Consider the following 103,387-nt stretch of genomic DNA (forward strand, 5'->3'; position numbering starts at 1 on the left):
GTGACTGAGCACACTTGGCTGCTTCTATGACAGGGGAAGCAGTCAGGCTAGGGAACGGCCCACAGGGGCCCAGAGTGTCGTAAAGGTCCATTCATTAATCCAGTTCAGAGACCACAGCGTCCCAAATTAGGGGCGTTGGTGATAAGAAGAGGAAGAAAAGGTGCCATACAGCCAAGGAACAGCCACCACCTGAATGCCGGGGCTGCACAGGACCACGCTTGGACGCTAGACATAGGGAGACTCTGGGACACCGGTGAAAGTTCCAAGAATTTCTATTTTCTTTGCTCTCCATCCAGTTTAAAATGCCTTTAGGTGACATCAGTCAGCAAGTCACTGAGTGCCTAAATACACAGAAGAAAAGGAAGAACCTCAGAGAGAAAGAAACCCAGCCCAGGGACAGTGAAGTGAGCCAAGGACCTGGTGGGCACTGGCCTAACCCTCCAAGCACCTCTTTCCTGGAGAAACCAGTAATGACCACTGCTAAGTAAGAGGCCGGCTTCCGGTCCCCCTTCTGACTGGCGCCTCTCTTAATCATTTATTCCTTCTCTTATGTAGGATTGGGACATTTTACTTGAAGATCCCTGTACATCAATCATCTCAAGAAATGCAGTATCTTTTCTTCTTTCCATGTACTGCCTTTAATATTTTATTCAATCGATTTTCCCCCCTACCGATCTCCTTTTAAGAAACAGCAAGGCATCTGGGCGTGAACACAGACAAAATCGGCGTGCCTCTTCCAAGCCAGCCGCCATCACTGCTTTCCTTTCCCAACCGCATCCCTTTTCGTTCCCACGGCAACCAGTGGGCCCGCCCACATGTGGACTCAGGACCCCGGAGGCCGCAGCCCTGCCCCACCCCCACGATCCACGCTCGCGGCCAGCGGCCCAGGCTCCGCGAGAGGAAGGCGGCCCGGTTGCCAAGGAAACGGGAAGACGCCAAGCAGCCGCCCCCACCGTCTGCGCCCCGAGAAAGGCCGGTGGCCGCGGCGGGCAGCTGCCTCCGGGAGGAGAAGGAAGAGGGGCAGCAAGTGGGAGGGAAGACGTGAGGCGTGGGGGAGGAAGAGGAGCCCAGGACCGGCCCCACGCACGATTGATGGGCGGTTCCTCTGCTGTGGGCCTGCCCACCCGCTCCGCCCCGCGGCCCCTTTAGCCCCTGGCAAGGGGCGAAAGTGCTGATCCCTAAGGTAACGGGCCACGTCCCGGCTTTTCCAGGACTGAGGGTCAACTTAACCTTTTAAACTTAAAAGATTCTAGAGGGAAATCAGGCCTGGAGCTTGGTGGCCAGTCTCTCTCTTCCTCCGGCTGACCCCAGATCCAGTTCGTTTCTGCCTCAAAGAAATAGATTTAAGGGGAGTCTGGTCAATTTTTGCGCATTGACCCTCGCACAGCTGTGTACCTTCTCCGCACATGCCGTTGGTCTTCAAGTCCAGGAAACAGCTTTTGAGTGTGAAAAGATGGTATTACTAATGCTAGAAGCCAATGGCTTGTCAAACTTGTGGTGGTCTTTCCCGTTTCCCATGACAACCTCTCCTCTGGGCTTAGTGGTCAGTATTTGTTAGCCAGGCCTCTCGCGCCCCCCACCTGCATTTCCTAACTTAAATTGGAAGAGGCAGAGCCTCCCCACCCTGCCTCAGGCCCTCAGCCTCTGAAGTATAAAATGGGCCTCGTCACTAAACTATACTCAACACAAGTTTGTAAAGTGAGATTTTTAAAAAATTTCTATAAGTTTTTTTTCCTCAAGCTAAAATGGAAATCATGGAATCCTTGTCATTGCAAATTAATTCATCGTGGAAAGGTTGAATTAAAGGTTTCTCAAATCCTTCTTCCAAGCACCCAATCTCAGAAAAGGAGGAATTTATAACCCTGACTGTCAGGCAGAAACACAGCTACTTAAAATTTTGTTTCAAATGAAGCTTCATTCTAAAGAGGTTAAATTTACATTTTGCTTATTTGCCAAAACCAAGGCAGTATCGTTTTAGCGAGACTTCACAGAGAGAGCAGAGCGAGAAAAATGGTAAGTTTAGCTTAAAGCATTCCTTTCAGATCATGGTTTTTCGTGGTTTTGTGGGGTTTTTTTGTTTTTGTTTATTTTTGTTTTGTTTTGGACAGTTATGGACATAGGAAAGAAGACAGCGCGTGCACATGCAGGTAGTCTGCATTTGTGTGTGCACATGTTTGGTATCTTTAGCGGATGGAAAGAAACGCAGTCTGCCATTGAGTCCTGTTCTTCTCAGTCAGCATACCTCACTCACCCTGAATTCCCTGGAAATTTTCAACAGAGAGGAATTCATATGTCACAGAGTTCTTAGAATATTCCTCATGGAAATTTCACAGATGTGTAGAATTTTGAGGCCTGGCAGAAGCACTCACTTCCTCTCCTCCTCTCACACCTCCTCATCCTCGCCCTCTCCCTCTCCCGAACATGGCTTCTCACACTGATTTCTAAAGCAAACCTGGTCCAGTGCTTTGTCACTAGAGGCTCCCAACAGACGTGTGCATGACCATGTGTGAATTTCAGAGCGGGAAGCGGTCCAAAGGTGAGAACGGAGGACAATGCGGGCTGCTATTTTAGAATCGGGCCTTGCCCACACTTTATTGTCCACCCCCACACAGCACCCCTGCAACTGCTTATATCTGCTGGGGGCGGGGGAGCCCTTGGTCAAATGGCTCTCTGGTTGAGTAAGCCTATTCTCTCTGTGGATTTATTCCCATACAGTTATTTCTGTTTCCTGTCCACTCTGGTCAGTTTGTCAAACTTGCAGTGCAGACTAAAATCCAAGTTCGTGTGGAGACTGTTTTCCTAAGCTGAAATAACCTCCTGGCTCCTTGGTCAGACACCAAGGAAACAGATTGTTCGATCTCATAAGGTCTTGATATATTTAAATAAGGAACTACACATGGCACTTTGGTGCTTGAGATTTTTATTTTACAGTCAAATGTAGGGTGACAGGGAGCTTATGGTGGGTGGGGAGGGTCTCCTTCAGGCAAAGTCCTTTGTTTTGAAGGCGATTGTGAAGTCAGTGAGCACCTAGAAAGTTTTGCAGTGGCGTTGGTTCCTACCCCTTCAAGCCGGGTAATTTCAGGCCTCCTGACTAAGACCCTTCCTTCCGTTATACCACCCTGAAGCCATGCTAGAGCAATGGGCTTCGCTGTACACCTACAATGTTTCATCCCGCCGGGCTGTAGGCTGTGCGCTTTTGTGGCCATCAACATAATCTGGTTATGAATTCTGGTGTTCCTTGCCTGATTAATATTCAGACAGGCTTCTTTCTCTTCCCAACAGGAGCAGCGGAGGTCCATCTTTCTGTTTTTAACCCCACCGTTTTCTGAAAAGGGGGGAACAGACATCATTCTATGCAGGTACAAACTTATATGAAAAGTTAAAAGTGATACTTTTAAATATGGCCCATTAATGTCTGTTGAAATGCACACACTAACACACACACACACAATCTTTATGCTGACTTCCCTCAGGTATTTGTTACAGTCATAGAAAATTAACACAGTTGCGGGTAAATATATGAAGAAAGAAAAAACAGGTAATGAGGGTAGAGCCCTATGCCTGTGAAGTGCATGATGGGAAAATGCTCACCCAACCATCCTGGGCCAAGTGATAGCAATGCCCTGAGCAGTCAAGAGTGTGGTGTGTGAGGTGGTGGAAGGGTTCCATGGAGCTGGATCAAGTTGATCCTACAGGACAAAAGTTGGCGTGTCAACCTGACTCTTATCACAAGGAAAATTAGGGAATAGCTTAAGAGGGGAGAAGCACGATCCTGGTTAGGGGTTTTACCAGCTATAGAACTATATATTGTAGCTTCAGATCCTAACTTGCCAAAGACCCACCGTCTACCTTGAGAGAAAACAGTCCTCCCAGGGACTAGGAAGTTCCCCCAAGCTGCTCAAGGGTAGACAGAAAACCTTGCAAGATTTTATAACTCCTAGACCAGACACTGGGTCACTGTGAGTCAGGGACAAGCTGACTGTTAGTATCTACACACACGAGTAAAGCAGAGGATGGAAGAAAGCCACGGGGCGCACACACCTGAGGGCTTGGTTGGTGCCACCAACCCCCCCCCCCCCGTGCTGTTTCTGAGAAGCTGAGAACATGCCGTAATCACTGAGAGTATATGCAGCAATCTATGAAAGAGCTTCGGTCAACGATCTGTTGATGAGATCTGGCAGTCTCAGTCTGGCACGAACAGTGCCATTTTATAACTTTGTGAGCTATAATATTGTGGTCATAAATTAGACCGTATCAACCAAGTCTAATGTATTGAAGTCAAGACACGTTTACACAGCTAACACAGTGGAACGGCAGCCCTGTTGGTCCTGTTCCTGCCCTTGCTAAGGGTATTCACCGCCTCCTCCTGGAGACTTCCCTTCACCATCTGGACCGGCCATCCACTGGGCTTCCCTCCTGCCTCTGAAATCCTTTCCTGAGCTCCTCTCCAACTGCCTCTTCCTTACATTTTATTTGTTAATGGGCTTGTCCCATGTTCATTTTCTCTGTTCAGTACCCATTTTTGCTACAACTTCAGTTGTTAACAATATGGCAGCAGTGGCCAAATCTTTACCTGTCCAATCAGCTCAGAGCCTTGCAGATCTCTGTAATGATCTGTCCTGTCCATTTAAGAGACAAGCCACACACACACACACACACACACACACACACACACACACACACACCTCCTCTGAGGCAAACTGATCTTCAGCTTCCAGCCTGAGTCTTTTCCTTTTCCATCTCCCTCTCAAAGAGGCAGTTTCTGCCTCTCCCCACTTCTCCCCTTTCCCCCTTCTGTCTCTCCCTTCTCTCTCTCTCTCTCTCTCTCTCTCTCTCTCTCTCTCTCTCTCTCTCTCTCTGACTCTCTGCTTTTCTTCCCTTATTCCTTTCCCCTCCATAACCCACTAAATAAATATCCAACCTCACTCTGTGTGGTATGCCTATCTGTCTGTCTCTCACCAGCCACATGGTTCCCTGTCCAGGACCAGCCAGCCGCCTTTGGAGACCTGTGAGGTGGTCCCTTGGTGTGTCTGTCGGTCTGTCTTTCCTTGTGGCCTGCTGCAGCCACTCAGGGGAACTGTGCAGTCCCTGCCTGGGCCTGACTGTTCTTGGGACCTGCTGTTCGCTGCTTGCTGCCACATGGTTTGCTGCCTGCTGCCACATGGCCCACTGCTGCCGCTTGGGGGCCTGCAGCGTTTCTGCCGCTGCAGCCGTCGGGATCCGCAGCAATTTTGCTGTTACCATTACAGTCTCCATTTGAGTATGAGACAAGAATGGTGTCTGAAGTGCCTACAGCTCTGCACTTCAATCTCCACGTTCTTGTCTCAAAAGCTGCCCTTCCTGATTCCAGGAAGACAAAGGTCAAGGACCGGCCTCGACAAAATCACCTCTTGCCAGGGTAGGGGCATGGGAACTGAAGAAATATAAGTAAAGAATATGAAGATGCATAAAAATAATAAGACAGAAAACTGGGAGGGTATTCCAGTGATTTCTGAAATCACTTGTGTTTGTTTTTCCACAGCTTTTATACCCAATGTAAAGGAGAGGGGGGAAGTAACAAAAGACTTTATTAACATGACACAAAGGTTAAATAACACAATTGCTTCGTCACTCTGAGACCTCAAATCGTTAGCATTCTGTTGTCTAGGTAGCAAAGGTGCTCTAGGACAGGTGTGTTGAAGACTGCCCTTCCCCAGGTGACCTCATAGTTACAAAGGAAGGAGCAGAAGTACATTTACATATCCTGACCATCTGTCAGGTGGCATGGAGCTGTCTTAATATCAAAAGAACCAAGCAATCACATCCTGAGAGGGACATGCAACTATGCTTGTCAATCTCCAAACTCTCTGACCAGCAGACAAGGTGGAAATGGGCCTGCATTTTTCGGCCCCACAGCAAAGCGTTAGATTCAAGGTGTACTGTGAAGGAGCCTTAGTTGGGGTTATGCCTCCATGAGATCCTGCTGTAAGGCATTTTCTCAGTGATCAATGTGGGGAGGGCCCAGCCCATTGTAGGTGGTGCTGTCCTTGGGCTGGTGGTCCCAGGTTCTATAAAAAGGCAGGCTGAGCAAGCCTTGAGAAGCAAGCCAGTAAGCAGCATCCCTCCATGGCCTCTGTAGCAGCTCCTGCCTCCCAGATCCTGCCCTATTTGACTTCCTGTCCTGACTTCCTTCAGTGGTTAACAGCAATGTGGAAGTATAAGACAAATAAACCCTTTCCTCCCCAACTTGCTTTATGGTCCTGATGTTTTGTAGCAATAGAAACCCTAACTAAGAAATTGGTACCAACATAGTGGGGTTTTGCTGGGACAGACCTGACCATGGTTTTGGTAGAATTGTGGAAGGACTTTGGAGCTTCAGGGTTAGAAGAGCCATTGAGTGTTAAGAGCTCTGTGGGATGTTCTGTGGGATCTTGGAAGATAAGAATATTGAGAGCAATACAGAGGACGGAGGCATGGCTTATGAAGTTTCAGAAGGAAGATAAAGACTCTTATCGGGGTCATTTATTATTTAAGATTCCGTGATTCTGGTGAGCTTGGGCTGAAGAATCAGCTGTCATTAGCAAGATCCCAGAACTGCTGAAGTGGCATTTGGCTTTACTGGGACACTTGATGATGGTCAGCTGGAGCTAAGAAATTAGCAGTGATTAAGAAGAAACCAGCAGCTTGGTGGCAGTGGCTCACGCCTTTAACCCCAGCACTCAGGAAGCAGAGGCAGGTGGGTCTCTGTGAGTTCGAGGCCAGCCTGGTCTACAGAGTGAGTTCCAGGACAGCTAAAACTATACAGAGAAACTCTGTCTTGAAAAATGAGAGAGAGAGAGAGAGAGACAGAGAGAGAGACAGAGAGACAGAGAGAGACAGAGAGACAGAGACAGAGAGAGACAGAGACAGAGAGACAGAGAGACAGAGAGGAGAGAGCGCAGCATCACTGAGGTGAAATCTTCTGGAAAGTGTTTCCTCAGAGCACAAAGAAGCTGTCTTCCAGAGGCCGCCACCCTTTCTGGCTGCTGGCCTTGGCAATGTGTAGGCATCACCCAGGTGACTCTTTGAAGGCATGAAGGGGTCATGGAGAGCAGCTGAGGTTTGGCGCCGAAGAGGTCAGGAGAGGCCATTCATGAAAGTCAACCTCAGTGGCAGTTGAAGGCCCAGGACTGAAGGGGTCATGCAGAGGAGCAGAGGCTTGGCACGATGACGAGAACTTATGAGAGGCCGTTGGTGAAGAGGGCTGCCCAGTCACAGCAGAAGACCCCAGTGTTTTGGAGATGTCAGCACCATGGGGCAACCACAAAGAACAGCAGCCGCAGTGGAGTGGATTCAGCCGGAGCCTAGGAAGACGCAGCTGGAGAAGTGACCCGGGCCCTTGGAGGGGTCCAGAAGACCGTGAATAGAATCCAGACCCTGGACTGCTGGAATTTTGTTTTGCTTTGGATTGATTATGACTGTGCCCTGATTTTTTTTCCCTCTTGAAGTAAGAAAGTATTTTACTAGAGCCCACCGCTGAGAGACTTTGATTTTTGAAAGATTTTGGATTTTTAAAAAGATTGACTATTTTAAAAGGACTGAAATTTTAATGTATCTGAATTTGTAAGGACTGTGGGACTTTTAAAGTTATTTTTGTTGTTAATGTGAGATCTTGCGCATGAATAAGAAAGGAAGGGTTGTGGCTTGTTAGCGCTGTGTTTGTGTGTTAAGATAAGGAGTCCCTTGTGTTGACTGGCTTTGTGTGTCAACTTGACACAGCAGAGAAGGCGGAGCCCCAGCAGAGAAATGCTTTAAGGTTCCACTGTAATGCTTTTTCTCCCAGTGCGGGGGAAGGCCCAGCCCTGAGCTGCTGGTCCTGGCTGAAGAAGCCATTCAGCAGCACCCCTCCTGCTTCCAGGACCCTGCCCTGTTGGAGTTTCAGTCCGGACATCCTTTGGTGATGAACAGCACTTGTGGAAGTGTGATCTGAATAAACCCTTTCCTCCCCAACTTTGCTTTATGGTCATGGTGTTTTGTTCCAGCAATGGAAATTTTAAGATAGGAGGTCGCTGAGGAAAACCTCGGTTGTGTCTTGGCTGTGTGTCTCCTGATGGTCAAAATCCCTCCTTTTTTGTTAAGATCACCCCTGAGCTGTGGTTAGGTCATTGTCCTGTATCAGAAACTACGTGGTCTGCCTTGCAGCACTTGTGACTATGACGTGAGTTAATCTAGGTGGATGCTCAGAGGGGCACCTGGCCCTCCCACGGGCTGCTCCCTGGGAGCTACGACCCTCCCCACCCCCACTGTCCTTCTTTTCTGCCTCCTCTTCCTCCTCCCCACACATTTGCTACCCAAGCCTTGTTACCGTCTCATCTCCTAGCCCATCGGTGGTCACAACTCCGCGTAATACCCCACCCCATCCTCCAAACTACAACTTTAGGAGCGTTTTAAACACACAAATGTGCTGCGCGGCAGTGGCGCACGCCTTTAATCCCAGCACTGGGGAGGCAGAGACAGGCGGATCTCTGTGAGTTCGAGGCCAGCCTGGTCTACAAGAGCTAGTTCCAGGACAGGCTCCAAAACTACAGAGAAACCCTGTCTTGAAAAACAAAAACAAACAAACAAACACAAATGTAAAAGATTGGGAGATGGCCCAGTCAGTGAAATGCTGCTGTAGTGAGCATGAGGACTTGAGTTCTGGACCGACACCCTCCCCCATTCATCCACTTAACAGCTGGGTAAGCAGAGACAGGAGGGTCCCTGAGACTTTCTGGCCAGCTATTCTTGCAAAATCAGTGAGCTCTCGGCTCAGTGAGAGACCCTATCTCAAGAAAACAAAGCGAGGAGTGATTGAGGAGAAATAATAACTGACGTCCAACTCCGACTTGCACACGCGCACTCACGTACACCATGAAACACTTATTCCCTGGCTTAGAACCTATTATTAGCTCATGTGACTTCTCATTCTGACCTGCAAGGCCCCACAGAAGCCCTCACTGTTCCTCATTCTCCTTCATGCCCTGAGGCACCCGCTGCCCTCTGCCAACTCTTGCCTAACTCATGATTTACCAAGCCCAGTGTTGCAGGCCGATCTTTCCAGTCACTCTGCTCTTCCACGGTGCCATTCCCTCAAGGAGCCCAGACCCGGCTCTGTGCTGGCAGTTCCAGCTGAACTGTGTAGCGATGGTTCTCCACCCTAGGCCGTCGGCAGCACAAAGCAGAGACCGTGTCTGCCTGCCTGGCTGCTGTACCCAGCGGCTGGCAATGTCTGGCTTGGATTAAGGACAATGGTCACATCCGTGAATTTAAGCAACCCAGGACTTAACAGTTTGGTCACCGCATATCTGGGTTCTTGTTTACTCCTCGGTCATGTGGTGGAACTGCTACCCAGTCAGGTGTCTGTCAACCTAACTCCCTGTGAGTAACCAGGGTGGAATCTCTGAAGCCCGCTGATGAACGTGCCTGCATTATTTATGGCTGGAACAGAAAAGCCTATAAGAACTTTGACACAAGTACAAAAAAAGAAACGTTTGTACCTTTCAAACAGTGGGGAAATAGGTTAATAAACGAACACATGTAATTCTACTCAAATAAACCCAAATGTGGTGGCCCGCAGCAACATCTGTCACGGTATGTTTCCTTCTCTGTCTTACCTAGATCGGGAACTAAGAACCATGTTGCATGAAGCAAGGGACAGGCAGAAGTTTGTCAGTGACGTTCAGTATCTGCGGGACATGCAGCACAAGGTGGACTCTGAATATCAGGTAATTGCGGAAAGCAAGGATTGTCTTTTGGGGGGAATAGAATTTTCAGGCTGGGGCTGGAGAGATGGCTCAGAGGTTAAGAGCATTGCCTACTCTTCCAAAGGTCCTGAGTTCAATTCCCAGCAACCACATGATGGCTCACAACCATCTGTAATGAGGTCTGGTGCCCTCTTCTGGCCTGCAAGCATACACAAAGACAGAACATTGTATACATAATAAACAAATAAATATTTTTAAAAAAAAAGAATTTTCAGGCTGCATCGGTGTAAGCCTACCCTGAACGTGCCACTCACTGGCTGACCGTGAAAAGTCACTCATCTTTCTCAATTGTATAAAATGGTTGGTGCTGGGGGCTGGAGAGATGGCTCAGTGTTTAAAAGCACTGTTCTTCCAAAGGTCCTGAGTTCAATTCCCAGCAGCCACATGGTTCGCAACCATCTATAGTAGGACTCGATGTCCTTTTCTGTCCATGCAGATAGCACACTCGTATACATACATAAATTTTTTTAAAAAAAGAGAAAAAATGGTTGGTTCTAATTTCACAATTCTGTCGCAGAAGTGAAATGAGCATTTTATCCCAGTGGTGGTCCCGACTTTGTGTTTTACACCACTCCGTCCTCTGTGCTGCAATGTTAGGGGGCTTTTAAAAAACCCAAATGTTGGGGCTGGGAAGTGGCTCAGGCAGTGAAATGTTGCTGAATAAACATAAGGACTTGAGTTTAAAACTCCTGCAGCCACACAAAAGGCTAAGCATGGCCGTGTGCATCTGTAACCCAGTGCTCTGCTCGGCAGAGATGGGATCACTGGGGTCTGCTGGCCACCAGCCTAGCTCCAGATTGAGAGACCCTGTCTCAAAGGAGTAAGGTAAAGAACCCAGCATCTTCCACTGGCCCACATGTGTGTTGGATGTGTGCATCTGTGCACACATGTACCCTACACACACTCATGCCTCCACACACGTATCTAATGCAGTGTTTGGCCCACAGCCCTTGAGCTGAGAAGCAAAAAGACCTTGAGGGGTTAACTGAGTTGCCCTATAGCATGCCCTTCTGTTGTCATGGGCACCAGAAAAAGGGTGGTTAGCCACTCTACAACAAGCAAATTTCTGGTCTCCGTGGCTACAGTGTTTGCAAGCAAAAACAAAAGTGATGGGGTGCCTGAGGGGTCATGATGCAATTACCTGGGGCTGGCATGGGACAGACTTGCTGGACTCGGTTGTGGGATTCGTAGAACCTTTAGGATCTGTCCTCACCTCCCCCCGTGAGAAGCTGCCCTCGCCAATCAAGGAGACACATCCTCAGCCTCCATGGAGCTTGGAAAACAGTCCCTCCCTAAGGAAAACACAGTTCAGCTATCAGGTTCTTCTCTTTCTTAGCAATTTCAGATAGAACTGAGCCTTGTGAGTCACCAAGGAAACCAGACCCAGCTCAGTAGTCTGGCTTCACCTGAACGGTGACACTCTGCTCTGGGGTTGGGAAGGATCGGCAGTTTCTTCCCACAGTCCGCACCCAGGAGGACTGCAAAGGGGGAAGATTTGCAGCAATTGGGGATGGGTTACTCAGGGAATCATTTGCTTTTCAAAAAGATGCCTCCTCCACCTGGCTGGCATGTGGAAACACTTGTTTAATGCTGTTTCTCCAGTGAGTGCGGAAGGCGATTGTCTTGATATCAGTGGTCCCTGGTGAAGGAAATGCCACAACCATGTGTCCTGGAGCCGTTGCATTTGTCTAAGATCACTTAAGCTTTCAGCATTGCCAGTTTTGTTTCATTTGGTTTGATTTGGTCATTCAACCGATATTTGATCCACTCCATGCCTGCTTTGTGCTGAACAAGGGCCCTGTTCTTCTGGCCTTTTAACTCTAGGTTTAGGAAATAGAAAATGTGCACACAGTATAAAGTTATTTCGGTTACTGCTCCAGTGTGGCTCTAGAATGTTCCCTCATAAGCCTATGTGCTAGAGGCTGGGCTCCCTATGGGGCTCTGTGGAGAAGGTAGAACCTTTAAGGGGCAGGGCCTACCAAAAGGACAGAACCTTGAAGGGGCAGGTTCTAGTGAAAAGTCTTAGGTGTTTGGAGGTGTGCTGGCTGAGGGAACTAGGGAAATCCAGCCCCTACCTCCCTCTGACTTGTTGGCCTCTGTGAGCTGAATGGCTGCTGCCGCCATGATGTCCTCTAGCAAGAGTGCCATTTCATCAGAGCATCTGTCACGATCAAACCTGCAAGGCAGGGAACCAAAACAAACCCTCCGGGTCTTTAAGCTGGCTTACCTCAAGGAAAACTGACGAGGACAGCTGCTGATCAATATAGGAAAAAGACGACAAAAAAACCAGAACAAAACAAACAAAAAAAATCCCAGCATAATAAGGGGCGGGGCATCACGCTCTGGAGAGTCAAGCGAAGTGTCTGACCTGAGGAGGTGGAAGAGTTCCGTAGAACCGGATCAGGCTGGCTCTTACAGGAGAAAGCAGGACACGTCATCCACATGAATCTCGTCACAGTGAGAATCACTGGATAGTTTTGGAGGAAAGAGACATGATCTGGTTTAGTTTGGGTTTTTTTTTTCTTTTTTAAATCACTTTGGCTTCTGTGAGGGGAAAGGGCTGGAAAAGACGAGAAAAAAAGCAAAATATTTTGAAAGTATAATTGGTGTTTAGCAAAGACGATATGGTGAATTGGATCAAGTTCATAGGCATGGAGGTGGCAAAAAGTGGTCCAGCTCAGGAGCTGGAAGCAGAGCAGGTGATGGACGGAGTTGTGCGTCAGTGGATGGACAAGAGTGACTCCCGTCAAGGCATTTCCTGTCCATCAACCCTTCTGGTTATAATCTTGACTGAAAACTTTCCAGTTTTTACATCTGATCCTACATGTCCATTTTCCTTTCAAACAAAAAACCCAAGCAGGAGAACCTTCTCAGCCTCCTTCCCGGCCATCCAGTTTCAGAGGGCAAGGTGTCCACTGTCCTGCTAGTGACCAGCGGAGGCCTTGGCTCATCCAGCCTCTGCCGTCATGGGACTCAGCTGTCTGTGTTTTGATACCTTCTCTTCTCGCTCTCTCTTTCTCTATTTTATTTACTTGTGTATGTATCTTTTATATATTTTTTTATTGGCTTATCTATGTATCGTGTTGGAGACAGGATCCAAGGCCTGCTGCGTGAGAAGCAAGCCCTCCACCAACTGATTTGCACCCTCAGCCCCATCTTCTGTCCCTAGCAGCTCCAGTCTACAGCTACGCTGAGGTTCACATCCTAAGAAGCCAGGCGCAAAGCCTTGCTGCTCTGGCAGCACCCGGCTTCCTCCTGTCTGTCTCAGACTGCTCCAGCCTGTCTCGTTGTCTCCACTTCCTTGTCAGCTGTGTGTTTGTTTGTAAATGCGCACTTCTTCTTAACCACTGCTGAGGTTGGTGACCCAATTCAGTGACACCTTCTGAGTCTTTGTTTCCCGAGGCTGCTTCTCTCTCATGTCACGGTCTCCTGACATAGTGTCTCCCTCGTGTTAATCTCCGGTTTTCTTTCCTACTCCCTCCTCTTCTGATATACAGTCCCAGGGTCCCAGCCTCAGCCCCCTTCCACTTCTGATGCACAAGGCCCTCACCACTTGTTGGCTCTTCCTGTTCTTAACCCCTACTTCATACAGCTGGCTTGTCCCCAGAGTCTCACAGAATGCCAGAGCCTTGGGTGCATCCGCACAGGTGTCACTAATCCAACATGTCCATCCCTCACCACCCCTCCTCCCCTCAAACCCTTCCCTGACTCCTTAATCTCTCCCCCATAAAGTTTCGGCTGGCAGACTTTGCCAAGCTCACCTAAGGGCACCTGAGCCTCTGCCACCCTTTATCCTATGACCACCACCATGGTTCCAAATACCATAACTTTCACCCGAGACTACCACGATATCCTTTAATGTTTAGCTGGCCTCCTTGTCATGGCTGACTTTGTCACCTTCCTGACTTTTGTCATATTCTAGCCTGTGCCATGGGAATGCTTAAAGACCTTCAGTAGCTTCCCCCGCAAAGGCAGGCTCCAGACCCAGGGACCTAAGCAAGACCAACCTTAGCAGGAACTGCTACTTAACCCTAACCCCCACCCGCCCCACCTTGCTTTTACTGCCTTCTCTCTACAGAGATCGTAAAGATCACAGTTTTAATTTAGAACTAAAGGGAATCTCTGACTCACATAGTATCTGGGTTCGCGTTTTGTTTGTTTTTAAGAAATTACTGGGTGGCAGTTTACATAGCATGAAATTCAACCTGTTTTACGTGTGCTGTCGATGATCTGTAGTAGATTTGCTGCTTTAGGACGCTTCCCTCTGGCTGGAGACTGCACACAGTTCTCATTTGCGTCGCTTCCTCTCCCTAGCCTCTTACTGTCGTGAGCCTCCTGGCCCAGGCTGAACCCCACACTGTAGTGCCTGAAAGCCAGTGCTATCTACGCTAACCACCAACTTGTCAGACGTAGTCCAGCTAGTGTGTGACTGTTCCTAGAACCAACTGCATCATTACTGGCCTTTTTCAAAGCCATTCATCAATGGGGTCACACGAAATAACATGGTTGCCTTTAAGATATAGATTGCTGTAAACAGGGAAACATAGACAGAAGGTAGCAACTCCAAAGGAACAGCAGTAACTTTTCCTTTTAGACAAGGTCTCACGATGTAACCATGGCTAGCCTGGAACTAACTATGTAGAGTAGGCTAGCCTCAAACTCATAGTGATTGACCTACCTCTGTCTACTGAGTTCTGGGCTAAAGGTGTATGCCGCCACGCCCAGCCCTGCAATGTTTTTTTTTTTAATGATATTATTTCACCTGTCCTTTGCCTTATTCCAGAAAGACTTTAAAGTTGGGGCTTAAAAATCACTTGCAGCTGGGCATGGAGGTATACCTCAATCATTCCAGCTCTTGAGAAGCAGAGGAAGGAGAACCATGAGTTCAAGGTTTCCCTGGGCTGATCAAAAGACTATGTCTTAGAAAAGAATCAATTCCATGGCTTGAGTGACCGGTGATTAACTTGGTGCCATCCAGCCAAAGTGTGCTGAGATCATTTACTGAGGGGAGTTGTTGTGCTGGGTAAGTACCGATACCTTAATGTGTTGTGTCCAACCTGTCCCATGTGGCTGAGTTTAGCTATAGATGCAATCCAATACAAATCCACAAGCTTATTCAAATACTATGAGATTGTTTTGTGGCTTGACGGCACGGTTGTCGCGTGTGGACTTTGCAGTGACAGCTTGTTACGTTGTCAGAAGGCTGGCTGTGCCTGCTGTGGGGCTGGCCCATTGCACCCTGTGGGAATCCAAGCGTTCGCTCTCCCTGCAGCCTTCTGCTCGGGACACCTGGGACTTCCCATTGCAGGGCATTGGAATGGTGTAAGACGTAATCACTACACGCAGCTCCCAAATCACACACTCTTGCCACACATTCCTTCCCACGCTTGGCTTGCCTTTAATGAACTGGCTCAAATTGAAGCCCTTAGGAACCTCCTAATTTTTTTTCTAGACTTAGGTTATTCCTGCTCTGTCCTAAAATACTCTAAAGGTTGGTATGCAGCAAATGCAGCCTTTACAGGTCTGTGGGTTAGCTCTAAGAGAAGGCTAACCCCACCCTCATTGTTTGCTTCTACTCTTTTCGGTGCCTGGGTGGGGCTCTTGTAAGAAAAAAGAGGAAGTAAACATCTATTTGGCATATTACCTGCTATTTCAGAATCGGGTAAGTAGGATATAATTATATTCTATCTTAGACCTTGGCTCTGTTCCTTCCAGGGTGTTCATATTTCTCCTCTCTCTGTCCCTCTCCATATTTCCCTCCGTCTCTCCCTCACCTCTTACTTCCCTCCCCAAATGTATTTATGTAACCGGAGGCAGAATTTAGCCTTAGCCATTAATGCCCACCGGAAGGCTAGAAGGGAAGATTACACTTGGCATTTCAGAACAATTTTCTACAATCTCTCAAATGTGTTCAAATTGGTTTCATTTCATGTCACTTGCTCATCTCAGTTCTTTCAAGTGCAGATCAAACAACGAACCATGGCGATATAAATGTGTTGAAGGCCATGCTGGTGGCTTCTATACCATGTGGCAGTGGGCAGGAGGGAGAGAGAGATGCAGGTTGCACGGCTCTAATCCGAAATCCCAAATCTCAAATACTCAAGGCTGTGAAGGTCCCTGAGCACCAATATACTGCCACACCAGGGAAACGTCTCGTGCACAAAATTATTTCAAACATTACATGAAATACCCTCAAAGTATGGGCTTAAGGTCCATGGATTTTGTATTTAGACTTGAGACTCATCTACCAGAGATCTCCTTGTGAGATTTATGCAAATACCTTAATATCTGAAAAAACCCAAATCCAAAACACATCTGGTCCCAAAGCATTTCAATAGAGGATTCTCAGCTGTCATTCAGCTCCTCTTCCCATGGGAGCCTGGGAGAGAGTCTTGTTTATTTATTCGTTTGTTGTGCAGTGCTGGACATTGAACCTGGGTCCTTGCCCAGGACAGGCGTACACACAGCTATATCCCCAGACTCCTCCTATATTCACCACCTTATAAGTTACCCTGGTTACGCTTGAACTCACTCCGTAGCCCCGAAAGACTTTGAGATGACCATTCTCCTGCCTCAGCCTCTCAGGTAGCCGAGGTTACCAGTACCATGAGGCCCAGTTTTGAGGCACGTGCTTCTCTAGAATTCTCAGGCAATGAGGGAACTATTGTGCCAATCTTTTAAAGTGAACTTTAATAATGTCATCAGTGATCACGAAAACCCCCAACTCTGAGTTGGGCGCATTAGACCCAAGTAAGAACAACAGCAGAGGTGTAGGCAGTGCCAGCTCCTCCCTCCGGGTGCCGACCGCAACCGTACAGGTGCCATTGTTAATTGAGATGTAAAGACAGGGATACAGTTCAGTCTGTAGAATGGTTGCCTAGTCTTCTAGTTTGCTTTCTACCGCTCTGCTAAACACCATGGCCAGAAGCACCTAGGGGAGGAATGGGTTTGTTTCTGTTCACAGCTTTCATAGTCCATCACAGGAACCGAAGCAGAAGCCACAGAAGAATACTGCTTACGAGATCACTTTCCATGGCTTGCTTAGTCTTTTTTATACCCTTCAGGATCACCTGCCCGGGGGCAGCAATACCAACGATGGGCAGAATCCTCCCACAGCAACCCTTAGTCAAGAAAATGCCCCCATAGACCTGCCCAGAAGTCAATCTCATGAAAGCAATTCCTTAACTTGAGGTTCCCTCTTGACTCTTGTTTGGGTCCAACTGAAAAGAAAAAAATGAACCAGCACAGGTAGGCTGCATGAAACCCTGGGTTCAGTCCTCAACACCGCATAAAACCAGGTGTGGTAGCAGCACCTGTAACATCAGCACTCAGGCAGTAGAGGCAGAAGTTGTCAAGATCAAAGCCAGCCTGGGCTCCATGAGACCTTGTGTCAAAAGCAAAAACAAAAAAAGGTAGACTAGTCATGTCCATATTTGTGTGTTGCGGGCTGTCTCTACACGGTGTGAAGATGCATTGCTGTGACTGCTATAATAAGCTGAATGGCCAATTGCTAGGCAGAGATAGAGGTGGGAAAGAGAAAGGAAGGGGAAGAGGAATCTAGATGCGCAGGAAATGCCAGGAGACAAAGAGGAGCCAGAAGGTGTAAGATGGAAGAGAGGTAACGTCAGGTGATGGAACGTAGATTAATATAAATGGGTTCATTTAAGTTGTAAGAGCTAGGGGGACAAGCTTTCATAATTAATAAGTCTCTGTGTCATTATTTGGGAGCTTGTAGTACAGAGAAAAACTTGTTGCATTTGTTTTTGGTTTTTTTAATTTGGGCTATTTTATGATAGTTGTTTTTATAGCATAACTGGAAACTGCTCATATGCAAAACGGCTTCTTAGGTCGTAAGGGAGCCAGGATGATGACAGATAATAGAGAATCGCTGAGCCTAACTATGGGCTCGGACAGCTGTAATGTTAAAGACAGAGTGGGGTACAGTGTACCCCAGAATGCCAGAGCACAGAAGGCGGTTGTCAGCTGACTGGCTGAGTTCCGTGGGTTGAGAGACAAGACTTCTCTGTCAGGAGATGAGTGTGCCTCAGACCCACACAGGAGGACTCTCTTATTCGTGACCAAGATCACAGTCACATGCTCGCTTCAGCAAAAGCTGAGTTTGGAAACAAGTAAACCAGTAAGTGGGATGGAAAACAAGAGCTCGCTGGTGGTGATGGCGGTGAGGCGAAGGGGACATTGAGCCCTCGCTGCAGGCCAGTCACAGCTAAGAAGACCCTGAGAGAATCCCCTGCTCTCCTAGCAACCCCGTCGACACGGGAACTTATCTCTCCCACAGCTGAGGGATGGGGCAATCAATGGAGTCAGCCTTCCCTAGGTCTCTGCTAGAAAGTGGCAGAGCTGGGGCTGGGTTTGTTTACCAGGATTGAGTTACAGTGAGTCACAAAACCCACGCCACCCCCCACGCGCAGATTCTGTGATTTGCTCCCACAGTGGAAGTTTCTACACGGAAGCAGCCCGAGTGCATGTGGTGGGGGAACAGAGCCGCCACCAAAAGGGGAAGAGAAGGAGGACACAGAAGTCACCTGATGCTGCCCTCTGACGGGCTGACCACAGACCAGTTAATCCTGGTCTGGATTAACAGGCGGGGCACAAGGGGACTAACTGAGAAGCCCAGAAGGACAGGCAATTGTCCTTCTCCAGCCAGCTGGTCACTTTAGGATCTCCACCACAGAAACAGTACCATCAAGGACCAGACTAACAAATATTCGTATTCACCCAGAGAAAGACAATGCATGCCGGGGTGGGGATGCCAGGTTTTGGCTCCTCTAGGACTGGACTCCTGGTAGTTGTGTTTGTGTTCCTTCACAGCAAAGCTGCGAGTCTTAGAGGATTGGTGTTTGATTTCCACAGAAAGATTGCTCGGCCGTCTCAGGCTGAAAATCATTAAGTATCTGCCCTGCCGTGGCTTATCTTCCTCTCACTAATCTGAGAGAAAAGAGCCAAAGAAAAATAATGTCCTCAACATCGCAAAAAACAAACCTATCTGTCCTCTCCTTTTGATAAAGAAATATTTAAAAGCTGGGCGGTGGTGACACATGCCTTTAATACCAGCACTCAGTAGGCTGAGGCAGTTGGATCTTTGTGAGTTCGAGACCAGCCTGGTCTACAAAGTGAGTTCCAGAAACAGTCAGAGCTGTTACACAGAGAAACTCTATCTCAAAAAACAAAACAGAGAGAGAGAGAGAGAAGAAGAAGAAGAAGAAGAAGAAGAAGAAGAAGAAGAAGAAGAAGAAGAAGAAGAAGAAGAAGAAGAAGAAGGGAGAAAGAGAGAAAGGAGGGAGGATAAAGAAAGAAAAAGAAAAGAAACATTATTTAAGTCATAGTCATATGTATTCTTGAAGAGAATTTCAAATAAATAAAAACACCCAGCCTACAAGAATTCTGTTCAAAATCTGTCTTGGTCTGGCCTGTGTTTGCTCTGCTGGCTCTTCCGCTTTCTGACCAGCAGCAATGACCTGAATACCGGTTAGGGGAGGGCACCACTTACAACTGTAGCTGTAGGAGACAGACTTCCTTGCCTCGGTCCCCACACAGCGGGTGGTCTGATGTGAAGTCATGGTGGGAAGAGTGCACCCAGACAAACAGCTCGGGGCGTGGTTGACTCAGCTGGTAAAGTCTCTTGCTCTCAGGATTGGCAATCAGAGTTTGAGCCCTCTGACCCACACAGCGGAGGGAGAGAACTGACTTGTCCAAGTTGCCCTGTGCCCTCCACATGTGTGTCATGGTACCTCCTCTACATACATTCACTATTTTAATGTTTTGGGGGTCTGGAGAGATGCCTGAGAGATTAAGAGCACTGGTTACTCTTCTAGAGGTCCTGAGTTCAATTCCTGGCAACCACACTGTGGCTCACAACCATCTATAATGAGATCTGGTACCCTCTTCTGGTATGCAAATACCATGCAGGCAGAACACTGTATACATGATAAATAAATAAATCTTTAAAAATATGTATTTTAATGCTTTTTTAAAAGCAGCTCATATTTATTCAAGATCCCTGGCTTGTTTTTGTTGTTGTTGTTGATCTCTTTTGATTAGGTACTGTTTATTATTCTTTGGCACGTGCGCGCTCTCTCTCTCTCTCTCTCTCTCTCTCACTCTCTCTCTTTCTCTCTCTCTCTCTCTCTCTCTCTCATGTGTGTGTGTGTCTGTGTGTCTGTGTGTCTGTGTGTGTGCGCGTGCACACACATGCTTTCCGAGGTCGGAAGAGGTCACAGGATCCCCTGGAGCAGGAGTCTTAGCAGCGCTGAGCCACCCAGCGCAGGTGCTGGGAACTCTTCCAGAGCCTCACAAGGGCAGCAAGCACACTTAAGCCAGAGCCAGCTCTCCAGTCCCCTTTTTGGGTTTTCTTGCTTACATTATGTAACATACGGATCCTGGCAGCACTTCCCAGTGTCCATTTCAGTGATTTATTGTGACAGAGTTGTTCAAAATAAAAGACGGCCCAGGGGACAGCAGGGAAAACGAGAACACTTTTTCTGGAGTGTTCTTACTTTCCAAGCCTGGTGGGGTGAGACCTCACCTGTCTCCGGGAGTCCAGAAGTCCACGGGCTGCAGGAGACCAGCTGTGGAGCTGGGGTGGGGGTGAGGGGGCTTGTCACCTGCAGGGCGATTAACTCTTCCCAGATGGTTCCTGCAGCACCTGTTCCCCCCTCCCCCCACACACACACAGTCAGGCCATTTCTATTCCTAACCTTGTAGCCCAACCTCCCAGGCTTCCCCCCAGGATTCAGGAAATTCTGAATCCTGCCACATTAAAAAATGAAATGCTTTCGCTAATGGAAGTGGAGAGGGAACACGAAGGAAATCTTTCCCTGCTCAACCCAGCCAGGGAGTGGAGAAATGGCAAGTCTACTTAATAACAACCGTGTTGTCTTTACACCAGACTTCTGAATGATTTGACCCTGGTAGGTCGCAGGCCAGTGAGTGAACTTGAAATGTTCCAAGTGCTTTTGCTGTTGTGTGTGTGTGGGGAGGGGGGGTGGTATTTAAAATATCAGCTGAAATCCCTGGTGTCCTTAGGTTGCTTCAGTACTAGTGAAGGGGGAAAGAGTGTGGCACTAGATTTTATTTTAATTTTGCTAAGAAAATGGTGGTGGGGGACTAGTTATTTTATTTTTGTTACATTGCATTTAGGGACTGATATTTTCTGAAGCAAAAAATATGATTCAAGCCAGACTCAGATACAGCGTGTTTCCTTTCATCTGCAAGATTTAAATTAAAGTGCACACATACAAGACCTGCACAGTGACCATACCAGTTGGCATGGTAACATGCGCATCACGAGACTTTACCCCTAGATGAAGAGTTACAATCAGCGGCTGCTGAGGGAGGGAGAACCCACTTTCTCCACCAATGAACTCCCCGATATGTTATCCAATCCCAACTGGTCTGCCCTGAACACAAGCAGCGCTAAATGTTCTCTCTCTCTCTCTCTCTCTCTCTCTCTCTCTCTCTCTCTCCTCATATTCATTAATTTGAGAAGGGGTGGGAGGACTTGGAGTGAGGAGGAAGCCGATATTTATACAGTACTGAGTATGAAGTTCTCAAAAATTATAAAAATATTTGTATATTTTACTAAACTATTTAAAATTGTGTGTGTGTGTGTGAAGGGAATGACAAAAGAAGAGTAACGAAGTAAATATGAGCAACGTACAATGCTCCTCATGTACGAAAATGTCATGATGGAATCCAGTCCTTTGTGTGCCAACTTTAAAACTGATAAGGAAAACAGTGCAATTCAATGCTAGAAAATGAAAAAGGTGAGAAGTGGTTTTTACTCTTCAAGTTCTCACTGGCCAACTGGGAAAATGAGCTGTAAAACAAACCCAATTATAGTGGAATCGGGGAAATAGACAGCTCAAACCACGTGCGTTAGCGTCGTGTTCACGCATACATAGCAGTCCCGTCTTTATCCGCAGGGGATGTCCTCCAAGACCACACCTCCCAGTAGTTTCAAATGTCAACTTGTCACAACCTAAACCCACCTGAGAAGGGACCTCAGCTGAGGAAGCACCTACACCAGCTGGTGGGCACGGCTACGGAGATTGCCCTGGTTATTTATGGAGGAAGGAAGGGCCTCATTAAGTCTGGATGGTATCGGTGCAGGGGCTGGGCCCTGTGTGAGAGAGGAAAGCAGGCTAAGCAGAAGCAGGCAGCAGGCAGGCAGGCCCTAATTCTCCCTGCTCTTGACTGGCTATGATCTAACTGCTTGAGTTCCTCCTGGGATTTTCCCTTTCTAATGGACTGGAACCTAGAATTGTAAGCAGAATAAACCCTTGCCCCTCCCATTAGACTCAGTAAAGGATTAGCACCGCTGCCTAATTGTGAGAACAGTTCTGAGGATGCACAGTCACAGCTGCCAGCATCACGGCTCTTGCCCTTGGGGGCCGGCAGTGAATAACGTGAGGATTGTTTCAGCAACAGTGTTTTGATAATGCCACAGCAGGGCTGATAAATGGACGGCTACAAAGTGAGTAATCGGAGTGCACCATGCAGAGTGTATGTATGCCGGACAAAGAGATAATTCATGTCCAGGGCAGGAGAGAGTGGGACGAAGTAAGATTTTATCACAGTATTCAGAATGGTGCAAGATTCAGAACTTATGCATTATTTATTCCTGGAATCTTCCATTTCATGTTTGTGCACCAAAGATGACTATGGGCAACTGTTGACGCTGCAGATGGAGACAGGCGGCAGTCTGCTGCTTCATTATCAATTAATTCAGCCCCGAGAGGAGTAGGTAGACAGGGAAAGAGGAGGTGTCACCCTGGCTGGATCTCAGTGACCAGCAGCCTGAGCTGCTGGGAACATGGGGAGGCTATTCCAAGCAGAGGGAATAGCATGTGGCAGACATGTAGCATGACCCAGGAGTTGGTCAACCCAAGAGGTGGTAAAAGGGGTGCCACAGAGGGGAATAAGACTGGAAGAAGCTGATAGGACATTTTGGGTACAGCCTTCCTAAAAAGGCAACTCTTCTAAGGTGCTGGAGAGATGGCCTGGTAGTCACAAACACTTGCTGCTTAGCCATGAGCACCAGATTCAACTTCCCCAGCCACATAGGGTGGCTCACTAAAGCCTGTGGCTCCAGCTCCAGCGGACCTGATGGTGTCTTCTGACCTCTCGGGCACCTGCACATACGTGTGTTCTCACACTCAGCACTCACACGGATATGGGCACACAGACAGGGCACAGTTTAACAAGAAGGAAAGCACTGCTCTTCCTAAAGTATTCCATGGTGTGCTTAGAGTTTGTGTTTATCAAAGCTGCGCTCGATGGCTTTGATCCTCACGTTTTGGGAAAAGGGAGAAGAGAGTGACACCTGGTCTCTGAACCCGGTGACAGCTATTGCATGAACAGCTGGAGACGAATATCATTTTCCTTGTGCCTCTCAAGTTGGTATTAAGCCTGAATTTGCCAAAACTAGTCACAGACCCAAGAGAATGCAACCATTTTCTCATCTCTCTTGTGTGTTCTCTAGGCTTGTTTGAAACGACAAGAATACAAAAAAGACCCAAATGAGAAGAAGCAGGATCAGCTATGGGGGAAAGACACGAGTGACAGATCCCGGTTTTCAAGCGGGTCATCGTCCAAGCAGGTATGGAGAATTCAAGTCTTTTGCCTCTGTGTGTGTGTGTGTGCGCGCGCGCACGCGCACATGCATGAATGTGTTAGGAAAAAGTCAACTCCAAAAGGAAAGTGTTGGTACTCTCGGCTGCTAAAGTGCTTCTTCCACAAACATGATAACCTGAGGTCTATTTCCAGAACCTGCATTTAAGGGTGGGGAGTCAAGTATGGCGGAGTGCACTTGGGATCCCATAGCTGGGGAGATGAAAAGAAAATTCCTGAAGCTCACTAGCCGGATAGCCTGCCAGAACTGAGAAAACCCCAAGCCAGTGGGAGACCCTGTCTCAAAAGAAAAAAAGAAAAAGAAAGAAAAAACCTGGGTTGTGATGCCCAAGGTACAACACCTCTGTTGTCTGGACAACTGATCACCACATGCATGCACACATACATGAACACATACATGCACAAAAATGGATAAAATGGAAGTCTGTTACGAATTCTAAAGGGCAAGGCAAGAGAGTCTTGAGCCAGGTGTTCCTGTTTTGAATGCTACCTGTCACTCTTAGCCATGGCCTTGCTTGTTGGGCTTCACTCTTGTCCCCTGGTGGTGAAGGACCTGATGTTTATAGTCCGTAAGACACGCATTGATGCTAGAGTTGGAGGCACTGGGCCTCCATGTTTGTGGCTTCTGATCTAATCCTCGGCACCGTTGTCTCTGGCTTTAATTTAAAGGCAAGAATAGAGTTAACTACAGTGACAACAACAGATACAGTAGCTGGCAATTGTTTAAATATTTTTGTGTAACTTGATAACAAATAGTTAAGAACAATATAGTATTATAACAATATGATATATGATAGTGTTCAAACTAGCCGTTATTTGAGTATTTGTACCACTGCGAACATTGCATTCAGTTCTCTATGTGTATTAACTCATTTCATTCTCATAGTTACGTATATGTCTATTATCTATCTATTGTTTTTGAGACAGGGTCTGATGTGTCTCAGGCTAGCCTCAAGCTGGCTATGTAGCCAAGGCTGGCCTTGAACTCCCAATCATCCTGCCTTTACCTCACAAATGCTAGGATTGTAGGAATATGCCACCATACTTGGCTTGATATGTACATATTAAGATATATAAACAGGCCAGGTGGTAGTGGCACATACCTTTAATCCCAGCACTCAGGAGGCAGAGGCAGGCAGATCTCTTTTTGAGGCCAGCCTGGTCTACAAAGTGAGTTCCTGGACAGTCAGGACTGTTTCACAGAGAAACCCCGTCCCAAAAAAACAAACAAACAAACAAAATATAAATAGGGCATGGTGGCATATGCCCATAATCCCAGAATTTAAGAAGCAAGAGGATCTGGAGTTTGAGGCCAGGTTGAGCTAACAGCACCTCAACCCCACCCCAGTTCCCTTTCTATTGATGTGATAACACCATGAGCAAAGGCAGCTTGGGAAGGAAAGGGTTTATTTCATCTTCCAGCCCATCATGAAGGGAAGTCAGGGCAATAACTAAAGCAGAGACCATGGTAGGACGCTGCTGAGTGCCTTGTTCTCTGCATAGCTCATTCAGTTTGCTTTTTCCTTCTTTTTATACCATCCAGGACCACCTGCCTGGGGGTGGCACACCCACAGTTGTCTGGGCGTCCACCCATCTCTCATTAATTAAGAAATGCTTCCCCTCCCCCAGACTTACCTACAGACCCATCGATGGAGGCATTTTCTCAATTTAAGTTCCCTCTTGCCAGATGACTCTGGCTTGTATTATCAAGATGACAAAACACTAACTGGTATTCTCTATGAGCCCAAGAGAGTACACACATGCACACATATGTGCACATACGTATGCGTGCGTGTGCGTGCGCATGTGTGTGCATGCACACACACACACACACACACACACACACACACACACACACACACACACACCTTGGCCACATTACAGATGGCAACTTGCTTCAAGTAGCCCTGAGGAACCTTAGCTATAATTTCACAGGCATTTGCAGTGGAGTGGGTTTTCCATCTCAGGCGTGCTGACCCCAGAGCAGAGCTCCGGACTGCTGAGCTCTTTCTCCATGTTTCATGCTTGAGGTCTTCTCTGTCTGAGAATTTCGCTTATTCTGTGTAAGAGCTAACAACCACAGACTGCATCCAGCCCTGGCTGTTAGCAAGGCGAATTGATTTAAGGTGAGTAAAATGCCCCTTATGAATTCCTATTTAATATTTTATGCCTGAAACAGACTCCAGAGGAGGGACTGTCTCTTCCCTATCAGTAGCATGGATCTCTGAGACAGATCTTGGATACCTGATATCAATCAAGCTCTTGATTTCTTCTTTAATCTACGATGTTCACACAGTGGTTATTTAATGTTCAAAGGACACCTTAAAAACATCAGTGATTGATGTTTATGGACGTAGCTGCTTCCCTGGGAGAGATGTATGGTCCCTATTAAGGGATATAAAAGCACACGATAAACTATCCCACCTAGAGGCTGAAGGTGAAAAGGAACCCCCTCACCACGTTGGCAGCTGCCAGAATGCTTCGCCTGGGTCTCTTCCTGCTGGTCAAGGGCTACATGTAAGGCCTGCTGCTGCTGACACCAAGGGAATGAGGTCAATCCAAAAATTAAAACTGCTTTGGCTAGAACAGCTTATTTTTAGCATTAAAATAAATGCTGTCATTTTTATGCTCAGAATAAAAAAAATCAAGGACAGATAACAAAAAAAAATGTGATACAATTTTAAGTCAGACAGCGGCATGTAGCAATTCCTAGACTGGGATTCCCGAACAAATGGACACCTGGTCCCGCTGTACTCATGACGAGGCTAACACTCCAGGTCACAGCCATGCTTTCACAGCAGGGGTCACACACCCCTCGGGAACACTCGGGACCTGCCTGTGGCTCCTCTCCGCCGGCACTGCAGGACAAGATGCTGTCGCATTCCTATAGCTTTTCCTTCCAAACAAGGACACGGCTGTCCAAATGATTGGATGAAACAACTTCTGTGATCATAGATTACTTAGACCTGATTTTCTAATTCAATTTTGTATTTACTTGTACCCAACACAAAGTAATAATGGCTCTTGCATAAGACTGACCATTTCTATCAGAAGACAAAACCCGGAGGCCAGGAGTCATGGCACATGCCTTTAAAACAAGTGAATCTCTGACCTGGAAGCTTGCTTGGTCTACAGAGCAAGTTCCAGGCCAGCCAAGGGTACATGGTGAGACCTGTGTCAAGAAAAAGGAGGAGGGAGAGGAGCAGCAGGTAGAAGACGGCAAGAACAGGAATTTTCATGCTGCACTGGGCCACCATGCCTGTGAAACAATCCTTGCAAATCAACTTTAATTCTCCAAATGCTATCCTGAAGGCTTGAGACGTACTTGTACAGTATCTCCAAGGTTCCACTTTGTGTGCACTTCTGCTTCACCCTCATCATTTGAGGCACTGGGGATGCTGGGATGTTTGGCTCTGGACACAAAAGCAGAGGAAGATGGTGATGAGACATGGTAGTACTGAATGCACAGTGTGTGTGGTTGCATGTCTGCCCTGCTGGGCCCAATGCTTGAGCTTGGGACAAACAGGAGAGAGAGAGAGAGAGAGAGAGAGAGAGAGAGAGAGAGAGAGAGAGAGAGAGAGAGAGAGAGAAGAAAGGATGGAAAGAAGGAAGGAAGGAAGGAAGGAAGGAAGGAAGGAAGGAAGGAAGGAAGGAAAGAAACCCAAGGTTCCTTAGGAGACTCAAAAAAAGGTGCAAGAAAAATTTTAAGCCTTGGGATTATGCATTAGTTTGGATAGCCCCCTCCCAAGTTTGAGCTTTCCCCAGATTTCTACAGCAGTCCGGTTGTTTATGCCTTGGCCTGCCCCACAGTATCTCCAATCCCTGAGGGAATGCATGACTTATCAAATAAACCTCCTTCTAAGGGTGCATAATACCAGGGGGTGCTGGACCTATTCTCCCAGAGACTCTAAGAAGAAGAAAGTTGGCATCTCCCAAAGGAGAACCAGGTCAGACTGATCCAATTTCCAGAGTGTATTAAATGTCACACCAGGCAAAAACATCCTTGGTCAATCAGAAAAGGGCTGGAAAAAGATAGACCAGAGTGACACTGTAAACCAGACAACCCCTTCAGGGTGGGGGGGAGGTGTACCCCATCATTTCCTTCCCAGAAATTGCTGGGACCTAGGACTCTGGGTAACATTTTGCATCTGATTTGTGAAGGCAGATCTGTCCTCTGATTGGGTGGCTAGTGTGAAAGTCAATTGCTGAATTCATGGAAATTTCCCCAGTGTTCTGTCATTCTTTGAAGCACGCCATGACCAAATTTTGACACTTGTGTTGCAATTTTCATCACTTGTTCATTTCTTAACCCCGACTCCAATTGTCACAATTCTGATGAGCTTGGAACAAACCATCAAGTATTAGCTCCAGTGTCAAAGCTATCATTTCCAGACACCTACCTAAGGGTGGGCAGATCTCCTCCCAACACACAGTTAACCCAGCTACTGCTCCTCAGCACGCTCTCTCTGTAGCCAGAGGCTTTCCTAGGGCTGCACAGTTGTGTTCAAGTCCAGAAGAAAGCACTCTGTCAAGCCCATTACTGAGATGTTCTTTAGTATGGTACATCTCAGTCTGTGGCTTGCCATCATAGAAAACATAACCGAAGACCACTCTGACCCTTGTCACCTTGTGAGTTTAGACAGTGTTTCAGTTCTCCAAGGGAACACTTACTATGTTATGCTTATTTTGCAAGATCATCGTGAGGATGAGGGAACTTAAGTGATGTGCTAACATTAAATCATGTCTACAAACGGCCTTGTTAGTCAATTCTACCACAAGCAATGCCCCAACAGGCATCAGTGAAGAAACAGGTTCTGTGGCTTCTCGGCTACATCTCTAAAAGCCAACCTAATGTAGCCACTTATCACAAACCATCCTAGAGGGTTGAGAACAGCGTGCTGAACCTCCATCCGATTAGAATTTGCCAGGGAAATAGATGGTAGTTCTACATATTCAATCAGAAGTTGGGTAATTAGTTGGGTGGTGGTGGCGCATGCCTTTAATCCCAGCACTCTGGAGGCAGAGGCAGGCGGATCTCTGTGAGTTTGAGACCAGCCTGGTCTACAGAGCTAGTTCCAGGGCAGCCAGGGCTGTATTTACATAGAGAAACCCTGTCTTTAAAAACAAACACAAAACAACAGAAAAGCTGAATAGTGATAAAGCAGTGTCCATGGAAAAAGATGTTTGCGTTTATCTCCCCTAGTCCGTCACCACCACTGGGATTCACAGGGGCACTGTCTTAGGGTTTCCATTGCTGTGAACAGACACCGTGACCATGGCAGCTCTCATAAAGGAAAACATTTAATGGGGTGGCTTACAGTTCAGAGATTTAGTCCATTTATCCTCATGGTGGGACATGGCAGTGTGCAGGCAGATATGGTGCTGGAGAGGTGGCTGAGAGTTCTGCACCTTGTGCAGGCAACAGGAAGTGACCTGAGACACTGGGTGACACCTTGAGGAGAGGAGACCTCAAAGCCCACCCTCCCAATGGCACACTTCCTCCACCAAAGTCACACGTACTCCAACAAGGCCATTTCTCCCAATACTGTCATTCTCTATGAGTTTATGGGGCCAATTACATTAAAACTGCCACAGACACCAAGATATTTTATCCTCTCTAAACTTAACAGCGAATAGACATGACCTGATTTCCCCATAAAAGATGAAATAATTGATTAGCCTAGGATGAGGGGAGGGGGCAGAGCAGGGGGAGGCGGCAAGCTGTATGAAGAGATTCAACATGAGCCTTCCTCATCTTCTGGATCCTGGATCCTTGCTGGAAGGGTCATTGTTCCAAAAGTACTAAGCTCAGGGACTGAAGACAAGCAGTCTCTGTGTATCCTGCAAGAAGTAGGAAGATGGAGAGGCTGGAGAGAGGGCTCCATGGTTAAGTGTTGTTCCGGAGGACCAGAGTTCTGATCCCAGCACCTCCATTGGGTAGCTCACAACCACCTAGAATTCTAACTCCCGGGTCTGTGGGTGCCTGTATGTTTATGGTTTACACACACACACATGCATACACACACATGCATGCATACATACACACACACATAAAAATAAATGAAAAAATAAGGAAGAAAGATAGGATTCAGCTCAGCTTTTGAGAGCATCCTTTGCTTAGCTGAGAGTAATGGACTTGTCGTCCTTCAACTCTCGGCAGCTGAGCAACTAAATATTTAGATTTCAGGTCACAAAGACCCAAAATTATACTGAGAAACGGGGTCGGCAGTTTACCTGATACCAAGAAGCAGCTGGCCGTGGCCCGGGCCTGCTCACTGTGATGTTTGCTTCAGTGAGGTCACCCAAACCTCCCAGCAAGCAAAGTGAGCCTCGGAAAGAAGGCTGTTACCCAACATAAACACTGTAATCGTTTTGTCCATGAGAATTCACACAGACTCAGGAGTTTCAAAAACAAAGCCTCCTCAAGTAACCTGCAGTGTCTTAAACAAAACAAAACAAAAAAAGGCCTGTATTGAGGCTGGCTCGGTGCCAGCTGGGCAAGCGTTCAGATCAGTGCTCGGACCTCAAGCACCCAAGGAAAAGCCAGGCATGATGGTACAGGTCTGTGGGGGAGGGTGGCTCACCTTCGCTCCCTAGCCAGCCAGTCTAGCTAATGGGTGACTGAGAGACCCTGTCTCCATACATAGGGTGGATGGGCCTGGCATGATGGCACACACCTTCAATCCCTGCACTTAGGTCTCTGTGAGTTCCATGCCAGCCTGGTCTATATAGGTGGTTCCAGCCCAGTCAGGGCTAGACAGTAAGACATTATATTGAAGCAAATAAATAATATGAAAAACCAATTGAACATGATACCTAATGTGGACCTTTGGTCTGCATGCGAGAGCGCGCGCGCGCGCGCGCACACACACACACACACACACCAGTGTCCCATCCCTAAATGAGGGTAGCAAAGATCCAAAACTACGCTGAGCACACCAGCAGTGGTTGCGGTAATCTCAGCACTAAGGGGAGGATCAAGAATTCAAGGTCGTTCTCAACTACTGAGTGAGTTCAAGGCCAGACTAGGCTACCTGAGACACTGACTGAAAAAAAATAAAAAGTAGAGTCAGAGAGATAGCTCAGTAGGCAAAGGCACTTCCTGTACAAACCTGGCAACCTGATTTCAAGCCCTGGCATCTTACATACATTAGGGTGAAAGGAGAGAACAGAATCCACAATTGTCCCCCCACTTCCACAGTCTGGGGACAGCATGCACACCATGCACACACAATAATAAAGTTTACCTTTAATTTTATATGTATGGGACCCTCCATGTCCACTACATGTGTACCTGATGCCAAAGGGACCCAGAGGACAACACCAGATCCCCTGGATCTAGAATTACAAATGGCTGTGAGCTGCCATGTGCCACATGGGTGCTGGGAACCAAACCTGGGTCCTCTGAAAGAGATTGCTCAGTGGTTAAGAGGACCACTGAGCCATCTCTCTGCCTCTAAATAAAAAAAAGTGTAATTTAAAAAAAAATTTCAAATTTACTTCCACGTGCTCAGTAGCCACGCAGCAAATGGCAGGCTCAGTGGATCACCGAGATAAATAGTATTTCCATCGTGACAGAGTTGGACAGAAACAGCTATTCCAGATGTTCAAATCCAGAACAAAACCAGACTCCATGGGAGCTCTGTCTCCCAGAAGCTGGGCCTGCACAATCCACACTAAGGAAGGGGCAGTCCAGGGAAGGCTGGCAGGGATTTTTTTGAAGTATGTGTGTGAGAGGGGCGTAGGGGCGGGGTGTGGTATGTGTAGTGAGGTGTGTGTGTGTGTGTGTGTGTGTGTGTGTGTGTGTGTGTGTCTGTCTGTCTGTTTGTCTGTCTGTCCCGGGTATATGGCATATCTCCTCCCCTCACCTGCTTGCTTATTCATCCTGCCCTTCCTGTGAAACTCCTGTCTCCTCTTTCAGAGGGTTCTTGGGTGGCTGTTGTCTCATTAATCTGTTAATGTTAGCCTACTGACACCCTGAGCAGAGTCGTGAGAGCAACCACAGCTTGGTATGTGACATCTGTGTTCCCTGAGTTACATTTTTAATTTTCTCTGAGTTCTGCTTGTCCATGGTGGGGTTCCTTGAGGGCCAGGAAGTAGGCTGGAGTGCCGATGAGACAGGTCACACACATACACGCACACGCACATACACGCATGGGGCTTTTAACTGCCCAAGGGCCCCACCCTAGGAGTCTGAGTCATCCCTAACACCTGGTATGGTGTTTGTCTCAGCTGCCCTTTTAACTCACAGATCCCGCACCCCGGAAATATACCTGGGCGACCAGTGGCTCCGCACACAGCTTCTGCAGCTGACCTCTGCCTCCCCCAAAGGGTGTGCCATGGAGACCGAGTGTGCACCCCACAGTCTGACAAGCATAGATCTGTGGGGATTTTCCTCTGAGCTTGTTTATCATCTTGGCTGTGGATTTGTTCACCACAGTGCCCTCGAGCCCCCCACCCCCGGTTCATGTGGCTGAATGCATCATCTCCCCTCAAGCTAGTTCCTCTTCCTGTGTTTTTCTAGAATCCTGGAAGTTGTGGTACACTTCTCCTCCTTGTCTAGTCCCTCCTTCCCACACTTCACAGCAGACACCAAAGTCTTGTCTCTTCCCTAGAATCTGCCCATGAATTTTCCCTTGCTGGACACTTTCTTTCTGTCTGGATTATTGTAGTACTGTAGTACTGGATTCCCTAACCCATCCCAGTCAGTCACTATGGAAGAGTAACCACTGTGGAAGCAAATTGGATAACAATTATTTATTTTTATTTTTTATAAAGTTATATCTCTATCTATCTATCTATCTATCTATCTATCTATCATCTATCTATCTATCTATCATCTATCTATCTATCTATCTATCTATCTATCTATCTATCTATCTATCTAGATATCTGTCGTGTACACAGTGTTCTGCCTGACCAGATCTTGTTACAGATGGTTGTAAACCACCATGTGGTTGCTGGGAATTGAACTCAGGTCCCTCTGGAACCTCTGTCAGTTTTCTTAACCTCTGAGCCATCTCTCCAGCTTGACAATCGTTTATTTAAAATCCCCCTGTCTTTCCCCATTGTCTTTGGGATCTTCTAGGAAGAGCTTATTGGCTTGAGAAACCATAGAGACATCTCTGCATCAGCTCTCTGGGGCACCTAATCTGGGGAAAGTTCGTTAGGTTCTCCTGGAGGTCCAGGGTTGGCTTACCCTTGTGAATTCTCAGAGCACCCTCTGGGTTCAGGCTCACCATGCAACTGAGACCCCTTGGCGGGGGGGGGGGGGAAGGGGGCTCAGACGACCCTTTGAAGACCATCAGAAAACAGAAATATTTATGCTACAATTCACAACAGTAGCAAAATTACAGTTATGAGGTAGCAACAAAAATAATTTTATGATTGGGGTTCACCACAACATGAGGAACTGTATTAAAGGGTCACAGCATCAGGAAGGCCGAGAAGCACTGAGCTAGACAGAGAAAGAGAAAACACTGTTTATGGATGCATCTCCAGGGGCCATTGTGCATTCAGTTGAAGCATAGGGCTCACTTGATGGCTGATGTGTTTGAAATAACCATACAGCTGTAAGGGCTAGAATATGGACCCTCAGTTCATATTGGACAGCAGGATGCCCTGTGCACTGGTTTGAAATTAGTCACAGGATTTTTTTTATTGTGTATACAGTGTTCTGCCTGCAGGCCAGAAGAGGGTACGATATCTCTTTACGGATAGTTGTGAGCCGCCGTGTGGTTGCTGGGAATTGAACTCAGCTCCTCTGGAAGAGCAGCCAGTGCTCTTAACATCTGAGCTCCCATAAATCTTTTTCAAAAAATGATGAATTAATAAATGACTTAAAAGCACTCGGGAGGCAGAGGCAGGCGGATCTCTGTGAATTCGAGACCAGCCTGGTCTACAGAACTAGTTCCGGGACAGGCTCCAAAGCCACAGAGAAACCCTGTCTCGAAAAACCAAAAAAAAAAAAAAAAAAAAAAAAAAGAAATTAGTCACAGAAGGGTGAAGCCAGTCTTCCATTCTTTTCCTGGCATACCACTTGCAAAGGACCAGGTAGCTTTATCACAACTCTGGGTACGTTCCCTTTGCCACAGTAGGCCAGCAACCAAACACAAGAACAGCAGGCTGTCGACCTTAGAGGATGGAGAAACCTCAGAACAGCCTCCAAGTGACTCCTCAGGGTTTACCTGGACTTTGCAGCCAAGGCTACCTCTTATGGCTGCGGTTATCTGGTCCTTTCCAGAAACCCACCAGGCTGAACCGGATGGTCGTTCGGTGCTTAGCTTAGAGACTTGTCCCATTCTGCGTGCAAACCTGAGGGCCGAAGGTCCCTTGCAGCAGCTGCGTGGAAGTGAATCGGCAATAGCTGCCTGGCCAGGAAAGCCGGCAGGGCGCTGTTCACCCCCGACTTGCGCGTTCCGTTGGAGTTCCACCAGGTGATTTAAAAATAGGGCATGACATTAAAATGGGGCGACTGTCAGGATAAATTGGGATGCTCTCACAAAGCCACCCTGCCTCTCTCAGAAGATAAGCAAGTCAGCCTCGTCCTTCCAGGAGGCCAGCTTAATACCGACACTCACAGTCATCCCTGCTCAGGGAAATTGGTGGTGCCCAAAACAGGTGGCCTCTGACCCAAATCGTTTCTCTGTGTTAATTGGACATAGCAGCTCAGGAACTGCAGAGGAGATTATAATAAAATGTCCTTTTTTCCCCATTTGTAATACTGTGCATCTCACTGTACTTTGTTTTAGTAAAATTACCTGCTTTTTAAAAATGATTCTAATTAATTCCTAAAGCAACAACAACAAAAACTTGTTAGAAACCAATTAAAATTAAGATATCAAAATCTTAAATTTTTTCAGTTGCCAGAGACTAGTATTCAGATTGTGCCTTTATTAAATAGATTTTATAACACAGCACTTCAGCCTAAAATAGCCTTTCATTTTGTTTTCATAATGCTTCATTCATTAAAAAAATAAAATGCAATTATTTATCAATTAAAAATAAAACAAATTTAAATTTTAAAATAATAAACATAAATGCGGACATTATAAATCCCTTCTGTACAGCACCGTGTGTTATGTCCTAGGAACGCAGGGCAATGAATAAGGCTTGTTCCTCAAGTCGCCCACAGTGTGGTGAAGCTGGACGTTTTACAAAATCCTGCAGTTCAAGATAGCATCGGTCTGGAAAACAAAGTCAAGGGGAGTTGGCTGTGGTAGTCCACACCTGCAATCCAGGTGCTCAGCAGAGGAGGCAAGGGTGGTGAGTTCAAGGTCAACCAAAGCTACGTACCGGGTCCTTAAAAGAATTGAATGAATGAAACAAAAATCAGGGCGAAGCTTCACGGAGAATGAGAATTTTAGACTTTGTCAGGTCCTACTTTGAGGAGTTTGGGGGTAGAAGTGATGAGCTTGCTCTCAGGTTCCAGGAAATGGACTTAAGTCCCTTCCCAAGAGCTTCCTTCCCATTTTAGTGTGGGGAAGATGGCCTCTACCTGACTGTCCTACAGGGGGCGCTGTCTGTATTCCTTCAAAACCGTCCCCTCAGGACCAAGAAGAAGAGGGGCTTCTCTCCCTGCTGCTGCTCCCAGAGCTTGGCCCCACCTTCTTCTTCCCTTACCATCGCTCTAGGTCTCCTGTTCACACCCCTTTATTCAGTGTGGCTCTGGCAGGCTGCTCACTCCACCTTCCCCCTCCTGATCGCCAAACACATTATCTAATGACTTCAGCGTCCACTTAGATAACCCAGCCACACCCTTGCTTCCCAGTTCCTAATGCATCTCCAGGGCCCTGCTTCTTTGCACTTACACACACGCACACACACACGTGCGCGCACACGCACACACGCACACACCACCCATCCCGAGGGCACATCCGGCATCTTCTTGCCACCCCAAAGGATTACATTCATCACATCATCAGCTATTGCTGCTCTAAGGCCGCTCCCAGTTCTGCCCTTGGTCTTTCTGGTGCAGCATTTCCTCAGCCTCTTGGGGGGCCCTGCTCAGATACAGGCCACCTCTCCCCCAACTGACGCTCCCTTCCTCAGCAGCCCAGGTTCTTTGTAAGTCTTTTTGTCTTCCTCACACCTGCCATGTAATCCTGTCCATTCATGGTCTGTGAGCCACATCCAGGCCGCTAACTACTGCTAAAGGAAATGTCGCCCCAGCAACCTCCAGGCTTTTCTCAAAGCTGCCCAGTTTCCTGTTCACCTCTTTTACCTTTAACCCCCCACCCCCACCCAGTTTTCAGCCCACCCTCTCTACCTCACACCTTAATCCCACCTATTTCCGACATTCCCACCTGGGCTTAGGCCCCCCTCCCTTCCCGCCACCCTCAGGACGCCCCTTCCCTGCTTGCATCAGCCGGCTCCGCAAGAGGGCTTTCCCGTCAGCGTTTAATCATGATCTAAAAAGAGACCTGCCTCCCCTACCTGTGCTCCCCTCCGCTCAGTTCCTCTCCTTCACACCCCAAGTTCCCAAGAGAATTATTTACACTGCCTGACTCGGTTTCCCTGCCTCCTCCTCACTCCTCAGCCCACTCCAATCTGCTCTGCACACGCCGTTCCCGGAAATGCTCTCTGTCTAGTGACTTCCACATCTCTCCGTGGACCAGATCCCTATCTACCTTTCCTGTGGCAGCTTTGTGGGGTGCTGGCCACACTGCCACACTTCCTCCCAGGCATCTACAAAGCCACCTTCCCTTGGCTTCTCCCCATCTCTGGAGACCTTGCTCTTTCTCGTCCCCCTCCACCCTCTTCCTGAATCCTGGGATTCCCCGAGGTGGGATTCTAATCTCACTCTCTACCTGGGGTTGGGGGAAAAGGGCCTTGTTCTTAGCTTGTGTTTGTGCTGTAAACCTCTTGGGCCACAGGGTGAGCTCTGTAGGTCCCCTCTCATAGAACTGCTTTCGCATGCATAAAACAAGACCCGGGCTTTCAAAGGAAGCCACTTTTATCGAAACAGTCATCAAAATATTTTTAGAAAGTTGTGATTCAGTGATGTATGAGCTTCCTTATTGACAAGTTAAATAGCCAGCCATGGGCATGCAGGGTATTTTAAGACATCTGCAGCGAGCTCACTGAGAAGTGAACGTGGCTGTGAGTTTTGCTGGCGAGAAAAGCCGAGGGTCCTGCTAATCCTCGCTCAACACAGCTTGCTTTTCAGGTGGAGATGAGTGGGTTTTTATAGTAAAGACGTCACCTGTCCCTATCCAAGTTTGCGCCTCGCCAAGGCTTGTTCTCTCTGGGCTGCTTAAGGCTGTCTCAGGAACATTTTAACGGCCAAAGTTGAGGGGTGAACTGCCGGTGACTCCCAAATCTACGCGTCTAGCTCTAATCCCACTTTTGATCCCCAGATTTAATACTCTACTGTTTTCTCACTCCCTCGACTTGGTTACACCTCGTGTAAACCAGGCTAGCACCCCCAGCTTGGCCCTGTATTCTTCCCGCAGTGCGGTATCATCAAAATCTGACAGATTTTTTTTCTCCATCTCCCCTGCCCCATGTTCAGTTCACATCAGTCCCACACATCTTACTGCCCTGGTATGATTCTGTTGTTGATGGAAGTGGTTTGGTTCCTACAGCCCAAACTCTCCTCAGCTCCTTATCCTGCTGCCTCAGCCTCCTGAGTACTGGAATTGCAGGTGTGTGCATCTGTATAGCTGCCTCCGTGACAAAGTTATCTCAGTGGTCCTCTAGCCCATTCTCCTCCCTTGCACCTGCCACCAAATCCCGTTTTCCATACCTTCATAGGGTAGAGTGTTGTTGACAGGCAAACAATCTATATGTCTGCTGGAGCCGCTTCTGTGGCTTTTAAAATGGGGACCAAACTTGCTCCTGAAGCTAACACAGCCCTGTGGAACCTGGAGCTGCTTGCTGCTCTGGCCCTGGCCCTCATGCCCCTCAGCCTTCGCGATTTCTCCCATCTTGCCACACGGTCCACCAGTCCCTCAACCGAAGCTGACCGTTCCTCCCGTGGCTACAGCAGAACCCTTTGACATGGTTCCTGGGGATGGAGCTCAGCTTCCTTATGTTTGCAAGGTGAACTCCCCTGAATCATCCCCCATGGGCAGCAGGTCTCAACCCTGCTAACGCTGTGACCCTTTAATACAGTTCCTCATACTGTGGTGATCTCAACCATAAAAGTATTTTTGTTGCTGCTTCATAACTGTGATTTTGCTACTGTTATGAATCATGATGTAAATATCTGATATGCAATCCCCAAAGAGGCCACCACCCACAGGTTGAGAATCGCCGCCCTAAGCCCTTAATAAGTGTTTGATCATGCAATCTACTTCTTTTTTTGTTAGGATTTTTTTTTCTTTGTATTGTTTTGTTTTGTTTTTCAAGACAGAGTTTCTCTGTGTAGTTCTGGCTGTCCTGGACTTGCTCTGTAGACCAGGCTGGCCTTGAACTCACAGAGACCCGCCTGCCTCTACCTCCTGAGTGCTGGGATTAAAGGCGTGCGCCACCACTGCCATCGATAAATTCAGTTTCGTGGGATCCGACACCCTCTTTGGCTGGCAGTGCTAGCTTGCCAAAATATGCCCTTTCTCCCTAAAGCTGCCCTTGTCACAGTGTCTTACTATAGCAGCAGGATGGGAGTAAGACACCCACCTACTCTAGCAATCTCAACCTGTGGAGACCCCTTTGGGGATCGAATGACTTTGCACAGGGGTCACTAGGACCATCAGAAAACACAGATGCTTACATTTTTATATTCATAACAGTAGCAAAATTACAATTATGAGATAGAAACAAAATAATTCTGTGATTGGGGGTTCCCACAGCACGAGGAACTGTATGAAAGGGTCAGAGTAGCAGGAAGGTTGAGAGCCACTGGCCTACTGCCATCCACCCATCGGCTGGTCTCCGACAGGTTGGCATGCTCTCGTTAGCTCTGAGGTCAGAAAACTACATGCCTAAACACTTGAATACGTCTCTAGAACTGGTTGCTTGGGTTTTGTATTTACTCCGGGTTTTTTTTTTTTTTTTTTTTTTTTTGCTGTTTAGTTTTTAGTTGATGAGCCCTGACTGATTCATAGAGCTATGTCACCCAGACCCCCAGTGAGTGTCTGCCACCCAGTGACATTCCCTCCGGCTCCTTTCAAGACAGTCCCTGCCCCTGGCTCTGTTGTCCTTCAGAGAGATCATAGCTTGTTCCTGAGGTGGGATTTCCCTCTGTATGCTGTAATTTGTTCCTGAGGTGGGATTTCCCTCTGTATGGGGGATGGGGAACTAAAGTGAATGCTGGGAGAAAGAAGGGCAGAGTCAGAGAGAAGCCATGTAGCCCCACCGGAGATAGACACCGGGACTTTTTCCAGTAAGCCTCAGCCTTGTGGCAATACACGGATTCATATAAATGGGTTAAATTAAGAAATAAGAGTTAGCAAATAAGAAGTTAGAGCTAATGGGCCAAGCAGTGATTTAAATAATATAGTTTCTGTGTGATTATTTTGGTTCTGGGCAGCCAGAACAAACAAACCACGCTCTTGCAACATGTTCCATCTTCGAAATCTGTTTTTGGAGTTGTTTTGTCCTTAAAGTTTTTGAGAGAGGGTCTTACTATGTAACTCTCAATCCTCTTGCCTCAGCCCTCTTAATACTTGGATTACGAGTGTGTGCAACCACAACCAATAAACAGCCGTTTTCTCTGAATTCCACCTTTTTGATCATCTTGGATTCTGTTTTGAAATAGGTGGACCGTCGACCTGCTCGCTGAGATGGTTCAGTGGACAGAGGCACTTGTGGAAGTTTGGTCCCTAACATTCACAGGGTGAAAGGACAGAAACCAGTCCAGCAAGGTTCCTCTGACATGCCCCACCCCAAGTCACAGACACACAAAATAAACAAATGAAATGTAAAATAAAAACTAAAACGGAAATGGGGCGAGTATATATTTGAAATAAATTAGATAAATGAGCCTGTGAGTAAATTGGTAAAATCACATAAAGTTGCAGATTAAAATTAAAAACTGACCCAAAATGAAAACATTTTGTTATTTTTAAAGATCATGGTTATAAAAGTTACACCGAAAGTTGTTTTCTTTGACATCTTTAAATATAAACTGCTGCCATGTCTCTCCAGGATGATTCAGGAACAGAAAGAATGTTAAATCGTTGTGCTGCTTTTAATCTAGAGAGATAAATTCCCACTTGGAGGAGCTTAAGGACTTAACTGAAAAGCTCACATGCTCATCACAACATCATTTCTCTTAGGAAAAGTTGGAAGTACTCATGGCGACCAAGGCAAGAATTATGACGTTCATCCATGGAGCAATAGATTCTGCAGACAAAGAACCTAGGAGAATCCATAAAGTTGTATCTCACAGATTTATTCTTAAGAGTCAGATCTGAATCATAATCTTAGAAATATTTCATGTTTATTGCAGGGTGAAACAAATGAATCAAAATAGTAATATAATTAAAGAGCAAATATTTTAAATAGGCAAGGTAAAAGTATAAAGGAAAACCAATTGTGTCGCTAATGCTATGAACTCATGATTTTTATTCCAAAGAAAGGGCTTGTAGCATGTCCCTTCAGCAGCAATGGGTTACATGCGGTCCTCCTTCATTCCCACCTTTTCCTTCTCTTCTCTTTTCTTTCATTCTTTGCCTCTTTTGACACAGTCTCGTTACATTGCCAAGGCTGGTTTTGAACCTGTGAATCTCTGCCTCAGCCTCCCAAGTATGAGAGCATCTGTCACTTTCTGGTAGCTTTCTCAAGCCAGGTGCCGCGGGGGAGGCCTGTGATTACAGCACTTGGGAGGTGGAGGCAAGATTAGGAGTTGTGGCAGCCAGGACTACATGAAACCCTGTCTCAAAATCACCAAAAACTTAAATAGCAATCTCAGACAACAGAATTAATATTTCTTGAGAAACAGCAAAGGCAGGTAAGGTCTGTTTGGTCTCAAACCCGAGACAACTACCTGAGATGCCAACTAACATATCAAAGAGAACTCTGGCCACCAGGTTCTCCCAGAATCCCTCAGCCTTTACCTGTCAGAGAGTCCTCTCCCCCACCCTAAACTCCCCAGCCCCTGAACTCTCAGGGCTTTCCATTCCCCCAGCTCCTTTGGAGCCTGTATGACGCAGCCATTTTGATTACACCAGTCTCCAGCGACTCTTCTCTTTCTCATCCTCCCCTCTCCTCATGTGGCCCAGCTCAGTGCAGTAAGAAGCAGGCCACTTGTTGGTTCCTGGCTGCTTAGCGCCCAAATAACCACACAGATACTATATTAATTAAATCACTGCTTGGCCCATTAGCTCTAGCTTCTTATTGGCTAACTCTTACATCTTAATTTAACCCATTTCTATGAATCTGTGTATTGCCACGTGGCAGTGGCTTACCCGCAAAATTTCGGCAGGTCTGACTCCAGTGGGGCTCCATGGCTTCTCTCTCACTCTGCCTCTTTTCTCCCAGCATTCCCTTTAGTTTTCCCCACCTAGCTCTGTTCCCCTACAGTTCTGCTATAAGCCCAAAGCAGTTCCTTTATTAACCAATGGTATTCACAGCATACTGAGGGGAATCCCACATCAAGCTCAGTCTGGACAGGTTGACTCTGGACTCTCCCGGATGTCTGTCTCTGTCCCTTTCTGTATTCTCCATATCTACGGTAAACCTCCTCGGCCGTACCTCAGACAGTCAGGTCCTTCCTTTCCTTCTTTTTTCCTTCAAGGTCCATGGTGGACTGGAATGTTTTATTGTACTAGAAAGCAATGGAATATGTTAAAGACTAAAGCACAGCTTCAGTAGATTTTCACCATTTTTAATTTTATTATTTTATTTTGTGTTTGGGGGTGGTGCCAAAGCACCCATGAGGAGGGCAGAGGACACTTTGGTTCTCTGCTTCCACCATGTGGGTGTCAGGGAACAAACTCAGGTCATCAGGCTGGGTGTTCTTACCCAAAGAGTCATCTGCTGACCTCACTTTCCATTTTAGATACAAATTTAAGCATCAGAATTTCGAGAGAATTGATTGTGACATAAAGCTCACGTTGTAAGTAAGCAAATAGACATGAGGAAAGGGGTATGTGTGCACATGCACGTGTATGCTCATGGATGTGGAGCCCAGAGATCACAGCAACTGTCTTCCTTGTTTCTCCACCCATTGTTTTGAGTCTTTCACTGAACCTGAAATTCAAAGATTGGCTAGACTGGATGGCCAGCAAACCCCAGGGATCCCCTATCTCCAGCTCCCCAGCAAGGGCCCTGCCTTGTTTTTTAATGGGTACAGGAGATCTGAACTCAGGTCCCTATGCTTGTTTAACACACACTTCTTTTTTCTTTTTTTTTAATTTGGTTTTCAACACAGGGTTTCTTAGTAGCTATGGAGCCAGTCCTAGAACTAGCTTTTGTAGACCAGGCTGGCCTTGAACTCACAGAGATTCACCTGCCTCTGTCTCCCAAGTGCTGGAATTAAGGCGTGCACCACTATCGCCTGGCATAACACACACTTTATTGACTAAGCTGTCTCCTCAGCCCCCAGAGAGCGCCTTGTCTGTGGGTGTGTCTGGATGTGTGGGTGTCTGGGGGTGTGGGTGTGTCTGGGGGTGTGGGTGTGTCTGGGGGTGTGGGTGTGTCTGGGGGGTGTGGGGTGGGGGTATGTCTGGAGATGTGGGTGTGTCTGGGTGTGTGGGTGTCTGGGGGTGTGGGTGTGTCTGGGGGTGTGGGGGTGTGGGGGCCGTGTGTCTGTTGATGGCTCAGGGGTGACTGTGTCTGGAAGCCAAAAATCAGTGCCCAGAGTCTTCATGGGTTGCCCGCCATTATGTTTAGAGTCATGTTAGAGTCACGGTCTCACTGTTCCTGGAATCACTGATGGTCTATAGGCTGCTTAGCCCTCAGATTCTGGGGAGCTGATTATCTTTGCACCCAGCCCCAGCTCTTGGGGTGCACAATATACTATTACACATAGCTTTTTATGTGGTTGCTGGGATTTCAATTCATTTTGAATTTGAATTCAAGTCCTCATATTTGCATAGCAAGCTCTTAGTCATCTGATCCATTCCACAGCCCCCAGAAAATACTTTTTTTAAAAGGAAAGGTAATTAATAATTGGGGAAGAAATGTAAAATTATGAAGTCATTGTACAACCTTAACATAAGTATAAATTTAGGCAAAACACTTCAAAAGGGGCCAAAATCATGGAAGAGATGTAGTTCAGGAACAGGCTCAGCTGTTGAACAAGTGTCAAAGAATCATTCCTCAGTCGACCACAAATTACAAAGGCAGAAACATGGGCCTTTCCCTTGGCGAGCTCTGGTGGTCCAGCTCTTTCTGGGCATCAAACATGGCTGACTGTATGAGGATGTCGTAGCCATGTGAGCGCTGGTCTGGCGTTACAGAGATGGGCATCACATCCCCTGTGAATATTTGTACTCCAAAGATGGAACTGACTTTGGTTATGAGGAAGCACCCAGAAGATACCGTGTGAGGCATATGTCTCTGTCTCTTCAAAATTGTCCAAAGTGTAAAAAAGCAAAAAAGGTCCAAGAAACTAAAGGGACATAACTCACCATGCAAGCCTATTAGTCCCAACAAGTAGCTGAAAAAACAGCGTGGGCACATGTAGGTTTGAATATGCTCTTTATATCTGATTAATATTATGGACTATTAGTATTATTTTTTCTTTTAGGTTAGAGAAGTAGTATTGTGGCTTAGTGGAAATGCGTTTTAACAAGAAGTGCACTCTGAAGTGTTCGTGGGTAGAGCGCCTTGAAGTCTGGCCAATTTGAAACTATTCAGAAACAGAATATTGAATGCTAAGGATATGGCTTAGTGGGCAAAAGCACTTGCGTGAATGCCTGGAAAATCTGAGTTCTGTTCCTGGAACTGACTGTGGAAGGAGCGAAGCCGCAGCACAAAGTTCTCTCTGGCCTCCATGTCCACGCTGTAGCACACACACTGCCAACCACCTCACGACGGTGGCGGTGGTGATGGGAAGGCTAGAGAGAGAGACTCAGCAATTGACACAGAGATAACAGCTGTTAAGGCAGATGTGGAGGTGCACGCCTTTAATCCCAGCACTCGGGAGGCAGAGGCAGGTGGATCTCTGTGAGTTTGAGGGCAGCCTGGTCTATAGAGTGAGTTCCAGGACAGTCAGAGCCACACAGTGAGACCCTGTCTCAAAAGCAAATTTTAGAAAAGCTGTTATTTATATTGTATACACAGAATAAATTTCAGCATTGTTCTCTACTCGGAAATGGCCTGAAGGACCACATTCTATTACAGTGACTCCCAAACCTCTGCTCTAAGAACTAGCGAGGGGTCAAGAGCTGGCTCAGTTGGCAAGGGCATTTACCACACATACCTGGTGACCTGAGTTTGACTCTCAAAGCCCACAGAAAGTTGGAGGAGAAAGCCAATCCCACAAAGTTGTCCTCTGACCTCTCTATGAACACTGTTGTATGTGGGCCCATACATATGCATCTTGCACACACTTCTCTCACACACATATACACAAACACACACAAAAATAAAAATTTTTAAAGAAATCTGGCTGGATGTGATAACACAGGCCTTTAATGTCAGAACTCAGGAGACAGAGTCAGGCAGATCTCTGTAAGTTCAAAGCCAGACTGCTCTGCACAGTCAGTGTAAGACAGCCAGGACTACACAGTGAAATCCTGTCTCAAAGAAAGAAACAAGGAAGGAAAAGAGAGAGAGAGAGAGAGAGAGAGAGAGAGAGAGAGAGAGAGAGAGAGAGAGAACAAAAGGAAAGGAAAAAAGAAGGAAGAAAGAAGAAACAAAAGAGAAAGAGAAAAAAGGAAGAAAGAAAAATAGACATGTATGTATAGCATGTGTCAAAAATATAGTCAGTTGACAATTTCAGTAGCTGTCCACTCTGGGCTTTCCCCTGAGTCTGTTCCACAGTGGAATGGATAATCATCTCAAAACAAATCTTGAAATTTTACTCACCTCCCCCTCCAACCACCAACCAATATTGGTCAAATGTCATGAAGACCTAACGCACTAAGAACATTGTTGCTCTCGCTCAGACCAGAGCCTTGGACGGTATCCTCCAGCCTGGTGGCATGACCATCGGAGAGCTTGATGCAGGCAGGAAAGCCCTGTCCTCAGAGCCCAGGGCTAGGGACAGAGGCTGCGATGGCCTTGCATACAACAGCCCCGGCCGACTCCTGAAAGCACCCAGGAGCTGATGTGCAGATCAGTGTCTCCTCACACTGATCTCTTCTTAGCACCGCTGACAGCCATGTTTTTACGTGAGGGACAAATGAATTGAAGGGACAGTTTGAGTTGGGTATGTGATACCCATGCCAGAAGAAATCTCCAAAAGACCATCAGTCCACATTCCTTACTGTTGTTCAATTTTCTAAAGACTTCACGTGACGGCCTCGAAATGTCCTGAATGCACGGTAAAGACTTGCTGGTCTTAGGCTCCTTCGCTCTGCACAAGAGAAAGGTTAGCCTGCCTTGAGCGGTAAGAGCATCCAGCTAGAACATGCTTCGTACTTACTTGTATGCATCTGTTTACATGGCATCCCTGAATCTGCTTACACAAAGCGACCCTCCATTCCCAGGCATGGCTTTTATGCATGAGGCACAATTTGATGTAGACCTTGGGGACAAGCACTCTGAAGACACTCATTTGTTGCACAGAGTTTCCTGGCCAACCTCTGTGTGTGTTGTCCCTGTTGACTGTCAAGGTTCATTGCCTTGACCGCGGCTTTTTATAATCTCCCGAGACTAAATTTATTCCCAACATAATAGAGCCCCAGTCGCTCTCTCTCTGGCACCAGCCTGTCAGTCCTCTGCCTCTTCCCTCCTCCCCATCTCTGCTGTGTCAGGAGAGCCACTTAGCTCAGCACATGGCAAAATCGGGCTTGGTGTGCATCCGTCAGCCTTCAGTCCCACACTCCAGGGAGGGAGCAGGGGGTGGTAAGTGAAAACCGATTTCCTGGGTCTTGGAGAGGAGCCATCAGGCAGGAGTTGGAAAATAAGGCTTTTCCGTCCCTGGCTACGTGAGTCTGCGCATCTTCTGGGCTCCTCTGTTGTCACCTATTTCACGTCCAATAACGCTAGGTCCGGGATTTTCATCCCTCTTACATTCTGTGGGAGATGACTTCCTGTTCTTCACCTGTCCTGTGTCTCCACCTTCCAGGAGTTCTGACCAAGTTAAGACTGGGGGTGTAGCTTAGGGGTAGAGTTACCTGACCAGTACACAGAGGCCCTGGGTTCAATTTCCAGCATGGGGAAGGGAGGGAAGGCAGGAGGGAGGGGGAAAGAGAAGGGAGGAAAAGATTTAAAAACAAACAAGCTGTTATGTTACTAAGTTGTTCCCCATTGCCTGGCACTAACCTTCCCTAATTAACAAAGTCTCATTGAAAGCCTTGCTCTGGACCAGCGGTTCTCAACCTTCCTAATGCTGTGACCCTTTAATATAGTTCCTCATGTTGTGGTGACCCCCAACCCTAAAATTATTTCCATTGCGACATCATAACTGTAATTTTACTGCTGTTGTGAATCATAATGTAAATATCCGACGTGCAGGATATGTGACCCCAAGGGGTCACGACTCACAGGTGTGGAGCCACTGCTCTGGAGTTTAGAATGTACTGGTGTGATCTCCTATGGTCTACTTTATTATGCACGATGCCAGAAGAGCAAATTGGGGAGTCCTTGGAAAACCTAAAATCCACAATTAATACTTCAGAAAAATATAGTCTTGTCAATCATTTTTAGTTAAGACAGCTTCATTAGGACCCATATCACGTTCCTTGTATTAGACTGCACTCATAGAGGCTGCGCTTTAGTTTGCTTTCTTGCTTGTTGTTTAGCCTCTTCACTGTTGGAACTTTGGCTTTGAAACACAGAGCTGGTTTTCTGCTTCCCAAAGAATGCAGCTGCTTCCACTGTCATGTGACATTTCAACTTCGGAGCATATGGAGAAGAAATGGAAACTGTAAATTTCAAGATTATAACAGGAAAAGACAGTTCTGAACTCCACTTGACATTAAAAAAAAATCATTAGGGTTGATCCGATGAATCTCCAGACATTGCTAAATATTTGCCATTAGAGCTGTGCTATCTGGAAAAAAAACTTAAACCATATTTTAAGATTGCATGAATCTCAGCTGGCTAGCATGACTATCATCATACATTCTATGGTCTGTGGACGACACACACACACACACACCCGTCACACATCCTGGATTGGGAGGCATCCGTCCGATAGGGTCGCTTGCACTGGGACGTTTGGCTTGGGTTTCACTGTGGAGACAAACATCCAGTAGCTCGCTAATTTTAAAGTGAGTGGCAGGAAGTGAGTGACAAAGCACATGAGCTGACACAGGAGGCCAGGACGGGAATGCAGTGTCATCCTAAGTGTACACAGGACGCCGGGGCGGGAATGCAGTGTCATCCTAAGTGTACACAGGAGGGGGCGGGAATGCAGTGTCATCCTAAGTGTACACAGGAGGGGGCGGGAATGCAGTGTCATCCTAAGTGTACACAGGAGGGGGCGGGAATGCAGTGTCATCCTAAGTGTACACAGGAGGGGGCGGGAATGCAGTGTCATCCTAAGTGTACACAGGAGGGGGCGGGAATGCAGTGTCATCCTAAGTGTACACAGGAGGGGGCGGGAATGCAGTGTCATCCTAAGTGTACACAGGAGGGGGCGGGAATGCAGTGTCATCCTAAGTGTACACAGGAGGGGGCGGGAATGCAGTGTCATCGGAAGTGTACGCAGGAGGGGGCGGGAATGCAGTGTCATCCTAAGTGTACACAGGACGCCGGGGCGGGAATGCAGTGTCATCCTAAGTGTACGCAGGACGCCGGGGCGGGAATGCAGTGTCATCCTAAGTGTACACAGGAGGCCAGGACGGGAATGCAGTGTCATCCTAAGTGTACACAGGAGGCCAGGACGGGAATGCAGTGTCATCCTAAGTGTACACAGGAGGGGACGGGAATGCAGTGTCATCCTAAGTGTACACAGGAGGGGACGGGAATGCAGTGTCATCCTAAGTGTACACAGGAGGGGACGGGAATGCAGTGTCATCCTAAGTGTACACAGGAGGGGGCGGGAATGCAGTGTCATCCTAAGTGTACACAGGAGGGGGCGGGAATGCAGTGTCATCCTAAGTGTACACAGGACGCCGGGGCGGGAATGCAGTGTCATCCTAAGTGTACACAGGAGGGGGCGGGAATGCAGTGTCATCCTAAGTGTACACAGGACGCCGGGGCGGGAATGCAGTGTCATCCTAAGTGTACACAGGAGGGGACGGGAATGCAGTGTCATCCTAAGTGTACGCAGGACGCCGGGGCGGGAATGCAGTGTCATCCTAAGTGTACACAGGACGCCGGGGCGGGAATGCAGTGTCATCCTAAGTGTACACAGGACGCCGGGGCGGGAATGCAGTGTCATCCTAAGTGTACACAGGAGGGGGCGGGAATGCAGTGTCATCCTAAGTGTACACAGGAGGGGGCGGGAATGCAGTGTCATCCTAAGTGTACACAGGACGCCGGGGCGGGAATGCAGTGTCATCCTAAGTGTACACAGGAGGCCAGGGCGGGAATGCAGTGTCATCCTAAGTGTACACAGGACGCCGGGGCGGGAATGCAGTGTCATCCTAAGTGTACGCAGGAGGGGGCGGGAATGCAGTGTCATCCTAAGTGTACACAGGACGCCGGGGCGGGAATGCAGTGTCATCCTAAGTGTACACAGGAGGGGGCGGGAATGCAGTGTCATCCTAAGTGTACACAGGAGGGGGCGGGAATGCAGTGTCATCCTAAGTGTACACAGGAGGGGGCGGGAATGCAGTGTCATCCTAAGTGTACACAGGAGGGGACGGGAATGCAGTGTCATCCTAAGTGTACACAGGACGCCGGGGCGGGAATGCAGTGTCATCCTAAGTGTACACAGGAGGGGGCGGGAATGCAGTGTCATCCTAAGTGTACACAGGACGCCGGGGCGGGAATGCAGTGTCATCCTAAGTGTACACAGGAGGGGGCGGGAATGCAGTGTCATCCTAAGTGTACACAGGACGCCGGGGCGGGAATGCAGTGACATAGGAAGTGGTGTACGCACTGCGTCTCACCTCATCGGTCATCAGGAAACACGGAATGCTGTGCTGTTGTTCACAGAGGAGGGCGTCTGAAGAATGACAGAATAATAATAACCAACAAGCTACAATAAACCTACCCCGCGTCGGTGGTTCCTAACTGTAGGAACCACACCCGCTGCCCAGAAGACTCACGTTTGAGTTTTAAATGCCATACATTAACGCCAGAATGAATTCATATAGACTCTCACACTCTCTCTGGAAGGATGATCCTTGCCCACGTGACGGCAAGTGGGTTTTCATGACAGGAGCCAGGTGAAAGTAGCTAAGGGTCTGAGGGAACATAGCAAAGACCAAAAAGATTAAAAAATAAAGTAAAAATTTAAATGCTGAAGTGACAGGTTTGAGATTGCTCATTGAGACGAGAGGGAAAGGCCTGTTGTCACACCCAGGAGTACCGCAGGCCTGCTATTTTCAATTTTCAATTTGACATTTCACCCTTCTATTTTCAATCAACAAAAAACACCCCCTCCAGGCGCTGGTTTCTGGACTGCTGAGAAGGATGTCCACCTGGTAGTAAAGATGATCAGAAGCCAGAGACGGATGTACTCCGCTCCCAGGGGCATGGTCCTCTTTGACAGGTTAATTGGTCAAACTTGGTCGCAGCTCTTCTGTGCTTCTAAAGAATGGTGGGTGAACAAGCTGAATAGCCACCCAATAAAGAGAGCCCTTTGCCATGTCCTCCCAAGTCCCTGTGCCTGGGGCAAGCGAGGCATTGCAGCCTGGCTGAGGATAATGGGGGCAGATCCGGGAGTCTTAGCTGGAGTCATGGGCGCTTTGCTGCAGGCCGGAGATGTATGACCTAAAGTACAAGGCCTCCTGTGAGCAGACTCTTCAGCTCACAGGCTGTTTGAGGGAAGAAAGTCTGTCCCGGGCTCCCTGCTACTCTTGTGGGAATCTAAACCCATGACTCCAGCTTCCCTCACCCAATCATAACCACAGCCTCCAACATCAGAATTCAAGTTTGCCAAACACCCACTTTGCTGAGAATAGAGCGCTCATCTCATGCTCAGAAATGACCTCATGATTCATCTTTGACATTTTAGAATCCTTTTCAAAGATTTCTATTAAGCCCCAGAACTGAGAGTAGAAAGGAGACCCATTGTCTCCTCCTCTGTCTGTCCCTTTATCTGCGGGTGGTCTGTTTTCCGAAAACAGATGGAGTGACAATAATTATTTGTTTGAAAGCTTTAGCCGAAACCTAAATTTAAAAATAAGATTTGTCCTCATGGAAAATAATGGTCTGTCCACCTGTGGATATATAGACTTCTGCCCGGAAGACTGTCAAGTGGAGATCTTTTTTTTTTTCTTAAGAGTTCCATTTGTCTTATGTTGCACCCAATAATTCAAAGCTATTCAGCGAATTTTCCTGAGTCAGGAGCCGCTGAAATGAAAATGCCACAACTGTCAGCAAGAAAGAGGAGCAAGATCAATACGGACTGCGACAGTTGGGGCGGTGCCAGGGCTGTTAATTTGGCATTCCCTCCCTGTAAAAGACCGCACCTTCAGAGAGGTTTCTCATGCTGGGCTAATGTGCCATGCAGGAGACCCTCCTGAGACCCAAAGGTAGGAAAAGCCCTTAGGATTTTGCTTGGCAGAAGGAATGGCCTCGCAAAACATGCCAGAGCCAGGACCTGAAGTCACAAGGCTGTACTTAAATCACACTTGGAGGCAGGGTCTTGACTGTCATTTATATTGTTTGCATCATTTCTTCGATAGGGAAAAGTCTGGCAAAGTGTGAAACCGTTGAATGCTTGGATAATTTTTATCGCGTCTGTTCGCCTGGGTTGAGATGCTCTGACACTGTAGGAACTGTGACTTGTCTTCGTGTGGATTTATACTGCCTGCTTTTTTAGAAGACAGAGAGGAGGGGACTTCTTAGGAGATTTATCCCTCTTGTGCAATAATTTAGAATATTGAAACTGAGATCTGACTCGATCAGTCCGAACTACATGATCTAAATTTCCTTTTCATTGTCAAGCACATGAATTAGCATAAGGGGACATTTTCCTTCACCCATCCTCCAAAGACTTCAAATCTCAAACAGCAAACACATTAAAAGCGCCTCCTTTTGCTGCAGCTTTAAGCATGCGCTGTTTATTGGTCATCAAATTACTTAAGGGTCAGAAACGTATTCTTGTCATGAATACCCCACAATAGGCTCAGAAGTGCAGTCTCTTGGATATGTTGCGTTATGTCGAAGCTGGTCCTCCCTGACCATCGAAATCTCCCTGCCCACAGATGGCGCTCAGTGATAAAACCCAACAAGAGGCTCTGAGCTGCGCTGGAGGCCCCACTGCCTCTCCTGTCTCTGTGCTTAGCGAAGGTGACGCCTCTGAGACTCACACTTCTTCCATTTCCCGCAGAGTTCCAGTGAGGAGGACTCTCTAAGTGAACCCAGATCATCTACCAAACTACCTACGGCTAAGTGTGAGCCCATACTTCCAGCCATCGACCAAACTTCAGTCAAGCAGAAACACAAAAGTACCATGACTCCAAAGAAGCCAGAGAAAGTGAGCCCCAGCAAACCCTCCTCAGGTGAGTAGCTTCCTTAGTGAAATCCAATCCAATATCCCAGCCTTAATGATCACGATGGGCAGGTGGAACTGACTGACCCTAGGGCTTGCCAAGCAGCCAGTTTAGGTCTAGAAGGCCAATGACCCTGTGCAAGTGGCAAAATGAATCTCACAGTATAATATGCCTCCATATCTTCAGGCCCAATTCTCCACTTCCTGTGCCACTCCTAACAAATGCCGCCTTTTCATCTTGGTCACAGTTCTGAGGAGGGGTAGATAAAGGTGTTTGGCCCCAAGTATCAAGTTTTATGACTCAGCCAAGAGGAGCTTTCAAAAGCATCTGAGTGACATAATTTACAGCTGAGAGGAGAGTAATAAAGTCCTCCAGTCCCGGGGAAGTCCTCTCAGGGAGAACTTGATAAATCCCCCTTTGTGTGATTGGTAAATAACTCACTCTCAGGTTGCCTTTGAAGCTAAGACAGGCTTCTTCTTGGGCAGGAGAGATTCATTGTATCCAGCAAGAAGGGAACATAGACAGAAAGTTTAGAATGCCTCAGGCTCAGTCCGTCCCATCAAAGCCCACATCTGTGGGACAAACCCGTGTCCTCTGGGAACCACACATACATGGGGGTAGCTAGGCAGAAGGCCCGCCTCCTGGGAAAGGAGCCAGACTGACTGCTGAAGAATTCATAAACAGCAAGCACCAAGTGATTTGTTGAAACCCCAATCGCAGCTTCTCCCTAACCCTAAATAGCCGCTGTCATGCAACCAATCATCTGGTTCCATGGGAATACATTTTCAGAAAACGGCACCTTTCACTCAGATTAACCACCCACATTCTCTTGTTAATAAAGTCAAGACCAAATTGACTTCTAAACTGTTGTCCTCTCTGGCAAAGCGCCAGCTTCTGCTCCTCCTTTCATCATGGTGGCAGGGGGTGGGGGAGTGTTTGAAAGACTTCTAGTAGGGATTGGGCTTGTAATCCAACTATGTTAAGGCCAGAATAGAATAGGTGAGGTCACCCAGCAAGCACTATGATGAGTTGAGGCTGGGTTCTGATCGCTGTGCACTGAGGGTAAGCACAAATCACGCAACTCCGTCCTTTTGATGTGATATTTAGCCTTCTCACTAAAACCTGGTAGCTGATGTTCCATCAGCCATGGAGAAGAGTCCTCAAAATGAACCTCTGAGGTCCTCTTTATGGCTCAGTTTGTCTGAAAAACAATACAGATGTTTTTCAGACTGAGCAAGCTCCGTGAGGAACTCGAAACAATGACAAACAGGGAATGGATTCACTTTCCATTCTATAAAACATCAAACTTGAAGAATTATCACGTTGAAGAATTATCACGTTGAAGAGCACCAAGGTTTAGGCAAGAGATTCATGTTGGCAGGAAGGTGGCTTTTTCAGCACACAGGAGATGGGATTTGTAGCAAAACACATTTTCCAGCCACTATCTTTATCATCCTGTTATGTTCCAGGTAGCACTCAAGACCCATAGAGCTAGGAGCTGGATGGGGCGGCTGCCCAGTCAGCACAGTGGTCCTGGAGGTTGATATCAGTGCTGAGGAGGCTGAGAGGGCACAGCAAGCTGAGTATAGCCCCAGCCACAGTGTTTGCCTACCATGCCCGAGGTTAGAAGGGAGGAACAGCAGCGGAGAAGCTAAGACCAGCTGCAGCAAACACATCTGTAACCTCAGAACTCAGGAGGCTAAAGCTGGAGGGTCAGGAGTTCAAAGCCAGCCTGGGTTACAGTAAGTCCTTGTCTCAAGAAGAAAGTTAGATAAAAACCAGTCACTGGAGAGATAGGAACCACTGGTTTAGGGAGTGTTGACTCTTTCAGTTCCTGATTAGCAAAGTAAAAGCCTTCGGATTTGAGCTGAGTCTGTTGAGGAAAACTTGGGAGCTGAGGATGGTCACAGAACACAGTTTAATGCAGATAAATACTTGCTATGACAGAAAAGAGGATTTGGTAGCTGAATTATCTGGACACTGATCTAACTCACGAGCTGCATCCAGTGTCCTGCTTCATATTTCTCAAGATTCTGGGGTGAGCCAAAATTGACATTATGTCAGTGAAACTAACTTCCACATGAGACTTAAGCAAGACAGAAGCTGGAGACAGGGTGAACCCCCTTTGGGACATCTGCCTCCCGGGTTAGCCTTCCTTGATGTCGTGTTACACCAGCCTTTCCCAGGTGAAAAATGTGCTTGAGAGCGGGACTTGCTCTACCCTAACTCTGTGTGCAGACAGCCTGTGTCAGGGCCTCACTGGTGTCAGCTGGAAACCCGGGCACGGCCGAGAACCTAGGCCCACTCTGTAGACATCAATTCCTCGCCGGGATTTCCGACGCTCCTACTGCTCCGCACAGTCTGTCTGTCCGGGGGAGGTCACAGGGTTGAGCTCGGTGCTCCACACAGCTGTTTGTGGACAAGCTGACCCCAGTATTCCTCTTCAGCCCTCTCGGGATGGTGGCAACTGCAGCTTAGGGGACAGTGCTTTGGAGACCCAAGGCTTGGATTCTCACCTGGGCCCCGTTTCTTACTAGCTGTGTGTCTTTTGGCAAGGAATTTCTCTGTCCTCGGTTTTGTCACCTGTGAAATGGGGGGTGGGGGGACCAGAGATAACAACAGGATCTGTCTGCTGGATAAAAATGTAGACTCAGCGATACGCATGTGCTCAGCTGTCGAGCAGTGCAGACCCACGCAGTAGATTGCGGGATAAGCTCAGGCGAGTCTATGGTAGGGAGAACAGGCTCGAAGACTTGAATTTCTGTGCCTATAGCTTGCCCTCTCCTCCCTGTCCACACTTATTTTCTTCACAAAAATTAGAGGTTTATGCTCAGACACTCTCAGGGACCTGGAGAGGCGGCTCGGTGGTTAAAGCACATGTTACTCTTGCAGAGGACCTGGGTTCCAAAGCCAGTACCTGTACTGTGGTTCACAACCATCCATAACTCTCCAGTCCCAGAGCTCCAATGCCATCTTCTGGCCTCTCTAGGCAGCAGGCATGCGCATGGTGCACATATGTACATGCAGGCAAAACACACATACACATAAAAATAGGTAAGTCTGAAAGAAAAACGTTAATCTCTCATGTACACCTGAACACCAATAAGAAAAGCCAGCTAATCAGACATGGCTTCCCCAGCCAGAGATAGTGATTACCTCTCAGAAGACATGGAAAGTTTAGGCAGCACGTCAAGACACAGCCGGGTCTGACATGCAATGGATTCAACAGATCTTCAAGGTGAACTCTGGCGTAGGATGGGAAATAAGCCTGGCAGGGTTGCATAGCGGTTTGGAATTCCATGAGACCCGGAGCAGTCAGCAGACCCCAGCAGGAAGCACAGGGTGCAGGCTCCACGCGGAAGGACACTGGGGTTTTAAGACCTGTTTGCTCCCAGCCTGGCTGGGAAAGGAGTTGTGTCTCCTTCCCAGGACACAGAAAGGCATCCAGAGGTCACTGTGATGAGGGTCATGGCGCCTGGAGTCCTGCGGCTCTCTACCCCAGAGCCAGGCCTTCGCAGCCTCCTCTCCTGCCGCTTTCACCTGGCGCTCAAGCAGAGCCTCCTCCAGTTAGGTTCCAGGAAAGTGGATCTGGATGCAGTCCTGGGAGCCTGCTTCCAAAATCCTGCCCTTTACAACAAAGCCAAGTGTTCGGAAATGCTCCGCACTTATTATTAAGTGTGATGTGTAGTTATTACCAGGCTCAGATTGGTAGGAGGAGCAAGACCCCGGTGGCCTTATCACGGCTTATCTCAAAGGCCTGTTCTTGTAAAACTCAGCGAAAGCAGTGAATTCAGGTTTTAAAAGATAAAAGTCCGAAATAGCTGTGGTTGCCTTTGGATTAGGAAATGTTTATTCAAAGAGCAGTGTGGAAGATGAGTCTCAGGGCAGATCCTAAATCTTCATCATTTGCCTTGCAAGTAAATGCGCTTGACGATTTTCTCAGAAAGGCCACGGTTAATGGGTTTCTCAGCAAGTCCAGCTGACGCCCGATGACTTTCCAAGCTGTCTATCCCAGCCAGAAAAAACAAAAACAATATAAATGAATCCTCCTGGCTTTATAGAAAGCATCATAATTTTCAGCCTATTATTGGTGATTATATGACGTCATGGCTCAAAATGCCAGCTCTGCTTTGGAGCCTTACAAATGTTAAGCTGACAACCTCCCTGAACTCGGCATCCTCATCCGTAAGGTGAAGTTGCAGTATTGCCTACTTTAGCAAAGAGAGGAGGGTTAAGTCCCTGGGTGTTAGCTACACCTCAGGGAAACGTTGGGCAGCTAGGTGGAAAGGCCAGGAAGCCTCTGGATGTCTGCGTGTAATGAGAGCTCTGTCCACTGCCAGAAGGACCCCAAGGACCTTCAGGGAGCAAGTGGTAATGAAATTTGCAAGAACAGCAGAGACAGAGGACAGCTAAAGGAAGACCAGAAGATAACCACGCATAGAGAAAACCGAGAGAATTACAGACCGCTCCACCAGACCTTTTGATAGGCAATGTGTACGTGGATCCTGTCTAGCAGGACACTCTTGAGCGTCCACTGGATTGAGACCCCACCCCCCGTAGGTGATGTTTCAGATGGTCGCAGTTTTCACCATTCAGTTTAGAATCGGAACTGATTTTAGCTGCGGCATTTCACAACACTGTTGAGCTCTCCGGTCACTGTGGAGATGCTTCTCCAAGGTCCCAACTCTTAGCTTCCCGTCATTGTGATGGAATACCTGAGGGAGCTGACTTCTAAAATATTTACTTGTGGGGCTGATGAGATGGTTCAGTGGGGGTAAGAGCACTTGTCACCAAGCCTGGTGACCTGAGTTCAATCCCGAGGACCCACATGGTGGAAGGAGAGAACTGATTCCTCCAAGTTGTCCTCTGACCTTCTCTTTCTCTCTCTCTGTCTCTGTCTCTGTCTCTCTCTCTCTCTCTCTCTCTCTCTCTTTCTCTCTCTGTCTCTCCTACACATACACACACATACACACACATACACACATTCTCCCCGCCCCCACAGACTCACACTAAATAGATTTTTTTTTAAGTTTGCAAAATCCATTTGGCTGATAGTTTTAGAGGTTCCAGCCCAAGATTATATGACCTGCTTTGGGGCCTTCAGTGAAGTCACACATCACAGCAGGAGTAGCTGTTGGGACAAAGGGCTGCCTCATGGTCAGGAAGCAAAAGAGGAGGGGCCAAGGTCCTATCATCTCTCTTTGAGAACATATTTCCAATGACCTAAGGACCTCCCACAAGGCTCTGCCTCCCAGGAGCATCATTCTAAACCCTAAACTCTTAACCTGTAGGGGCTCCAATCCAAACCCTAGAGCACTGGAATCTGGGGGTGGGGTTCAGTACTGTTCTGAGCAGTGTGCACAGAGGTGTCTCAGGGCCGAGGTTTAGGCATCCTCCCCCAGGCTTACTTTCCAAATGCTAAAACTTACAACTTCTGACCCCATGGGTTTGGGTGAGTTGCGACTGTATTTCTAAGTCCTGCTCTAGGGAGGAGCAAGGCTACAGATCTCAGAAACCATCTGCCTCAGACTATAGATGAGGAAACAGGTTCAGAGACTCTAAGCCTTGGATTCAAGGTGACCTGGCTGGTGGCAGGCGTGAGGGAGTCACTCGGAATGCTGACTCCATCAGGCGTACACACTCTGCCTCCGGGGAGGTTGGCAGTCAGAGTGAAAGGTTAATCAACGAGTCATTAATTTCCCTTGAACGCCTCTCTGGCCCACCTGCCTTCACTCCATGCTCTGGGTTCCTCTCTGTCCCCTTGAGCCCACCAGGATCTCTCTGTTTCTTTCTCCTTTCCCCAGCTTACCCTCCACAGTAGAAAGGCCAGGTTAGGGCATATCTGCAACCTCCTACCAGGGGGGCAGCTGGAAAACCGGAGGGAGAGAACTTGCTGGAAGGGAGACCCTGCAGACAACCATCTGTTGCTGCCAGAACAGCTCGTTAGGCTGGCTGTGGGCGATAAGAACACGGCCGAAGCTTCCACACGGCTACCTCAGGACATTCTGAGGCGCTGGCCTGGGAAGCACTTGCCTGCATCTGCCAGGGCTGCATGAAGCTATTGCCTGGAAGACAGTTTGAAGGTGATGCCACTTTGAGTAGCTCACTGCTGTTGATTCAGACCTGAGCAAGATGCCTCCTGGGCAGGAGCCAAGTCCACTCACACCTACGGCACGCAGACACAACACTCCCATCCCCATCCCCAAGAGAACCTTTTTTGGGGGAGTTTTTATTCATTCACAGACTTTTTTAAATGTCCTCTTCCCGTGAAGGCTGCTTCCTGATTGCTCTTTCTCTTTTGTGCAGGTGACAGCAGCGAGCACCCCCTGTTCTGTGTTGAATATTCCCCTTACTGCTCCGTCTTTGCTTTCTCCCCCGTCCTGCCGCCCAATGCCAGCTGCTGCTGCCTCCTCCTGCCGCTAATTCCACCCGTCTCCCAAAGGGCCCAGGGCCCTTCTTCCCCTGCCCTCCCGCCTGTTGTCTTGCCCTCCCTCACCAGCCCGCCATCAGCCTCGTCAAGCCCCTTGCCTGGGTCTCCAGTATCCCTCTGCTATTTCCCGGTCTCCCAACCGACTCCAGCTGAGACCCCTGTGCTGTGCCTACCCGGCCCCAGAAGGCCCAGTAAAATTTACCTCATGTGGTAAGTCACCCCTGCCAAGGCACACGGCACAGAAGAGTCAGGGAGAAGGGGGACAGCAGAAAGCAGGAGGACAGGAGCAGGGCCAGATCAACACCAGGAGGTGTCAGGGAGCAGGAAGAGGAGACAGGACTGGCACCCCCCTTGGAGATGAGCGGCTCCTAGCCATAAAGGAACGAATGATCAATAAAATCCCGTCATCTCTGGAGATGCCTCTGATTTCTGAACTCTTGTGTCGTACACTGCTTGGGACATGACGATCACAAACCCAGCAGGCTCTTGTGGGTCTGACCATAGCCGTGGCCGGTGACAAGGGCAACACCAGGCCCGTGGCTCTGAAAGCACACACTCTGAGACAGAGAGATCCAGCCAGTACCGTGGGCGAGGAGGGCGGATTAGAGGGCGCAGTTGGTATTTGCAGTTCCCTCTCCTGCCTGCATTTCCTAAAATCGAAAACTCCCACCTCCTGACTTCCAAAATAAAACATATTTATGGTGCATAATTAGGCTTTAATTAAGATCTCCTCTGGGTATGTAAGACAACATACACTTGTAGCACACTCAAACAGGCAAATAGACACGACCTATTATTTATGCTGTATAGAAAGCTGCCTATTAAACCGAGGCAACACTGGCTCTGGCTGCAAAGCTGTAATTCTGCCCATGGCCCAAAGGGAAGAAGAAGCTTCCTGAGAGGCAGCTCGTGGCAGAATCCTGGCCCCTCTCGGGCACCAGGGATGGCAGTCAAGGTAGTAGTGGGGAGAGAGCGGCTCAGGGATATATTTTCCTCTGTTTGCATATTCTGTGTGCCTGTCAAGCACTGTGTCTGTATACATAGCAGGTGACATGAGAAAAGGGGCAGTTATAATGCGCTTGAACCCGATATTGACAGCTGGGTGGACTTGGTTCCCAGTTGTCAGTGTCCTGTATAACTATGAGACTTCCACTTTTTTTTTAAACCTTTCCTGATCTAATTCTGAACTGTTACCAATGACAGTTCCATGGCTGTATCAAAAGAACGGAGGCAGATGCCTTTTATCAAAACAGCTGTTTGGTACTGGAAGAAGACAGGGGCCGTGTGCTGTCCAGAACAAACTATGTGCTTCCCTAGATCCACTGGCAGACTGGATTCGCAGTTACCTGGAAAACAAACTCTCCTCTTTGCCACCAGGTGAACGGCCTGTCTCCCAGGAGAGCTAGGGCTTAGATTTCCTTCATGATTAATATATGACTCTGCCATGCTAAGGTCCCATCATAGGGAGACCCCAGAAGACTGTTCAAACAGATGAAAGGTTTAAGAACCTGGTCTACATGGCACCTGGAACTCTTACATCTATGTCTATAAACCGTGTCGTTGAGGTCACCTCCTTTGTGACTGTACATGTGGCAGAGAAAACATCTCCCATGAATTTGCTTTCTTCTGAATCTCAAGGGCACTGTAAGTCAGAGGTCTAGGGTGCAGCCATATTAGATCATAGCCACGAAGCTCGTGGTGACTGGAATGACTTACTCATCCCTGTGAACCCTCAAATTATCCTATAGCCGAGACGCAGAGGTATTTGTTGAACAAATTATAATAAAAGGAGTTTCTGTTTGCCTTTTGGATTTTTATTTTTTTAAAAGAAGGCTTGTGGGAAAGAACCAACAAGAGGAGCAAGAACAAGAAACACGAATTGCTAAATAAATTATTCACACGCGAAAGCTCAGTAGCCAAGAGTTTCAGTGTTCTTGGGGAAATGACTCCCAGTTTTCTACTATTAGTGGTACTATATGCTCTGTGAATGAAGCACCTGCCAGTTTTAATAGCCAATAGGCACCAGATACCTGATCAGCCCATGTATGAATAGTATTGCTAATTGTTACGGTGACCTAACAAAAGAAGACAAATCCCATTTTACAGCTGCAGAACCTGAGGGTCAAATTGCCAAAGGGGGTGGGTGGGTTCTGACTCTACAAACAGTGGTGGGTTTTCCACCAATAGGCCTGGTAAAACAATCTCTAGATGTTCAGTATGTTTACATGTGTGTGTACATGCATGTACATGTGCACGTGTGTCAGAGTTTCCTGACATGATGTGTGTGCATGTACCCACAAGGGTTTGGAAGAGGGTGTCGATCCCTGGAACTGGAGTTAGACATGGTTGTGAGGTTCCGTGGGGGAAGCCAGGGTAGAGAAGGTGCTGGAAGCCAGACCTGGGTCCTCTGCAAGAGCAGTTGGTACCCTTAACCACTGAACCATCTCTCCAGCCCCAGATACTCAGCTTCATTACTTTAGTTTACTGAGAATTCGAGAAAAAATAGTAATAGCTTGAGAAACCATGTGCGCAACCTGGCGCCTTGAATAAAGAAAGCAGATTTCCAAACACCAAGAATGACTTTTAGATCACATGAGTGCTTCAATTTTAAAATTAATTCTAAATTTGAAGTTCCCCATAGTTTTGGGCTGAGTCATCTTAAGCCCTGCCAATCCTTTCTAGGCAATTATCATTAGTCCTGGACAGCAGTGAGCAGCATGCAGGCTGGCTCAGAGATTGGCTTCCTTAAGGAATTTGCAGTCTACTGAAAGAGAAGAGAAAATTAAGGAAGTCTGCAATATTTAAATATTAGAGATGACTTATTTAAGGGCTCTGGAGTGGAAGCGCCTGTAGACATAAAACCAGACCTGGGATTGTCGGGTTGGTGCTGCCTGGGGAGCAAAAGCCCTGTGGGAGGACGCTCTCTCCCTGTATCGATGTGGACGGAGGCAGAGTGGGTGTCAGGGCTGTGACATTCAACCTCCCGGCTTATGGCAGAGGGCTGACTCTCCTGCTGACGATCAGAGTGAAATCTCTCTAAGAGCATTGGACCAAGTCCTAACTTACTGGACTTGGCGTGAGCCCCAGGCCTTCCCCTTCTTTCATTTCTGTCTCTTCCTCAGTCTGGAGAGATGGCTCAGTGGGTAAAATGCTCGCGTTGGAACCTGACAGTGTGAGTTCAATACCCCAAACCCACGAAAAGGTGGAAAAAGAAGGAGAGGGCTGATTGCATGAAGTTGCCCTCTGACCTCCACATGCCCACTGCACACATACCCCCCCACACACACACACATGCCCACTGCACGCATACCCCCCCTCACACACACACACACACATGCCCACTGCACACATACCCCCCCCCACACACACACACAGGCACGCACACACAATAATAAATACAATCTTAAATAAGTTTGTTTTTAAAAAAATATACAGTTCCTGCCTGTATGAGCTGGGAGGTGGTCCCTGAAGGCTGAGAAGAGAGACGAGGCCTCTGGTGACAGGGTCCTCTGGCTTCAATCAGTGCAACTCTGGGTGCAGAGAAAATCCACCACAGGCACAGATTCTCCCTCCCGCCATCCTCCCCTGCCCCGCTTAGGGAAATCATGTCTTAACACACCCCACGCTCTTCAAGGGACACATTCTCATTTCTAGAGAGCTTCTACTTCCCTTCTGGCTCCAGCCACAGCTTCAATTTGCCCTAAGCTGACCTGTGCCACCATCAGCTCTTCTTCCAGTGAGTTCCCCAAGGGGCACGGCCCTCTGTCCTAAAACCCAGGTCCCACTGCCACCTTCTCCTGGGGCCAGTAAGAAGTAAGTTAGCTTGCTCCCTGGATTAAACCGAGTTTCACAGGATGCCAGAGAGAACTTCATGTCTTCCTGAGTCTGGGTGGAAACTATTCACATAACCACAGACTATACTCAGGAACGTAAAGCCAGTTTTCTTCATGTGCCAAGAAAGCCTGGGTTCTCACACACTAGAGGGGTTTGTCCCAGCCTCAGCCCTGTGCTGACTGTGTGGAATGTCTGAATCTTCCAAAGGGGAATGAGATCTTCTGGAGGTATAGCGTCGATGTGATTTAACTGTCATGCGAACCCAGTAACTTGTAGAGATGCTCGAAAAATAAGAAACTCTGCCCACATCCACGGGCACTGATGCCTGATACATGCGAAGAAACTCGGCACTATCCATGCCAATTAGAAGCCTGGTTCCTAACGAGAATTATGAGACGGGGCTCGCTGGAAACTGGTGCACGGTGGTTACTGTCTTCCATGGAGGTGGGTGGCCATGTGCAAGGAAAAAGACGTCTCTACGTCCCTGGGACCTTCTTACAGGCCGTGTTTGATGCTAATATACAACCCGTGGATAGAGGTACACAGGTACAAAATATGTTCTGATTCGTACACTATGAGTACTGGGGGAGCATCACGTTGTGTACCCTGAGAGCCTACTTAGCAGCAGCATCACCTGTGGATAGGGAGGGAGGATCTACAGCAAAAGGCAAGCAGGGCCAGAGAGACGGCTCAGCTTTAGGAGCACTTGATCATCTCCCAGAGGACACAAGTTCGATTCCCAGCAGCCACATCAAGTGACTCACAACCATCCGTTCCGGGGCACCTGGCACCTTCTTCTGGCCTCCATGGGTGCCACAAAAACACATACTCATACATAAGTTTTTAACGGTAAAAGAGCCCTTGCCCCACCCCACCTCCACTCCACTCCCACCCCACCCTCACCCCTAGGAATCGAGGTGCTTGTGAAGCCTTGCGAAGTAGCCATACTGTTTCCATCTTGTGGGTAGGACAACTGAGGCTTGGAGAGATGTGCCCAACCTTCATGACTAGAAAGGGGTCAAGCTAGAGTTCAAGCCCCTGTCTTCTCTGGCCTCTTGGCTCTCCGCTTTTAACTCCCCACCCCCACATACACACCACCTTCTATCTTCCTCGATGATTATTTTTATATAGAAAGTGTTTTCCTATTAAAAACAGACCTAGTTATTGAACAGCTTTTGCACCTTTCAGCAGCACAGGCACCAAAGATTTTATCCAGGAAGAGGAGGCCAAACCTGGGGAGACTGACGGTCAGCCCGGAAATGCACAGCCCGAGAACATCTGGGGAGAGGAGCAGACAGAAGCCGCACCTGTCAGCAAAGGCGCCGGCACTCCTGGGAGCAGGTAAGGCCTGTGGCTGCCATCTCGGTCCGTGCTAGAACCCTGTGGATGTCCGTGACTTCCAGCCATCTCTGCTAGAGAGTTGCCTTTAAATGAAATCCTTGAAAGGTTCAAAAAGTAAACTGTCTAATAAAATAGCATCTAATTATTTTCTCCGAGAGAGGCCGGTGGGAAAAGGAGTGGGAGGAGTCCATCTTTTTTTTTTCTCCCATTACGCCATAAGAAAGACAGCATGGTTCTGAGTGGACTCAGGGCTGGGGGGAGGCGCATACCCAGTCCGCAGTTCTGGGGAGGTCCCACCTGGCTGTCCTGCCCACGCATCCATCGGGAGGCGAAGACTGATGTCCGTGGGTGGCAGGCTGATCACCTTCCTAGAGGAGCTTTCCGCTTGTGATCCAGGGCAACCACCGCAGCCAGATCTTTTAATGTGAAAGAAATAGCTTTAAAATGAAAGTCGGCTTCATTTCAAAGCAGTAGCTAAGTGGAGCCTTCCTCTCTGAATTTTAGGCCTGAGCTGGCATCAAAGGCCCATACCACGCAGTCAGCTGACCCTGCCACCCACTCCGGCAGCGGTGTCCCCCTTCCATGAGAAAAATCATGAGCATTCCACCTTCTTATTGACCAAATACAGCAGCCTTCCTATTTACATGAGATGCATTTAAACATGGTGATGAACACTTATAGAAGAACCTAGGGATGCTTGGATGACTTGGTACTAGGAGCAACCAGAGTACAGATGAGCCTGGAAAGGTGACACGTCCCCAGGGGCCCAGTGAGAGGGCCTTCAGGAGGGAAGGGCATATGCCCTAGAGCAAATGGACAGTCTAAAACTCTAAGTCCCCCCCCCGCCCCGTCCTCCTAACACTGGGGTCCTGGGTGCTCACGTAGCCCCTCCAAACTCCGCTCTCTCATCTTAAAATCAGGGTGATGAAGCCTACTTTACCGCATTGTTAGAGTGACGATGTGAAATGAAACAGACAGGTGTCGAGCACACAGGAGGCCCATCTAGAGGACAGACAGTGACCGCTAGCTCTACCTGCCCTCTCCCCATGGCCATTGTCAATGTCAGCCAACTTTAAGATAGATTTGAAACATGTGGTTGTCTGTGCATGAAGCATAGAGTTTATACAAACCTCCGCCCACACCCAGAGTGAGTCTTCCTTAATGTGGGGTCCACAGGGGATTTGTTCCAGCTTTCTGTGATAGCGAGGTTTCTTATCAATCCTCAGTTATGGTGTCCCCCTAGTTCCCTTTCTCACGTTCTTACATAAACTGGAGTGTGAAGCCAGTGAGTTGAGCCACCTTGGGGCGGGGTTTGGGACAGGTGTGATCAGATACTACACAGAATCTCTGAGAAATCAAGTTTTTAAAAAATCCCCTCGTGAACACATAATGAAAATGGGGAGGGGCATAGCGGACAGTTTCACATGGTCCACTGTAAACTTCATGTAAGAACAACCTCGACAAATAAGTTCACCTGTGGGTTAAATGCAGCCCACCAGACTGGCTGGGGCCCTAGAATGAGAGTTAATACTGGCAGGGAAGCAATACTAAGCCTTCCTGGGCACAGATGCTGGTGACCCAGATGGCTTGTGACCCTGCTATGACAGAGATGCTTTCCTGTCCTAGGGCAGTGTGGAGAAAACTGTTGGCAAAGGAACTTGGCAACACGTGTCAAGAGCCTCTGGAAGGTTCATACCTTCCAACCTGGCAATTCTATCCTCATGTCATCAATCTGTAATAATAATAATAATAACAACAACATGTTGTCAAAGATTAGTGAGCAAGGCTGTTCACCACAGTGTGATCCGATCTGTGGTACAGTCTCAAAACAAGAAAAGAAAATGTGTATGTGTGCATGTGTGCACCCGCGCGCGCGCGTGTGTGTGTGTGTGTGTGTGTGTGTATGTAAATCTAGGTGTAGAAGCATCAATCTGTGATCTCAGTGCTGCGGGTGGGGGGAGTAGAAGGGGGGGATGGCAGAAACCAGGTCCCTAGTCTAGCTGAATCAATGAGATCCCGGTTACTTACTGTTCTTTTGCTGTGATGAGCCAGCATGAGCATGGAAACTTATAAAAGAAAGCATTCGGGGACTGGAGAGATGGCTCCATGGATAAAGAAAGCATTTACTCAGGGCCTTGCTTACAGTTTTGGAGGGTGAGTCCATGACTGTCGTGGTGGGGAGCGTGGCAGCAGGCAGGTAGGCAGAGTGCTGGAGCAGGGGCTGAGAGCAGCATCTTATCCAGCAGCACAGGGCAGGAAAAGAGAGAGTGGGCCTGGAGTGACACACCTCTCCAACAGAGCCACACCTCCTAGTCCTTCCTAAATAGTCCCCCAACTGGGAACCAAGCATTCAGATATGCGAGCCTACGGAGGCCATTCTCATTTAACCACCAGAGACCCTGTTTTTATAAATAAGGCTGAGAGCCAACTGAGGAAGATACCGAACATCAACCTCTCGGTTCCACATACATGCACACTCAGCACATGTGCGCACACACATACACAAAAAGATATAGATAGAGATGTGCATATATTGCCACAGTTTACATATATCCATATATGTCCATATATCTGTGTGTCTTAGGGTTTATTATTGCTGTGAAGAGATACCATGACCATGGCAATTCTTATAGACGCACTTATTGAGGGGGCTCGCTTAAAGTTTCAGAGGTTCAGACAATTATCATCATGGCAGGGAGCATGACAGCATGCAGGCAGAGGTGGTGCTGGAGCAGCGAGTGCTACATCTTGTAGGCAACAGGAAGTCATCTAACACACTGGGTGGTATCCTGAGTACATGAAGCCTCAAAGTCCACCCCACAGTAACACACATCCTCCAACAAGATCACACCCATGCCAACAAAACCACACCTCCTAAGAGTGCCACTCCATATGAGAGTATGGGGGCCAAATACATTCAAACTACCACAATACATACATGTCCCCATGTAACACACACACACACACATCCAGCATATGCGTATACACACAGCAGGAGAAGAAAAGTTGAAGGCATTATGACATATTCATGCAGTGTGCCCTTTCCCTGTAATTATATGATAGTATTCTTGAAAACTAGCAACAACAAGATATTTAAGGAAAGAGAGCAGGACGCAGGACACACACTTGATGCACAACAGTGAGCCACCTTTGCTTTTTCTACAATGCCCCCAGATGAGGGTTACAAGTTCACGTCTTCAGGAAGCTGGTGTTGATGAGAAGAGAAATACAAAATGAGCTTTGAGGCCTGTGGTAAACCACAACACACGTGTTTCCATCTCAAGTACTTTACTCCATGTCCAAACCCTGAGCCGCAGTGCGACTGCAGGGGGAAGGTAACCTGGGGCTTTTGAATCTGCAGCCCATCCCCAAAGTCCAGCGCCTGAGTGATGTCCAGCTGGGCTTCTGGTTATGGGAGCCTTGGATCACTTCATTTTCTATGGTTCCTGAGTTTTCTCCAATAGGCAAGGACCACATTTATAACCCAAAGGGGAAAGGAAAAAGTAAAAGGCATATCATTAGAATTCAGGGCAGCACTGATGCCGCCCACAGGGAAGTTTAAGACCAAAGGCAGAGTCCTAGGCCCAACACTCCCTCCAGTCTCACTTCAATGAACCTGGACCTCCTGGAGGCAGCAGGCACTCAGTTCACAGCTGGAGCCAAGGCAGGACCTCTGAGAAGCATCCAGCAGCTAGGAGGCTGAGGCCAGGGCTATGAATAGCACATCCCTGGCATACCAACTGAGTATTCTCGGCCCACAGCTACTGAAGTCTGCTCCCTCTTTGATATATACACATGCGACACACTCACACACACACACACTCACACACACACAAAAGGGTTAAAATAGCATAAATATATAATGGCACAGTCTGACACCTTTAGGGAAAACACACAGGCACACACACACACGCACACACACACACGCGCACACTTATGTGCAGCTCTGGTTGAATTTCAAAGATGAAGGAGGCCGGGTGATGGTGGCGCACGCCTTTAATCCCAGCACTCGGGAGGCAGAGGTAGGCGGATCTCTGTGAGTTCGAGACCAGCCTGGTCTACAGAGCTAGTTCCAGGACAGGCTCCAAAGCCACAGAGAAACCCTGTCTCGAAAAACCAAAAAAAAAAAAAAAAAAAAAAAAAAAAAAAAAAAAAAGATGAAGGAGATTGTGACGAGGAGTGTCTGAGGCAGCCTCAGGACCTTCAACACAGCGCATAGTTGACACTTCTGCCCCAGGGACCCATGTCACACCATGACAGCTCAGCAGCGTCCGTGAAATGATCTCAGGGTTGCTGTGAGTTTCCCCCATCACAAGACTGGGCTGAGTCGGCTCTTCACTCCATGGGCATGTTCAGAGAGAGGAGGCTCGGGCTCTGCACTGTTTGCTAATTTTGGAGGTCCTTCTCAAATTCAAAATGTGAAATGATCAATTGGATCCCACAGGATGTGGGGGTGTCAGTTGGAAAGCGTTTGCAACTATGTGACCTGAGTTCAATCCCAAGAACACATGGGGGGCGGGGAAGATGTGGTGGCATATACTGTTAACCCCGGGGCTTATCCACGGGAGCTCACTGACCACCTAACCTACCTGGTGAACTCCAGGGCAAGTGAGAGACTCTGCCTCAAAAAAAAAAAAAACCCACAAAAACATGGACAGCACCTAAAGCTGTCCTCGGGCCTACACACACGCGCGCGCGCGCACACACACACAAGCACGTATGCTTGCACCAGAATTCAGTTGGCTGTACCATAGACGGCATTAGTTCCCCAAACATGGATCAACCCCGTGCCTAGCAGATTGGGTATCCGAGCTCTACTTGTGTTCAGACACAGCCAAATGCTTAGAGCGTCCTTGAATTGTTGACACATCTCTTGCTGGGGTTTATAAACCCCACGAGGGGCCCAGTAGGACAGTTTAACTGATTTCTGGAAGGGCTGATGAGTAAAGATTCGCACTGTGTCGCTGAGTGTCCCACGCAGCTAACAATAAGAGAAGCTTACAGAGTATCAGGACATTAGAGAGGCGAGCTGGCTCCCTGCGAGGCACCTCAATTAAAGCAGTATTGACTTTGCCTCAACCAAGCCGGCTGCTCAACGGATTTGCATTTCCCCCAGCAGAGCTGTTATCAAGAACCTTTGGGGCCCCGTGGCATCCTGGCCACTCAACAGGCGACCTGAGCGATAAGGACAGTAGAGCTTCATCAGATCTGCCGAGGAGCAGAGAGGGACACAGAGGGGGTTAGCTGTGCCAGCACGGCGTAAGAAGAAGTGGAATCTCAAAAGCACTTTCAATTTTTTACCCACATGGGGTGGAAAACCCTTAACCACATGCGTGCATCCCAATAGATCTCATTGATCCTCGGTTTGTGTGTGTGTGTGTGTGTGTGTGTGTGTGTGTGTGTGTGTGTGTAAGTTGCAAAGCCTGGGGAAGGTTTTTAGGGCATTGCCAGGGATAGTGGTAAAGAATGCAGGCTTAGCAGGCCTTGGTTCAAATGCTCACTACCTATATCACGTCACTTGGGCAAGTCATGTGACCTCCCCCTAACCTCGGTACCCTCTGTTGGAACTTGGTGTGCTTGCAGTGTCTATCTCCTGAGCAGATTGGCTGCATGGTTTGATCAGTCAGCACACTTGGTAAGAAGCGCTTATTAAATAATAACAAGTATTAAACAAAGCGACTAATGGGTGTGTGTTTGCCTGTATGCAAGGATATGTGGAGGAGGGTCTGTGTATGGGGTGTGTGTGTGTGTGTGTGTGTGTGTGTGTGTAGGCCAGAGGACAACATCGGGTGCCATTGTTGGGAACATGACCCAACTCCCTTGAGACACAGGGTTTCTCAAAGGCCTAGAGCTCACCAGTTAGGCTAGTGGGGTTAACCAGTGAGCCCCAGGGATCCTCTTGTCTCTCTCCCCCTAAATCCATCCCACCCCCAGTGCTGGGATTACAGGTGAGTGCCACCGCCCCTGGCAATTCTACTTGAGTTCTTGTGATCCAGCTCGGGTCTCATGCTCGTGAGTCAAGTGTTCCACAGCCAGAGCTAGGTGTGAGTCAGTATCTCGCCCATAAAAACGGATTCGCTGGACCCTTCCTTCACCAATCCCTTCTCTCTCCATCTCCTCACACCCTGGACTCCAAAGGCAGGGATTCCGTGACAGTCAGATGTTCTAGAGGCCAATGGCAAAGAAGAGATACTAATTGTTGGGAGATTTATAACTTTTATTTACACTAAATAGTGAATTTGATCACAATTATCACATACCCAGGCACTAGCTTTGAGAGCCTTCTTCCCTGTCTCCCAGAGTGTTTGAAAAGCTGTGAAATGGGGGTGTCATAAATATTATTTGTGGGGTTGATTTGGATGAGGAAGGACCAGTGGGATTTATGTAAGTCACTCCCACACTGCTGGTTTTCCTTTTTGCTAAATACAGAGAAGGTCAGCTCCCCTGGGCCGAGCTGGCTGGAGCTGGACCAGTCTTCCTGATGCTCCTGCACAATCTGTGACTTCATGGTTACCCCTTCTCCTGAACCACATTCCACATGCCACAGATGTAAACCCCCCCACACGTGAACTCACAGGTGTGAACCCACACACACGTGAACTCACAGGCGTGAGTGCTGCAGGTGCGAACCCACACACATGTGAACTCACAGGTGTGAACCCACACACACGTGAACTCACAGGCGTGAGTGCTGAAGGTGTGAATCCACACACACACGTGAACTCACAGGTGTGAGTGCTGCAGGTGTGAATCCACACACACGTGAACTCACAGGCGTGAGTGCTGCAGGTGTGAATCCACACACACATGAACTCACAGGCGTGAGGGCTGCAGGTGTGAACCCACACACGTGAACTCACAGGCGTGAGTGCCGCAGGTGTGAATCCACATACACGTGAACTCAGGTATAAGTACTGCAGGTGTGAGCCTCAGAAAGGAAAACCCAGAGGCAGTAAAGAGAAACCTACCACAAGGTTTTCCTCCCAGGCTTCTGTACCTCCTGCCCTGGCTCTGCATAGATTTTTCCAGGGCTTTTCCTGTTGTGGTTGCCTTTGGTAGACGATCATGCTTGGCATAGTCTACATATTTCTATATACCTTTAATAGAATCTGTCTACATATTTCTATATACCTTTAATAGAATCTGTCTACATATTTCTATATACCTTTAATAGAATCTGTCTCTTCTCAACACAGATCCAGTCATCCAACAAGACAACCTTATGTGTGCAAATGAGACCAAGCTAAAGAGACCAGCTCGAGAGAGCAGAAACTTAGCCTCGTCCTCAGAGCTCGTGAGAACAGCTGGGAAGTCCCTCGAGAGACAGAGAAAAGGAGATCCAAGTGTGCGACCTCAGAACGAGCCCCACGCTGCCCTCTCACAGACCTTCCAGCCGATGAACGGTTCCCAAGTGCCAAATGAGCCCTTGGGACCTCCACTCCTACCCACCATGGTGGTGGGACCAAGAAGGGTGCCATTCAGGTTCCAAGATGAAGATTTTTACTCAGCTTTATCATTAAACAATGAACAAGAAGACTATGACACGGAAGAAGAAACCCACATGGAGGAGGAGCTTCTGCTTGTTAGGATGCGGTCTCCGCCCAGCCATAAGAGAAGCCGATTTCTTGGGACATCAGCCACTCAAAATAGAAATGTTGAGGAAAACGCTGAAAATCTCAGAGGAAATTTTGCGAGATGGGGCGAGGCCAGTCCTGGATCTCCAGGAAAAAGCAGAACCATGGAGCCAGCAGCAAAGCCGCCTTCTGCTGAGCAAAGGATGCTTCAAGCTAGCAGGCTACATGGGGAGTTGGAGGAAGAGAACCCCAGTGGAGACCAAGAAGACGCCATGACTACTCCTTCAGGGGACGCCAAATCTATTGACGTCATCCGAGACAGCGCCGAAGATGGAGCCAGCGACTGTCCTATGGAAGATAGGCCTACAGTTCACCATTATGGGAGAGACTGGCAAAATTACTTAAGTGGTTCTAGGAATTCGTTCGACTGCTTACCCTCTGGGAGACCCACAGCTCCCAGATCGTCCTTGAGTACGTCTTACAACACTCATGGGTCACTGCTGCATTCTCCTCTCATAGATGATATCCCAGCAAGCTTGTCCATGTCGTCTCTTCTAGTCCCCAGTTCAGATATGGAGGAAAACCTAAGGTTCAACGTACGCCGGCCACTCTCACCAATCAGAAATAGGAATTCGCTGGCCACTGCTGAAAACCATAGTGATGACATCGGGGGAGCAGAGGAGACGGCTTCAATCAGCCAAGCTCAGGAGCCTCCACTATTGGCAGGAGATCTACCAAACCCTCAAAGTGGCGTGACCTTGGGGAATTCTCCCAGTTCTTCTGCAAGAAGACATTTACAAGGCCACTTCTACATGCCTGGGTCCCTGCAAGAAAACATACCGTTTACCTTCTTTGCAGTGTCTGATTTTCCGAATCAAAATGATCATGAGGCCACCTTGAGAGTCTCTGCTGTCATGGATGAAAAGGGGGCCACAGATATAAAGACAGACCCTGAGAAACTCCGGAAACTACAAGAAAGGTAAGCACATGTGATAGCCACACACTTCCTCCCTCTTCCACACCCCCACCCCAAGCTGAGACAACCATTGCTTGCTTTAGAGGAAGGTGGGAAAGTTTAATCGCAGACAGGTTCTTCCTTGACTCGTTAACAAGATCGCTCATTTTGAGAAAATTGTCCCATTTCATTACCCTGAAAAGTTATGTATGCACAAAGAAGAAATGACAGTCGCACTCAGTTTTATCCATGGATCCCCAAAGTATCTTTTGCCTTGAATACTATATGAAGGGCACCCAGCATTCTAGAGGCAGAGCCAGGCGAATCTCTGTGAGTTCAAGATCAGCCTGGTCTACAGAGTGAGTGAGTTCCAGGACAGCCAGTGCTGTTACACAGAGGGAAAAAAAACACAAAACAAAACAAACAAACAAAGAGGCAAGGTCTGGCTGGCTGGCATCCTTGGTAAAGTGACAGACCTTAGGAGCTGAATTCATCCCCAAGACCCCCACAGTGGAAGGAGAGAACTGACTCTCCTAAGTTGCCCTCCAACCTCCACATTTACACTGTCAAGCACATACACACACACACACACACACACACACACACAAACACACACACACACAGACACACACACACACACAGACACACACACAGACACACACACACAGACACACACACACACAGACACACACAGAGACACACACACACACAGACACAAACACACACACACACAGACACAAACACACACACAGACACACACACAGACAGACACACACACACACAGACACGTGCATGCACGCGCAGATGTAAACAATTTTTTTTGTTTTTTTTTTTTTTAAAGGAAAATAAGGGGAAAACTAGAAAGACAAATTTCCAGGGATACAAGGTAACACAGGGCCCTCTCCCCTCTCTCCCTAGCAATTAGCTAGGATTTTTTTTTTTTCTGAAAAGGTTGCTAACTCCCCAGAGACAGAACCGTTGGGCTCTTGAAGTTCACGGGTCTCCCTCCTGAGACTTACTGCAAATCCAACCAACAGTTCTAGAATTTAAACCTTCCAAACCCAAAGACCGTTCCCAAACAGTTACCATAGTTACCCCAGTTCTCTGAAGGGTGGGGCTGGAGTAACTACAGCCTCCATTTTAAGTTCTCTCTCTCTTTCTCTCTCTCTCTCTCTCTCTCTCTCTCTCTCTCTCTCTCTCTCATATGCATGAGAAAGAAAAACAAGATCCTTTTTTGAATTGCCCTTTTCTTTGATCTTTCCTTTCTCTGGAGGTGAGTTTGGGATATTTCACAGCCATGAAACAGGATACTTTTTAAAGCCTTCATTAAACACTGTCAGAATCCTGCCATCTCTTTTATGATGGGTGTTTACTGTGCCCAAATCTTGGCTTAAAGATCTGGAAATTGATTCTTGGAACATGAGCTCTCCTTGTGCCTGTTAGTATGGCTTCTCTGGGCCATTAATTACCCCATTGATGTCCATTTGCAAGCAGAAAAATTTCACCACGGTGAAAATGGAGAAAGAAGGGGAGAATAAAACAGACTGTATATACTCCTCTTCAGAAAGAAGAGCTTGCTTTTCTTTGTTTCATATGTGTGTGCGTACATGTGTGTGCATGCAACCCTGTGTGTGCATGTGTGCGTGCATGTGTGTGCCTGCCTGTGTGCGGACATGTGTGTGCATGCATACCTCTGTGTGTGTGCAGATCTGTGTGTGTGTGCATGTGCCTGCCTGTGTGCGGACATGTGTGTGCATGCATGCCTCTGTGTGTGTGCAGATCTGTGTGCGTGTGCATGTGTGTGCCTGCCTGTGTGTGCATGACCATGTAGAGGCCTGCACTTGGTATCAGGTGCCTTCTTCAGCATCCCCTCTTTATTTGTTGGGCAGGTTCTCTCACTAAATCAGAGTTCCTGCTGGTCTACTAGCCACAGCTTTCCTCCCAAGGTCCCTATCTCTGTCTCTTGCGTGCTGGGATTACAGGCAACTCCATGTCTACCCTGCTAAGTAAGAGCTTTCTAGTTGCCAGTGTCTTGTCTTAGTTAAACGAGCTACAAGACCACCATCCATGGTTAAGACCGAAAGACATCACACCCACCCATCTTCACCAGCCCCAAAATGTAGCTTCAGACATGCTTGCTTATCAGATGTCTGGACTCCAACCATCCTTACATAATGTCCTGGGTTTAAAACAGTTTGTTTTAAAATGCATGTGCTTGTAGACTTGGGCCTCTGCATTAAACAGCTATCATTCATGAGTGTTTGTGCTCTCTTTTTCCGTACATAACAAACCTTAATATTTATCTTTTCAAAAATGTCCATTTTAGGAAATGTTTGTAAATGAAGATTTGTTTGTTTATTTATGTATTTTGAGATAGCATCTCACCACGCAGCCCCGGCTGACCTGGAAGTCACTCTGTAGATCAGGCTGACCTCAAACTCATAACTGCTTGCCTCTGCCTCCCAAATGCTGGTCATTTGTGGGGTTCCCCCACATGCTCCCACATAAGTAGTTGTCCTTCTGATGTAGTTTGGCAAAGATTGTCCCTGCTGGTCTACACGGCTGCCTGTGTCACGCGTCCTGTGCTCGACAGATACTGAGCAGATCCATCTGTGTGGCGGGGTCCCTTCTGCTCTGTTAGTCTTGTCTGCCTTTCCCTGTCCTGGGGACAGCATCCTAAAGTCTGCAGCATTGGGAGGCTGTGACAAAGACAGTGTAAGGCCTTCCTCCCCATGTTCTTCAGAGAGTCCTTGACTACACACTTAAGGGTCTGCATGCTGGGGCTCTTTCATTGGGATTACTGACAGCTTTGAAACACTAACTCTTGCTTTGCATGGCTGCTCTCTCCTCTGGGTCTTCACGCACTTCTGTCATTTTCTTTACAAAAGCCCTTCGAGTCATCTCGAGTTCTTCATTTGCTGCTGTTTGCTATTGAAATGATATTTTCAGTTCTAACTCTTTGTGTCTCATGTATAGAAATGCAATTGACTATAATTTTTATTTTCTCTGTGTTTTGTTCGAGTCTCTCATTGTGTACAGTACTTTGTCTCTACACTGCTCTGGTTTTCTATGTAGAAAATAATTTTGACTAGGAACATTTTCACTCCTCTCCTTTCAAACCCTGTATTTTTAATGCTGTTTTAAATCTTACAGTGTTATATCAATTTTTCAAAGATGGCTGGTTTTATATTAAATGTTTATTGCCTTTTGATGAGTTTCCTTTCAGGGCATAGCCCCACTTGCTTTGTCTTTAATAGCATCTAGAAACACACACCTGCGGATCAAAGGGAACACGCAGGCTTAAGGTTTATAATGTGCAATATAAAGTCACTTTTCAAGAAAGTTCTAGGTCTGGGGAGACACTTTATTTGGTACAGTGCTTGCTGTGGTCTTATGAGGATCTGAGGTTGGATGCCCAGCATCCTCATAAAACTCTAAGCTGAGGCAGGAGAATCCTTGGGACTTGCTGGCCAGCCAGTCTAGCCAATTGGTGAGCTCCAGGTTCAGTGAGAGACCCTGCCTTTAAATTAAGGTGGGGACAGCACAGCATAGTGGCACATGTATCCAACCCCAGCACTCAGGAGACAGACGCAGGCCAGTCTCTGTGAGTTTGAGACCCAGCTGGTTTATGTAGCAAGCCTCTGGCCCCCACATGCACACATGTGCACGCAAGGGTGCATACCCAAACATGTGTGTGCACAGACACACATCACATAAACCCTGGAATCATGTGTGTGCACAGACACACATCACATAAACCCTGGAATCATGGGTGTGCACAGACACACATCACATAAACCCTGGAATCATGTGTGTGCACAGACACACATCACATAAACCCTGGAATCATGTGTGTGCACAGACACACATCACATAAACCCTGGAATCATGGGTGTGCACAGACACACATCATATAAACCCTGGAATCATGTGTGTGCACAGACACACATCACATAAACCCTGGAATCATGGGTGTGCACAGACACACATCACATAAACCCTGGAATCATGGGTGTGCACAGACACACATCACATAAACCCTGGAATCATGGGTGTGCACAGACACACATCACATAAACCCTGGAATCATGGGTGTGAACAGACACACATCACATAAACCCTGGAATCATGTGTGTGCACAGACACACATCACATAAACCCTGGAATGTCGTCCCTTATAGCTCTTGCATTTGCTGCCGTGCAAAGACCACTCAAGTAATCATAATTATTTTCTTCTAGTATTTTTATATTCTTATTTTATACAGCGTAGAGCAACAGATCTCAACATGTGGGTCACAACTCCTTTGGGGTCACATATCAGATATTTATATTAAGATTCATAACAGTAGCAAAAATTACAGTTATGAAGTAGCAATAGAATACTTTTGTGGTTAGAGAGGTCACCACAAGATGAAGAACTGTCTTAAAGGGTCACAGTATTAGGGAGGTGGAGATGTTGGCATAGAGATTAATGACATGGCTTTTTAAATTTTTAGTTCTAGCTTACATTTCTGAACATAGCTCCGAAGCTTCTGCACTAGTTTTGAACCCAGGAGCTCTGACTATGACTCTCTGAGTTTCCAGCTTACACAGCCAGCTTCCTCAGGGTGGCTAAGGCCGGGGGTGGGGAGGGGTGGAGGGGAACTGAAGCCATGGCCTCCCACATGCTAGACAAACACGTGACCACTGACTTACACGCCCCGTCTTGCTGCTGACTTCTTGACTTGTCCCTCCCATGGAGCTCACACTTATTAGTGATGGCATAGGAGCCCAATATAAGAGTGTGTGCGTCAGTGATCAATAACTCCATCTGGAGAAATCCTCACATGTCAAAGCCCAGGCTTGTAGCACGGCATGGGGAGTTGTCCTCCCTCCTTTTCCCATGAACACCTCGGGAAATGTGGGGGCTCCTGGTCACGAGGCCTTGTTTTCTCTTCAGTCTCCTGGAGGAGGACTCGGAGGAGGAGGAGGGAGACTTGTGTCGCATCTGTCAGATCGCCGGGGGTTCCCCGACCAACCCCCTCCTGGAGCCCTGCGGCTGTGTAGGAAGCTTGCGGTTCGTTCACCAAGAGTGCCTGAAAAAGTGGCTGAAAGTGAAGATAACGTCAGGTAGGTGGGGAAGGGAGAGAGGCAAGCCCGCTGCGGGGGGGGAATTAGTCCAAGATGCCAGAGCGGGGCCGGGGGGCCTTGTCCATGGCTCAACGTCAGGGAAATGCGGCCAAGGCCAGGATTCCTGTCTCTAAATGCTGTGCTGGAGGGTAAATGGATGTGTGTGTGTGTGTGTGTGTGTGTGTGTGTGTGTGTGTGTGTTTACATCTGAGAGACTCTTGGAAGCACATTCTCCTCCCACTTGAGGCCTAGACAAGATGATAAACTCATCTCCTGTGAGGAAAGAAAACGACATGGGTGGCCAGTAAACCCTCAGCAAGTGTATGATAGCCCTGTCCACAAACACACACACACACACACACACACACACACACACACGCACACACACACGCACATCTACTTCATCTGCAGGAGGCAGGGTGTTACTTAAGAACCCAGTGATGGCTGGAGAGATGATTCGGTGATTAAGAGCACTTGTTGCTCTTGCAGAGAGAGTCCCACTTCAGTTCCTAACACGCACTTTGGACAGCTTATAACCGCCTGTAACTCCAGCTCTGGGGAATCTGATGCCCCCTTCTGGCCTCTGTAGGTACTCCAGCTCTGGGGAATCTGATGCCCCCTTCTGGCCTCTGTAGGTACTCCAGCTCTGGGGAATCTGATGCCCCCTTCTGGCCTCTGTAGGTACTCACACGTGTATGTGCACACACATTCTCAAAAATAAAAATCTTTCTTAAAAAACACTCGAGCAAAGCTGCCTGTTTGCCAGACGGGTGAATGGCGGTTCACTCTGGTTTTCTAGATCTGTGTCAAAGAGCCTCGCATATGATAGCTTTGTCAGACCATCTTGTAGCTGGGCGTGAAGCCCCCTCTCCGTTCTCCCAGGAAGTGACAACCTCAATACAGACACATGGAGGTTGACTACAGTGTGCTTGGCAGAGAGTCGAGCTTGCCTTGCACAGTGAGGGAGGAGCTGGCATATCTCTGCTGGGGAGGGTACCGGAAAGGGGCTCCATCAGTGTGGTCAAGTAGAAAATGGCCACTGTGTACTTCAGACCACCCTCCCTGGCGTTGGTACTCCTCAGCCAGATCCTGTTTCTCCCCTCTCCCATATCCTTATCTGTCTCTGGCCCAGGTGGCAGATCTAGGGCTCTCCCCTGCCCCCCTGGGTTGTAGCCATATCCCTCACCATGTCATCAGGGTAGTCATATCAGCTGACTCTCTCTCCATGGGTGCATCCTCCCCCCCCCACACACACACACAAGAAACACAAAATCAATACCCAAATGCTTAAATCCACATCTACAAGCCAAGAACGCAATCCAATGGAGGGAGGGAGGGAGGTGCCTGGGAGAGCAGGCTAATAGTGACGCTGGCTGCCGTCACTGTGGCTGTTCTTCCCTGGGGAGACACAGTGTCTGCCTCTTCCTAAGGTGACAAACCAAAGTGTGATTCCACCAAAGTTTAACCTGGAGAACCAATGAGTTTATTGTGCTTACTCACAGAGCATGAATGAGGGGTTATTGGCAGGATCGCGGGGGACCCCAAAGCAGCTGCACTGGAACCCCTCTTCACTTCAGCTCCCACACACTGTATATTCTTAGACCTCTCTAGACCCTCAAGCCACCTGCGGTCAGGTCAAAACTGCATCCAGACGGTTGGGAGGAGAGCCTGAAAGCCCGGTGACTCTCCCCACTACCTCCTGTCAACAGACCACAGGCCCTGTCTACTGTGATGGACTCTCGCAAGCAGGCACAGCTAATCTGATAACCATGGGACTGTGTCGTTTAGAGGATCAAATTCTATAACAGCCGTGCAAAGGCTCTCTCTTACTAGAAATCCAAGCCAATTAAACATTTAGCAGAGGCAAAAAAAAGAAAAAAAGAAAGAAAAAGAAAAAAGCTAAACACGATGCTATTTTGGAGCTTGAATATGTTAAGCAGGATTAGAATAGAAGATACATAGGATGCCCAGTCACCAATAGCATTGCTGGTGGGAGAGAGAGAGAGAGAGAGAGAGAGAGAGAGAGAGAGAGAGAGAGAGAGAGAGAGAGAAGGAAAGATGCAGGCAACGCAAACGCAGCACGGGGAAGTGGACTGTTGTTTACCCCACCCCTAACAGTCTCTGTGGTCCTCTTTCTTCATATCCACAGTAGATGGCTGGACCCAGGGTTCTGATCACTAAATAGATGCAGGAACCGGTATGTTTCCTAGTACGAAACATTTATAAATGCTGCAGCTATAGTGGTGGTGGTGGTTGGGCGTGTGTGCAGCATTCTTATTTCCACAGAACAGCCATGGTTCTGCAGCTTCTGTTTTTGCCTTGGGGAAGCAGAGCAAACCGGACATAAGCAGAGCTGGTTGTGGTCTGGTGCAGCAGCAGCACAGGGAATCTTCTAGTCCTTTTTCCAAATGGGCCTGACCCGGATCCTGCTTGTCTGGAATCCACACCTGGGCCCTCTCTCCCAATTCCGTCCCTTTCCTCGGGTGGGAGCAAAGGTAAGGCTGGTACCGAAGCTGCTGGCTGAGGATAGCGTCTCCTGTGGATTTGGTACTAATTGATTTATTGCACAGCTGTTGGGTCTGCAGGGATGGGGGAGACTACAGGTCCAACGGTCACTCCTCCTGCAAAGGCCTGTGCCAGAGAGACTTCGCTTCCCAGTAGCAGTTCCAATTCTATGAACCTTTATGTTTACATATTTAGATAGAAACAAGACCTGTTATTTAAAGGCCATGGAGAGTTCACCTGCCTGAAGCTCCAATAATAAATGACCACAAAGGGAAAAAGATGTTCAGAGCTCAGATTCAAGGTCATTTTCTCCAGAAGATGATTGACTCAGAAAATCACCCAAGCTTGGGATTCATAGCACACACAAGCTCAGTCTCAAAAGACCTCCCATCCGAAGTTCCAGCACAGACAAAAAGGAGGGATGGAGGGGGCTGGGTGGAGAGGCGGCCCAGTGGTTAGGAATACTTGACTGCTCTTCCAGAGGTCCTGTGTTCAATTCCCAGAAGCTGCATGGTGGCTCACAACCATCTGTAATGGGATCTGATTCCCTCTTCTGGTGTGCATGAAGACTGAACACTCATCTACATAAAATGCAGGAATAAAAAAGTGTGTGTGTGTGTGTGTGTGTGTGTGTGTGTGTGTGTGTGTGTGTGTGTGTATGTGTGGAGAGAACCTCTGAACTATACTCTCTGACACAGGATTCTATTACTCTTGATTCCAGGAGCAGATCTGGGTACTGTAAAGACCTGTGAGATGTGTAAACAAAACCTGCTGGTTGACCTGGATGATTTCAACATGACCGACTTCTACCGCAAGCATCAGCAATCCCGGGTAAGACATGTCCCTGCTGCCTTCTCCCTGGTCTAGGACAGGCAGAGGATCTGGTAAGACACGTCCCTGCTGCCTTCTCCCTGATGTAGGATAGGCAGAGGATCTGGTAAGACATGTCCCTGCTTCCTTCTCCCTGATGTAGGATAGGCAGAGGATCTGGTAAGACATGTCCCTGCTGCCTTCTCCCTGATGTAGGATAGGCAGAGGATCTGGTAAGACATGTCCCTGCTTCCTTCTCCCTGGTCTAGGACAGGCAGAGGATCTGGTAAGACATGTCCCTGCTTCCTTCTCCCTGGTCTAGGACAGGCAGAGGATCTGGTAAGACATGTCCCTGCTGCCTTCTCCCTGGGCTAGGACAGGCAGAGGATCTGGTAAGACATGTCCCTGCTGCCTTCTCCCTGGTCTAGAGTAGGCAGAGGATCTGGAGAGATGGCCCAGTGGCTATGAGCACTTATTGCTCTTCAAGACAATCTGGGTTTGATCCCAGCACCCATAAAGTGGTTCACAACTATTTGTAACTCTGATTCCATAAAGCCCAATGCTCCCTTCTGGCATGTGTGGGCACCGGGCACACGCTCATTCACAGAAATTAAATTAAATTAAATTAAACAAACCAATCTTTAATAAATAAAAAAAGTAGGTTAGAAGTTCAAGCAGAAAGCAACTTAAGCTCCTTGGTCTCAGGATTGTAAAAAGCCCGAGCATGATCTGGATTTGAGTCTCTTTGTTTCACTTCTTGAGAAAGGATGTCACTAAATTGGGACACTAGAGAACTGAGAAGTCTCGGCCATTCTGGTTGACGTCCACCTGCGATTAGGGACAAATTGGGGGAGGCTGGTGTAGCCAACTGAACCCGTGGAAACAGCAAGGAAGTCTGGGCAAGCCCCATGCCCAAATTTGCTGGAGTAATTTAATAACAACAGAAAATAAACTCAAGGTCTTGGGGGAAATGGTCCCCAACTTAAACATCAACTATTCTGGGTAATGAGGACCTACTAATAAGCATGAAGTAAACGCTTACCGTGTGCTTATGACACCCGGGGACCTGGGGGATGGGAGAAGTGGAGGAAACTCTCCTGGGGCATTCGGATTACATTGCTGAGAACGTGAAAAAGTTAATTAACCTCGGGTGGAAGGTGATTTATGCCCAAGGCAAAGTTAATCACTTAATTCTCAGCAAACAATCTCCTATTTAGAACTCCACTCTCCAATAGAGAAGCCACAAGCCACTTGTGACTAATGAGGAGGTGGCTAGTTCTAATCAATACATGTTGTGGATGATAAATACCCACCAAATCAAATACTAGATACCAAAAAATCACATCTTTATATTAAATTTATACTTACTGTCATGGCTAGTTTTATATCACCTTGACCCAAGCTAGAATCATCTGAAAGGAGGGAACCTCGATTGAGTAAAAGCCTCCATAAGATCTGACTGTAGGGCATTTTCATAATTAGTAATTGATATGGGAGGGCCCAGCCCATTGTGGGTAATGCCGTCACCAGGCTGGTGGTTCTGAGTTTTATAAGAAAGCAGGCTGAGCAAGCCATGAGGAGCAAGCCATGGCCTCTGCATTGGCTCCAGCCTCCAGGTTCCTATCCTGTTTGAGTTCCTGTCCTGACTTTCTTCAGTGATGAACAGCAAAACAAACGTGTAAGCCAAATAAACTCTTTTCTCCCCAGCTTGTTTTATCGGTCATGGTGTTTCATCGCAGCAATGGAAACCCGAACAGTTCCTTCATCTATCTGTCAATATTATAACAAAATGTGTGAGACTGTGCAACTTTATTAAGGAAACAGGCTTTAAGCTACAAGGGCGGTGGCTGTCATGCGGAGCACACACAAACACACACAGAGAAAGCCCATTGTGTAGGCCATGTTCTTAGGGTCAAGGGCCCATATCTGGTGATGATCTTCTTGCTGGCCGATTCCTGGACATGCATCACATGAAAAGGGAGAGGCAGCATGTGTGTGCACATCTGTGCAGGTGTGTGTTCTGATCTCACTCCTTCTTGTAAGTCTGCCAGGATGCCATCATGGGCCCTCATCTTGTCCTCTTCCCTCCCCAAAGACTCTGTTTAAACAGTAGGGTTAGATTAGCTTCCCAGGTTTTGTGGATTTTTAAGTTATTAGTATTTTCACCTGGCATAAACAACAGCTGGAGGCTGGAGAGATGGCTCAGGGGTCAGAGTACTGGCTGCTCTTGAAGAGAATCCAGGTTCAATTTCCCAGCACCCACATGGCACCTCACAACCTTTTGTAACTCCAGTTCCATGGGATCCGATCTCCTCTTCTGGCCTCGGCAGATACCAGGCATGCATGTGGTGCACAGACATACATATGGGCACACGTAGATCACATAAAATAAAAATTTTCGAAAAGAAACAATGGGTTTTATTATGAAATTTCCATACATGTATGACTGTTCTTTGGTCATATTCACACATACCGTTGTGGAAGTCAATATTCACACATACCGTTGTGGAAGTCACAGAGGTCTCTGTGCTTGTGATGGGCACTGGGGGAACCTGGAATGGTGGCACGGGGTTGTTCCCTCAAGGGAAGGATGCAATGTTGGTCATCTACCCAGAAGGCTGGGGCAGATGTGTTTTCTAGCCTGGTGACCAGATACTCCATCTGCACCCGACCCTCCCCAGACCCTGACGGGAAGCTTGTTTTTCTCATCTGTAGAGCCCATCTTTATGGACTTTACAGAGTTTTGATGTAGCCACTACTGATCTATATTTAGCTTCCTTTGTTCCTCAAGGAGATTTGTGTGCTTTGAGGCATGCGGGATTGAGTTAATCATTACCAAAAAATGTTTTACCAACTTGTGCTGTCCTTAAATATGCCTACAAAAATAAACCATTGGGGGGTCAGACTCCAGAAGTTTGAAACAATACTGGCCACTGAGTTGTCTTGAACTGAGCTGCTTTCTTGCCCCCTCCCAGGCGAGTGGCTCTGCTGGCTGTGAGGGTAGCAGAAACTCTTGCTTACCCTGACCTGTCCCTTCCTCCCTCACTTCTCACCCATCCCATCCCCTCCCTAGGTAAGGTTTCCACCTTCATACTTCACAGTAGGTATGTCAGTCAGCTTCCATCCCCGTAATGAAATACCCGAAGATTTGCTTTGGCTTCTGGCTCTGGAGACTGTGGTCTCAGGTTGAATGAGTTCTATTACTTGGGGCCTCTGGTGAAAACAGCGCACTGCAGAAGTGTGGGAGAGCAAACTGCTCTCCTTTGGAGCCAAGAAGCAGAGGGAGAAAGGAGGAGGCTCCGGTACTCAACATTCTCCTTCAAGAGCAGCACAGAGTGGCCGAGGACCTTCCCTAGGTCCCGATTCCCGAAGGCTTCACCTCCCAACAGTGTGGCCCTGGGCACCAAGACTAACACTCGTGCCACAGCAAGGGAGATTCGGCTTCCCAGAAGAGCCCTTGGGGTAGCTCTGCTCTTTCAGAGGACCCAGGCTTGGTCCCCAGCACCCACATGACTGCTCCCAGTTGTCTGGCTCCAGGGAATCAGGCTGACTCTTCGGGCTTCCATGGGCACTTCATGTATATAGTGTACATGTAGGCAGAACAGTCAAACACATAAGTCTGTCTTTAAAAAAGTAAAAAGCAGAGGCTGGAGAGATGGCTCAGTGGTTAAGAGCACTGGCTGCTCTTCCAGAGGGCTGGGTTCAATTCCCAGCACCCGCATGGAAAGTTTCCCACTCTGTAACCCCAGTTTTGGGTGACCCGACACCCTCACACAGACACATTTGTAGGCAAAATGCCAATGCACGTTGTGGTGGTTTGAAGACAATGGCCCAAAGGATGTGGCATTATTAGGAGGCGTGACCTTGTTGGAGTAGTTGTGGTCTTGTTGGAGGAAGTGTTACTATAGAGGTGGACCTTGAGATCTCAATATGCTCAAGCCATGCCCAGTGTCTCAGACCACTTCCTGTTGCCTAGGAGTCAAGATGTAAGGCTTCTCAGCTCCATCACCATGTCTGCCTACACACTGCCATATACCACCATGATGATAATAGACTAAACCTCTGAAATTATAACCTACCCCATTAAATGTTTTCCTTTATAAGAGTTGTCATGGTCATTGTGTCTTTTCACAGCAACAAAAATCCTAACTAGATACACTTAAAATAAAAATAAATCATTTTTAAACATTTAAAAGGCAAAGATAAACCTTATACCAACATCTCAGGAATGAAATACTTAAGAAGCCAGCCAGCCTAGAAGTCTATACTCTGCTGTGGGATAATGCTCTTGTACACTGTAAAGATTTGTCACTCGTATTAGTTTATTAAAACACTGATTGGCCAGCAGCCAGGAGGAAGTATAGGCGGGGTGACCATATGAAGAGAATTCTGGGAAGAGGAAAGGCAGAGAGTCAGTCACCAGCCAGACACAGAGGAAGCAAGATGAGAATGCCTTACTGAGAAAAGGTACCAAGCTACGTGACTAAATATGGACAAGAATTATGGATTAATTTAAATTGTAAAAGCTAGTTAATAATTAGCCTGAGCTACTAGGCCAAACAGTTCATATTAATATAAGCCTCTGTGTTTCTTTGGAACTGAACGACTCAACTTCAGGACCCAGAAGGACAGAAACTTCCATCTACAATACCCTGTAAAATTCTTCAAAACTAGAAGCAAGATGTAGACTCTCTTGGAGAATTAATATAAAAAAAAACAAACAAACAGAAAATGAAACAAAACAACAATAAAAAACACCCCAAAACAAAAAACATAATCTGCGGCCAGTGGGATGTCTCACTGGGTAAAGGGGCTTGCAGCGCAAGCCTGACAACCTGAGTTCAATCCCCAGGACCCACGTGGGGAAGGAGAGAACTGACTTCCAAAAGTTGTCCCTGCCCCCTTCCTGTGTGCCGCCGTACACACTCCCACACATATGCTGATGAGTAAATAAATGTCACACTGATGATTTGGGGTTATGCCCCCCCCCCCGCCGCCTAGTGCCCCTTCAGCAAACACTAGGTTCGCCTCCATGTTTAGCATGCTATGCCATCTAAGTTTTTTAAGTACACTCTGATGGTCACACAATGAAACTGCATAGCGACACATTTCCCAGAACGTGTCCTGTGCTTAAGCAACATATAGCTATAATTATACATTGGAGTAATGTTTGGATATACTGGGTTAACACAATACCTTGTTCATATTAATTTCACTGATTTTAAAAACTTTCACATGAGTGCTATAATTTTTCAAATTGCATATGTGGCTTGCATTTGTGCCTTGATTTGTATCCTAATGCATGGTTTTGATCTAGAAGCAGTCAATATAATTCATTATTATAAAGTAAATAGTCAATAAATATTTGTTACATGAATTGTCCCGGCATTACCATTATAACTTAAAACTGCCCTCCCTTATAACATGATCCAAAAAAAATTATAACCACAATTGCAAAGCACATAATTTTAAAACTATAAGATCATTGTTAACCCAAATGTCTCCCCTAGGGGGGACTCAGTTTGACTCTTACGTCATGAGCCTGTATCCAGACCTTTTCCTGCAAACATTTTGACAGCTACATAGCAGGTTTGAAACCAGCGTGGGCTACACAGACTGTCTCATATAAACAGCAACAACAACAAAATCAGGCCAGAAGCCCCCATGGATTGCCACTCCACACGGAAGCTTGTAACCTTTAACTGCAAGGCTTCCTTCCTGCTCAAATGCTGACTCCCAGGTGTAACTTGGGAGTGAAACTCCCAGAAGTTTCCTTGGCCTGGGATGGAGACAGGTGTCATTTGTTTTCAATTGTGGGAAAATATCCACCATACAAAAGGTTAGCTTTCGGAGCTTCAATGGGGCGGCTACCGAATGCCCCGCACAGTGCTGGGACTGTGATTGTACCCGGGACCAACACAACCAATCGCCTTCCGAAGAGGAACACGAGTGAGAATCGTATGGCATAGGAGGGAAGGAACGAAAGTCACGGAAAAGCCCAGGTTGCATTCTTCCTTCACCTGTGTGTATGTTTACCGAGCACACACTGTGCCCCAGGCACCGGGCCAGACACCGGGAGTCCAGGTACAAAGGGGCTATCCACAGACCTCAGACACGGTGCCCATGAAATCCCACTTTCAGTTCTTGCCTCCTGCAGGATGTGTTTGTTTTGCAAAATATCAAGGCCACCTGTGTTAGCTCAATTTGCATAACGCCTGCAGGAAACAGGCAGAAGAGAGGTTACCTGTCCCCTTTTATGAACTGGAGTCACCCCGGCACTCTGCAGTTAAAATTGTTTACCTAAAGTCACAGTGTTGGATGACCCTGGGCTGCCATCTTACCTGCAGCCCTGGAACCGCACCACGGTCTCCCAGAGCCACGCCCCTACCATGTTTGCTCTGGCTCACAGAGCCTCTCGGCCTCTGGCAGTCCTTTCTCTGTAACTCGGGCTTGACCTTGCTTCGTCTCAGCCAAGGACAGATGACCTTGGATGCACGCAAGGCCCTAATCACTTTTAGATGCAGGGGCTGACTTCTCTAAGGCTTCGGGAAACACCAGCCAGGCATCAGCTTCTGCCGTACGTTATCTAGATGCCGACACTGGCACTCGCTGCCTTAGTCAGAGCAAATCTCTAGCCCACGAGGACTGTTAAGCAAAGGAAGGGCAGGCTGGGTGGCTCATGGTGTTTGTCTCTCAAGCTGAGCTACCTCAGCTCCACCTCTAGATACACACAAAGGTGGAAAAAGAGAACTGACTCCATAGGATTTTTCTCTAACCTCCATATGTGTGCCCTGACATGTGTGTTCACATGCACACACAGACACACACACAGACAGACACACACACACGGACAGACACACACGGACACACACACACATGGACAGACATATCACGCATACACATGCAGCCACTAATTAGTTCATTTTAAAGAAACCAAAAGATAGGAGCTAGGGGAAAAGAAGGAAATGGCTAGTCGACAAAGAAGCCCTCAGACCACCTGTCCATAGTGTCCCCACCCCCTCTTGCAGTTCCCCTGCCCCCCTTCCTTTCAGGCTGGTGACAAAGGGAACTCCGTATGAGGGCAGAGTGAGCTGTCATTGGGGCGAGGGAAGAGTGGCTCAAAAAAACGGCACCGACGACATCTCGCTCTGCCCCTCATACGGAGTTCCCTGAAACCCAGGGCAAACACACTGTTGCAGGGGCCAGGAAGACGGGCTCCCAGTCACCTGCCACCAGGCCTCTTTGATTGGTCAGCAGCAACCGTGTCGGCAGCTCCTTATGCCAAGGATATCTATGGCTCACATGACAGGTTTCCTTCCGGGAACAGAGGAGAGGCATGGTCTACCAGAAGTGACTTTTCAAATTATCTGCACAAAGCAGTGGGAATTTTCCCATCTGCATGCCTCCAGGCCTCATTGAGTCGTAAAAAGAAAATGATTTTCCTGAATGCTTTGGCAAACCCAATCGCTCAGAGCCGTTCTCTAGCTGGTTGCTCCGCCATTTCTTGCCAGAGAGTGCTCTGGAAAGCCCCGTCCCCTGGCAAAGAGAGAAAATACTCTAGCGGAGAGAGGAGTAAGGTGGTTTGACTGGGGTGGAGGAGCACACACTAGGAAGGCTTCCTGGAGGAGGTGGCTCTGGAGATGGTCCTGAAAGGAGGGAGTAGGCACCGACTTGCAGGGGTTGTGGACAGAAAATGGAAGGAGATGTATAAAACAGAAAATGAGGGGGGAGGAGATGCTGTTTTGGGTCAAGGTCAGAAAAGCATGCGTGTGTACACACATATACACGCACACACACGCACACACACACGCACACACACACGGACACACACGGACACACACACACGCACGCGCGCACACACACTCAAAGCCTAAAAATAGGAGTCTAAGTGCTTTGAACAATGAGTCTCAGTCTTGAGAGACAGTACAGAGGCCTTGCACAGTGACCTTGAGGCCACTCGTCACACCAAGAACCGGAGATGGCCAATACACAAGGAAGGGCATGTCGGTCCCTGCTCAGCTTCTGAGCCGGCCTTTCCTGGAGGCCACTGGGTTCTGGGAGACTTGAGTTCTGCGCCAACTTCCTGAGCTGCCCTTGATCAGCTGGGAACAGGGGGATGGCCGGGAGCACATCTGCAGCTGCAGGAAGAAGATGAGCTGCCCCAGGTGGCCGCCCTGTCAGCTGAGGCATGGTCTTCAGTTCCCACCCTTCCCAAGGATGCTGCAAAGGGTCCTGACCCCCGCAGAGGAATTCTGTCTGCAGGGTATGGCTGGCCCATCCTAGAACCCCACCACCCATGGGATTGGGTGGGAGGACGGAAGGGTGTCTCCCTCCTCCCCTTGCAGAGGGGAGTCCTTACTAGTGCTCCCGGGAGGGACCACTCAAGAAGGGCTGTGTAGCACAACTAAGGAACAGAAGACTCGGTGGGTTATAAAAGATAAATAAAAAATTTTTAAAAAGGACATAAAGCTGAGAAAGAGGTATGGGAAAGGGTCTGGGAGGAGGAGAGTGGGGGGTGGGCATGAGCAAAATATATTGAATACATGTATGAAATATTCAAAAAATAATTTTTTTAAAAATGCAAAACAAATACCTCCTAACATACTGTAGTCATACCAGCCAGTAGAGAATTTTGCTCTACACACACACACACACTCACATACACACACACCATCGTTAACACCCTCCCACCACCTGCCATCACGACCTTCTCCCTCCAGTGTGGCTCAGCCGGGCTCTCCTGCCCTCAGCGGACCTCTGCCATAGCTGTCTGTGAGCTCTCTCCCTGACATGGGGTGATCGGGTCCCACCAGCAAGCTCTGAGGCTTTCTACCCTGTGCACCCCACCCCACAGCACTGGCTTCAGTGAACCCTCTCAGATGTGGGCGGGATGGGATTCAGCCTCCTCCCCTGACTACCAGAGAACTGCAGGAGGGTGGCTGTGCTCCTTTGCCCCAGCCGGGCCTCCTCCTGCTCTGGCTGCTGGTCCCCGGGCAGGCCTTTCTCCGCATGAACTTCCGGACTTTCTCTTGCACATACAGGCACAGAGTGAGCTGATGAACTCGGGCTTGTACCTGGTGCTGCTGCTTCACCTGTACGAACAGAGGTTCGCAGAACTCATGACGCTCAACTACAGTCGGGCTTCCAGAGAGAGGGTAAGTCCAGCTATGGGAGCAGCCTGGCAGCACAGCCCAGAACGCCATCTCCTGAAGTCCTCACGGTCACTTGACCAGGTCCAGGACTGTCACTGTTAGGCCTAAGATTTAGTAGCTGCTAAGTGTATGTTCAGTGACCTCTGGCTGAAGGCAGGTATAATCACATCATTGCTTACTGTCAAGTACAAACAGTAATTAAGAGGTCGTCGGTGGCCCTGTAAGTGAAGGAGTCTCTAGGGAGACCTGCCCTGCAAAATGGAGGTGTTCGAGAATGCTGCTGTTAAGGGTGTGCTCCGGGAGGGTGTGTGCTCTGCTCAAGCAAGGAGAATCTGTGCAAAAGCAGGGCATTCCACACCTGAGACCTAGTGAGCGCGGTCATACTCCGAGATGTCAGCTCTGCCTGCTGTTCTATACCCCAGTACGATATGCCTCTGTGTGTGTGTGTGTGTGTGTGTGTGTGTGTGTGTGTGTCCCTGAAGGATGGCATGGGTACAATATACCTCCGTATGTGTGTGTGTGTCCCTAAGGCTGCCAGGAAGTAACGGTGTTGATAATGACCCCATTTGGCAAATGACCATGTATGTACTGAAACGGCTGTTCTTTAATAAGAGGGTGGGGCCGGCAATAATAGCACAGGATGAAGGGAGAAGCCTGGCCCTGCCACTTAGCAAGGTCAGCACTGACTGGACCTCTGACGTTTCAGCAGCTTGAGCCCTAGGGAACTTCCCACTTCTTCAAATGGCTTCCTATGCCACATGAAACAAGCACTCCGTGAGGAAAGGGAAGGTGCCCAGTCATGCCAGGGGCTGAGGGCAATGCTAGTGTTGAGACTTCCAGGACACCCCTGGAGGCCTCACTCTTGAACTCTGCTCCTGTCGGGGCCTGACAGGAGGGTGAGCCGGTGTGGCAGTAGACAAGCCACTGGAGCCCTGAACCCCTCTTTCTCTTTGCTCCCTTCTTCCTCCTTCTCTTACCCTGCCTTTTCTGCATTTGTCTTCCTCGAGTGGACTCCCGACATCTCCCTACAGCATCACTGCCGAAGGCTGGAGCGCAGCCTTTCTCCACACTCTCTACACTACCCCTCCCACTGGGCCAGGTGTGGTGGCACGCGCCCCTAATCCCCACACCTGGAACCCTGAGTTCAAGGCCAGCCTGGTCTATGTGGTGAAGCCCCATTTCAACAACAAAACAGCAAAACCCACGCTGGATTTGGAAGCTTGGGATGCAGCTCAGCTGGCCAAGTGCTTGTCTAGCTCCCATGAAGCAATGCGTTTGATCCCAGCACCACACAAGCCAGGATTGGTGACGTGTGACAGCATTTGGGAGGCAAAGATAGGAGGATCAAAGGTTCAAGGTCATCCTCAGGTACCTAGCAAATTCAAGGTGGACCCAGGATGTGAGGCCCTAACTCAATGCTGAGTTCAAACCGCAGGTCACAGGAATTGTAGACCTATTTATTTATTTATTTATTTATTTATTTATTTATTTATTTATTTATTTATGTTCAGTTAAATTCTTCCCTCATACCCTGCGTGCTCAATGAAGACAACAGGCTGGCTTTCTGCCAACCTGTCTCCTGTTGTCACCCTCTCTGTGGTCCAGGCCTGCCCTTCCTTAACTTCCTCATGGTCTTAATGGTGACATAAATCCTTCATAGAGATACTTAAATTGGGGAGAAAAAGAAAAAAAAAGGAAAAGTACTGGGAGCAGGAACTGGTCCTTTGTTAATGTTTCTGTAACTTCATATTCATGCTTCCGCAACTTTTAATGGACTTTTTAGTTCACATTGAACTTCAAAGCCTCAGGGTTGATGTGGGTTACAGATGGCCCTGGCGAGCCAGCAAACACGAGCAACATCAGCCGGCTAGCGGGGCTACAAAGCACATACGAGAATACAGACAGCACAGTCCCACGGATGAAAACCGAGGTCCTACAGCATTGCCACCCAGGAAACTCCTGGCCAGTCTGTTCCGGAAAAGGAGTGAGCTCTGCCAGAGGTGTGCTGGGAGCCAGAGCAGAAGAGGTAGAAGGGGGCAGGCAACTCTCTGCTCTCACCCTCAGCTCGCATATAACTTGGGAAACCCTGGAGCACGCCTCACCCAGTCCCAGCACAAAGCAGTAAGGGTTATAAATAGCCAGCGAAGAAGAGGCTTCGACAGGGGCTGCAGAGAGGGCTCAGCAGTTAAGAGTTCCTGCTGCTCTTGCAGAGGGCCTGAATTCCGTTCCCAACACCAATACCAGGGTCTCACAAAAGCCTGTAACTCCAGTATCTGGAAGATCCGCGCCCTCGCGCCCTCTTCTGGCCTTCCATGGTTACTGCACTCACGTACACATGCCCACACCCAGACACACGTACGTACGATTCAAAGGCTCTTTTTTTTTTTTAATCTTTTAAAAAAGAAACATCTACACGAAAGCTGGAGGCAGTAGAAAGTGTCAAATCCACCTCTTACTACTTTTCTCAGGATTCCCAGAACCTGAGGGTAGCGTTTGCCAAAACAGAAGCACTGACCTGGAAGAGAAACCTCAGTCCTTTGCTAGCAGCATGGGAGGAACCATTCCCATCAGGCTTCTTGTTTGTGTCTCACGAGAGACCTTGTGACAGGCGCTGTCAGTGGCGGTGGCTGTCAATCATCCCTCACTCCAGCATGTGACAGGCGCTGCCCATCATCCCTCACTCCAGCACGTGACGGACACTGCCCATCATCCCTCACTCCAGCACGTGACGGACACTGCCCATCATCCCTCACTCCAGCACGTGACAGACACTGCCCATCATCCCTCACTCCAGCACGTGACGGACACTGCCCATCATCCCTCACTCCAGCACGTGACGGACACTGCCCATCATCCCTCACTCCAGCACGTGACAGGCACTGCCCATCATCCCTCACTCCAGCACGCACTCGCAATACCAGGGGCTGGGGTGGTTACTTTATCATTGTGATACAGCACATTTAAAAAAAAGAAAAAAAGTCAACACCTGAAGGAAGGATTTACTTTGGCTCACAGTTTGAGGGGACATACATCGTCACAGCAGGAAAAGTGTATTAGTGCTACAAGCTTGGCTGTGATGGCAGGATCATGAGGAGGCCCGCTCACGTCTCAGCAGACCAGGGGGCATGGTGAATGCTGGCACTCAACTGGATCTCTCTTTTGACTCTCTCTCTCTCTCTCTCTCTTTCTCTCTCTCTCTCTCTCTCTCTCTCTCTCTCTCTCTCTCTCTCTCTCTCTCTCGCACACACACACACACACACACACACACCAGAACTTTCTGTGTATTCCCAGCTGGCCTGGAACTCAATATGTAGACCAACCAGGCTGGCTTTTGGCCTCACAGATATGTCTGCCTCTCCCACCTCAAGTGCTGGGAGTAAAGGTGTGTGCCACCATGCCTGGCTTCTCCTTTTCTTCTTCTTTATTTAGTCCTGGACAGCAGCCCATGGGATGGCTCCACTCACGCTCTCTGGAAAAGCCCTCACAGACACACCCATGTGCGCCTCATTAATGCCCTATGTGCTCCTCCTCCTCTTCATTCTTGGTTTTTCGAGACAGGGTTTCACTGTAGCTTTGGAGCCTGTCCTGGAACTAGCTCTGTAGACCAGGCTGGCCTCGAACTCACAGAGATCTGCCTCTCTCTGCCTCTCTCTGCTGGGATTAAAGACGTGCGCCACCACCACCCTGCTCCCTGTGTGCTTCTTAATGTGATCAAGCTGACAACGGCAGTTACCTTTCAAGAGGGAACACAATCAAAGAAAGTGACTATACGACCTGATGTGATACCATGATGTCCCCTTTCTTTGAGGAGCTTACAGTTGAGAAACAAGATTCATATTTACAAAACCAAAATAATAATAACAATAACTGGGAAACAGCATATGAGTAGAAGAAGCCACAGGTCCAGTGAGCACAGAGAGGCTGTGAAATAAATACCACACCTTCCCTAGTTGAGACTTGATGGGTTTTCAAAGGTCCCAGCAACAGACAGTCTCCTCCTTGAGTTTCTGTGCTGTTTGAAGATAAAACAAGGCCTCTGGACCTGCCTCTCATTGAGACATAGGGCGATTCGTGTTTGACTGGAGAGCGTGCACTGGCCACTATGGATTCCAGGGACATTGGGTGCCAAACAAAATGGTGGTGTGTGCGTGTGGGGAGTGGGGGTGGGGATGGGCTGTGGTCATTCTTTATTAACTTGAGCATGGAACCACAGTTCTGCAGTGCCTGGAAAATGTCTGGTGCACAAGAAATGCTCAGACGGGCTTCAGTGCCAAGGAATCCCTGAATCAAATCTCTTTCTTTCACGGAGCGAATCTTGAGTGTCGTTTTAGAGAAAAGGGCAGTACAAATCTGTAGAGAGAATTCAAAGCATACTCGTTTATTCTGCACACCTACTGTGTGCTGGCTTTTAAATCATATCCTGGGAATGCAGAGGTGATGAGGACAAACGCTGCCATATTGGTCTGGGCATCTGCGGAGAGAACGCGTGAGGCTGGAGATAGGGCTCAGCCAATGGAGAGAAAGCATGAGGCTGGAGATAGGGCTTAGCCAATGGAGAGAAAGCGTGAGGCTGGAGATAGGGCTCAGCCAATGGAGAGAAAGCGTGAGGCTGGAGATAGGGCTCAGCCAATGGAGAGAACGCGTGAGGCTGGAGATAGGGCTCAGCCAATGGAGAGAACGCGTGAGGCTGGAGATAGGGCTCAGCCAATGGAGAGAAAGCATGAGGCTGGAGATAGGGCTCAGCCAATGGAGAGAAAGCGTGAGGCTGGAGATAGGGCTCAGCCAATGGAGAGAACGCGTGAGGCTGGAGATAGGGCTCAGCCAATGGAGAGAAAGCGTGAGGCTGGAGATAGGGCTCAGCCAATGGAGAGAAAGCGTGAGGCTGGAGATAGGGCTCAGCCAATGGAGAGAAAGCGTGAGGCTGGAGATAGGGCTCAGCCAATGGAGTCTTACTCTTGCAGAAGACTAAGTGTGGTTACCAGCTTAACCTGTAACTCCAGCTCCAGGGGATCTGACACCCTTTTCTGGTTTCCAAGGGAACCTGAATTCATGTGCACAGATACATGCACGCACACACACACACACACACACACACACACACAATTTAAAAATAAAGCAAATCTTTAACTTAATTGAGAGCACACATGTGTGACCAAGGGGATCCCAAACCCATTTGTACTGTGATAGAAAACGGACCTGGAGGAAGCGCAGGATGGGGAGATGAGATGAGGGGCTCTCATTCCCTCCTCCAGGGCAGAGCTCGGCCAGGCTCTCTGGTGCTGCTGCTGGGGAAGACCCGCCTTTGATCGGGCAGGGGGTTTGCCCTTTGCCCTCAATCCTTGCTATTGGACAATGTTGCTGCCATGATGGCTTTTGTTAGCTGATCGGCAAGGGAGGTGATGCTTACACTGAATCTTGGAGAGTGGCAGATGGACTAGGGTGGGTGGCTGGGGAAGTGTACTCCACACAGAAGAAGATAGCGCGGCATGGAGATGTGTAAAATGCCACACATTCAGGCTGCCGAGAAGGTTCATGGCAGGGGCTGGCAGGAAGTGAGCCCGAGGTGTCGGCAGGGTGCTGGCTGGAAGGCTGGGGTGTGGCTCTGGAGGCTACTGGACAGCTTCCAGTCTGGGATTGACAAACAAGGACATTCTGGTATTTGAGTGATAAGTGCAGTAGACACCTGGAGGGGAGGTTGGAAGAGCCAGCTGGCGGCTGTTGCTGTGGTGTGAAGAGATAAGGGTCCAGCGTGGAGTATGGATGATAAATACCCTCCCCCCGGCGTGTGTGTGTGTGTGCATGTGTGTGTGCCTGTGCACACGCGTATGGGTGTGTAGAGGATCAGTTGAAGGAGGCACTGATATTAGTCCATGAAGGTGCCCCGCAGCCAGCTGACCCTTCCTTTCCTCGTGTCAGGTGCCTGTGGTGGGAGCATCTCCAGGGACCACTGGCTTTTGCTGCCTAGTTCACCCTCTAGTCTGATAGGCAATTCATACCCACATGGGATGCTCCGTCATCTAGGGTCAGCTCCCCCAGAACCCCCTTCATGACGTGCCTCCTGGTCTGATTCTTGTCTCTGGTTATTGGTGTCTTCAGGAGAGAATGCCCTTCTTCGTCCTCTGCCCCAGGTGTGCTGTTAATAGTCAAAATGCCAGGCTAGTGGCAGAAGTCAGGGAGCACAGAGACCGGCTTAGGAGGCAGGTAGGGCGCCATGGGTCCATTCCTGCCTTAGTGGGCCATCCCAATTTACACTATATCTCTTGCTTCAAGGGGTCAAATCTGCCCAAAACATGGGAAGACCAGGTTTGACCCTTTGACCTCTGCTCACCAGGACAGGGATCCCTAGCGTCATGTGAGGGCTAATAGACATGAGCACCTGGCACAGAATCTCGAGGTAAGGTGAGGTCCCCCAGTGGCCCAGAGCATGTGGCTCTGGAGGTTAGCACAGTCCTGATGTATAATTCACAGATAGCCAGGACCTGCTACTGTAGACGAAATCCTATCTCTCCCCTGGCCCTCCCTTGGGCACAGACAAGAGCCTGTGGAAACCTCCGCCCAGGCCAGTAACAGTGTCCAGCACCCCTTGTTTTGTCCCCAGTCTGTCACAAAGTCCCTGTTCTTCCCAGGGGGAAATAGCACCAGACCCAATACAACAGGGCCCACAGCCTTGCAGCCTGGCACAATGGGCTCCCATGGAGCACACAGCGTTTCTTATTGTGGCATAAAATGCCATAAAGTCAGAACAAAGAGAGCCCAGGGCCTGGATGGGTCGGCAGCTTCCTGCCAGGCAGAGAATACAAGTGATTGTTTAAAAGCCAGTGGTGAGGCCAGCGGCCAATTAGCACAGCCTGGAAACTGTGCCGGGACCATCAGAAAGGGATTCTGCTATTCAGATCAATTGCTAAAAGGAAGCAAGTCTGTTCACACTGCCAAATATAGAAGCCCCAAAACAGCAAAGGTGACCCGGGTTGTCACTGCGCTGTCCTCAGGACAAGCTGAGCTCCACCAGGACAGAATACCAGCCCTGGTCCTGAGCACCTTAGTGAGAGAGAGGCAGGGAGCCCTAGGACAGTCTGAGGCCAGGGAGTTGTACATCTGTTCAAAATTGCATTGTAAAAACAATTCATGTCTCATTGTCTTCTCTCTCTTAGTTGTCAAGAAATTACCCACAACCCAGACCGGAAGAAAATGAAAGTAGGTTTGGGGGTCCATCCTGTCCTGCTCCCTTTAAGGGTGTCTGCTAAGCCATTTCTGTTCCTGTGTTGAGCCCAATGCTGTGGAAGGAAGTCATGACCACCACCCAGAGGCAAAAATAACCCCACAAAGCTTGGGAAATGCTAGCCTTCACTAACAATCAATCAGGAAGGCTGGGTGTGGAACAGATAAGAATTTTAATTCATCCTGAAGCCAAGGAAAAGGGTCAGCTAGGAGGAAGGAGTGTTTTCCTCCACAGGATCCTGTGCCACTCGGCATTTGATGAGGTTTTCTGGGTTTGTTTTTGTTTTTGTTTCCTGCCAGGATCCTGTCTGGGATGTTCCTTCCCAGATCCTAAAAGCAGGCTGGTTAGCCATTACTAGGCAAGCGTTTTGATTGGATTTCTGATGTCGTTGAGTACCATCAAGCAGGTCTGTTGGATTTCGAGGTTGGACAAAGCCAACAGGTCTCCTGTCTCCTTCAGACAGGTTCCTTATTCCACAGAAAGTCTCCCTAGAGAAGACGAGTCTAATTAAAGCAGAGGGCGCTGAGGCAAGCCTTAAGACTCTGTCTACAGAGAAAGTGTCGCAGGGATGTGACAACTGCATTTCTCTGGGTTCTCGGAGGAGAAATTTTACCACAGCCTACCCTGCCCCAAAGCTTAGGAGAGTGACTCCCACGCTGACATCAACAATCTCGAGAACTTACCCTAAACACAGATTCCTGGGCCCTCCCACAGACTCCACTCCAGCGATGGGGTGGGGCTCTGGAATGTGTCTTTCTCGCACAGCCCACGGACAGGATTGATGCAGCCCATTGCGGGGATGCTTTGTGGGCCCCTTTCCGCCCCCCCCCCCAAATAAATACCTGACCAGAAGAGACATTGCACCAGTCTAGAGCTCCCAGGGTGGGGCCTCGACTGCAACCCTAGAGAAACCAGCTTGCTATTCAGGGCACGCAGTCCTAGGGAGCCAGGCTCACAGTGCTCAGAGATGGGAAAGGCCCTTTCTTCTCTATACAAAAGGAGCTGCTGGAGCCCCAATACCCGCGCGATTGCGGGGTCCAAATCAGCTTGCCCGACGGCCTGGAAGCCCCAGGAGTGAAGCCCCAGGATCGCTCAAGCAGTCGTCCCCAGACCCCAGCTTGCTGCCTGGGTGCAGCAGGGAAGGCGGCGGTGCGGTGTCTAAAAGACCTTTGTGTCGCCGCCTGCGCGCACCGCCTCCCGAGGACCGCACCTCGGCCAGGCATCCTCACACGGGTTACCAGCGTGGCCTCGGCAAGGCTCTTGTGCTCATACAGGGATGTGACAGGCTATGGGGCTTGGTCCCTAGCTGGGAGACCTGCAGAGGGTCCTGTCGCCCGGGGCCCCGCCCCGCCTTGGAGGCGCCCGCAGCGCTACCCGGTTCGGAACCTGTGAGGCCGGGCGCGTCCGAGAAGGTTCGGCTGGGCAGGGGCGCCCCCTAGTGCCCCTTGCCGACTGCTGTATCCTGCAGCCGCGGAGGGCTCCCCCAGACCCAGGGTCTGTGCACTGATTAGGACCAGAAGAGCAGCCCTGGCTTCTAAGCCTGCTTCACAGGAGGCTGCTCTCCCTAGGGGATGTTTAGAAAGGAATATTGACCGGTGTGGTGGCCCATGCAGAATGCCGCAAGTTCTAGGACAGCCTGCATTGTATAGTGAGATTCAGGGCATTTGTCTCAACCACTAACAACAAAAATAAGCCTCCACCGAGAGGGCAAGGGGATTTTGCTTCCCTCTCCTTGCTCCCGTGCAGATGGTCCCTCTAATTGTCTGCCACTCATTCGCTATCTCAGTTGGGAGCTGGCCCATCTCCAGAATCGACCATTTGCAGGCAGGCAGGCCCTAGGGCGGCCGGTTCTTTCCTGGAAATACAGGCCAGGTTCCTTCTACCTGCCCCTAGTCCTGTACACTCCCCCAAATACTGGAGGAGGGTAGCTAGTCCCGGCTGTGCAGAGCCCAGGACAAAGAGACCAACATGCTGTCCTCAGTGACTGACCACTGGCAGCCCTTACCCTGTCTCTGTGCCAAAGCTACTATCAAGACAAATGTCAGGCATGAGAAGCAGAGCCAGAGGAGGCCAGCCCTCCCCCTTGGCCACACGCTTCTTCTTTGGCCCCCACAGGCGGGCGTGACTCACCTGGTTGGCAGCATTTGGTTACCATGGCCTACCAGCACTGAGTCATGGCTGTGACCTGCCACCCCAGTTCAGTCCAGGTAAACACAGAAGGAAAGGACAAAACATCAGGCAGAGAGGGTGCCAGCTGCCTTGTGGCCCTGTGGTGCCCACGCCAGCCTTCTTCCTGAGTACCTTTCACTGAACCAAAGACCGGCCCCCTCCCCAGTAACACTGAGGTGCGGGCATCTCAGGCAGATTCTTAGACGTGTGAGCCAACCTGTTCTAGGGCTCCTGACCCAGCTTCTCCGACAGCTGCTTCCCAGCTGGCACAAATGACCATGACTATAGCCAAGACTAAGGCCAGGAAGAGGCCGCGTCACCTGCTGATATGCATAAAGGTGATGAGCAGAACACAGACAAGCCAACTGGTACAGCGTGGGTAAGGGAAGCTGGGGCGGCCTTGAGACCAGAAGCAGTGATAAGAGGGTCCGGGTGCCATTCCTCCTGTCCCTTGCTCGCACTGCTTCAACTGTCATAAGGTGTTTCCACATAGTCTTGGAATGCTTCCTCAAACCAAGACAAAAAGAAGCATCTAGAAGAAGGGTTTCCCCCAGAATAAGGGAGCCCCTCTCCTGGTCTATTTGCTGTACTTGGACCTTTTGGTCACCCCCTCCCAATGCCACCCTGCCCTGTTCCTTGCCATCACCCCCCCCCCAATCACATTAGGCAGTAGAGTTAACTTGGAAACCTCGTCCCGAGAAAAGGTTTCTCTGCCAGCTCTTCAGTCTACAAGCGTTATCACCAGACTGGCTGGCAGAGACGGCTGAAATAGATTCATAAAGCAGCTGCCCCTGACCCAGCTGGAGCCCCGGTGCAGCCGTCCTAGAGATTCCCCAGCCCCGGATTAAAGTGTCTGTTCCCCCATACTGTTTTATATTCCATTTCTGTGTGTGTGGCTGGCCCCTGGGGCCAGGGTAGGAGAAGGAAGGGCGGTGGTGCCATGGCCCGTGTGGCAGATTCTGAAGTCTGCTGTGGCCCTGGAGCCTGAGAGATGGTCTTGCTTTCTAGGTTCCGAGACGGGAGATGGTAATGAAAGCAGTGTTTACCCGGGCCGGGTCATCTAGGAGGGAGCTGGTCGTGGAACTCAGCAGAGACCCCTCCACCCAGAAGCCCTTCCTGTGCCTCCCTGTGCCTCCCTTCTTCCCTACTCTTTACTGAAACTGAAGCCAGTGTGCTCATAGTTACCGTCACCTGTGCCACTCCGTTCAGGGGCAGACACAGGGACTAACCTCGTCCCAGCTAAGACAAGCAAAACTGCCAAGTCCCGAGTGGGCAGTCCAGCAGCCCAAGTGGACCCAGCAACTCTAGCAGCCCAACCGCCTGGGCTCCTACTGCTGAGGGTCCCTATTCAGGCCTCAGCCCACCCTGCGTGGAGTGGAGCCTTGCATTCAGTAAACTGACTTTATTCTCCCATTCTGTGCTGTGTTTATTTCCCTCCAAGACTGACAGTCTTGAGCCACACCCCACCGCCCACCCCACCTCGTTTCTGCTTGCTGCCCACCACCAGAAGCTGACACATCTCAGGCTCCCATGGGCTGGGGCAAGCTGGATCCCATTTAGGATCAGTTGTGGATGTAGACTCCGTGATCTTTCTCCTCATTGCATCTAAGGAATCAAAGACCCACGAGACTTGGGGTGATTTAAGCTCTGAGCTGCACAGAGAAATGGGCCTTTTAAGGTTGAGTGAGGATTTGTCTAAGAACTGGTACTGAGAACCATGGAGGAGGGGACAGGCATGCTTAAAAACAAACTAGATAAGGGTTAGAGCGACAGCTCAGTGGTTGAGTGTTAGCTGCTTGCCTGGAGGACCTAATTCCCAGCACCAACCCTCTGTGACGCCAGTTCCAGGCTATCTGATGTTCTCTTCCAGAGTCTGCTGGCCTCTGTGGGTACCAGCCATGCATGTGGTACACAAACATATGTGCAGGCAAAGCACCCATATACTTTTTTTTTTAGGTTATGGAAGAGAGAAGAGAGAAGAGAAGGAATTTTTGGTAGCTTGTGGAGTCCAGGAGAGGGGAACTAAAAAGAATGAGAAGGCCGTTGAGCAGGGAGAACACATGTACTAGCAATTATTTAACACATCTGAGGGAAAGGAGACTGTGTGGAACACTACATGGAAGACTTCATATAATACATCTTATACAAGGGGTATAGACAGCAGCCGCAGGCCAGGAACAGCAAGGGAAGATCGGGCTTCTTATTCTGTTGTCCTTACCATGGAGGACATCATGCGTGTTCCCCGGACTCCAGGGAGGGAACCAGGAAGCACAGTAACAGAGGCCAGGTGTCCCCACACTGCATGGTTAGACACCCCACAGATCTCAGAGGTGTCTGGAAGTGAGAAAGACAACATGGATGGGACTGGAAAAGAATCACTGACTGGGATCCCCAGAAAAGGCTACATCTGAAGTCTTCTACCAGCTGATAAAAGAGACCAGTATTTGACCCTCTGAATACATGGCCTTGAACCCTGACGCCACACTGACCATAAATAGCCTGCCAGTGACTCCTTCCTCTCTCTATGCTTGCTTTCCACACCAGGAAGGTGGGGATCTGTCCCCTCCCCCTGGGTGGAATTCATTCTGAAGGGAGATGGCCTTTCCCAGGGGCCCCTTGGCAGTACTCTCCCGAGGAAACTCGGACCTGCAGGAATGCTGAGCACTTTTATCTCAGGCCCGACCCCCGGCCCCTCTTCAGCTTCTTCGTTCCCTGGCCATTTCCTTACTAGTCTCCCCCACGGTGCTGGTTCTTTACCTTGTGTCTGCCAGAGTCTCCTGCCCCACTGCTCCAGGCAGCTTGGCCAGGTTTGGGCAGTTCTGTTCCAGGATAGCCATGTGGTGAGGCTGGCTGGCTCCTTGCCCCTGCGGCCTCAGAGAGCTGCCCACTGGGCCAGTCCAGCTCTGCCAGGGTACCTGGGAGGAGGCCATCTCTGACGACTGGGGGAATGCTGTTCTCTGGAGAGCCGCCCCGTCTGCCCGTTCATTCATGGATCCATTGAGCTGTTACTGGATGTACAGGTGGCCAAAGCCGGACCAGTCCGGGCCTTGGAATGAAGGCTGGGCTCTGTGTTTGGTAGACAATGCCCTTTGCCCAGGCCTGGGACAGGTCTCAGGACATCTGCCACTCAGGAGGCCCAGCAAAGAGCCTGGCACATAGAAGAGATTTTTGGTGTTTATTGAACTGAGTCCCGCCAGTAGATAGAAGACTGTCACATGCTCCAGAACAAGAACCTGCATTCCAGAGGCAAGGAGCCAGGCCCAGAGCTTTCTTCCTGATCCTTCAGAAAACTACAGAAACACTCTAACCCACCACTGGGCAGACAGGGCCATCAGGAGGGAGGCTTAGAACATGGTGTCTTGGGAGCCCTAGGGCCCAAGACACTGTCGGACAAAGTTGCTTATGAGCGTGGGCTCTGGCAAAACTCCAGACACCAGAGAAAGAAGAGAAAAATTAAAAACAGAGATAGGTAGATTCCTGGGGCTGGTAGGGACACACACACGCACGCACGCACGCACGCTCCCTCGCTCATAGATGCACGCGTGCGTACATGTAAGCAGACACGCACACACACACACACACACACACACGCACGCACACACGCTCCCTCACAGATGTACGCATGCGTACATGTAAGCAGACATGCACACGCACACTCAAGAAAATAAATGTCAAACACCACCCTTGGCCGACCCTGAACATTTGGGGCCTCATTCCTTCAGCTACTCAAAGAACCCAACAGATCCCACAAACTGTTTTTCACAACCCTGCTTTCTTCTCTCTCAGGTCAGAGGTCAGCAGTATCCAAGGGGAACCTCTGCCCCCAGGGTGGCCCCCAGCAGCCTGTCAAGCCATCCTTGAGCCATGGCCAATGGCGGGCAAGGTGCTTGACTCACAAAAGGGCTATTCTGGCCTCAGTTTGGAGAGCAAATTACTTGAGGGTAAAGTGGGTTAATCATTAAGGACCCGAGTTTGGACTAGGGTTCCCTTTCCTAAGTGGCTGGTCTACCTGCCTCTCATGGGTCTTGCTGTTAGAGCTGCAGAACAGGGTCAGCTAGAGGAGGGTCCACTCAGGGAAGTCCCCTCTCAAGCAGCAGTCTTCGTTCACCCTGGAGTCCTAGATGGAAGCCTCTGGAACCTCCTGACACCGCTGCCTAGCTGGAGGCACATCTGATTCCCCCAGAGAGCAGCTGACGCCCCCTCAGGCAAATCCAGCACTCGTGTTTCCTTGTGTCTTTTTTTAGTTTTTTCTTTTTTCCTTGAAACACTGGAAACCAACAGGGCAGAGGGCTTCAGGGTGCACGGGGGTGGGGAGGCCGGGGAATGAGGGAGAACACTCGATATGTGTCTTCATGCAGCCTTCTCTGTCCTTTAGCTCTGAACCACAAGACCACATTGCCTATCCAAAACAAACAAACAAAAAACCAAAACCCACAGAACTAAGTAAGATATAAAAAGTCACAAACACGGCAAGCTGAGAACACACAACGCCTCTAACCGTGGCTATCATTCTGGCCCAAACCAACCACCCTCCTCTGAGGTCTGAATTGTTATGGGAATTTCCTCTGCACAGCCTTCCTGCCTTCACTCCCCTTTTCCCATCCATTGTTTAAGTCCCTTACCCCAGTCACAATGCTGGTGTCAAAAGGTCAGGTGAGGGAGGAATGAATGGGATAAGTGGGGAGGTTCCCACCATGGGGACTGACATGGAGCCTGAAGGAGAAGGGGGTGCAATGTCAACACCTGGGCCAGGGTCGGGGGTAGAGGGTCCCTAATGTCTCAGGGGACCAGCACGGTGACAGGAGAGTGGCTCGGTGGGTAAAGACCAGGAAGCCATGCCACAGTGTGGACATTGTGAAGAACGCGTGTGTCTTCCCTTTGTTGAAGTGCCGCCAACTCAAACACCTGCTGAATCCAAGTGCCGATGCGTAAGAGACCTTTCTAGCAGGCAGGAGGCAGGTATAACAGATACCTTGAGAGGAGGATGCTGAGGAAATGCCGCTCAGAGTTAAACTAGGACCCTCCTTCCTCCAAGTCCAGCCCAGAAAATACCAGCAGCAGGGCGCTGACAGGATGGCTCAGCAGGTAGACACTTGCTGCCAGTACTGGCAAACTGCATTTGATCCCTGGGACCCACACAGTGGAAGGAGAGAACAGGCTCCTCCTGCAAACTGTCCTCTGACCTCCACATACAGGCTGCACCAATGTAACACCACACACACACACACACACACACACACACACACACACACACACACACACAATAA

The 103,387-nt window shown here is 48.6% G+C and overlaps 1 protein-coding gene across 2 annotated transcripts; it reads left to right on the forward strand.

Moving 5' to 3' along the window:
• The first annotated feature begins 848 nt into the window (after nucleotides 1–848).
• Nucleotides 849–99,532, forward strand: Marchf10 (membrane associated ring-CH-type finger 10). 2 transcript variants are annotated; one of them, XM_075942158.1, is made up of 12 exons: nucleotides 849–1,183; nucleotides 3,283–3,359; nucleotides 9,616–9,722; nucleotides 23,263–23,379; nucleotides 50,860–51,031; nucleotides 62,478–62,627; nucleotides 69,824–71,180; nucleotides 76,096–76,265; nucleotides 79,492–79,601; nucleotides 88,622–88,735; nucleotides 95,884–95,926; nucleotides 99,129–99,532. In XM_075942158.1, exons 3-12 carry the CDS (start codon nucleotides 9,633–9,635, stop codon nucleotides 99,182–99,184), a joined length of 2,379 nt encoding a protein of 792 aa, XP_075798273.1. In that variant the 5' UTR covers nucleotides 849–1,183; nucleotides 3,283–3,359; nucleotides 9,616–9,632; the 3' UTR covers nucleotides 99,185–99,532. The 2 variants fall into 2 exon arrangements, with proteins under 2 accessions (XP_075798273.1, XP_075798274.1); XM_075942159.1 differs by lacking the exons at nucleotides 849–1,183; nucleotides 62,478–62,627; nucleotides 69,824–71,180; ... (3 more) ...; nucleotides 95,884–95,926; nucleotides 99,129–99,532 and adding an exon at nucleotides 57,329–57,707 and having other exon boundaries at nucleotides 3,281–3,359.
• The last annotated feature ends 3,855 nt before the right edge of the window (nucleotides 99,533–103,387 follow it).

Source organism: Microtus pennsylvanicus, chromosome 11 (assembly GCF_037038515.1).
Source record: "Microtus pennsylvanicus isolate mMicPen1 chromosome 11, mMicPen1.hap1, whole genome shotgun sequence".
Taxonomy (NCBI): domain Eukaryota; kingdom Metazoa; phylum Chordata; class Mammalia; order Rodentia; family Cricetidae; genus Microtus; species Microtus pennsylvanicus.

Bases quoted from the DNA above. Each gene is read 5' to 3' on its own strand.
- Marchf10 (XM_075942158.1), top strand. From the start codon at position 9,633: ATGTTGCATGAAGCAAGGGACAGGCAGAAGTTTGTCAGTGACGTTCAG. The intron at 51,032-62,477 runs GTGAGTAGCTTC...ACCTTTCAGCAG, and splicing joins CCCCAGCAAACCCTCCTCAG to CACAGGCACCAAAGATTTTA. The intron at 79,602-88,621 runs GTAAGACATGTC...TTGCACATACAG, and splicing joins GCAAGCATCAGCAATCCCGG to GCACAGAGTGAGCTGATGAA.